Genomic DNA, 101,729 nt, shown 5'->3' on the forward strand with positions numbered 1-101,729 from the left:
ATATGTATGTATGTAATTATGTATATATTGATGTATGTATGTTTGGATGCTTGGACATGAAACTTAAAGTTGTATTTGTTTCGTCTTGTTCTTGTTGTTGGTTCATAAATAGACTTTGTTCAACTTTCATTTATTTTCTTTCGTTTTTTTTTTTGTTGCAAAAAGGGACGGTAAAATTACAATAAAATCATTTTGAAATATGTATTTATGCATCTCTTCGACTCTACAAATTTCATCATAAACAATTTCTATAGGCAACTGACAAATCTCAGTTAATCTCTGTGTATGTGAGTGGACGATGTGTGTGTGTGTGTGTGTGAGAGTGTGTCTTAAATATAAATTCAATTTAATGGCTCGGTAAATTTACATAATATACGCACTTGTATATTTGAATTTTTTGTTCTTTCTCATTATTCCATTACAACAAAACATATTGAAACTAAAAATTGATTTTTTGCCATTTGGGATACGATTAAAATGTGCTGTGGATAGTCACTACTTTTTGTGTTTAATTAATTAGCTACTTTACTGATAATAATAATAATAGATTAGTTTAAACTTTAACGTTTTTTTTTTGTTTTTTTTGCTATTTTATGTTGGTTAAGCTGCTCGTTAGTCATAAATAGAGTATTCTATTTTTAAAGGCTTCACTTCTAGGCAAAATAAAAAAGAGCTTGTTGCTGTTTTTTTCTTTTTAAATAAAATGCAAATCGGGCTCAATTCATTGCTTGAGCTCTTTCTATAACAACAAATTTCAAAAAAATATGATAATATGATATGGGGCTCAATCAAATTAAAAATAATTCTTGCTAATTCTTGTTTTTTATGATTTTTATTAATTAAATTAAATAATAATGCACAAATTATAGACTATTTCAGCAGCTAAATAAACAAAAAACTTGGTTTTTTTTTTGTATTTTGATTGCAAACAAAAATTAATTTACTACAATTTCAATTGAAGGTAAATACAAGAAGAAAAATCCGTCTTTAAGACGCAGCCCAATTGCTACACATCGTTCAATAGTTGCTTTCCATATTTATATAAATATAGTATGTATGTAGAATTTACATTTTCTTTTCTTTTTTTTTGTGGGCATGTGGCTTTTGCTCCCAATATCTTGGGTTTTTGTAGCTGCCCTCCCCCCTAGACAAGGGTTTCTGTTTTGTTCTTTACGTACAGAGTTTTTTTTTGGACGCCATATTTGTGGGCGGTCCGTTTTGAAAAAAATACTTATATAGTTATCAGGCCAATTAATACATGGGTTTTTCATTTGCCAATTAGATCTTGCTAGATCTTCAAACATTATCATATCAAAAATGTTGTTTCGTTTTAGTTTCTTTTTTCCTTTTTCCTCATTCTTTTGAGTTTCGCTTGCGCACAGCGTTGATAACAAAAATCAAACAATCAACGCGAAAATTTAACAAAACTCAACTCAAATCGAACTAAAACATTATTGAATACATATATGTGTATGTGTTTTGTATATATAGAAAAATACAATTATTTACGTTAGTTTCGATTTGTTTTCTGTTTTTCTTTGCATTTTCAAAATTGTTAATTAAATTAATTGGACGTTTAAGTAACTAACCGTTAATAACTGTTTTTTGCGTGATTCGCCTAACACAAAAAATCTTTCGTCTAACTAAACTCTCAATAAATACAAATAGAAACAGATACAAATAGATAGTTATCGTTAATATAGGATAGACCGTAGCTATAGCATCGTTCACAAATACATTTGCAGTATTTACTACGTATGCGTGTGTGCGTCTGTCTGTCCGTTTGCGGAGTGGGTGGTGGTTCATCATGTTGTCAAACGATGCTCCCAACGAATTTACAACTTAAGCAAAGTATAAACCAAAGCCAAAAGCTTACGCTGCACGCTGATCTTATGTTAGAAGGGATTCGCATTGCTGCTCGCCGGATTTCTGCTGGAGGGGCGCGTGCTGAACGAGGATTTGCCGCTGGTGCCGCGCTGCGGTGGCATCGGACGGCGCACATGACGCATCTCGCTGTGGCAATTAGAGAAGGTATCGATTATTATTCAAGTATTGAACTTCAGGCATGTTAAGGAATTAGTTGGCAGCTTTTAAGGGGTTTTACAAACGTTTTATAACCATTTACTTTTATTATTAGTACAAAACTACACTAATTTTATATTATTTCTGAGCTTCTATTTCTCAATTTCAACTCCAAGCTTGGGTTAGGCATTTTCCAGCAGCAGCAGCAATAGCCGGTTAGCGGGGCGCACATGCAAAAACGTTTTTCCGCATGCAAAATGCTTACCAAGTGCTGATTGTTGGGGGTTTGTTTTTTTTTTTTGGTTTGGATATTTTACAAGGGGTATAACTATAGACTTTTGATAGGGTTTGTGTTGTGCTGCTTGCTTTAGCGACCCAAATGCACCCACCGATCCATTTCCATTTCCTCTAAACGCTGTGTGAGCGCCAGCTTTTGTTGCACCGCCAAGCGCAGCAGCTGATTGAGCGTTTTCTTCTCCTCCTCGGCAGCCTCCAGCTGGCGATTCAGATCATCCACCTGGGTCACATACTCCTCGCAGCGTGCCGCAAACATGGCGCGCAGACCTGGTCGCAAAAACAAGAGAATGGAAGGGTATTAATGCAGGCATTTTAACTTTATTTTAATTAACCTACTTGAGAAGGTGGCAGCATCCTCCTTGAGCAGTCGGAGCTCATTGCGCAGCTTGGACATGGTATCGCTGACAATGATCTTCTCGTTCTCATACTTGGACTTGAGATTGGTGAGTGCCACCTCGGCGGTTTGTTTGTTTGACTTGAGCACATTGCGTAGCGTTATGATTTGCTCGCGCTTCACGGACAACAGACTCTTGAGCTTGACTATTTGCTCCTGTAGCTCCTCCACCTCCTCGGTGTTGCCCTTCTCCACAGCTGCAAAGAGAAATATGTCTGTCAGATAGGGATGTCCTCTCCTAATTGGAACTCTGAACACTTACATTCGCCACCCTCGACGCGCACTTTGTGCTTGTTCAGATCGATGGTGTGCTCGACGGCGGTTTTCAGATGCTTGATCTGATCGCTGACGGTGTCCACATACTTCTTAATCTCTACCGAATCGGCCAGACCCTGCAGATCCTCAACAATTTGCGGGCGTGCTGTGAGAACATCCGACTTGAACTGCGACTGGATAGCGGTAAGCGAATCGTTCTCAAAGCTGGCAGGCGAAACAGAAGAACATTAGCATAGAATTTAGACAGAGATATCGATTTGTACACAACCTCATGTCATCGCTCTTGTGATCCAGCAGCACACGTGAAGGCGTCTCACCGTTCACCGTACAGACCAGATGATACAATTGCGCAAGATCATCGCTGAGCGCCACCAGAGTGCTGCGCGCCGAGCCCAGGCTCTGGCCCGCATTCTGCGAGATGTGCGTCAGGGTCTGCACATCGCACTGCAGATCCAACGATTTTTGTTCGGTGGAGAGCAGTTTGTTCTTTAGATTGGTCACCTCGTTGCGCAGGGTGGTGGTGGCGTCCGTATAGTTGAGACCCTTCTGCAGCTCAGCAATGTCAGTCTTGAGGCCGTCTATCTCCTTGGCGGAGAGCGTAAACCAATTGGCATACTGTGAGATTAACTGGCGCAGCTGTTGTTGCAGTTGTTCGTCCTTTGCCTGCCCACTGGCCGTTTGATCCTTGACGTCAATTTGTTTCTTTAGCTGCATCAGCGCATCCACATGGGCGGCGAGCAGCGCCAGGCGTGACATAAAGTTTTGCAGCTCATTCTGTGACTTGTCCAGACTGCTCTGCGCCTCACGCAAATTGGTCGTTAGATGGGCTTTCTCGTTCTCCATGCTTTCCAGCTGTTTTTCCAGCTTCTTCAGCTCGTTCAGATGGATCTCGGAGAAGAGATCGCATTTTGTGCCATCGGGCGATTTGAGCTCTGTGCTTAGGTCCGCCTCGAGGCGTTTCAGCGCCAGATTCTCCTCCTCGCCGTCCGAATTATTGCTGGCATTGTCCTCCATGTTGCTGCGTATGCTATAGGCCAGATTGCTGATGTGATACATGGACTCGCGATTCAGGTGACCATCCAGCTCTTTTTTCAGCGCATATTTGGCCTCACGCTCGCCCTGAGATTGGAATGGCAACAGTTAACAAATAGGAACTTGGGTGTTATAAAATGATTCCAAACACACCTGCAGTGCCTCCAGTGCCTCTTCCATTTGCTTCTCGGCAATCTTCTTGAGATTCGCCAGCTCATCGACCTGTTGATTCAGCAGCTCCAACTCCTCGGTGAGACGACGTATCTCGTGTTTGGCACCCTCGAACTCCACCTGTGTGAGGCAAAGCATAAATAGTTAGGCACAGCTGGATGGGATTCTAGAATTCTTGAGCACTTGCCTGCGAGCTTCGCAGGCTGGAGACCTGCTTCTGCAACGATATGTTCTCCTCTTCCAGCTCAGAGTACTCGCTGAGCATGCGCGTCTCGCGAAATTTCAAATCCTTTAGCTCGGATTTGAGACGCAACCGTTCCGCCTCATTGTCGCTCTTATCGCGTCCAATATCCGAGTTCTCTTGCAGCATTCGATCCCGTTCGTTGCGCACACGTTCCAGCTCATGACGCAGCTGCTTGATCTCATTCTCCAGATCAAGTATTTGCAAATTGAGCGACGTTTCGCGAGCGGCTGACTCATTCAGCAGCGTCTCCTCCTGCTCGATGCCGGTCTTGTTGGTGACCTTCTGTGAGGTTTGGAATTTGGTGAGCGCCTGAAAAGTGAGAAAAAAATGGAGTTAAAAAATATGGAAAAGTAAAAAACTATCTTTAGTTTTTTATGGATGTCCTACGCGCTGCAGGCGCTCTCCTTTGTAATATTAATATTATTATAATACATTTTTTTGATTTTTTAAAACTAGCTAGATGCAAAAGGAATATATTTCTCTGACTCTCCCTGCCTATATGCACCTGCATCTTTCTCTTCATCAACTTTTTCTATAATTATATAGGTTTAATAAAAATGCATTTATCAGACTCTCCTTGCCAAGATACACCTACATCTTTCTCTCCTCTCAACTTTTTCTATAAACTATACAAACTTAATATACCCTTACCCTACCTTCCACTCACTCGCCCTGAACCCGGTCCACGTTTCAGGGGTATTGCAATCATAAAAGTTGCCAGCCTGCCATTTTTATTGCAGTCATTTGCATGTGTAAGTTGTGTAGGCGGCAGGGGGATGGGCAAGGGGGGCAGGGGCAGGAATGCCGGGGCAGTGCCAATGGGGGGCGTCAGTCACTGGGGAGCTGTGCTTGTGCGGCTGACGCAACGCCCCTTATTTCACTTTGTTACATTTTTCATTAAACGGCGCAGATATTTTTTCTTTTTGGCGTTTTTCCTTTATTACAGATCTCCCAGCGGAGGAGCAAGTGCATCTGAAAGTTGGATTTATGTGCTGGCATTTATTGGATTTTCTTGTTGTTGTTGTTGCTTAATTGCGCCGGCCAGTGTTGCGAAATGCGTCATAGACGCGCGTGCATGTTAAGCTTAATGGGCGCAGGACACGCCCAAAACGCGGCAAGAGGTAAATATGTATTTATTATGTATATGTGTGCACTTAGAGAAAAAAAGTGGTAGAAACTTCGAAAATTAAATATTCACTTTAATTGATAGGTAGGATAAAAATATATATATATATTTTTTAGAGGGAATTTTCAAGTGCAAGAAATTAAAATATGTCAAAATTTCAGTGAATTTTGATTTTGATAGAGATTTTTATGAATTTTAATCGCATAAAAAGAAAAAGGTAAATATTTAAGATTCCTGAATTGATCTAGAGCCCAACTCCAGACTGAGAAACTTGCAAATCTAAAAAATGTTTCAGTTTGATACACCTTTCTCTTGCAGTGTATACATAGCATAAAGCATACCAGCCAAGCCTGTGCCTTTGCCCGTAAATGCCGCTGATTGAAGGCAAACGACATGTCCATATGGCCAGGAGCTGGCAGGAGAGATTGCAACTGGGGTGTGGCTGAGCTGTAATCGTGTTGTGTGGGCTTTAATTGAAATCTCGCCGGGGCAGTCGTTAGGTCTTGTCCGGCCGCCATTTGAAGTGTACGTGCTTCACAGGCACAGAAAACATAAGAGCAGCTGCCGACGGCCCACTTGAAAAAGTCGTCACAGCAAATGACCACAAAGCGAGCCTAGAAGCTGGGTGAATATGCTTGGCCAGATTTTGTGGATTACTGTGTGCAGTGCTCCAACTGTTGGAGCACTTTTAGCTGCAGCTGTAATTAACAATCTTTTCTTAGCCACGAAAAGAAAAACAAACAACAAGCTGATCAACCCACTTAACACGCCCCAAAATTGAAACGGAAATAGCCTGAAAAGCCCAGCAGCCCCCTTTGGGCCACTTGACTACCTTTTTCTCTCTACCCCCCTACCCCCTTCTTCCGTTCGCTTTGTGGCCGTGTAATTATTGTCAATGGCTGTGGGCGACGTCAACGCTCTTATTCTTATTCCTTTAGTTTTATTATACCCGAAAACCCATTTGAAATGTTTTAAAAGGGTATATTGCCTTTGTGTTCAGGTATGTGACAGGCAGCAATAAGCATATTCAACCCGGTTCTTGATCAGAACGACAGGCTTAATAGATCATGCCACGATCGTCTGTGAGAACACGTCGATTTTGGAAACTCCAAATATGGTTATTTGGAAACTTTAAATGTGGTTTATTCTTCTATACCCTAAATATTCGATATTTCCTGTCATTTTCATAGTGTTTGATTTTGAAACAAACTCGAGAATTCTAAGAGCTACACACCTAAAACTTCTAATGTGGCTTATCGAAAACTTTTAATAGATTAAGAATATTTCACTGTTTGGATATATTCGCCATTCCGTCGAAAATTTAGCAATAAAACTCTATCTGAATTACTTTTAAGATACCTCCCCAATCTATCAGAAATTGGAAAAAACAGACGCATTTCTTAAACTAGAGCCTTGCGTTTTGGTATGCACAAAATTGTATGTGCCCTTTTTGAAGGCATGTAAATCTCATTAAGATCGGACTATAAACACCGAAAGTTATTCAAGAGTGTTTGCTCATAGATAGTGTGAGGCAAAGGGAAGAAGCAGCACAATCATGTGTTTCCGTAGAAGAGAGCCAGCTCAGTGCTGTGTTTAGGGTATCTACCAGTCGGGCACAACCGACTAGAGCAATTTTGTTTTTTACTTCGTCATTTCAATTTGAGAAACCAACACGGAGCCCCAACTCCAGAGGCAAGTGCATTTCGTTAATTAGTGTGGATGAAAGGAATGCGAAGCAAACAAAAGGCCAAGCCAGTCGCAACTAAGCTGGAAATTTGAGACCTCTAATGCCCTCGCATTCAGCCAAGCAAGTTGCAATGGCGCCACCTAGGCTAAATATATACATATATATTCTATATATAAGAAAAATGTCAGCCCGAATGTGGCTGCGGATCAAAAATTAAACAAAAAGACTACGTTTCTTGGACACGGCTTTAAATGAAATTTGAGCTGCTGCTAAAAATATTTTAACTCTTTATTTTTAAACGTTTCTTTATTGGTTAAAATAAGACAAACTGACGTCAGCCGAATTCTTACGTAGTTTAGTTTTGTTTAGTTGCAGTCCAAGCCAGAACTGAACGGTTGGAAACAATAATGAAAAGGTTAAGGGAAGATGCTCAAACGCAAAGTTAAACTTAAGTTTAAGTTCATAAAAAGAAGCAAAGACACATTTTGGATAAGTCTGAGAGAACTCTAAGCGCCAAACTTACAAATCCGATTCGATAAGATTTATACTGCTTCATTATATTTGGCTTTAAGTTTAAATCTAAGCAAAAACATAGAAGCTCTCATTATCTCTAATCTCTGCAAATTCCGAACAGTTTATGCACTGGCGCCATCTATGCGTCAGAGCGGGCAACAGTTAGCCGCAAAAGCCTCAATAAATGACACCAGGACATGAACTTTATGCAAATTAGAAAAGATTTTTAATTAAGTCGAGCAAATATTAACACAGTCGACGCGAAGCGAGGTGTGGCTGGGCACAGGACCAGACCGGAGCATTTTAGGTGTGTTTCATCGTTAAACCAACTGTCTGACTCAATGTGACGCCACATCCAGCCCGGTCGCCCCTCTGCCCAACCACTTGGACATTGCAACGCACAAGCGTTGTGCTTGCGGTTGATTTTGTTAGGCAGCCGGCAACTAAATGGCCGAAATAAAGCTGCCCCGGCACGGACCAGGCCCGCATTGACGTGGAAACAGCTGGCAATGCAGTGCTCCCGGTTGCCCCCCGGCTGCTAAAAATAGAGCAGATTGCCCACATTACGACAACGGGTAGCGGCCTTATGGAGGCGCTACGTGCGCACAGAGGTAGCCAAAGCGGGCAATGGGCAACTCATAACAATTTCCTCCACCACCCACGTGGCCCCACATAAACCGCACACCCCACACCCCCCGCTGTTGATAAAGTATGCCATGAATGACTGAGCAGTTTGTTTGGGGAAAGCGACAATGACGACCGCATCAGCAACACCAACAGCTGAACATTTGAGGATACCCTGTAAACAATAGGCAATGCATAATATCCCTATAGGAATGGGTTTCTGGATTCTAGATTTAGATGGATATCGCCTTATTATCGCTTTCTCATCTTCCATCAAATATACCATCGTATATGCTAGACTTTTTAAGAGCAAATAAGAATTTGTTTATAGATTTTAGAATTCTTACATATCGGTTTCTTATCTTTCATCAAAGACTATATTCGACTTTTACATGATCGATATCGCCTTATTATCGCATTCTTATCGTTCATCAAGGACTATATCCGATATACTCCAAAATAAGAATGTATTTCTAGATTCTAGATTTCTGTCATTCTCTTTTGTTTATCGATTTTTTATCTTCCATCGGAGATTTACTTATTGCATAGCGTATAGGCAGGCATGTGGGTTTCTTACTGGTTATCGCGTTGTTTTATAATTGTCGCTTTTTCATCGCTTTCTTATCTTCCAAGAGATACGATGTTCCATTTACCTTTGGTAAATAGTAAAAGGAATCTTTTCATTAAGAAACCTAAGTTTCTTGTTGAGGGAAACATGAGCCCATCTTTATTCTTGTTGAAAGTGTGCTAGGCTATCGCCAAACTCTCGCTTGGGAAGATGAAAAGATAATAAATTAAAGTTTTTACAACTAAAAGAGTTTTATCTAAAGTATTTACACAAGGGCATATATCGCAAGTGTTGACATGATGCCACATTCTATCTTTCCTCCACATTGTTATACCCATTTCTGAACATTTTATGGTTACAGGGTATAGCAGCTCATCTCTCCCTACCATGGAAATAACAATCAGCAGCAGGCAACAGTGAAAATGCAAACAAACAGGAACAACTGCTGCTGTTGCTGATGCTGCTGTGGATGTTTTGTTGTAGGCTGTCGTGTAATTTCTTAACCCATACACACACACAACACAGACGCACACACACAACACACACCATAAGCCTGGGATGCGGACGCACTTGTGGCCTCCATGTCAATGCACGCGTTTGACACTCTCTGAATTTGACGTGTCGCCAAAATGAAAATAAGCAAAGCGACGCGACGCGATGCGACTGAACAAGAGAACTGTATAATTTCAGCATATGGAAACAGTGCAAGCACAATGGGAACCCAAATTGCGCTCTCAACTAAATGGAAGCCAGAAAGGAACTAGGAACTAGCTAAAATAGCAAAGCAGACGCTCAAATGCTCTTACGTTAAGGTAAGGCACAAATAATATCTATATATCCGATAAGAAGTCGGAATCTATGAAAGTTAATACAAATTAATTGGCCATTTTCTAAAAATTTTCAAAATCGATAAATATTGATTGCCGATTATGAAAACCAATACTTTATATATTATCGATATTTATCGATAATTTAATTTATTTATATATTTATAAAGGCAACATCCTCTATTATACTCAAAGTTCACAGTTGAAAGGGTATTTCGAACAAAGAAATAATCAAAACGAAAGACTCGGAAGGCGAGTCCATTGCATGATTAGACTTGAAGTTGATTTAGAATTTAAATTGGAAATATCGATAAATATCGATGATAGTAATTTATCGAAATTTTTCGAATACTCTTTTGTACGCAAAAAGAAAGATAGTTGGGTCTTATAATCAAATTTAATACGAGTTCGAATCTTAACCTTAATGCTTGAGAGACCGAAAGGGGATTATAGAAAGTCACAGTTAAAGATTTGCCATAGCCGTAATGCCCTTTGGTATGAGGATGTGCGAATATGCTTAAATTGTGCTCTTAAGTAAATGGATATGCGAATTGTGAGAATGCAGCGGAATGCATGCAAATCCTTTTCAGCTGCGGGACAATAAATGTTGTGTATGTTGACGCGCAGCAAGGATTACTGTGCTGCAAACTGTCGTTGCATGCCACGCCGCACACACACAGAGACCAACTGCTGCATCATCATCATCATCATCAACAACAAGAGAAGCAGTAAAAATCATTTGCACTTAACAGCCAATCAGCAAAGTCGCAATCATGTGTCCAACTCTCTGGATGTACACACTCACAGACATTTGCATAACCGGGGCAATGTTTGTGGCACCCAAATTGGCAACACTCCAAAGATGCTCGAGATTTGGGCGAGCAGATGGAGGTGACGCGGGTTGGGGTCATAAAAAGTGTCTATGAGCCTAGACGGAAGCCAATCAGTTTCCAAATAAGTTGGGTGCAAATAAATTGCATAGCCATTATGCGGCCAAGGCTGGCGTCCAAAAATAAAGTCAACTAAGAGTACATTAGTTGAGAGTGCACGACTGCAACATACCCTGCAATTACTTATGCGAGCCTAAATACGAAATTTGCAGTCTCCAGCTCTTAAAGCTTCAATAATATTCTTTGAATCGAGTCTGTTTATCGATATTTATCGATTTTCGGGAAAGTGGAAAATGTAAATAGTTACCATGACAGGAGAATGTATGTGCCCACCTTGAAGTCTCTAGGTATCTTCTATAATCTATAATCTTTGAGATATTATTAGAAGTCGATAGTTATCGATTTTGGAGTGGAATGACAGTAGTTATCGATAATTATGATAAACGTAAAGCTGATGAAGGTCTTGAAATTAATTAAGCTCGTCGAATATGTTTCCCCATCTATAAGCATATATTTCTACAAGTTCAATATTCCTTTTATAGACCAATAATTAATGGGTACAGGGTATTTGTGACTTCTCCAACTGCGAGTTTTGTTCATCATTGTGCCCAAGCGCGCCACCAGCTGCTTTTACATTTTCATAGCACGCCCAGAACTGGGCTGAGAGCGGCTGGGGCGGGGGCGGTGGCGGTGGCGGAGGGTTTGTCATTGGGTGCTGGCAACATTTTTCCTGCTCATTTCCCTTGCAGGCAACAGCAACAAATGACAACTGCGACTGCAACCGAGTCGGAAACATGTTTTGTCAGTGCTCAAGCGCTGCAGTTAACCCTTGCCAGCCCGCCCTTAACCCCGCAACATGCCCCAATTGTCTGTCGTCCTTGTTGTTGCTGCTGCCGGATTTGATTGCCGTGGAATTGCAATTTGCGCCAACAGAACAGAGCATCAGCGTCAAATCATTATAATTTCTTCGTCGGGATTTTATTTTTTTTTTGCCATGCTGCTGCTGCTGCCCTTCCTCCCATTGCAAGTGTCCTTTGTCCGCGTGTTTGTCGCTTTGATGCTGCTCGCGCTGTTATTGCAATTGCAAGTGTCTGGCAAGGATTTGTTTTAAGCGGCTTTTGGCTTCGGCGTTTGCCAACTGCGTATTTGTGCTTCAAACGGGTTCAGTTCATTTTTTCACAGCTCTACACAAATTGGCTGAGTGCTTTGCGCGTGAATATGTTTCTAATTGTGATAATATTTAAAACTAGTCTGAAATGTTTTACTTTTAAGCGAACCAACTAGGAAAAAGATATGATTATGATAACAGTTCGGCAATTGGTTTTGTTAAAGGTTTGACTCATAGTAAGAAATTGGAATTGCGGGCTCGAACCGGTTCAATACAAAGCCATTCTACAGCCTGGTTGAATGGATACAATTTTGTCACGTTCTCTTTAGCTAATTTATTTGCCTCACTTACAAATTCCTCAATTTGCATAGTTATTCCAAAGCCCTTGCCCCCTTCTGAGTTCGTGTAAATAATGGCATTAATTATTAAAGTCTGTATTAAAAACTTTTGCCTTTATCCTAAGCCAAGTTAACAACTCACAAGCCGCAAAACTATGCGCAGGCAACAGGACTCCCGACTCGGCGAGCTCCCCAGGCGAAATGTCCTTGGCTGCCGTCAGGCTAGTCATAAAATATGGTCAAAACACACACACACACACAGACACACACACTCTCTGAACTGGCTTCGGTTTTATGACTGCTGTTTTGGGGGCCTCTTAATTGCCGCAGTTGCAAACGTCCAAACGACATGTGTACTGCAACACGCCTCGTTACGCCCCTGAACCAACCCTCCCCCCTCCCTCACACACACACACACACACTCAGGCGCAACAAAGCCAACTAAATAATTGGCCAAATGCAGTTGACACTGGCTGCCCCGCGTGCTCAGCTCTGTCTAAATATTTGTTTGTATCGACTGCAGTTTGCATTCTGCCAATTTTCCGGTTATCCTGTCCTGCGCCGGAGGACACAGTTGGCCGTGTAATCGAAATGCCCGGGCATTAAAGTCTATTCGGCGAGAAAATTTGTGCCGCCGGGCTTTATATGCAAAAATATTCTATTAATTTCGGCCGGGCTAATTTCATGACCCCTTCGCCACCTGCTGCAACGAAAAACTCTTGACATCCGTCTCTTTCCCCGCGCTCTCTGATTTATGTCTTGCCCACGGCCTGAGATCTTGATTACAAGTGGAAATATGTCGCCCAGCAGCCGGCGCTTCAACCCGCAAAAGTTGCAAGGGGCCGGCGGGCAGCGGAGACAAAATGCCCGCAGTGTTTGTCGTCGTCGCAAATAATTTTTCTCTCTCATTTTTTTTTTTTAATTTTAAGCATGCACTAATGCGAGGGTAAATGAGTGTGTGTGTGTGCGTGGGAGTGTGTATGTGCGTGTGTGTGTGTGTGTGTGTGTGTGTGTGTGTGTGCGCGTGTTTGTGTGTGTGTGTGGAGGGTGTGTTGCTCGCGGCGGCTCTCGTAAAAGTTCAGTTGAGTTCAAAGCTAACAAGCTGGAAAACTATCAAGCGAGCGGCCTAATGGGCAGGTGGGCGCCACCTGTCGGCCAATTAATCAACTGTTTTCGGGGCCTTATAAACTGATTCTAGAATGGAATTGAGTTGGAAAACTGCAGAAGCGTGAAATTGAAAAAAAAAAACAATCTGAAATATAACAGATATAACTTATCTGATTAAAATTATAAATACTATGAGTGTACTATGAGGAAGCAAATTGTTTTTAAAGCTGGCAAGGAATATTGCAAATGAAAGAGAATAGAAATATGTTTCAGATAAGAGTAACTGAGAATATTATAAGAAGCACGAAAACATATTGGCAAGATTTTTAGTTAAATAGGAGAACTGTTTCGGAAATAAGACTTCTACTAATGATAAAAGAAAAACAGTTTAATAGATTTTCAATTCAATAGACTCATTTAATTCAATATAAAGAATATTGAAATAGAAAGATGTTCAGAAAAAGAATTGTGCAAAATAAGTTTATATTATATATATATATAAGTTTATAATATAGTTTATAAGGTTATGCATATTATATATAAGTTTATCAAACCAATTGCCTAATGACGAACTGGTTCTATTACTAAACAAGACATAGAAGACATTATTTACTAAAATATTCGACTCTCTGTTAAAAACAAAAATCCAAAAATGAATCAAGCATAGTAAAATATTTTGCAGTGCATAATTCTCTTTTAATACTTCATATAAAATTTCCATATACCCTAATAACCATTCTGAAATTTATTAAGAATGTTTCTGTTTAAATAAACCAGTTCCCATTCCGAACTAGTTCCACTTAGTAACAAAACGAACAGCTTTTCTCTTGTTTTGCCATTTCTCTTGGAATCGATTCTTTGTTTTGGCAACGAGTCGAGTAATTAACGCCATGGGCAACAACTATAAAAAAGTACATAAATAAAGGGTGAAAAGCAACGAAATGATAATGAGCCGACAGGCAAAAGTTATTTATATTAGCCAACCCCCCCTTTGTAGGCATTGGGCGAAGGACAAACTTTGTTGTTGGGCTTTTCCGCAATGCACGTTGAAATTCCAGCGGAAATGCCAAAACAATTGCCGTGTCTAATTGCCAGTCGGGCAGTTGGCGAACATAGGTGCAAAATGGAATGGCAAGAAAAAAAGGCGTATTGGCCAGGTTGTAATAAAAACAACAACAACAAAGGCAGCTGAACAGAATGGCGATGATAAAGCGCAAGCCAAATTGACCGTGATCAGACAGACAGGCAGAGCAAGAGAGAGAGAGAGGGAGAGAGTGAAGTTGCAAACCCATAGTGAGAGAGAGAGAGAGAGAGAGAGAGAGAGGGAGAGAGAGGGAGAGAGTAATTGCTGAGCGGGGGCGTGCACTGAGGCGACGCCAAGTACCGCAAGCCCAGCTTATAGAACGAAAGAATCTACATGTGACCAGACTAACGATTAAATCATTCGTGATTATTAGAGCCGGACAGTCACACTCGCCGGATTCAAAGAGAACAAGAGAGCCAGATGGTTAGAGAGAACGTGCTTTTAGCAAATACATGGTGCACATTCCATATGGTGACTGGAAAAGCTGGGCATAACTCTGGTTAAACGCAGAGATATTTAACAAAAGCTGTTTTAGAAATGCATCTTGCTCAAAATAGGACTTAGTTAAGTTAGCAGAAAACATATTTCGATAGTTAATTTGCTCAAACAATTGTTTGCTTATCTTATCGTACGCTTTAACGAGTGCTTACTGTTTTTTGCCAACAAGACAAATTGAAAACCAATTGCAAAACTTTTGGTCTAACAGCGGCTGTATGTGTGTGTGTGTGCGTAGGCATGCATATGCCAGTGTGTGTGTGTGTGTTTTCTAGATAAGCGGCAATTGGCTTGGAAACGGCTAACTCACACACACACACACACACACACACACACACAGCTGTTGAGCTGTGTGTTTTATTTTTTTCGTACTCACCTCCTGCGTAATGTCCAGCTCGTGCCGTGTGTTGTCGTAGAGGGTTTCCAGCTCCTCGCACTTCTGCTCCAGCGCTGACTTCTCCTCCAGCAGCGAGAGGCCATATTGAGCAGATTGGGCGCTGGCGCTGGACACCTGATCAAGTTCGCGTGTCAGACGCTCCACTTCCATGCGCAGATCCAGAACTGTTTGGGCGCCATCGTTGGCGCTGGGGCTGGACATGATGTTTGGGTGTGCAGGAGGAAAGGGGGATAGGGAGGGAATGTGTGTGTGTGTGTGTGTGTGTGTGTGTGTGTGTGTGTGTGTGTGTGTGTGTGTGTGTGTGTGTGTGTGTGTGTGTGTGTGTGTGTGTGTGTGTGTGTGTGTGTGTGCGCGTAGCTTTAGGACGGTACCACAGTCTGTGTGTAGGCGTGGCAAATGCAGCTGCTCCTGTTGCTTGGGCGGAATTGTCGTCAATTATTTTTGTTTTTACTTATTTCTTTTTTTGGAGGGAAATCAATAAAAAACTTGTTTTATTTTATTTCTTTTGTTGTTGTTTTTGAGTGCTTTGTCCGTTGTGGCTGCCCGTTGCCCGTTCCAGAAAACCAACTCACACCTACACGCAATCGGCTGTGTGTGTGTGTGTGCGTGCGTGTGTGTGTGTGTTTGGCTCGTTTCACCTTTTCTCTTTTGTGCTGCTATTCACTGGCACATTTGCAGCTGAGCGGTGGAATGAAAATTGGAATTTTTTCGTATTTTTTTTTTTTATTGCCAAATTTAATTCACCGTCACTTGACGCACTTTTGGCTGCCTTCAAAAGGATCTCTCATACGGCGGCACAAGACAGAGGGAGAGGGAGAGAGCGAGAACAGGAAGTTTCAATTCACAGAACGGTCGACGTCGCTGCCGTCGTCGTCGACATGACATCACACGATTTCCACTTTCATTTCATTAATTGTTGCTGTCCAGTTGCGCAGCCCAGACAGCCGTGGCAGCCAATCTTTTTTCTTTTGAATATTTACTACGTATTTTCGTTGCACTTTAGACGGAATTTGTTTAGAGCAATTGTTTTTAATTGCTAATTAAATAAGTTAAAATCGACAATATTTTTTTTATGGTAAGAATGCAAAAACAAAAACTCCGCTATCCGTGCGTGCCTGTCTTCTTCTTTGCACACACACTGTTTGTGACGGAATGCGATTTAGTGATGTCAATCAAATATCGTAGCAATAAGCATTGGTAACCGTTGCGATAGTTACCAACATATTTTTAATAAGCCATTAAAAAGGAAGGATTTCATATTTTAAATGGCAGTACGTAGAATTTGGCATAAAAACATTAAATTTAGTAGCACACAAAAATGCAGGCAACATGATATATTTACTTATCGATACATCGTTTATATTTCTTAACGATATTAACAACTTGCGATAGTTTTAATTTAGCTATGTCTAATCATTGTTAGCGTCTGACCATCTAATAGTATATACAACAGTACACAGACTCAACGTGGTTTCAAGAGTAGGCCAGCTAATAAAGCGTGCACTTCAATACTTTCATAGCGCGATACATCGCTTGTCGAAATTCTATCGATATGTTTTTGACGTGCAGTGTGCACACACTGTTCGATAAACAGAAGGCGCACAGCTGATTTGGTCTGGCATGCAGTTTTACGTTCGTGCTGCGTTTTAAAATTATTTTTAGTTTATAATAAAGACACCTGCGTAAGAGTCATTAAAACAGCTGTAGCTAAATACGTTTTGAAAACAATTCAAGCAAAGTAGCCTGCGCGTGTCTAAACAAACGTAGAAGCGTGTGTATTGCGCAAAAATGTTACAATCTGTCATTGCGAAATTCTCAGCAACAGCAGCAGACACAACGGCAGCAGCAGCAACAACAACAACAACAGAAACAGAAACAACAACAACAATCCAACCAGCAGCCGTTAAAAGACAATAAAAAAAACACAAGAGTGCAACGAATTACATAGTAATCAGTTAAAATTTAAAACAAATAGTCATAGTTTTGTGTATGGAGCAACAGCAGCTGTGAATCTTAATCAAATTGAACTGTTGAAAGACTTACAAACGTAAAGGTGCGCGAACAGCTGCGTCTGGGACTGGCGTAGGCGTTGGCGTAGGCAGCGGCAGAGGCAGCAACAGCAAACATACAAAAAAGCAAGACACCACAAAATAAAAAGGCGATGGAAATGCGAGAGGTGCTGAGTCGTGAGGGGCGCGAAGCAAAGAATTTGCTAGTCTACCAGTTTTGCGATGAGACAACCGCAAACGGCGGCGCTGGCGCTGGCGCTGGCAGCAGCGCGGCCAGAGACGGTGGCGTTGTTGTCAATGGCGATAGTAAGTTGAAAGTTTTGTGTTACTTCTGATACCCTGTGCCCAATCGAAAAAGTGCATAATAGTGCAGCCAGCCAACCCGTCAAGTATAGATATATTCAATGTCCCGTGTCCTTCCTGTCTGCGTCCGTCCGTCTGTCCTGTTGCCCTTATAAAGGCATTTCAGAGATAATGGCTTGAGTTGAACTTGCAATAAAAAGTCCTGCAAACATGCCGCTAATCAAGTTAATTTCACAGTATCGCTAACTGTCCTTTGTTGCACGGATAAATCGATAAATATCGATTTCAGCCGCAGTTTTCAAACATATCTCGAAGATTATGAATCTCATGTAACATGCACAGATTATAGATATGTGTACAGGGTAACTCCTAGTCGTGAGCTCTCGACTAGACCGTTCTTGTGGCTTTTGTAACTTGAATTTATTTATTTTAGGTTATTCAGCGCCCACATGCCGTAAGCCGCCAGTGGCGCCGCCAAAATCGCCGAACGGGCTGCAAACGCCCAAACACTGCCAATCGCCGACGACGATGCGCCAAGCAAAGCCGGGCAATGGCGGCGTGGGCGCTGGCTCCACTGGACCGCGTGTGCGCAGCGCCTCAACGGGACGGGACAAGAAGTCGGAGCTGCAGGCACGCTACTGGGCGCTGCTCTTTGGCAATTTGCAGCGAGCTGTCAACGAGATTTATCAGACAGTCGAGTGCTATGAGAACATATCCAGCTGCCAGGAGGCCATACTCGTGCTGGAGAATTATGTGCGTGACTTCAAGGCGCTCAGCGAATGGTTTAAGGTCAGCTGGGACTATGACTCACGGCCGCTGCAGCAGCGTCCGCAGAGCCTCGCCTGGGAGGTGCGCAAAAGCAATCCTACGCCCCGTGTGCGTACCAAAAGCCTGTGCAGCCCCACAACTTCCGGTAAATCCAGTCCAGCGCTATTTCCCTGCAATTCCGGCAAGACATCGCCCTGCTGCGATGGTCATGTGACGCCCAAGAAGCTGCTGCGCGCCTACGACCAGCTGCCACGGGGCGCCATGCGTGTCAATGTCCGTGAACTATTCGCGGCCAATAAGCGCAATGCGCATGGCTCACCCAATTCCGATGCACTGGAGCCGACGCCAGCAGCGCCATTGGAGCTGCCTGTGGACAAGCCATATGTGCAGCTAAACAATCAATATTCACAGACAGATCTCGAAGATCCGCATCTGACGCTCGCCGATGTGCGTGAGAAGATGCAACGCGAAGCAGCCGAAAGGGAGGCGGCCGAAAGAGAAGCAGCTGAACGAGAGGCGGCCGAAAGAGAGGCAGCTGCAAGGGTGCTAGCTGACAGAGAAGCGACTGAAAGGGAGGCAGCTGAAAGAGAGGCGACTGTAAAGGAGGCAGCTGTAAAAGAGTCGAATGAAAAGGAGGAGGCTGCCAAGAAGGCACCTGGTAGGTATCCCAGTAATGTACAAATCCATGGTCATCTTAAGTGAGAGTCCGTGGACCACCTCCAAAAGGGACTAAGCGAAGTAAAGGTGCCTGTTGCCTCTGCTTGGAGCAAGGCCCAACAACTAACTCCGACTACCTTTCCATTATAATTATTATGTACATATATATTTCATGCAGAAAGAGCTCATGAATATTATTTTTTAGATTCAAACACTGCTCAGCCAAAGGAAGAAATGGAGCCAGTGCAGCTGCCCAGCACAATTGAGCCAAAGGAAACACAAGCAGAATCTCAGCCAGAGCCACATCTCGTGGAGCAGCAGGCACCGAATCAAACAGCTGTTGCTGTCATTGAGCCCACAGCTCTGGAGTTGACCGTCGCCCGCTTGGATGCCATGGAGAACGCATTGTTAACAGCGCAGGCCAACAAGACGCCCACGCCGCCCAGCACGCTGCTTAAACCGGTGACCATGCCGCCGGCAGAGAAGAAGAACCTATCGCAGCCACTGGGCGGCACCATGCAGAATAGTCCGCTGAAGTACTCGAGTGTGCTCAATCGACCGGCGGCGGCGCGTGGCGGCAGTCAAAAGGCAAATGGACAAACGGGCGCAGCAGCTGCCAGCAGTACCAAATTGGTCAACAGCAAGCCAGCCTTGGCCAAGACAGCGGTTCCACCAAACGGCTTGCGGCGGCTCAACAACAACAACAGCAACAACAACTTGAAGCCTTTTGCGGCACGCAGCGCACGTGTTCCACCGCCGCGTCCCAGCAGCAAAACGGAGTGCTATGGCCCGCCTAACAATGTGGCCACACGGCTGTCCGCCAGATCACGGACCATGCTAGACATGAATGGCAATGCGGTGGCCGCCGGCGCCGTGGCAGCAGTGTTGCCCAAGCCGCTGGCCAGACGAACCGGTAGCACGCTGCTGAGCACAAGCACCACGCCGGTTGTCGGTAAGCGTGTCAGCGCGCCCAGCATTCGCCTGAGCTCACGCGAGGACATAGCCAGCTCGACGTCCACGCTGAAGGCCAGCAACGAACAGCTGAGCAGCTCACGCAGCACCCTCAAGCTGGACGAGCGCCATTCGGAGCCCAAGCAGCTGCTGCCGGATGCCAACGATGGCTGGCTGACGGTCAAGAATCGTCGTCGCACCAGCATGCACTGGGCGAATCGTTTTAATCAGCCCACGGGCTATGCCAGTCTGCCTACCCTGGCGCTGCTCAACGAGCAGAAGGAGGAAAAGGACAAGCAGCAGCGTGAGAGGGCGGCAGCCGCAGCTGCAGCTGCCAACAGGTGCCAGGCCAGCGGCAAACCCAGTTTAACCGGCAAAATGCCCGCAACTGATATCAAACCCAAGGCTGGCAACAAGGCGGCCAAAATGATGGCGCCGCCGGCGTCCAGGCCAGAAATCAAGAATGCCAAGGCCAAGGTGAACTCGTTTCCAGCACAGCGCACAGCAGCCAATGTGAAAAAGCAAGACAAAGAGAAGGAGCAGGCCAAGGAAAAGGACAAGGAACAGGAAAAGAGTAAAGACAAGGATAAGGATAAGCCGAAGCCCTCCATTGGCTTAGCGCGTAGCAACAGCCATTGCAGCCATAATATTGTCGCACCCTCGCCAAATGCACGCACCTCCATCATCAAGCGACAGAAATCGGATCTCACGGGCCTCAAGATGACCTCCCTGCACAAGGAGTACATGCGCAGCGAGAAGAATGCGCTGCGCAAACAGCAAAAGGAGCAAAAGGATCAGAGCAGCAGCAGCAACTCCACAGCGACTGACAATGAGTGTAAGAAAATACGCCTTGAGTTTACAGCGCGAGGGAGAAAGCGTAAACATAGTTGTGTCGGCAGTAGTTGTGATTTCTACACAAAAGGCAGAGTATAAGACAGCGTTAGTCAGTTAATCAATCAGCTGGTGCTTGTCAATCAGATAGTCAATCGAGCAGTCGGGACAAAATGTTCTATATATGTATAAAAATTCCATAGATCATCAATCAGGTAGTCAGTCAGTCAATCGGTCAAACAGTCAAGACAAACAGATTCATATACACAGTTAAATTAGTTCATCAATCAGTCAGTCAATCAATCTGGTGTTCAGTCTGTCAATCAGTCAGGACAATTTTAAATATATGGATAAGCAAACTCATAATTTTTATATTTTTTATTTCGTTTATTAAAAATATTGATGATCTACATAAGCCAGTCAATCCATCTATAAGTCTTGTCAATCAGAAAGATGAAACGGTTTCATATCTTGTCTACTATAAAAATATATTATAGATCATCAATCACTCTGTAAATAATCAACATGTACAGTTTTATATATATGGAGAAATTAATCTATATATCGTTTCGTATGCTATAACAATTACATAGATCATCAATCAGTCAGGCAATCGGGTGGTCAGTCAGTCCGTCAATCAAATAGCTATATTTATATGGATATACATGTACATATAAAGGGGATACCTACATTCTCGTATATTATATAAATTGAACAGCTTATCAATCAGTCATTCAATCAATCAGGCTGTCTTCTCGATCAGTCAGGAGGAATAATTTCATATTTATTGTTTCTGTAAGATTATTATGAATCAATCAATCTGGCAGCCAATCAATCAATCAGTATAAACATAATGAATGATATGTATATATTCGTAAATAATGTAAAAATCTAATTATCTTTTCTCTTACCGACAGCCAACAACGATGACCACAACAAGATCGACATCAAAATCCAGACGAACTGTGAGTTCTCCAAGACCATTGGTGAGCTGTACGAGAGTATTGCTCGGAGCAAGCTGCCCAACGGCTGTGCCAAGTCCAGCGCCAACATGCTAAGTGCCTGCGATGAGATCGAGGAGCAGACCGCCGAGGATGTGGAGGAGGAGCGCAACGAACGCATTCTGGTCGAGGTGCAGGAGTCGCTGGAGCGTCAAATACGCGAGCTGGAGAGCACAGAGATCGATGTGGACACCGAAACGGATGAAACGGATGGTGAGGTGCAGCTGGAGGAGCAAGACGACAATACGGATCAGGCGCTCGACGATGCCGTCGTCTTTGTTACGATGAGCGATGATGAAAACGCCAGCCTGGAGCTGCGCTACCAGGCGCTGCTGTCGGACATGTCCTGGAACGAACGCGCCGAGGCATTGGCCACGCTGCAGGCCTATGTGGCGCGTCATCCTGGCCGCGCACAGGAGCTGCACCAGAAGCTATCCTCGCCCTCGCGCCGTCGCTCGCTGCAGGAGACCCTCAAGAAGTACCAGGCAAAGCAGGCACGGGCCCAGCAGAAGCGGGCGCTGTTGCAGCAGGAGAAGGCCGCCAAGCTGCAGCAGCTATTTGTGCGTGTCGAGGACGTCAAGGCGGCCAAGAAGCAGCTCATCGAGGACAAGCGCCAGAAGATGGAGGGCCGTCTGCAGCGTGCTGCCGAAAACCGTGAGCTTTATTTGCGCCAGATCATTGAGAAGGCGCACGACGAGGACAAAAAGCTGAAGGAGATTAACTTCATTAAGAACATCGAAGCGCAGAATAAGCGACTCGATTTGCTCGAAGCCTTCAAGGAGACCGAGGGTCGCCTGCAGGATCTCGAGCAGGAGCGTCAGAAGCGCGTCGAGGAGAAGGCCGCCAAGGAGGCGGCTGTGGAGCGGCGTCGCCAGGCGCTCGAAAAGGAACGTCTGCTTAAGCTGGAGAAAATGAACGAGACGCGGCTGGAGAAGGAGCAGCGCATTGGCAAAATGCAGGAGCAAAAGGAGCGACAACGTCAGGCGCTCGCTCGCGAAAAGGCACGCGATCGCGAGGAGCGCCTGCTCGCCCTCCAGGTGCAACAGCAGCAGACCACCGAGGAGCTGCAGCGCAAGATTCTGCACAAGCAGCTGGAGTCGGCGCGTCGCCATGAGGAGAACATCGAACACATACGCCAGCGTGCACTGGAGCTGACCATGCCCAGCACCAGGCAGCAGGACGATGTGCGCGGTGACGAGGACGCAGACCTGGTCAATGGGAATGCCACCAGCACCACCAACGAGGATTGCGATTTATCCTCAACATTATCCGACATGGGCGGCCTGACTGGCAGTCGCGAGCACTCGCGCAGCTATAAGAAGAAGATGAAGAAACTGAAGCAACGCATGAGCCAGTGGTAAGTGAGCTTGTCGCCTAAAACACCCCATTTGAAGTGTAGTTATTGTAGGGTATTTTTGGGAATCTGCCAAAGCCGTAGTTGGAGTCTATCTGAATACTCTTTGTAGGCCACGTTTCTTTGCCAAAATTCACTCGCATGCATATCGATAAAAATCGATTACTAACATCTGGAATTTATATAGAAGCTTACGAAAGCCGGGAGTATAATTATTTGACACTAGTTTTTTATTATCTATGAAAAATAGGTGGATTTTTGGTGGGTCCGTTCCTATTATATAAAAAATATCGGTTCAGCTTCATTTTCAATAAGTATTATTTTAGAGCCCATTTTACAGGCTTCAGATACAAACCTTGATATGCGGAATATCGTATAGTATAAACTAAAGACAATATAAATATATAATAAAGGTATATAAGAGCCATGCCTATTTCTATTGTCCTTGATATAAACAGATTCAGAAGGTTTATATAGGATGTTTCAGGGTAGCATTTTCACATATAGTCTTTAGGATATTTGAGGGTATCATTTTCATAGGATAAGATTTGACCGAGTTATGGGGATGGAAACTTTTGACCTATGTGTATGTAAGATCTAGAGGCCAAACCATGAACAAAAAGCCAAACCTTTTCAAAATCGGTTGAGTTTTGACCGAGTTATGGGGGTGGGAAATATTGACCTTTGTCTATATAGGATATTTGAGGGCATCATTTTGACATGAATTTTGACCAAAACTAATGTTTCCAGATTTGGATGCAGAATTGATCTAGAGGCCAAACCAGTGAACAAAAAACCAAACTTTTTGAAAATCGGTTGAGTTTTGACCGAGTTATTGGGGTGGGAAATATTGACCTTTGTCTATATAGGATATTTGAGGGCATCATTTTGACATGAATTTTGACCAAAACTAATGTTTCCAGATTTGGATGCAGAATTGATCTAGAGGCCAAACCGTGAACAAAAACCCAAACTTTTTGAAAATCGGTTGAGTTTTGACCGAGTTATTGGGGTGGGAAATATTGATTTATATCTATATTGGATATTTGAGGGCATCATTTTGACATGAATTTTGACCAAAAATAATGTTGCCAGATTTGGATGCAGAATTGATCTAGAGGCCAAACCGTGAACAAAAAACCAAACTTTTTGAAAATCGGTTGTGTTTTGACCGAGTTATGGGGGTGGGAAGTTTTGACCTATGTCTATATAGGATATTTGAGGGTATAATTTTGACATGAATTTTGACCAAAACTAATGTTTTCAGATTTGGATGCAGAATTGATCTAGAGGCCAAACTATGAACAAAGAGCCAAACCTTTTGAAAATCGGTTGAGTTTTGACCGAGTTATGGGGGTGGGAAATATTGACTATGTCTATATAAGATATTTGAAGGCATCATTTTGACATGAATTTTGACCAAAAATAATGTTGCCAGATCTGGATGCAGAATTGAAAATCGGTTGAGTTTTGACCGAGTTATGGGGGTGGGAAATATTGACCTATGTCTATATAGGATATTTGAGGGCATCATTTTGACATGAATTTTGGCCAAAACTAATGTTGCCAGATTTAGATGCAGAATTGATCTAGAGGCCAAACCGTGAACAAAAAGCCAAACCTTTTGAAAATCGGTTGAGTTTTGACCGAGTTATGGGGGTGGGAAATATTGACCTATGTCTATATAGGATATTTGAGGGCATCATTTTGACATGCATTTTGACCAAAAATAATGTTGCCAGATTTGGATGCAGAATTGATCTAGAGGCCAAACCATGAACAAAAAGCCAAACCTTTTGAAAATCGGTTGAGTTTTGACCGAGTTATGGGGGTGGGAAATATTGACCTATGTCTATATAGGATATTTGAGGGCATCATTTTGACATGAATTTTGACATGAATTTTGACCAAAACTAATGTTGCCAGATTTGGATGCAGAATTGATCTAGAGGCCAAACCGTGAACAAAAAGCCAAACCTTTTGAAAATCGGTTGAGTTTTGACCGAGTTATGGGGGTGGGAAATATTGACTATGTCTATATAGGATATTTGAGGGTATAATTTTGACATGAATTTTGACCAAAAATAATGTTTTCAGATTTGGATGCAGAATTGATCTAGAGGCCAAACCATGAACAAAAAGCCAAACCTTTTGAAAATCGGTTGAGTTTTGACCGAGTTATGGGGGTGGGAAATATTGACCTATGTCTATATAGGATATTTGAGGGTATAATTTTGACATGAATTTTGACCAAAAATAATGTTTTCAGATTTGGATGCAGAATTGATCTAGAGGCCAAACCATGAACAAAAAGCCAAACCTTTTGAAAATCGGTTGAGTTTTGACCGAGTTATGGGGTGGGAAATATTGACCTATGTCTATATAGGATATTTGAGGGCAACACTTTGACATGAATTTCGACCAAAAATAATGTTGCCAGATTTGGATGCAGAATTGATCTAGAGGCCAAACCATGAACAAAAAGCCAAACCGTTTGAAAATCGGTTGAGTTTTGACCGAGTTATGGGGTGGGAAATATTGACCTATGTCTATATAGGATATTTGAGGGCAACACTTTGACATGAATTTCGACCAAAAATAATGTTGCCAGATTTGGATGCAGAATTAATCTAGAGGCCAAACCATGAACAAAAAGCCAAACCGTTTGAAAATCGGTTGAGTTTTGACCGAGTTATGGGGTGGGAAATATTGACCTATGTCTATATAGGATATTTGAGGGCATCATTTTGACATGAATTTTGACATGAATTTTGACCAAAACTAATGTTGCCAGATTTGGATGCATAATTGGCAAAACCATGAACAAAAAGCCAAACCTTTTGAAAATCGGTTGAGTTTTGCCCGAGTTATGGGGGTGGGAAATATTGACCTATGTCTATATAGGATATTTGAGGGCAACACTTTGACATGAATTTCGACCAAAAATAATGTTGCCAGATTTGGATGCAGAATTGATCTAGAGGCCAAACCATGAACAAAAAGCCAAACCGTTTGAAAATCGGTTGAGTTTTGACCGAGTTATGGGGTGGGAAATATTGACCTATGTCTATATAGGATATTTGAGGGCAACACTTTGACATGAATTTTGACCAAAAATAATGTTGCCAGATTTGGATGCAGAATTGATCTAGAGGCCAAACCGTGAACAAAAACCCAAACTTTTCGAAAATCGGTTGAGTTTTGACCGAGTTATGGGGGTGGGAAGTTTTGACCTATGTCTATATAGGATATTTGAGGGTATAATTTTGACATGAATTTCGACCAAAAATAATGTTGCCAGATTTGGATGCAGAATTGATCTAGAGGCCAAACCATGAACAAAAAGCCAAACCTTTTCAAAATCGGTTGAGTTTTGACCGAGTTATGGGGGTGGGAAATATTGACTATGTCTATATAGGATATTTGAGGGTATAATTTTGACATGAATTTTGACCAAAAATAATGTTTTCAGATTTGGATGCAGAATTGATCTAGAGGCCAAACCATGAACAAAAAGCCAAACCTTTTGAAAATCGGTTAAGTTTTGACCGAGTTATGGGGGTGGGAAATATTGACCTATGTCTATATAGGATATTTGAGGGCATCATTTTGACATGAATTTTGACCAAAACTAATGTTTCCAGATTTGGATGCAGAATTGATCTAGAGGCCAAACCGTAAACAAAAAGCCAAACCTTTTGAAAATCGGTTGAGTTTTGACCGAGTTATGGGGGTGGGAAATATTGACCTATGTCTATATAGGATATTTGAGGGCATCATTTTGACATGAATTTTGACATGAATTTCGACCAAAAATAATGTTGCCAGATTTGGATGCAGAATTGATCTAGAGGCCAAACCGTGAACAAAAAACCAAACTTTTTGAAAATCGGTTGAGTTTTGACCGAGTTATTGGGGTGGGAAATATTGATTTATGTCTATATTGGATATTTGAGGGCATCATTTTGACATGAATTTTGACCAAAAATAATGTTGCCAGATTTGGATGCAGAATTGATCTAGAGGCCAAACCGTAAACAAAAAGCCAAACCTTTTGAAAATCGGTTGAGTTTTGACCGAGTTATGGGGGTGGGAAATATTGACCTATGTCTATATAGGATATTTGAGGGCATCATTTTGACATGAATTTTGACCAAAACTAATGTTGCCAGATTTTAATGCAGAATTGATCTAGAGGCCAAACCATGAACAAAAACCCAAACCTTTTGAAAATCGGTTGAGTTTTGCCCGAGTTATGGGGGTGGGAAATATTGACCTATGTCTATATAGGATATTTGAGGGCAACACTTTGACATGAATTTCGACCAAAAATAATGTTGCCAGATTTGGATGCAGAATTGATCTAGAGGCCAAACCATGAACAAAAAGCCAAACCGTTTGAAAATCGGTTTAGTTTTGACCGAGTTATGGGGTGGGAAATATTGACCTATGTCTATATAGGATATTTGAGGGCATCATTTTGACATGAATTTTGACATGAATTTTGACCAAAACTAATGTTGCCAGATTTTGATGCAGAATTGATCTAGAGGCCAAACCATGAACAAAAACCCAAACCTTTTGAAAATCGGTTGAGTTTTGCCCGAGTTATGGGGGTGGGAAATATTGACCTATGTCTATATAGGATATTTGAGGGCAACACTTTGACATGAATTTCGACCAAAAATAATGTTGCCAGATTTGGATGCAGAATTGATCTAGAGGCCAAACCATGAACAAAAAGCCAAACCTTTTGAAAATCGGTTGAGTTTTGACCGAGTTATGGGGTGGGAAATATTGACCTATGTCTATATAGGATATTTGAGGGCATCATTTTGACATGAATTTTGACATGAATTTTGACCAAAACTAATGTTGCCAGATTTGGATGCATAATTGGCAAAACCATGAACAAAAAGCCAAACCTTTTGAAAATCGGTTGAGTTTTGCCCGAGTTATGGGGGTGGGAAATATTGACCTATGTCTATATAGGATATTTGAGGGCAACACTTTGACATGAATTTCGACCAAAAATAATGTTGCCAGATTTGGATGCAGAATTGATCTAGAGGCCAAACCATGAACAAAAAGCCAAACCGTTTGAAAATCGGTTGAGTTTTGACCGAGTTATGGGGTGGGAAATATTGACCTATGTCTATATAGGATATTTGAGGGCAACACTTTGACATGAATTTTGACCAAAAATAATGTTGCCAGATTTGGATGCAGAATTGATCTAGAGGCCAAACCGTGAACAAAAACCCAAACTTTTCGAAAATCGGTTGAGTTTTGACCGAGTTATGGGGGTGGGAAGTTTTGACCTATGTCTATATAGGATATTTGAGGGTATAATTTTGACATGAATTTCGACCAAAAATAATGTTGCCAGATTTGGATGCAGAATTGATCTAGAGGCCAAACCATGAACAAAAAGCCAAACCTTTTCAAAATCGGTTGAGTTTTGACCGAGTTATGGGGGTGGGAAATATTGACTATGTCTATATAGGATATTTGAGGGTATAATTTTGACATGAATTTTGACCAAAAATAATGTTTTCAGATTTGGATGCAGAATTGATCTAGAGGCCAAACCATGAACAAAAAGCCAAACCTTTTGAAAATCGGTTAAGTTTTGACCGAGTTATGGGGGTGGGAAATATTGACCTATGTCTATATAGGATATTTGAGGGCATCATTTTGACATGAATTTTGACCAAAACTAATGTTTCCAGATTTGGATGCAGAATTGATCTAGAGGCCAAACCGTAAACAAAAAGCCAAACCTTTTGAAAATCGGTTGAGTTTTGACCGAGTTATGGGGGTGGGAAATATTGACCTATGTCTATATAGGATATTTGAGGGCATCATTTTGACATGAATTTTGACATGAATTTCGACCAAAAATAATGTTGCCAGATTTGGATGCAGAATTGATCTAGAGGCCAAACCGTGAACAAAAAACCAAACTTTTTGAAAATCGGTTGAGTTTTGACCGAGTTATTGGGGTGGGAAATATTGATTTATGTCTATATTGGATATTTGAGGGCATCATTTTGACATGAATTTTGACCAAAAATAATGTTGCCAGATTTGGATGCAGAATTGATCTAGAGGCCAAACCGTAAACAAAAAGCCAAACCTTTTGAAAATCGGTTGAGTTTTGACCGAGTTATGGGGGTGGGAAATATTGACCTATGTCTATATAGGATATTTGAGGGCATCATTTTGACATGAATTTTGACCAAAACTAATGTTGCCAGATTTTAATGCAGAATTGATCTAGAGGCCAAACCATGAACAAAAACCCAAACCTTTTGAAAATCGGTTGAGTTTTGCCCGAGTTATGGGGGTGGGAAATATTGACCTATGTCTATATAGGATATTTGAGGGCAACACTTTGACATGAATTTCGACCAAAAATAATGTTGCCAGATTTGGATGCAGAATTGATCTAGAGGCCAAACCATGAACAAAAAGCCAAACCGTTTGAAAATCGGTTTAGTTTTGACCGAGTTATGGGGTGGGAAATATTGACCTATGTCTATATAGGATATTTGAGGGCATCATTTTGACATGAATTTTGACCAAAACTAATGTTGCCAGATTTTAATGCAGAATTGATCTAGAGGCCAAACCATGAACAAAAACCCAAACCTTTTGAAAATCGGTTGAGTTTTGCCCGAGTTATGGGGGTGGGAAATATTGACCTATGTCTATATAGGATATTTGAGGGCAACACTTTGACATGAATTTCGACCAAAAATAATGTTGCCAGATTTGGATGCAGAATTGATCTAGAGGCCAACCGTGAACAAAAAACCAAACTTTTTGAAAATCGGTTGAGTTTTGACCGAGTTATTGGGGTGGGAAATATTGATTTATGTCTATATTGGATATTTGAGGGTATAATTTTGACATGAATTTTGACCAAAAATAATGTTTTCAGATTTGGATGCAGAATTGATCTAGAGGCCAAACCATGAACAAAAAGCCAAACCTTTTGAAAATCGGTTGAGTTTTGACCGAGTTATGGGGGTGGGAAATATTGACCTATGTCTATATAGGATATTTGAGGGCATCATTTTGACATGAATTTTGACATGAATTTTGACATGAATTTTGACATGAATTTTGACCAAAACTAATGTTGCCAGATTTGGATGCATAATTGGCCAAACCATGAACAAAAAGCCAAACCTTTTGAAAATCGGTTGAGTTTTGCCCGAGTTATGGGGGTGGGAAATATTGACTATGTCTATATAGGATATTTGAGGGTATAATTTTGACATGAATTTTGACCAAAAATAATGTTTTCAGATTTGGATGCAGAATTGATCTAGAGGCCAAACCATGAACAAAAAGCCAAACCTTTTGAAAATCGGTTAAGTTTTGACCGAGTTATGGGGGTGGGAAATATTGACCTATGTCTATATAGGATATTTGAGGGCATCATTTTGACATGAATTTTGACCAAAACTAATGTTTCCAGATTTGGATGCAGAATTGATCTAGAGGCCAAACCGTAAACAAAAAGCCAAACCTTTTGAAAATCGGTTGAGTTTTGACCGAGTTATGGGGGTGGGAAATATTGACCTATGTCTATATAGGATATTTGAGGGCATCATTTTGACATGAATTTTGACATGAATTTCGACCAAAAATAATGTTGCCAGATTTGGATGCAGAATTGATCTAGAGGCCAAACCGTGAACAAAAAACCAAACTTTTTGAAAATCGGTTGAGTTTTGACCGAGTTATTGGGGTGGGAAATATTGATTTATGTCTATATTGGATATTTGAGGGCATCATTTTGACATGAATTTTGACCAAAAATAATGTTGCCAGATTTGGATGCAGAATTGATCTAGAGGCCAAACCGTAAACAAAAAGCCAAACCTTTTGAAAATCGGTTGAGTTTTGACCGAGTTATGGGGGTGGGAAATATTGACCTATGTCTATATAGGATATTTGAGGGCATCATTTTGACATGAATTTTGACATGAATTTTGACCAAAACTAATGTTGCCAGATTTTAATGCAGAATTGATCTAGAGGCCAAACCATGAACAAAAACCCAAACCTTTTGAAAATCGGTTGAGTTTTGCCCGAGTTATGGGGGTGGGAAATATTGACCTATGTCTATATAGGATATTTGAGGGCAACACTTTGACATGAATTTCGACCAAAAATAATGTTGCCAGATTTGGATGCAGAATTGATCTAGAGGCCAAACCATGAACAAAAAGCCAAACCGTTTGAAAATCGGTTGAGTTTTGACCGAGTTATGGGGTGGGAAATATTAACCTATGTCTATATAGGATATTTGAGGGCATCATTTTGACATGAATTTTGACATGAATTTTGACCAAAACTAATGTTGCCAGATTTGGATGCATAATTGGCAAAACCATGAACAAAAAGCCAAACCTTTTGAAAATCGGTTGAGTTTTGCCCGAGTTATGGGGGTGGGAAATATTGACCTATGTCTATATAGGATATTTGAGGGCAACACTTTGACATGAATTTCGACCAAAAATAATGTTGCCAGATTTGGATGCAGAATTGATCTAGAGGCCAAACCATGAACAAAAAGCCAAACCTTTTGAAAATCGGTTGAGTTTTGACCGAGTTATGGGAGTGGGAAGTTTTGACCTATGTCTATATAGGATATTTGAGGGTATAATTTTGACATGAATTTTGACCAAAACTAATGTTGCCAGATTTGGATGCAGAATTGATCAAGAGGCCAAACCATGAACAAAAAGCCAAACCTTTTGAAAATCGGTTGAGTTTTGCCTGAGTTATGGGGGTGGGAAATATTGACCTATGTCTATATAGGATATTTGAGGGCATCATTTTGACATGAATTTTGACCAAAACTAATGTTGCCAGATTTGGATGCAGAATTGATCTAGAGGCCAAACCGTGAACAAAAAGCCAAACCTTTTGAAAATCGGTTGAGTTTTGACCGAGTTATGGGGGTGGGAAGTTTTGACTTATGTCTATATAAGATATTTGAGGGTATAATTTTGACATGCATTTTGACCAAAAATAATGTTGCCAGATTTGGATGCAGAATTGATTTAGAGGCCAAACCGTGAACAAAAAGCCAAACCTTTTGAAAATCGGTTGAGTTTTGACCGAGTTATGGGGTGGGAAGTTTTGACCTATGTCTATATAGGATATTTGAGGGTATAATTTTGACATGAATTTTGACCAAAACTAATGTTGCCAGATTTGGATGCAGAATTGATCAAGAGGCCAAACCATGAACAAAAAGCCAAACCTTTTGAAAATCGGTTGAGTTTTGCCCGAGTTATGGGGGTGGGAAATATTGACCTACGTCTATATAGGATATTTGAGGGCAACATTTTGACATGAATTTCGACCAAAAATAATGTTGCCAGATTTGGATGCAGAATTGATCTAGAGGCCAAACCATGAACAAAAAGCCAAAAGCCAAAAGCCAAACCGTTTGAAAATCGGTTGAGTTTTGACAGAGTTATGGGGTGGGAAATATTGACCTATGTCTATATAGGATATTTGACATGAATTTTGACATGAATTTTGACCAAAAAGAATGTTGCCAGATTTGGATGCAGAATTGATCTAAAGGCCAAACCATGAACAAAAAGCCAAACCTTTTGAAAATCGGTTGAGTTTTGACCGAGTTATGGGGGTGGGAAGTTTTGACCTATGTCTATATAGGATATTTGAGGGTATAATTTTGACATGAATTTTGACCAAAACCAATGTTGGCAGATTTGGATGCAGAATTGATCAAGAGGCCATGCCATGAACAAAAAGCCAAACCGTTTGAAAATCGGTTGAGTTTTGACCGAGTTATGGGGGTGGGAAATATTGACCTATGTCTATATAGGATATTTGAGGGCATCATTTTGACATGAATTTTGACCAAAACTAATGTTGCCAGATTTGGATGCAGAATTGATCTAGAGGCCAATCCGTGAACAAAACGCCAAACCTTTTGAAAATCGGTTGAGTTTTGACCGAGTTATGGGGGTGGGAAGTTTTGACCTATGTCTATATAGGATATTTAAGGGTATAATTTTGACATGAATTTTGACCAAAACTAATGTTGGCAGATTTGGATGCAGAATTGATCAAGAGGCCAAACCATGAACAAAAAGCCAAACCTTTTGAAAATCGGTTGAGTTTTGACCGAGTTATGGGGTGGGAAATATTGACCTATGTCTATATAGGATATTTGAGGGCATCATTTTGACATGAATTTTGCGCGAATTTTGACCAAAACTAATGTTGCCAGATTTGGATGCAGAATTGATCTAGAGGCCAATCTGTGAACAAAACGCCAAACCTTTTGAAAGTCGGTTAAGTTTTGACCGAGTTATGGGGGTGGGAAATATTGACTATATCTATATAAGATATTTGAGGGCATAATTTTGACATGAATTTTGACCAAAAATAATGTTGCCAGATTTGGATGCAGAATTGATCTAAAGGCCAAACCATGAACAAAAAGCCAAACCTTTTGAAAATCGGTTGAGTTTTGCCTGAGTTATGGGGGTGGGAAATATTGACCTATGTCTATATAGGATATTTGAGGGCATCATTTTGACATGAATTTTGACCAAAACTAATGTTGCCAGATTTGGATGCAGAATTGATCTAGAGGCCAAACCGTGAACAAAAAGCCAAACCTTTTGAAAATCGGTTGAGTTTTGACCGAGTTATGGGGGTGGGAAGTTTTGACCTATGTCTATATAAGATATTTGAGGGTATAATTTTGACATGCATTTTGACCAAAAATAATGTTGCCAGATTTGGATGCAGAATTGATCTAGAGGCCAAACCGTGAACAAAAAGCCAAACCTTTTGAAAATCGGTTGAGTTTTGCCCGAGTTATGGGGGTGGGAAATATTGACCTACGTCTATATAGGATATTTGAGGGCAACATTTTGACATGAATTTCGACCAAAAATAATGTTGCCAGATTTGGATGCAGAATTGATCTAGAGGCCAAACCATGAACAAAAAGCCAAAAGCCAAACCGTTTGAAAATCGGTTGAGTTTTGACCGAGTTATGGGGTGGGAAATATTGACCTATGTCTATATAGGATATTTGACATGAATTTTGACATGAATTTTGACCAAAAAGAATGTTGCCAGATTTGGATGCAGAATTGATCTAAAGGCCAAACCATGAACAAAAAGCCAAACCTTTTGAAAATCGGTTTAGTTTTGACCGAGTTATGGGGGTGGGAAGTTTTGACCTATGTCTATATAGGATATTTGAGGGTATAATTTTGACATGAATTTTGACCAAAACCAATGTTGGCAGATTTGGATGCAGAATTGATCAAGAGGCCAAACCATGAACAAAAAGCCAAACCGTTTGAAAATCGGTTGAGTTTTGACCGAGTTATGGGGGTGGGAAATATTGACCTATGTCTATATAGGATATTTGAGGGCAACATTTTGACATGAATTTCGACCAAAAATAATGTTGCCAGATTTGGATGCAGAATTGATTTAGAGGCCAAACCATGAACAAAAAGCCAAACCGTTTGAAAATCGGTTGAGTTTTGACCGAGTTATGGGGTGGGAAATATTGACCTATGTCTATATAGGATATTTGAGGGCATCATTTTGACATGAATTTTGACCAAAACTAATGTTGCCAGATTTGGATGCAGAATTGATCTAGAGGCCAAACCATGAACAAAAAGCCAAACCTTTTGAAAATCGGTGTAGTTTTGACCGAGTTATGGGGGTGGGAAATATTGACTATGTCTATATAAGATATTTGAGGGTATAATTTTGACATGAATTTTGACCAAAACTAATGTTGCCAGATTTGGATGCAGAATTGATCTAGAGGCCAAACCATGAACAAACAGCCAAACCTTTTGAAAATCGGTTGAGTTTTGACCGAGTTATGGGGGTGGGAAGTTTTGACCTATGTCTATATAGGATATTTGAGGGTATAATTTTGACATGAATTTTGACCAAAACTAATGTTGGCAGATTTGGATGCAGAATTGATCAAGAGGCCAAACCATGAACAAAAAGCCAAACCTTTTGAAAATCGGTTGAGTTTTGACCGAGTTATGGGGTGGGAAATATTGACCTATGTCTATATAGGATATTTGAGGGCATCATTTTGACATGAATTTTGACATGAATTTTGACCAAAACTAATGTTGCCAGGTTTGGATGCAGAATTGATCTAGAGGCCAATCTGTGAACAAAACGCCAAACCTTTTGAAAGTCGGTTGAGTTTTGCCCGAGTTATGGGGGTGGGAAATATTGACTATATCTATATAAGATATTTGAGGGCATAATTTTGACATGAATTTTGACCAAAAATAATGTTGCCAGATTTGGATGCAGAATTGATCTAAAGGCCAAACCATGAACAAAAAGCCAAACCTTTTGAAAATCGGTTGAGTTTTGACCGAGTTATGGGGGTGGGAAATATTGACCTATGTCTATATAGGATATTTGAGGGCATCATTTTGACATGAATTTTGACCAAAAATACTGTTGCCAGATTTGGATGCAGAATTGATCTAGAGGCCAAACCATGAACAAACAGCCAAACCTTTTGAAAATCGGTTGAGTTTTGACCGAGTTATGGGGGTGGGAAGTTTTGACCTATGTCTATATAGGATATTTGAGAGTATAATTTTGACATGAATTTTGACCAAAACTAATGTTTTCAGATTTGGATGCAGAATTGATCTAGAGGCCAAACCATGAACAAAAAGCCAAACCTTTTGAAAATCGGTTGAGTTTTGACCGAGTTATGGGGGTGGGAAATATTGACCTATGTCTATATAGGATATTTGAGGGCATCATTTTGACATGAATTTTGACCAAAAATACTGTTGCCAGATTTGGATGCAGAATTGATCTAGAGGCCAAACCATGAACAAACAGCCAAACCTTTTGAAAATCGGTTGAGTTTTGACCGAGTTATGGGGGTGGGAAGTTTTGACCTATGTCTATATAGGATATTTGAGGGTATAATTTTGACATGAATTTTGACCAAAACTAATGTTGGCAGATTTGGATGCAGAATTGATCAAGAGGCCAAACCATGAACAAAAAGCCAAACCTTTTGAAAATCGGTTGAGTTTTGACCGAATTATGGGGGTGGGAAATATTGACCTATGTCTATATCCTATATAGGATATTTGAGGGCATCATTTTGACATGAATTTTGACTAAAAATAATGTTGCCAGATTTAGATGCCAGATTGATCTGGAGGTCAAACCATGCATAAAAGGACAAACCATATGAAAATCGGTTGGGTTTTGACCGAGTTATGGGGTGGGAAATTTTGACCCATGTCCATATAGGATAATAGCGGATATACTACTGTATAGCCGTTTTCCGCCAATATAGAGATAGAGATTTAAAATTCCATTTCAATACCTAAATTTTTGTTAATATTCTTCTTCAACTCGTGTCAACTTCCAGTGCCGCGGATTACTTGTCCACATTGGAGGCCCTGCCCGCCCATGTGAAACGGGATAGCAGCGTGCCGAAGCTGTTGCATCTGGTGATGAAGGGCGGCGGTTCTCAGGGTCTGGACCGTACGCTGGGCAATCTGTTGCGTGTGATACCAAAGGCGCAGACCTACGACTTTCAGGCGTTCCTCAGCATGGATGGGCTCGGTGTGCTGGCCAATCATGTGATCAGCAAGGGCTTGGAGGACAATGCTGAGATCTCAAAGAAGTAAGCTGAACGAGAATATTAATGAAATCAATAAAACCAAATCGATTTACTTCGATTTCAGATCCGTCACACTGGCCGTGCAGCTGTATCGGAATGCGTGCTCCGTTTGTCCACAGATTGCGCGCCATGCGCTTCTGGGCAACTCCATTGCGACGCTCTTCGATGCCATCAGCAAGAGTTTCCAGGTGAGCCAAAGCCTCTGGTGGCCCAATAAAAGTGTCGCCGCGCTGTCGCCATGAAATGCATCCAGAATCGTAATTCCCCCAAGTGCGTCGCACGCTTTAAACTTGGCTCGTGTTCTTATCCTTGCCCTCTTCCCCACTCCTTGTCCCTCGTCCCGCCCCCCCGAGTTGCCTGGCATATAGCCACTTAACACTTGGCCGCGCTGATTTGGTCTCTCTTATACGCTTTATCCATAAAATATATTTATGCTGTAGGGCATTTGCGTTCTGGGCTGAGCTTTGTGACAATTGCAAGAACTTTTCAATACCTAACTTTTTGAACTCTTAAAATTATAGAAAAATTAGGGGAATTAGTTAAATAGCTTTTGTTTTCATGTTTATAATATATTTTTGCATGTATTTGTTTATTAAAATAAATATATGTATATATAAATATATGTATATATTTTTATATACAAATTAAAGTCAAAAACTCAGCTTAAATTAAATTTAAATTAATTTGAACTTGCTTTACTTTCGCGCCCTTTTCGACATTTTAAAAACTTGATCGTTTTTTTTTTTAACATAAAAATATTGTAACTTAAAGTAAGAATTACAAATTTTCAACATATCATTTTAATTTTGTATGATTGTAATTCAGGCAATTTCCAAATTTCCAGCGTTCAAATAACTTTGTGAATTAGTTTTTTAGTACATACTTATATTTTTTATTAATGTAGCGCATACGCAAGTCGACTTGCTTTGGCCTCAAATCGCACACACACACACACACACGAGAACTTTGCCAAGTTTAAAGTTTATTGTTTTCTTATTTTGTTCGCTTGTTTATTTGCCATTTCTTTTGACGCTTTTATTTGGCGCGTTCCTTTTGCTTTTTGCCTTTTGTTTTTGTTTTTGTTGCCCTGTGTGGCATTTTTATTTGTATTTTATTTACTGGCCGCGGCGTCGCGCTGTGGCCTATAAATTCGTAACGCACTAGCCGCAAAACCCCCGCAGCCCGCAACCCCTAGCCCTCACTGACCCCCCCCTGCCCAGCCTGGGCCGACAATTTGTCAGCATTTGGCTGTCAAGTTTTGCGTGCGTCTTTTTTGTTATTGTTTATATATATGCATAAATGTTTATATATATATATATGTACGTATATTTGCGGGCCGCTGTTAAATCAATCGTTAAAGCGCGTAAAAAGCCATTTTATATTTATGCATTGTTGTTGTTCGTTTGCTGTGCTTTTATATTTTGTATTTCATAAAAAATATTTTACTGCCTTGCTGTTGTTGTTGTTGTTGTTGCTTTGGCTCGTGTTTATTGTTGTGCTTGTCCCCCTGCCCCCGCATTAGACCCCGCCCCACCTCTGGTTATTGCTGATGGATCAGCGCGCACGCCGCTTGTCATGTAATCAAGAAGAAGCAGAAACAGAGAAAGAGATAAAGAGCGTCGCGTTAAAAAACATCAATTAACATTTTGATTGATGTGAGTGGCCGTTACGGTTGTTGTTGTTGTTCTTCTTCTTCTTCTTGCTGCTGTTGTTGTTGTTGCTGTAGCTGTTAACTTTTATAATTAATTTGAACACACACGAACAATGTCGTCTAACGCCGCAAAGCATGCAACAATTGTGCGACAACAACAACACAGCCACAACAACAACTACGCCAACAAGTCCATTGACACTTTTTGACTTTCTGTTAGATTTCTATTTTTGATTTTTTTTGTTTTTCAACTGATTCTTTCGCCATTTGCAGTTACCCGAAGAAAAATCACCACAACATCCGGTCGAGTTATCCACGGAGCTAATGCTGGCATGCACCGAGGCGCTATCATCCAGCTATGTGAAGAAAAACACCCACCCTAAAGTACCGGAACGCCTACCGGACATGATAAAGTGAGTACAAAAGAAGAAAACGACAAAGAAAAACAAAAGACACAACTGCACAAAGTTAACAGTACAACGTGCACAGAAACCCTCACACACACACACAGATGCGCGCGCTCGCAAGTAGGGGAAATGGCGCAAGTTCGAAAGAATTCAATGTTCGAAAATGCGTGAGTGGCGGCTAGGCAGTGCGTGCGTGTGCGAGCGGGAGCGCTTGTGTGTGTGCAGGGGCGTGTCAATGCTGTGCGAGCAAGATGGCTAGTGTGCTGCGCCTGTATATGTATGTATGTATATGGCCTGCATATGCAGTGGCTCGCAAACTGTGCAGGCTGTGTTTACCATTTGCCAGTGCTTGTCCAACTGCGCTTTATGAGCAAGTGCAGCCATTGTTATTTCTGTTATTGTTGTTGTTGCGGGCGCTTTCAACACTCGCCGCTAACTTTCTGCCTGCACGTTTTTATGACTGCTTCGCTTTTACAGTTGCTGCTGCTGCAGCATTGTTGTTGCTGCTGCTTGAATTTCTTTTTTTTTGGCAAAACTTTAATGTAGCCCGCGCGCAGTCGGCGTCGCTGCTTGTTTTTCTTTAATTTGCGCTTATTTTGCGTGCGTGTGTGTGTGTGTATTTTTGGGCAGTGCAAAAGTTTTAATCGAATTTCTGCTGTTGTTACCCACACACACAAACACATAGACGCCATTTTGTTTATTTTTGCAGAAATTGAATTTCATATACATTTGCTTATTGTGTTTTGTTTTTGTTCTTTATTTTGCGCTGTGCTCACTTTTTTGATTGTAAAAAAAAACTTTTGTTGTGCATTTTTGTGACTTTTGTTGTTTTTATATTTTAGTCATTTTTGTTCGCTTGGCTTTTGTTTCGCCAGTAAAAACATTTTGTTTATCCTTTGTGTGCACTGCCCCCCGCTCCCCCCTCACCTAGCTGCCTAGCCCATTGAATTTTTCTCTAGTTTTTTTTTATTTTTGTTGATCAATTTTCGTTTGTTTATGTTTTCAATTTGCTTACAAAAGCTTTTCGTTTATTTTATTAGTAGCCCGCCGCCATTGTTCCCTGCCTCGCTCGCTCTCTCGCTCTCTCGCTCTCTCTCTCTCCCCCACACCAATTTTTTTTCGCAGCCTTTTGTGGTTGTTTGCTTTTCTTTTTATATACCCAGTTTTTATTTTATTTTTTAGCAGCGCGCTTTTCGGCGCTCAATTCAATTACAAAGCGTTGCCGTCTTGTTTTCTATAGCTGCGTCTAACGTTTTGCTGCAAAATCACATTTGCCTTGACTATCATTTCCTTCGCCCCGGCGCCCGCTACACAATACGCTGCGCCATTTTGCCAAAACTTGAATAAAGCGCCAAAGCGAAGAGTGGGATAAAAAAAAAAAAAAACAAAAATAGATATAAAGAAACTGAAATTCAATTCGCCGCACTTGAATGGAATGACAACCTCCGGTCGAAGCAGCAAGCATTTGGCTGTTGCTTCCCCTCTAGCCCCCGCCCCCCGATCCCCGCCTTCCACTACTTCTACTCTCTACTTCTGCCTCTCGTTCTGCTGCTTTCTAATTCAATTGTAGCTTTCGGGTCGGGCAACTGCTGTAGTCAATCTTTTGGCTGTGCTCTACGTGCAGCTTTTTGTAGCTGCATAATTTAATTTTTGTTTACTTTTAATTGGTCGAGCGGCACATAAAAGTGGAGAGCGGAAGCGGGAGCGCGTTGAGTGGTGGGGGGGCACTAGAGCGAAGGGGGCAACACTTTTTCATTCCGATTTGTAACACAAATTTGATTTTAATTAAGAAACTTTCAATTTTGTTCTTGCTTTCTTCTCTCAGTTTGCTTTGAGTTCCAGCATTTCAATGAATTATGCAGTAAATTCATGTTTTTCCTTTTCGATTCTATTTCGAATTTAGCATGTCATAAGCCAAAGCTCCTCTATTGCTAGGCATGTGTCTATAGTTATGTCTATATGTATTACATATGTTTGCTTTGGTGTGTCTGCATATAGAGCACGCCCACTGACCCAGTCGCCTTTTTTGGTTAGCTTTGTCATCATTATTATCGTCATTATCATTATGATTATCCACAAAGTTGTGGCTTGCCGTAGCCGCATAGAACTCGGTTGTTTAACAAAGTTTCCGCTTGAGCGAAGTTTTGATTTTCTCTGCAAGAGTTTCGTGCTTTTCAAACATACTTGCAATTCAGCTTTTAAATCAGATAAAGTGAAGTACATTTACAATAACATTATCTGTATATTCTTTGGAATTTTCATGAAGGGTTTTTTAAGCGGAGTAATCACAATAGTAACTTTATATATACATATATATATATGTATGTATATGATAAATCATAAAACTATATAAATTTATTAAGCTTAATCTTTATTAATTTTTAAACAATAATCGCATAACATATACATAATTTCATTAATCTGACTTTCTCATGAATGCCGCAAATTCTTGTTAAAGTGGGCCGCAGCCAACTTAACAAGCATACTAAACTCTCTTTTAGTGCTGCCAGATTGTTTCAAAAACAATAGGCGAAATATTGCTGCTATTTCACCATTTCACATTCAAGACTTCGATAAAGAATACTTGATAAAGTTCCAAAAATGATATTAATTGTAAAATAAAAATCCAGCAATTAGGATGAATCAGTAAGAAACGATGCCGTAACTAAATACGAGTCGAATGAATATAAGAACTTACAAAAAGAGCATTCGGGAATGAACACAGTACAGTACACGTCCGAAAATTTGTCCTTTGACAAAACAGAACTGTTCACAGATTAATTCTATAATAATTTAAATATAATTTAAATACCTTATAGATAAAATGCCTTTATAACTACTTTGATTTTGGTCTGGGAAAATAATTGAATCTCTCATATATTTTTTTTTGCTGAAAAAAAAGACTTCTTCTTCTGCTGAAAGCGAAACCTGCACTTTAAAATTTAGAAATAATTGAATCAAAGCTCCTTTAAATGTGCTTCAATTATTTGAGGCTCGCCTGAATGAACCCAAAAATTCCAAGTTTCCCAACCCCTAAACTTTCCAGCTCCCACACGACCTTTTACTGGAACCATAACAAATTTAAATTCTATGCAAATAGCATAATTGTGTGTGTGTGTGTGTGTTTGTGTGGCGTGTGCGCTTCTCTTTTTACAATGTAATTGATTCATAATTAATCAACGCAATCATTAGACAGATCATATACAGAAGCCTCAACCCTCGCGCTAATAAAAAAAAACGATAGCAAATACATATTTAATCATCATTTGATCATCAATTTTCAAGGTGTTGTCTGGCTAAACAAATGATAAAAAAAAAATTATGACAAGTAGGTCGGTGTAGGGCTTCGGGCAGGGGTAGGTGTCAGACGGGCGGGGTAGGCAGGTAACGGCAATCGTAACGATGATTTGACACGCGATAAGGCGCACACGGAAGCTTCCTTCATGGCATCCGCATCCGCATCCTCAACCTCATCCACGTCCACATTCGCAGCATCGCCGCGCAGAGCAACCCCCCGCGTGCTGCACAATTGAACCCCTGCTCCGCCACGCCCAGCTCCCTGCTGTCATAATGAAATATGCATACGACAAGAAGAAGCGGTAACCAGTCGGGTTAGAGGTGGAGGGAAAGAGAGCTCTGATTCAGCCAGGCAGGATTCTCTGGGTGCGCCGCGTGTCCTTTTGTTTGGATGTCAACAAGGACAAGGCTGCTGCTGTTGCTCCTGCTGCACGATTAATTTAATTACCCTTTAAAGTAACCATATCGAATGGCCATTTGGAGTTATGCCTCGTCCTGGCTCTTGTCCTGTGTGACTCTCTCTCGGCATGCACTTTGCAGCACGGCCTTCTGTTGTCCTGCGACACTTGCCCTTAGTTTTTGCCTCAATTACTGAACCCAGCTGCCTTTCAACCAAACACACACACCCACACACACACACGTGCTGTGGGTTTTATTTTACCAACGTCATGGACATATTAGTGCAACTATTTAGTTGCCACCACAGTCGCTGCGGCCCCTGCCACCAATGCTGCTCCAGTTAACACTATTACACTGCGCAAAAAGCTGCTGAGAATTTGAATGATTTTCAAGGCCTAGAACCAGTTCATGTTGTTGATTTGAATACTTCACACGTTTTTGTAGGCTTTTGTTCGTTTCTTAATGGAAGTCCTTAATATTCCTATGGAAGGTATTATACGGTTAATAGCTTTTATACAAACAAAAAGAAAGTTTCTTGCGTGATTTCTAGAAAAAATCCACATTTTTAACTAAAATATGGTCCCCCAGTTAGTGATAAAGCTTTAATGTCAAAACGTAAGATTGATTCGGCTCCAAATAGACTGAAACGTTTTTCAAAACTATCCCAACCCCTTATCTTTACATTTATTACTTAATTTATTGTAATTTCTTGTTACTTGACTCTTTCGCTCAGTGTAGCGCGCCATGGCTGCAGCGTCTCCTTCTGGCGTATTCATTTCAAGCGTTCGCCTTTGTTCGTTCTTGTTGTTATTTGTTGTTGTTGTTTGTTGTGCATTTAATATCCGATTTCAGTTTTTTGTTGATTCTTTTTGACAATGGGCGCAGGCATTGAACACTTCTACGTTGCCCCGGCTCCAGACTTTAGCCCCCAACCCCTCTCCGCCTCCTCCAACTCGTACGCTATTGTCCTTGTTGGCGGCAATGTGAAAGTTTTCTATTTGCTTAGTGCGCTGCGCTCCTTTTTCACGTCCTTTTGTTTTCCCTGCTGTCGCTCTGCTGCTGTTCCTCAAAATCAAAATATTGACTCTTTAACGGCGTCTTTATTGATCCATTGGCGGCGAACCCTGAGCTGCTCGCATAGCAGTCAGCTTTTGTGCAGGCCAAGCCCTGAGCAGTTCGCATAGCAGTCAACTTTTGTCAGCTGCAATTCCGTGTATTTTCCTCGGAGTCTATTCATAATGAAGTTTCAGTGTTTAACTGCAATTCCCTGCGAGTTGCGCCAGTCCCAATCTGCATGTCATAATTGAATTCAAATCACGAAACTGTCACAAACTAATCAGAGTTGTCATTTTTGTAACAGTAGACGAGCCGAGCGCCGTGTCTGGAGCAGCATTCGCTGTTAGACCACCCACCCCTACACCCCCCTATGCCCGTCAAGCCCGCCTCAACCCCTGCTCATCGGTACGCGCGCTCATCTGTTCGTTTTCGACATTCAAACTGTCAAAAAGTCAGCATCAATTACAGTTACAGGCACATCATAGCAAACACAGAGAATGCGATAGGGCATTTCCAGAGAAAGCGACAGAATTATAGAGTCAGTGGGAGAAAGCGGGAGAGCAGTAGGGAGAGAGGGGGTGGGTCAGCGCTCAAAGAAGTGCGGCCCAAACTTCGCTTCAGTTTTGCATCAAAATGCATTTGGACATAGGCTTAGAAAAAAAAAAAAAAACAAAATACTGCAAACTCTTAACTGGAAATGCGAGAGTTATTTGAAGTATTATAGTTTGTTGCTGGTCACGCGAAAAGTCTTATAGCTAAGATCCTATCGATGAAATATTCTTTGTGGTTCCTTCATAAATTTTCAAAAATGTTTGGCCCAATTTAGAGGAGAGTTTTTCAAAAGGACTGTGATACAAAATCTACAAAATATTGAAAACAAACTATATATTTTATATGCTAGTAAAGCCCTTAAATAAGTTTTTCAGAAGAAATATTTCGAGTAAAGCAAGATAAACCCATATACACTTTATCAGTTTTCAAGAAGATTTATCATGAATAACCTTTCAAAACAATTTTCTTTGTGGATCCTCAATTTCTAGATACAAAAGACCTCAACATTTGGGGAAACGCTTGAAATACAATATCTTGAAGAGATTGTAACCCAACCTTATATTATATCAAAATCTTTAAAAGTATAAATGTTATAAAGGCTCCCAAATATTTCTGACTTTTCAAGAACTTATCATTATGAAAATTATAAATTTCACAAAGGTCTGACTTTGAGACTCAGTTATAGAAGTTTTTCTTACAATTTAGTGTTGATCTTCAGAAGAAAATTCTATCGATATATGGAGATAGAATTATATTTATACTATAACTTGCTCAGTTTCCCAGAATATTTATTATGATTTGTTTAACATGGGCTGCCAAAGATATTATTTGAAAGTGAAGACTTTTTGTATTGCAACTTCATCTATTTCACTCATTTTTAGTATCCTTATATATACTTTTTGGAATAAATTTTCTTCGTAAACAGCAGATACTTATTTTAAGTATTCTTCTCCCTCTTAATGAATCCGAATTTCGTATTCATCCAATTATCCAATTCATTTATTCATAAAACGCCGAATGCTGCATATAGAAGTTCTCGCACATTCACCGACAATATATTTTCTTTATAGCCACAATATGTCAGGATATTCAAATAGTATTAAATATTATGTTGAGATGCAACAAACACCCCTCGATAATGCGAGGTGTGTGGCATGTAAGTTGTTAGTCGGGTTTGGGGTAGTCGTATGCAAAAGTCTGACATATGCGCTGACATTTTGCATGCAAAAAGGCGCAGCAGCATCGGCCTCGAATGCTCTCTTTAACCCCACACCCTACCCAACCCAATCCCACCCCACTCGACCATCCAATGAATGTTGAGTTGCATGTCAAAAGTTTGATGAGTGCCTGTCCAGAGCCGCATGTCAAAGGCAATGGGCATTGGCATTAAAAAGGATGAGGGGCAGTGTCGGCTTTTGGGCTATTGAATTACGTAGAGTCCGTAGAGTTTCAGATCTTTTGAGTGCATGCGCTTTGATTTTGGCTAGAAGGTCTGTTGTTCTTGTTGTTTTTCTTCTTTTTACACTCGAGGGAATATTAACCAAGCCAACCAGAGACCCAAGCTCAACCAGCAAAGCAACCACCCACCCAGCCAGTCAGATCTTGGTCGACATATGTAAAATGTGTAAAGTGCAGCTACCGGTGCCAGTTACAGTTAATTTAATGCTCGTCAGCAGTGGCTGCTCCTGCTGATAATGTAGATAATGTTGATAATGCTGTTGATGATGATGATTATGTTGTTCCTGTTGCACCCTCAACAACTGTCTCTTCCACAACAACAACAACATTGTCTAGAGTTTTAGAGAGCGAGCAGAGCGCATCACTCAATCAAACGGCAATTGTGAGGGCTTAGGCAGACACAATTTCTGGCCCAGGGGCAGAAGCAACCCCTCTCGTGGAACGCAGCAAGTCCGAGTCCAACCCCTCCTGTAAGTGAAAACTAGAGTTCGAAGCACTGAAACTGGTGCAAATTAACACGCTAAGCACTTGAATGCGCCAAATGTGGCGTGAGTAATGCCCTCAAGTGGCCGACAGATGGCGCACATTACAAGCCACTAATCCAATGCGCCTAGCCCACGTTGGGCGCCATACATAAAGAGGGCTGTAAAAATTTATGCTAAAAACTAAAACTAAAAATCTGCACAGTTATCACTGCCCCCTTCGCCAGTTCCAGTCCATTATCTTCGTAATGGTCGAGTTCGCCAAGCTCTGGTCCACTCTTTGGTTATGGCCATTCAATGCGGCCCCACATTGGGCGCCATTTATGATTGCGGCCAACTTAACATAAATTCTAATTTGATTTTGCCACTAAAGTGCCATAAGAACGCAATTTGACCAGCAGATGGGGCAGAGTTCCCATTCCATTTAATATGCTCACATGACTGTTTGAGTTTTCCCTCCTGCCCCATCAGCTGAGGCTGAGGCCGAGGCCTTACGTTTTGGGCATAAATTTTTACGATGTTCGGCGACATATTCGCCATTTTCCACTTTCTACTTTCCACTTTTCTCAAAAGCCAAATCACAGACGCCCATTTTCAGTGCCCAATCCGTAGCTCTAGTTTCCCCCACCCCTCACTCTGCCTGCCTTACTCCAAGTGCTTCTTATTGACCTTGCTCGCGTAAGTGTACATTGACTATGTGATGTAGCTTGTTAGGCATCTTTGATATGAGGTGTAGCAAGGGGTATGAATTGTAAATTGAATTTTAAGTAGAAATAATGTTATATCAAATATTTATTTGTTGGCTGGCTCGAGGTCCGTGTAGCCAACAAATAAATATTGAAATATGGAAAGGTCGCCAGAGCCATCAATTTATATCAAATAGTTACAATTCCTGACAAAATTAACAGCCACTTTGACATGCATGTCAAACTATTTTTGGTTTTGGCCATATAGCTTTTAATTCGGTTAATGTGATATCCAAAGCTTGCCAACGTATCTAGATATTGTAAATTATACAAAATACATATATATATATATTGTATAACATTTTGATAGTCAAATTTTTAATATAATTCTTTAAAATTGGTTCGATATGATATTTGGATCCCTCACGTACTTTCTCTTGTTAAGATTGTTTTTCTTGGGCCATATTGTTAAATATTGATTAAGCTAGATCAGTTCATGTTTCTGCCTCTAACAATAGTCTTTTAAAGAGTATTAAATGTTCGTCTTGTTTTCCGTCAATGTTGTCTACATTCTCTGGCTTTAATGCCTTTTTGCTAGACTTCTTATGTGTAGCGGTTGCTGCTGTTTTTTGCTGTTGTTGTTGTTGCTGTTTTATATTATTATATGCACTTTTCTTTTACAAAATGGCGGCGAACGTCGCCAACGTCCTGATCCTGGGGCTGTCGTTATGTTTGCGGTTATTTGGCGCCATGTTTTTGCCTTCCTCGCCTCGTTTGAGTTTTACGAGCGGCTTTACTTTTCGCAGCTATTTGGCGCTGGCTTTTTAACGGCCCCAACAGCCACAACATCATTATCCCCATCATCATTATCCACTTCATCGTCATCATCATCATCATGATCCACATCTTTGTTGGCCCCACGTGTGTTGTCCATTCGGTGACGTTGATTTCTATAGTCGCCGTTTTGCGACATTTCGCCTTCGGCTGCGGTAGGCACAGCTCTGATTTACCTCCCTTCCCCCTCCCTCTCCACCTCAGCCACATCCCGCCCCTCTCAACGCCCACATCTGTCCGTTGATTTTCCTTACACAAGTGACATTTCCCATATGGCAAACGGTGCGACGGCGACTGCTGAAATTTTATTTTCAACGCTCGTGTCGTAATTGAAGACGCGCCTCCCCCTATACCCCCTGCATCCCCGCCGCACCGCAGGCTCCGCTAACCCCTGCCACATGCTGCTGCCAACTGTCTGTCAAAATATATAAGAACCCGAACGTTTACCCCGTTGATATTTCCCTTTGGCAAATGGAAAACGCTTTGGGTGGCGTTCGCGTTACTAAGAAAACAACAGCCCAGACTTAAGTACAGAATAGAATAGCTGAGAAAAAGAAGTCGCAGAAGAAGAAGAAGAGGTAGCAACAGCAGCAGCAGCAGCAACACGCAAAGATTTGTGCTTGTCTTCCAGACATTGATGACATGCTGATGAATTTTCATTGAAAAGCGCTCTACAGGATTTCTGATTGCCACATCCGTATTTTTTTTAACTTATACACTAACCGAAATGTTGGGTATATTGATGGGGCTATGCAAAAAGTAATGCTTGCAGATAAAATAATTGAAAAAAAGTAATGCTTGGAGCTTAAATTGGAAGTTTTGGATTTCAATCCAAAGTTCTGTCATTCGAACAGAATAATGTCCTATATATTTAGGTATATAAGGTATAGTTCGGTATATATCTTATGGCCCATGCAGAAACAATCTAAAACAATCAAATGAAAACATTTTAATGAACTAGAAAGCTTATGAGTCAACATCTTCAACATGCTTGCAAGGGTATTTACTATTCGTGTAGCTAAAGTTTCTTTTTTTCTTGTTTTCTTAAAGATTTTCTTTCGGTACTCGTGCTTGGCCTACCGCATATATCGCTGACATTTACACAGCTCGCAAGCACAGCTCCGATTTCAATTTGTTTACTTTTTACGAAATTCGCGCACATTTCGCCTGAAGTGGCAAAACTGACAACTTAATTTTAGTTTTATGGGACTGCAACAGCCACTTGGCAAGGGCCTGCGGGCACTGCAATCCCCTAACCCCTGGCCCGTAACCCTCAACCCCCCGTAAGCCCACTCTAATGCCAATTTAATAGACGGCAACACAAACATAAAAAAGTGAGCAGCCAGTACAACAAATGTCTTAATTTATTCATAACTTTTTGAGCGGAGTTGTATATGTTTATTAGAGTGTGCAACGGGGGATGGAGGGCAGGCAGGCTGGCAGGCAGGCAGGCATTTTCCAGGCGCAAATTGAAAAAGATTATCAAATGGCAAAGCCAACAACCCCCGCTCGGAGCTCAGACTCAGATTGGGCTGCAGATTGAGAGCGCACAGCTTCATGTGCTTCGGCAATTTCCATGTTTTGATTTATGAATGATAATGCGCTGTGACATCCCAGCCAAGAGTAGGCAGTCGCTAGGCAGTCGGGCATTCAGTCAGTTTTGGGCATATGTCCGCATTGCGTTTAATTTGCATTAATGGGCGTGGTAATGGCAGCCGCAACGGCCCTGGCCTTGGCCTCGGCACGAGTTCTCAACACAGCACTGTTTTTTTTTCGATTCATTCAGATTTTCACATTTTGTGCGTTTAATGAGGCGCAACGCTTTAAAAAGTTTAACGCACGCACATTTCGGGTCTATTAAAGGGGCGTTCGGTTGGAGGGAGGGCGGTGGGGGTTACAACTGTCGCGAAATTTATTTGCATTTCACTCAAGAAAATGGGGCGTGGCATTTGGCAATAAGTCAATAACCAATAAATTGTCATTTAAGTAACCCTTCATTAATTTCAACTCCAACATATGTGTATTAAAGGGGCTTAACGGTAATCTATAATCATATGTGAAAGGGAGGTTGTGCGTGTGTGCATGTGTGTGTGTGTGTGGAAAGGGTTGTTCTCTTTGGTTTGCTAATAAATTGGTAGGTAACCAGAAACTCAGCGATAATAAATGATATTGCAATTTTCGCTTGTCTATATAAATTGTTTACCAGAACTCTATATAAATATATTCAAATATATCCACAGTCTAGCGGAATCTACAGGTAATTCCTGTTTATATAGTATTTTTTACATTTTAGCTGGAAAAGAATTAAAGTCTATTAACTTTTCTCTCTGTGTTTTTAACTGCACTATAAACATGTTGTTGATGAAATTCGATATTTCAGTTTTGAAAACAGGTTTTAAACCGGTTAGAAAATATTGTGCAAAGTATTCAAAATGGTTGGGAAAACAGTTCATGATAGTAACAAGGAGAGTGAAGGAATAGAAAGAGGGAGAGGATAATAAGAGAACGCTACAAATATTTTTGATAGAAAATTAAAATATTTCAAAAAATGTTAGTTTCTTCAGAGTAAAAGTGAATTTAAATAAGAATAATACCAAAAAAAAAAATATATATATATATAATATACATATGATTAAAAACGTTTTAATTGTTAGTTGAATACCAATATCTAGCTATTAAATTAAGCAAATTAGGATTCATTTTGTAAAATATTAGGTTACAGAGAACGCAAAATTTTAATAGTTGATTATTATAATTATTTAAATAATGAAGTTACGATTTTTTTGGCAAAAAAAACAGCCAAAATACGCCCATCTTCAACACTAAAAGTCTCCCAAAAAAAAAAAAAATGTGACCTTGTTCAATTAATAGTTTCCACTCTTAAGTGTTGCCAGACCTTATCACTTATTGCTCAAGTCCATTATGTGCGCGCCTTATAAACCGTTTTTGTTTTTGTTTTTCCCCTTTTCTTTTTAACCATTTGTCTCCTTGTGCACGTTTATTTATTCGCATTCCTTTTGCTTAAATTCATGGCGCTTCTTTTGATAAGCGCTGGGGATTCGTGTCACCTGGGCGCATTATTTATGATGCGTCCAAAAGAGCAGCACACAAATGCAAATACAACTATATCTACATATATATGTGTGTGCATATAACGCGCACTCTCTCGCACACACACACACAGTCACATACATGCACACACGCAATCCTTTCGCTGTGACGTTTGCTGCTTCTGTCTCTGCTCCGCTGCCTGCGGTTTGCGGTCAACAGCTGCGGCTGCGGCTGCTGTGGCGCCTGTCTCTTTTGCTCCCTACCCTTCGGCTCCCTCTTCACCCCATCGATCGCCCGCTCTGCTGTCTGCTCAATTTACGTCATCTGAATCATTACGAAGCGCGTTAACAGAACTCATACATATATAAAACAAAAAGGAATTTGTTTTGCTTCGCGCATGTAAAAATTTCATTTGCATTCATCAATCGACGACACACAGGGAATATCCACGAAATTAATTACTGTGTTGTTGTGGTTTATCTCTGTTCCTCGCTGTCTCCCTTCCGCGCCTCCTTCAGCCCTGCCTTGGCTCCTCTTGTGTCCCAACTCTGTCGCTTATCAGTTGCGGCTCGAGGTGCGTCTGCTCACAGCTGTTTTTGTTTTTCGTATTCCGTTTCTGGTTTCCACACCTCTCTCATTTTGCTTTCTTTCATTGCTTTTGTTACGCTTCTCACTTTGATTTGTGCAAGCTCTTCCACTTTTTTTTTAACTATGCACATGTCCAATTGGACACATTTCGAGAAATCTCTCAATCTGGCAACGCTGCCGTTGACAGCTGCCGCTGTAGTTCGAGTCCGTGTCCAATTTTTCTAAAATAAAAAATCTATTAAATAAATTTTAAACGCTGAACGATTTACTGTGAGGGCGTGTGTTCCATACTTGACGACATAATTATTTGTTTTTTATTTGCCATAAAAAATGCCAAAATTGCATTTGCGAAAATTTCCGTTGTGGTCAATTTGATTGCAATTGTTGCCGCCCATCCCGGGCCATGCCCAACCCCGCTGTGCATTTATATAAGTAATACTCGCATAATACTCGTAATTGATGGCCTGTCAGAGCTTCCACAGCAGCAGGACAAAGGGATAACTATAAGTAAGTGGGTTATTAGCGCCGCAGGATGCCCAAGAATCGACCGCCTGCGGCTCAATGCAGGAAGGACACAAGCGTCTTGCTGTGAATTAGGGAGACGCACGTTTCTGCTGCATGTTGCTCCTTTTGTTGTTGTAAGAGTGGCATGCGGCAATTGTTGTTTTTGCTGTTGCTTTGGTGGGCGTTTCATATTTGTAATGCAAACACACACACACACACACCCCAATACTCATGTTAAGGTTTAACTATTAGACTATAAGATACCCTGTCACGGCAGCCACTGAGGGTTGTGGCTTAGAAGGAAATATATAAGCTTTGCATTTGTTAAATAAAACTTGTGATTTTCAAAGAATTCTCTTAACTCTACAAGTTGGACAATCCAACGTTTCCCTTAGCACAGTAAAAAGTCAAACAAACTATATTTTTTTAATTTTTTGTTTATATTTCTCGATTTACAAACCGAATATCTCGAACTTTACTAATCGTCTAGAATTAAGGAGATTGGTCTACTAGTTTGAATTTCTTCCATATTCCTAGAATTATTCTATATTCTCAGCAAAGCAGGAACTCTTATATTCTAGCTCAAGCTGCTATAAACCTCCAGATCTGCAAATCCATAAAAATCCATTTTAAACTTTATTGTTAAATTCAAGTTTATTTACTTATGAACTATATATTATTATTATTAATAATACTATTATTATTAATCTAATTATTAAAAATATTAGTTTTATATTTATTTTTTTATTATCAACATCATTATTATTTTTTTTTTTTGTTGAAGAATGTGGAGCCTTTTTTTTTTAATTATAGTTTAATCCATCAATTTGGCCTCCATTTTGTATATACCCAACTCGTGTTCTTGTTAACAGGGTATTAGTACATTCACTGCACCACGCAGTTGGCCCTTTTTGAGCTGAGGACATTTGTGGGCCAATTGAAATTCATAAGAAGGCAGTTATAGCTGTTGTTCTTGTAGTTGTTGTTGCAACTCCATTAGCCAGAATTGAGATCTCAACTGAGCTCTCGCTTCCTTTCTCTCTCTTTCTCTCGCTCTGTCTCTGGGGCGCTGAGCCTTATGACATGACGAATTGTCTAAGCCGCATTGTAACTGTCTGGGATCTGCTTTTACATATATAAATATAAATATATATATATAACATTTATATGGGATTTATGTGAATGTGCTGGGATGTGACTGCGTATGTGACAGCTTCAACTTTCTTTTTAACGGATTTGCCAAATACGTGACTCTGCTGCAATATGCTCTCTAGTCTCTATAAAAGTCTCTGCTCCCTCTCTCTGCCTCCTCTCTCTCTCTCTTTCTCTCCCGATAATTATGATGATAATATGATGATGATGATAATGTTGTTGTTGTTGGCGTTGTTCTCGCGCCTCGTAATGATAACGACGCCTCATTGTTTTGGCTGTTTCGGCTGTTGTTGTGCCCGCTCTGATAATGTTTATACGCATTGTTGCCGTTACTTAACAGCACATGCTAACATTTTTGGTGTTTCTGCGTCAACCAAATGCCACATTAAAAGTGGGTCGAATGTGGGGCAGGAGCTGTGCAGCAAATGTGCTGGCCATGTGACTAACTAATACCCTCTTTGCGATGAATTCTAACTGTGCATATAATACTGTGATTTATATGTGATAAGTTAACACGAAAAAATGCTCAATTTTTTATGCAGCTTCAAAAAAAAAAAAAAAATGGAAATTTCCTTTTTATTCTGAGTCGGATTTTATCATGCAATTCTTAAAGATTTTTTAACATATGTTTTTAACATGCGTATTATATGTTATGTTAGCAGCTGCTTGTCTGTTAACTTAGCATGTTGAGTTGGCAGCGGTTGTGTATTGTTTTATGTAATGCGTTTTAATGCATTATTAATTTTTATGCACAGCTCGATTTCATGATTTGCTCTTTATAACATTGTGCTATATTTTAACAGTATTCAGCTATATGTCTATTACTATATAATATTCATAGCAGCAGTTTATTGTTATAGCTATGTTTATGCACCGTAGCTTAGCACGATATGCAGCATTTCCTGTAGAGTATCAAATGTCTATTAACTGGGGCAACTGTGGCTATATAGGGTAGCATCTGCTGTGCTAGAAATATATAAACCTTTTATACGTCTGTGCGGCATATAGCTACCTTCGCCCTGCCCACTCGCACGCCCACAACTCGCTGCTCGCTGGCTGATGCCTGCGCCATTGGGCCAATGGTAACTTAATGGCCATAAAGGGCAGCGAGAGAACGCCACGCGACTGCAGTAACAAAAAAGTATTTGACACGTCTAATGCATAAACATGGCCAAAAAGTTTTGGTTAACAGCTCGCTTGGAGTCAGCTGGAGCAGTTATCATTTGCCAGGCGACCAGGTGTGCGCACTAGGCAGCAGCAGCATCATCATTAATAACAAATCATCAGCATTGCAATGATCATCAGCTGGCTGGTTTTCACTTTCAATTAGACATTTGCATACCCTGTGCAAGAAGGGTATACATGATTGTAATAGGCAGAAGAAAGCATCTGCAATTCAAGAAACAAACTTGGTATTCTATATATATTTACTTCATAAAATCTTTGAATATCGATTTTGAGAAATGGGTTTTTAACCATAAATCGATTTTGAACGCCATAGAACATTCGTATATTCTCAAAAAGATAATAGCATCAAAATTGGTGACTGGCTGAGGCTTAAGAGATTTTGTCAATAAATAGGATTTCGATTTCGATTTGTATCGATGGCTTAAGCATAGGACAAGTTATCGATACAACATCGTAGTATGCAGGGAATAGGTAAATAGGTTAATCGTATAGTATGCAGAATTTTAGAATAATTCCCTCCTTTTCTCTCAAATATTCCATATAGATAGAAAAGGATTGCCCTTTGGAACATTCACACTTTTTATGTTATATTAATGTATTGAACATTTCATAATTTTCGGGCTTTAAGCGGCGAATTTATTCGAAAATGTTGTTTATAGAATATGGGAAAGACAAAGCACCACTGTCATATAGGATTCACAAGAAAGCTAGCAGCTTTGCTAGAAGGGTATCTCCTAGTCGTGCACTTCCGACTAGCGTACTTTGACTTGTTCCGCGCTTATTCAAATCGCATTTGCTCGAATTGTTGATGGCACCACCAACACGGTCAACCCTAAAAATGCGACTCGAGTTGCATTGTTTTGACATGACACCCAAGCGGAACGCGTCAGCTACAGATTTTCCCTCTCTCTCTCTCGGCTGACAGGGGCGGTAGGCGGGGAGCCGGTGTATAGATGCGCGCGCGCGCCGGCGCAACTGCGCTGCTGCAACCCCTCGCTGTGGTCCTTGTCAACTGCAGCACGGCGGCTGCTCTTAATCAAGTGCTGACAACCAGCGCACAACAATTTTCACAATTGCATTTTAATAAACTTCGTGCAGTTACCCTTACCCTGGGCCCCTGGATCCTCTACTCCACTGTTGGGTTTAGTTTTCATTTAACACCTTTTTTTTTTGCTTTTGCTTTTGTTACAATTTGGTCGCTTGTTGTTTTAGGCACACCGCAGGCTCAGCAGCTACTCGTGTCCTGGAAATGTATCTGCAACTGTATCTAAATCTATTTCCATTTCTATTACTGTTTCGATTTCCATTTCTATTTGTGTTACTGTTTCGGGTTTTCAGATCTGGTTTCGCTGCGTTCTCTGCCCGTGCCACATACAGCTGCCTCTCTTGTATCCTGAGCCATTGTTGACTTTGCTGAGTGACTGATTTTTAATGATTTTTCTCTTTTTTGTTAAGGGTTTTTAAATAAAGCAATGATTAAAATTCGTCGTTGCTTACGTTGCTTATTTAAAATGATATATATATTTATACATGTAGAACTATAAACTATTTCGTCTATGTTCCCAGAGGCTTGAAATTTTAGATATATATTCCATATTCTTGCATTCCACAACTAGCTAAACATTATATGCTGATCTTCTATTTTCATAATATCGATAAATTACCATTTTGAGGTATGATTTCTTGAGTTTAACTCGGAGATTATAGATGCACCAAATTTGGCATTTGGACTCTCGAATACTATACACATATTAAAAATATGTCATATACCTAGACAACCATTTTAAGATATTTGTTTTAAAATATAAAGTAAACTTTATGACAATAAGGGTCAAATACATCAATCGTTGAATGTAAGCTCTTCAATTTAATTCATAGACTTGGAAGTATTCTATTTGGCAATACTAACTTATTCATATTTAAGCTAAAGGATTGCCCTTTGGTATATACACACTCTTGTATGCCATTTTTAAGCCCTGTAAATTGCATAAAGATCAGACTGAAGTTAATCAAGAATGCATGTTTCTAACATAATTCTGGGCATAGGAAAGAAGAAGCACAACTACCGTTGAGCTCAGGGTATCTACTAGTCTGTTACTCCCGACTCTCACCTGTGTGCTTGTGCATATTTCGTACGACTAAATCTTTAGGCTCAATTGCGAATTGTGCATTAAGTGCAACCCTTTAACTGGCTTCACCCCTCCGCCCCTTCCCCACATCTTGCCACTATTTTGTTTAGTTGCCGTGTGGCATATGTTGCAAAGGATTCTTCGTATGCTACGCACTTGTTAAGCGGGCCTTGAGGGCTTAACTCCTCGTGTGCAGCTCATTTGAAAACGATTTAAGCTTGTTGCCCCTGTCCGCCGAACATGCCCCCCTCCCCTGACCCCTCCCCTGTCGCAGCTAGTAATCAACTTGAAATGACATTTCAAGTTGGTCGCGTCCTCGCAAGTTCTTGTACATGTCAGCTTGGCAAGGTGTTTCGTTTCACATATCAACAACAGCCGCTGCTCAAAAACTGCAACACATTTAACATGTCCGTGTCGGCAATGTCCTGCTGCCTGCTGCCTTCTACCTTCTACCTTCTGTTCTGCCCCGTTGTCATTGTCAACGCAAATCTGTTTTGATTTTAATCCTGCTTATGCGCTGTGAAGCCGACTCGCACAATGCTCTGCTTGGATGCCATTGGACCTGCGGCGCATTCTCTGCCCTCTGCCAGCCAGCCTGCCAGCCTGTTTGCCTCTGCCATTGTTGTGCAGCGAGCCGTGCTGCTTGTTGTTGAACACAAATCCGCTGATGTCCTGGTTGCTGCCACAACTGCTCCTGCTGCTGCTGTTGCTGCTGTTGCAGCTTCCGTTGATGCTGATTATGCGCCTTAAGTGCCGAAATCAATGCACACAAATGGCCAAATTACATGGTCAGCAGCAGCAGTAGCAGCGGGGGGTTGGTGGAGTTTGCAAGTGTTGCTGTTTTGTTTATTAATCAATTGATGATTTTTTTTTTTTGGGTCGCTGTGTGAAATGTTGCACGTGAGCAAATCCTATGAAAATAAAAATAAAAAAAGGAATGGTTAGAGAAAAAATAAAATAGAGAGAAGGAACTTAGTTAAGTAGCGTGTGCATTTGACACTTGTTAAAATATTTGCGCCTGTCTGAAACACACACTCGCAGGCACACACACGCACACTCGCACACACACTTGAGCTGTTCCTTGCAGTCGTGATGTCCTCGTCCTGGCGGGGTTGCTCAACGCCCGTCGCCTGTCGCGTATTTAGCGAACGTGTTTTCACAACTAACAAGGATGTTAATTTTGTTGCTGCTGTTGCACGTCCTCCTTTTGCGGCACTATTTTTATTTTTATTTTATTTCGAGCTTTGCACCAAATGCCTTTTCACACCCAGCAAAAAAGAAAAAAATAGAGAAAATAATGCTCATGTCCAGCGCCGAGGGTCTTGTATTTTATTATATACACTTTCTCTATACTGGGGTACTTTTCAATTTAAAAAAGGAACAACAAAATTTTTAAAATTATAAATTGAATTTTTAATATTTTAGTTTATATTTAAAGTTTCTTGAATATATTTTCTTACTATTTATTTATGTTTAAAACTCCTTGAACAATAGTTAGATAAAATCTCTACAAAATTTAAAATCAAATATTTAGATATTTAGATAATAATTATTTATATAAGCTAATAATTTAATCAACAAGCAGGACAATCATTTAGTAGCATGAATACCCCCAAGACTCAATAGAAGTTTCTACATTGATTTTAAAAGTTTCAAAATGTTGATATTAGGCAATTTCGATTGTGAATTTCTTGATTAGTGTATTTTTGAATTCGTTCTAACGATAATAGTTTTGCACGCTCGTATTTTATTTTTATTTTGACGCCATCGTTGATGTCCTCGCTGCTCCTGTTGCTGTTTATTTTACGGGCAGCGACGATTATGTGTGGCTCCCGCAACGGGAACGGGCACGGGCACAGGGGCTGTAGATGCTGCACAGGCGGTGAGGAGGGGAGTGAGGGGTGAAAGGAAACCTCAGCCACATCCGATACTCGACGGCGTTGACCATTTTGTGTGTTTGGATTGATGCGCCCCGGCGAGGCGAACTAAATACTTTGCACAAGCGATGTCCTCGCCAAGCACACACACACACAGGACACATGACAAACGATGACAGGCTAGAGAGGAAGACAAGGGGGCACGGGGGGGGGGCAGTGGAGGTATGAGGGACATGGCAAACCCTGCTGTTGACTGGGTAAAAGCATCCTTCATGCAGCTTTGTGCTTGTTGGTTTAAGAAAATTATTAAGGATATTTTTGTGGTGCTGATGAGTTTGCCGAGTACTTTTTCGGCCAGGACATTGACCAACCAACCAAACTCAAGCAAACAGCTTGTGTGTGTGCGTATGTGTGTTGGATGACGATCTCCCCATGGGTGTGCGTGTATGTGTGTGTGTTGGTTAAGTGTGCAGCGAACACAAATAGCAAAACAGGAAGCTCAAGTATGTTTACAGTTGACAACGCCAGAGGAGAGCTCTCTCTCTCTCTCTCTCTATAATGCCCCAAACCCAAGCCCAAACCCAATGTGGCAATCGCAGTCGGAGTCCCAGTTCCATTCACTAGTCGAGTCGCATCCAGGACACGTAGCGGGCGCTTTTGTTTGCCAGCCGAGTGGTCGATTGCTGGGGGTAGGGAGTCCTGTGTGAGTTTGAGTAATGGACGCTTTTATTTGAGCGCCACGCACACACACTCGTCAGCTAACCCCCCATTTGCAGTCAAGGCTCTGTGTGTCAAAAGGGGTCAAATGGTGTATCCCCTTTTTTAATACCATTTTTGAGGGTATTTTCGTCATGGAATGTGCAATGTCGCGCAAGAGAAGTCTTTGATATATTTATTCTTGATCAATATCAATGTTTTGTCTGTTTCTGTATGCAAACTTGTCTCAATACGTACATATGTCAAAATCGGTTGAATGTCAAAATAACGATGTCAAAAAACTCTTTGAGTTTTAAAATATCTTAGTTCAACTCGGATCTTACAAGTTTAGCCATTCCTTACGATTACTATATGTCTATAAGAAATTTCCGTCCCCAAAACATTTTGTTGTTGTCAAATATCTCATGACCAAACTTACGAGCTTTACATTTCTACTCACATTTCTGAAAATCAGAAAGAAACTTTTACAGTAACAAACGGTGGGAAAGAAATCTTTTGTATTTTAATACTTTAAAGCTATTTGCCTTAAAGGGTATTTAAGATTCGGCGTGGCAGTTGATAAACGTTCTTTCCTTTTCTGGCATTGTGGTTGCTGTTGTTTGCTTTGGCCAGCATTTGGCTTCAATATTATTTCGCTTTATCCGCACATTGTCATGGCGTATCAATCACTCATATTATACCGAATATATGGAATATATATAATATATATATATATATATATATGTATATTATGTGTTTATATATCTGAAGTATAGGTTGCTATTTGTTTGGGCTGAGTCGATTGCTTGATGAATTCTGCACTTAAATAGTAAAAATTTGTATGCCATTCATTTAGATTGTACACAAAGTGACGAGTGGAAGAGGCGACTGACGAGTGAAGGAGACGGCGACGAGTGGCATGTCGAGTGGCAAATCAACGATTGCTCTTTACACAATTGTCTCGTTAGGGGTAGTCCCTTGTAATTGATGATGATTTCTGTTTACTCTCCAGCCCAATTTATTATGATAAATCACGAATTAAAAGGGTGTCGGCGGGATTGGTTGATATTTTTAGTGTTTGTAATCAACGCTCTCTAATTGAATGCACAACATGCGTGCGAATTATTTGCACAACATCATCAGCAACAGCAACAGCAGCAGCAGAAGCAAAAATAAATCTGGGAATTTGCACTTCTCTACGTCTGCTTCGACACCCGTCTTCGAGCTCAGCTTTTAGCTGAGCTACTCAATGCATGCCATGTCACAGATTCGGCTGTGTAGCTGTCCTGGCCCGTGGCTTAGTCCTTATTTGCTTACAAACATTTAGCAACAACATTTTATGCGAATGCCTCCTGCTAATCGTTTTTGCATTTTGAAGCATGCCTAATGCCAAACGCGTGTCCCTGATTACCATATGAAGGATATTACCTACTCTGCAGTTGAAACAAACAAAGGCCACCCACAGAAATAAAATAAAAAGCGACTGACTATGTGAGTGTGTGTGGGGCAAATAATATTGACAAGTGGGAGGTGGAATATATCAAGATACTTTTAAGACAAAACGGGATAAAAAACATGCCTTTTTCCCGAATTTTCCAGGTTATGCTTGAAAACAAATTGAAAACTACTCAATCTAGTATTAATACAATTATAGATGCATTATTTCAATAAATCAATTTTTTAATATAGTTTTAGTAGAAGGGAAATGTCTTAAAAATATGAATCCCCTTTTCTTTGGAAGGTTTTCACTAAAAGATTGTAATTTCCGAGCGATCAGTGTTTTATTTTGAAAAATGTTCTAACTTCACAAACGTTCCACCTAATTTCCACTAGTGTGGGTGGTTTGCGTATAAACAATAAAATTAGTTTCGCAACATTGTTCCGTGAGGCTTTCAGAAAACAGTTTTTCCCAATGGGTTGAAGTTCTATGTTTCACCGACTCCAGCGTAAATCCACCATTTTCACCTAGCGAAATTGGTGAAATACCCGTGGAATTTGACAGCTATGAATAATCTTATAAAAATTCTACTTTCACGATGGAATTAAAAAGTGATGTGATTATGTTGTGGCTCTCGCTCTTTCTCAAGTTTCTGAGTTTTCTTGCTCTTTATCTCTCTCTCTCTCTCTGTGTCTGTCTCTTTCCTCTTTCATTTCTTTCTCTATTTCGGATTTTGACTTGCGACTCATATGTATATTTCCTATGTCATATTTTCACTTCTCTATTTATAACCGCTCTCTCACTCACAATCTTTCTCCCTCTCTCTCGCTCCCTTTTGCTTTTTCAGCTATGCGGTGATCACTGGACTAATTGGAATGCTCTCGCGTCGTTGCATGAAGGTGCGCGAGTCCATTGAGCAGAACCAAAGCGTCATGTTGAGCCTGCTGACCACGTTGGGCTTCCTGACGCGTTTCATTGATGTTTGTCCGCCCGGTGAGTAATTGTTGTTGTTGTTGCTGCGCCAAAGTCACACCTTGGCCAGGGTAAACAGGACATACTAATTAACCCGCTGCTGCTTCCTCTTACGCTTCGCCCTGCAGGTCCTGGCGATCCCACACGTTTGCTGGGCGCTGCCAAATCCACGGAACTGTTCGGCACCGTCGCAATGCTCGCCGGCTGTGTGGTGCCCAAAGGTAAGTTTTATAACGCATCTTAAATCTACAACATTAAACAGTAGCTGGACATCTGTGCCAAGGGGGCGTGGTCGGGCTCGGGTTTGGGTTCGGGGTGCTAATTGATTTTGTGTGCGTTTTACGTGAGTTTCGGTCGCTGGCGGAAATTAATTTTGATTTTTCTTGTGAGATGCTAAAGTTTTTATGGTACATATATATCCATCAATATCCGCTTACTATCTTCTAGTGCTGCTGCTTCTTCCACTTATTCTTCTCCTTTTGCTTTTTGTATTGCAGGTGAATGCATTCCGCCGCGCACGACCGCCTTGGCGGCATCGACTTTTAATCTTTACGTGTCGCTGGCTTCGCTGGATGTGAGCAGTTTTCAGGTGAGTTGTCAGCCCTAAACCTAAACCCCCCCCTCCCCCACCACCCAGCCACTCCCCCTTTTTTTCTACAGCTCTCTAGCTCGCCCAGTCTCCCCTCCCCTCCTCTCTACATATTGAAGTGCACAAATGCCGCTTAAACAAATCACAAAGTCAGCCGTTGAAAATTTCATTATGTTAAGTTTTTACTTTCTATACCCTAACCGTGGGTATTACAATTTTGTTGCTACTTTGACTCCGAATGAGTCTGAATCTTTTTCGAATCGTTTTGATTTCTAGTCGAACCAATCTCCAGCTGCGCGCACAGTCTTTTTCCATTAATTGTGTTTTGTGACAGCAAATTGATAAAGATTTTTGATTTCTGATTGTTTAATTTGAATTGAAGTCTTGAACAGGCCCTCACAACATATTTTAGGTTCCATAGGCAAAATGTTTGGAAAATTGATTCCTTAAATAAAAAACTTTGTTTAGTTTTAGATCTATTCTAACTAAATTCCCATTTTGCATTTTTTCATGAGGATCTTAATATATAACAAAAAAGTTTTTTTTTCAGTCTCTTTCAAAATTCTAAAACTCTTTTATACCCTGAACCCATTATTAGTATTCCAGTATTCCCTAGTCGGGAGCTCCGGACTAGAACCTCTTACTTGTTCTTGAATCGATTTGTAATTGAGATGTTGTCTAAAAAACTTTCTGCTGTTTATCAAGTTGTTTACTGAGTATAGATACATTTATTTGACATCGGCCATTTAGGTTTGTGAGGGTATTTAAAGGGCCGCAATGCGAAGAAAACTTTTTGTTTTCCCAATTTTTGTTGTTCTCAGATTTTTGTTGCTTTTCTTTGCTTTGCACTTGAGAAGTTTGTCGCACGTGAAATCGCCTGAGAAAATTGGGCAAAACCCCGACAGCAACAACAGCAGCAACAAATTGTGGCTAAAAGTTAGAATTCAGTTTAGAGACAATAAGGAAAGAAAATAAAAAGTTGTCGCCGTTTTCTGGCATCGAGTGGCAGCTAAATTTGCATATTGGCAAAATGTCATGACTGCCTTGTCAGGTGACATCAGTCTGGGTGGGGCACAGGTATGTTATCTGTCTACCTATGTGTGTGTGTGTGTGTGTGTGTAGGGGTTGCATGACATTTGCGCCAAATGACAAACAACATCTCAGCGCAATTGAACCGCAAGGGCGACGCCGCCGCCTGACATTTCGGCGGTGCGCTGTGGTTTAGCGCAAAGTGGGTGGTGCGGGCTGCCGTTTGCTGGGCAAATATTTCGACACTTTACCTTGGGGCATGTTGCAAGTTATGTGCAGGCGGCAGGCTGCAAGTGGTTTGCCAGATGAAACGGCATATGAAAGCAGCGCTTGATTGACTGGCTGCTTGACTGGCTGCTTGACTGACTGACTGACTGATTGAGTGTCTGCCCGATGCCTTGTCTACATTTCATTTCCTGCTGGCTCGTGTCAATATTTGTAGCCACAGCTTTGAGTATTTTTGCCCCTTGCCACGCCCCACGCCCTGCTCAACGCACTTGACAAACTAATTTGTTGCGCAAACAGCGCAAAATGAAAATGCAGGCAAGCGGCATTTGGCTTGGATTAGGCCAAGTTAAGCAAAAACTTGCCAGCCGTTTATTTGTTTTAAATTACCACAAAAATAGATAAACTTTCCCAGCCAGTCGCCACGCACCGCCCCGCCCAGCCCCGCCTCCTGATGCCACCCTTCGCAGGCACTCATCTTTTACGCCCTGCAATTGTTGTTGTTGTTTCTGTTTGTTTGCGTTGTCTAAAAAATATGTATAACTCTTGGCTGGCAAATAATTTGATTTGGTTTTAATCAGCGAGAGACGTAACACACACACACACAGACCAACACACACTCGCACACACGCACAACCACAGAGCAGCTCAATTTTCAAGTGCTGCTGCTGCTGCTGCTGTTGCTGCTCTGCCTGGCAAATATTGACTTTGTAAAATGAAATTTTCAAGTTTAACCCAAGCACCAGGCACACACACACACATACACACACGCACAACACAATCCGCACACACACAGCCAGCTACTGCCTGCCTGATTGTTTTTTGAAGGATGCCGCCGCGCCGCCTCGCCTGGCCTCGACTCGCAACGCATCGCGCGCATCGTTTGCTCTCTGAGCCATGCACAAATCCTCGCTCATATCCTGCCTACTACATCCTGCCGCCCCTCCCCCCACCGCCCTTGCCCCCTGCCAGCCAGGCAAACCAACCAACCAGCCAGGCACGTCAATTGTTTGGCTAAATATTTGCTCAATGCTCGTACAAGTTGCCAGTTTCAGTTTTGGTTTTTTTTTATATATATACCCTCAACGCATTGGTAATGGCTAAAAGGGTATAATAGCTGCGTGCGAGCGAATGTAACACGCAGGAGTAGGCATCACGATTCCCAACAATTTTATATGTCAGGCTAACAATGAATGCTCTACGTATATAACATAGGGTACTTCAGCAAAATATCGATAAATATCGATTTCAGATATGGATCTATTGGGATAGTCTATATATATAAATTTGTATATTGTACTCTCTCTTAAGGGTTAATCCTTGTTCTTTGTGCACACAGCTGGGTCCCATATGAAAATCCTAAGAACTGTATAAAGATCGGACTATAAAGGCTCTAGTTTTTCAAAAATGCATTGGCCATGCACTGTGCGGTTGAAGAAGAAGAAGATGCACATTTGTTATGCAATGCTAAAATGCTTCAAATGGCAGCTTAGCTGTGGGCTCGGAGTATCTCAAAGTCGGGCATACCCGATAAGATTACTCTGGTTTTTTGTTGTATTTTGGACTTTGCGTTTTTATTGCACTCAGCGAGGGTTGTTTCAGTTGTCAACAGCACAAAGAGAGCTGCCTAATTACTTTATGCCCATTTTTCAAGTATGCCTGATTAGCATAAATTTAAAATTGAAAAGCAGCTTAAGTCGAGGTTACTAACTAAGCTAAAGGTGTGCGGATGGTTTCGTTGTGTTCCCAAAGAGATCTGAACTATAAACTAAATATCAAAGAAATATAAACATAGCTTTTAAGAATTGCTGAATGCTTAGCTAGTCGAGGGCGGGTTTTTAGTGAATCTTAAATCATTTGAATTTTTTCCATTTATGTATTTCGACCATGCTCTGCTCTATCATTAATTAATGTGTTTCTTAAACCAACGATATTCTTAATATTTATCGATACCAATATTTATCGATTTGATCGGAAATAAACAGTTTTACACTGTTTGATCTTTGTTGTCTTTGTGTTTTGATCACGCTTTGCTTTTTAATTCTTGCGATATTTTAACTCAACTTTTTATCGATTTAACCGAAAGAGTGCAGTTTCGGTCGATCGATAGTTTTTACGACCATGCTTCCCATTTATCGATTTAACCGGAAAGGTATAGTTTTAAACTGTATTCTATTCTATTCGATGCAAAGTTATAACTAATAGAAAAAATGCTGTAGATCCTTTTTATTCGAAAGTAGCTCCGCCAAATTACTATCAATAGAGAAATATAAACTTTCGTTTAAAAAGAATTCCCTTAGCTATGCAACTTTGTGGTGTCGTCGACAGCGACTGTACCAAATTGTTGACTTTTTGTTGTCCACACTAATTGCAGGGTATCTGAGAGTTACTCACACCCCAATTTGTTGATTTCGTGTTGTTTTTTTTTGGCTGTGTGCCTCGGCCTTCGCAGTTGGCCGCACGGCTGCCAAAACAAACAAATTAGAAGCGAGAGCTCATTGCCCGTTGCTCGTTGTCCGTTGTCCGTTTGTTTCGTCCTGCTTCGTTCCGCTATGCAAATAAATGTATACCACACACACACACACCGACGCACAACAAACAATTGAGCACTTCACTTCCTGCTCTAAACAAGTGCCACTCTTTGATATTTGCTTTGACTTAATTAAAACATTTGCACAGTGATTCCTCACAATTTTTATTGACTTGTTTTCTTTTTTTATACTTATATTTTTCTTGTGTGTTGCCAATTAAATGACAACCCTACTACTGCTTCTTCTTCTAATTCGCAGGAGGTGCTTTCGGTGGAGGGTCCCTTGTCGGTAAAGCTGCTCGATGTGATGACCACAATACTCAATCATAGCATAAATCAAACAAATGCCACAGCAAGCTCGGAGAGCTCCACGATGCTGATAGACTTGATAGCATCGCTGGCATTCTTCAGTGTGAACAATCGCCGGCATCAGGAGATGCTCATCACGGAACCGTTTGCGGTGATCTTTAAGAATCTGTCGCTGCTCTCGACACAATTTAATCCGGTCATTTATCCATTTTTGGTGACCATGTGCTATAACAATGCCCCCGCCAGGCAGCTCATATCACGCGACTTTGATCTAGGGGTGAGTGCAAAGGACACAGCCAAATATATACATGTATATATATATACTAATGTATATAAACCTTGTTGACTTTATAAACCTCTTAACGATCGTTGCAGTTCCTCGATGAGTACAGCAGATCAGATGCGGCCAAGCGAAATCGTTTAATACAAATGATGCACGGCAAGGGCAACAATAAGAACAACAACAACAACAACAACAACAACAACAACAACAGTCAGCAAAACAAGGCCTGATTGTAGAGAGTCTCTATGTCTCTCTCTATCTCTATCTATCCCTCTCACTCTCACCCGCTCTAGCTATCTCGCTCTCTGCCAGTACGCGTGTGTCTGCCGCAAAGTGATATTATTTTCAAAGAAAATCAAACAAAAACAAAAAAAAGAAGAAAACTTCAAACATTCGCAAGTGAAAAATGCTTTGAGAAATGAGAAAGCATATGAATTTGCAATTATTTTTACAATAATTTATAATCAATTGATATATATATATATATATATATATATATATATATATATGTGTGTGTATTGTATGCTAGTTATAACACACATACATATATTACTTAACAATTCATAACTCACACATTCACAATCAACAACAACAACAGCAACAAAAACTAGCATAGTTTTATTACAATTCGCAATGTAATTAATGTTCGTTTTTGACAAAAGTATTAACATTCATCTGAATTTACAATAATTCTTCACACACACATACTCACATTTTGCAAATTCTCAGTTATTGCACACATTTGTTATTAACTTTATTTTTCGTTTCCATTTCCCATTAATTTATGAGACGCAAGCTAATGTACTTCGCTCTTTTTTCCAACAACAATTTATTATTAATATAATAAAGAACTTTGTGAAAAACCTTTACACATAAATTGCAAATTTATGGGATTGCTTGGAAATCGTTAACGAAAATCTATCTTGTAAATGGCTGTTTATAGGACAAATGCTTTGGCTCCGAGCTCGTGCTTGCGATTGTCAGCCAAATGGCTTTAAGATTTGTTTGACAAGCAAAGTACAATACAGGTGAGTAGATGGTCACAAATAAATGTCTCTTTTGAACGAAAACTAGAACTTGACTTTTGAGTAAACTTCGCTTTGATCTTACAAGAACGAAGGGATTTGTGAATCGTCCTGTAGTTATTAACTTTCTTATTCATGTGTTGTTTTGCCTTTCTTATAAATATTGCCATATTCCTGAACTAACTGTAGCGTTGTTCAAATTTGAACCGTCGTCAACTCGGATTCCTAAATAACTTTTTCGTTTGTTATCCAGTTGCCATACTCTAAAATTCATATACGAAATAACATCTGAAAAGTTATGTATTATACTATATTCCATATTATTTTTAGTATATTTATATCATATTAATTCATATTTATATTCTAAATTCCATCATATTATATTATATTCTATTTATTTTATTATATTTTCGTCTTCGAGCACTTCACAAATTGTGAAGTCCTTAAATAATTTGCAAGTGGATAGCTCTCAGGGTGGGGTCTGTTCCATTCTCTTAACCGAAAGGTAGATGATAAACAATATGTAATATTTTTTGTGTAGCCCAACCTGTGCGACTCAGTGTTTTACGTTTGAAGTGTTGCAAACAATGGGCAGGCACTGTTTGCAATTTCTTTTGGGGCACACAAATTAAAAACGACAATAATAATGTGCCTAGCAATTTGTGGGCGTGTCCTGGGGTAGATGCTGGGCAAAGAGGAAGACAAAACAGAAACTCATCAGACGACACAGTTGTCGTCGTGGAGCGCCTTTTGTCTTGGCCCCTGCTCTGTGTGTGCGGGGGCGGTGGGCGTGTGCGTTGAGCTGTCCATTGTCTCATTGTCCACGTCGTTGCACCTAGCCTGAATTATGTCACACGATGAGCAGCAGCAGGGGGACGGGACCCAGCGACAGCCGACAGCGACAACGACGACATCTAATTTCTTTGGACATTGTACGTGTGGGTTTTTAATGCTGCCATATGCACAACCCCTGCCGAGGGGTTGGCGAATTGTAAAAAAAAAAAAAAACAACAAGAAATAAAAAACAACAACAAGCAGCAGCCGAGCACAAAAATGCTGAAATTGAAAGGCGGCTCACAATAATAATAATAATAAAGGACCTCAAGAAACTCTCTGGCGACAGATTGAAGTCACTCAACTCGAAATGAAATGCGACAGCGCGGCGAACAGTTGCACAATCAAACATCGCAATATGCGAGTGCAAGGACATACTCAATTGATGGATGTGGCTACATTGGCTATGCGACAAGGTTTGTAACAGAGCTACAGCGATTTTCCAAACTTTATACAACTAAAAAAGTTGCTGGCAAAAACTGTCGCAGATATTAAATCGAAATTATTTTAATTGTTGGATATTTAATATTTAGATTATATAAGAGCAGCTCAGTAAAATCTAGCCTAAAGTATAACCTGGACTGCTTTACATCCAAAAGTAACTCCCTGCTCTTTGATTTGATTCGTTAAGCTGGTTTTGCTTTTAGCCTGGCTTTTATATATATTATCTAAATTTTCATTAAATAATTTAAGTATTTCATTTTTTTTGCCCACTTCTATTGAAAATATTGCAATCCTTCGATATTTTCACAAGGAAATTGCGGGCTAAATTTAAGCTCTTACAAAATTGGCATATATATGCTCTAAATTAAATTAAGAAAAACCTTAAGTATTTTATGACAAATATTTTCGATTAAGCTTAGGCTCACAGTAAACAATGATTTGGAAGTTTTTTTTTGAATATATTTTTGATACATTTTAAGTCAATTGAAATAGGCAAAAATATTTTATTTTTTACGTATTGTTTTAATATTTTATTTATGTGTTTATTTGTTTTGCCAAGAGTCAGCTGGTAGGCAGAATATCAAATAAACTAATTTGAAGTTTTGTTAGGGTATTTGAACAGGCGTTCTGCATGTTTTCGGTGCATATAACCAAGCTCTTTTGTTGATACATTATTTTTAATTTGTAGCGAAAAATCAATGAACAAATTGGTGTTAGCAGAAGCCAAGTGCTTGATGGGTGTGGGCAGGGGTAGGAGTAAGGGTAGGGTTATGGATATACTATATGTATGTATATATGAATACTCTACGTACATACGTGTATCTAGATAGAAGAGCTGCGTTGGCGGAGTTGGGGGTTTGGCTTTCGGGGCAAATGACGGTGCGTCGAAACAACCCTTTTCGAACAGATCCATAAAACCATAATTGCTATGTAGATGTGGTCGCTCGGGCTTCGGGGCACTAATTGCCGAGCAACAGCAGCAACAACAACAACAACAACAACAAAAATAATAACAACAACAAAAAACGAGTGACTAAGCAGGCGACAGTTCAGCGACAAAGTCAATATATCACAAAATACCAATTTGGGCCGCGTTGGCTCCTCAATCAAAATTATGACAATACAACAATAGAGCACAAAAAACAATTGCAACAACTACAACAACATCGACAACAACAACGTGCAACCCCCTGGGGAGCTGCGTTTTGTGTAGATTAGTTAAGCGTAGGCGAATGCCAATTATAATGAAAAAAAGTGCTGCGAGCATTGCGTGCGCAGAGCGCATAAGGCTTCAGCTTTATGGGAATATATTTGTCTCGGTTCTGGCCGGGTCTGGGTTTGGTCAGTTCTGTGGCTTTAAGCCACAAAGTTAATTGCAGCTTAAAGAGGCAACCGAACAAACTGATTTCAAGGTGTGCCCCGCACCCACAATACCAAAACAAGAACAGTTAGACAAACAAATTTCGCGCCTTTTCCGCAGTTTCACAGAAGGCAGCAAAAAAGTGAAGGAAAATATATAGGAAAATGTTGACCAAAGCAAAGTAAAACAACAGCATAGCCTAGGAAGTTAATGAAGATGGTATTTCTCTGTGGCGCAAGCCGAATGCGTAGATACTCTTGCATCATTTAATTGCTTGAGTGCAAAACTCCACAGAGAGAATTATAATTTTAGTTATCAGGATTTGATACGAAACAATTTAATTACATTTGTATTTCGAAGAAAATATTAAAAAATTATTGGAAATTTATTGAATGAAATTAATGTAGAGTAAAACAAGTCCTTACCATTCAAAAGTTCATACATTTTAGACTTTCTATATCTTTAAATATATCTATATATATATGTATCAAAATATCTATATGCCTGTGTATCTAGATAAGTATGTATCTTCATATATATATCTCCATATCTATATCAGATTCAGAGCCTTTCAAATCTCATGACTGATGTTTAAGGCTGCATCATATCCTAGTCTCAAAGTTAGTATACCCTTTGGCAGGACATTAAAAAGGGAAAGTTGACGGTTCATTTGTCCGTCTTTTTTACAGTTCTGTTTGCTGCGCTGCGCTTGGCCCAAACTGCGTGGGCAAGTCCCGTTCGTACGGTCCTATGCTGACCTGTGTGTACGAGAGTGTGTGTGTGTGTGTGTGCAGGACTTCCGGCCAGGATACGCTTCTAATTTGTTTACAAGCGACGGCCGTTGACGTGCTCGGCGCACATTATGCGCGATGCACGGCCAGTGATAAGCAGCTGGACACAAGTCCTGGGGGTGGCAACGACCCCAACTCCAAATCCAGCTCCGGGCAAGTGACTTTGTGACGTTGTAAAAGCGGCCAACGGGCAGTTATTTGTGTGTGTGTTTTTTTTTTTTTTATTGCGTGTGGGCAACGCTGATGACCTTACGATGACACCCAGCTGATTATAAAGAAATAGTCGTATCCTCGGGCAGCGGAAATGTTTGCAAGAAACGTTAAATTATATAACTAACAATCGAGGCAGGAAACGGGGCATTGGAACTGAAACTGGAACTGGAACTGGCTCTGTGTGCTCGATCGGGTACGTTCCCATTGAAAAGCAGCGAACCGCAGTTGGCTAAGCCGCTGACGTGTCCATGTCGAAGTCCTTAAGCAGCTTTGCCCGATGCCGTTGCTGCTCATTTGCACGTCGGCCCGGCAGCCAGCGAAGCGTCAAGGCTTACCCGGCACTGTGGACCTCAACCTATGGACTACGGACTACGGAGCACGGACTGGGGCGGGTGCAGGGCTACGGCTACGGCTACGGCTGTGTGCAACTATTTGTGCCAGTCGCGGGGCTTTGCTTTCAGCTGCAAATTTATGACCACATAAATAACGCAACAGCGTAAACCAGTGGCAGCAGCCACAGCTAGCAGCAACAACAAAGTCAATGGAGAAGTAATAATTAGACAGCAATACGAAGCAGCGGATACTCTATAAATGGTGAGTAGTCGATAGAATAGTTTGTGTTATATATTAAAAGCAAAGCAAGCTGAGTTATTAAACCAAAACTATGATTAAAGCATATGCAATTATATAGGGTATTTTTTAGTTTTTTAATGAGTAGAAATTGAGGCAAAATTCTTTCTTTAATTTATAATATTAGTCGGCTTAGGGACTTTTAAGATTATTATAATTAATAATATTATTATGATTTTATTTAAAAATACATTCAATTCTGATGGCGGCGACCTTTTAATTCTTAAAACAAAAAAGTATTAAACTTAATAATATTAACTCCCTTCCATATTTCTTACATACAAAATTAAGGAAATATTAGCTTTGCTTTTTATTTAATTTCATATATATAAAATGCATTTTGAATATATTTTATATATTAAATATATGCAATTTATATATAAATATTTTTTAATTTATATATATATATCACTTTTCTCAATTCCATAACATTGCCAATGTGAATCAGGCTCCATTTGGTTTAAAGGGTATTTTGGCTCATAAAAAACCTGCTGCCATTTCTTTATATCATATGCATATTTATAGCTTAAATAAATAACAAATAATATGGCTATAAATTTGGGCACGCTCTTTGTTTTAATAATAACTAGTCAGAACTGAACCAAAGAGAACAGACAACTCGGTCCCCAAAGCGTTCATTTGAAAGATATTAAATATGCATAAATAACAAGTATGTATAGATATGGGTGACAATCGTAGGCAATAAGATACCCTGTACTGAAAGCTAATCCAAGTACGCTTTCAACATTTTCTTTTATAACTCATCAGCTTGATCCGAGCTAGTTTTTCAGTGTTTCAATATAAGTTCATCGATTGTCAAGGATAGTAAAGAATATATTTTTACCTTATGTGATATTATGAGCCGACCCCCTTTGACCAGTTAAATGCATACAGGGTATGAAATTCAAGTGGAAAATATTTATGGCAAAACGTTTGCCAAAGAAACTAACTAACTAAACAGCTGCCCGGCCCAAACTTTGGGGGTTTCTACGCATAAATCAATGCCATGTGCTGGTCTCTGCTGCTGCTGCTGCTGCTGCTGTTTATCTATCAGACAAATTGCTGACGCGATAAGGATGATAACGAATCCAGTCAGAGCCACAGGCAACGGTGGCAACGGCCACAAATTGTTGTTGTAGCCATATTTATCGCCGAGTCATGCACTCGTTGAATTTGCAGTTGAATTAAAGCCATGTAAGTGGTTAATTAAACGCATTGCCAACCAGATACTAAATTATAGCATATGTTTTAGCGCCCCCCCTGTTTGGTGAAACCCCCTCCTTACACAGATAAGATACCTGGCAGATACAATGTGTTTGCATTGCCAAAGGGCATTTTGTTATACACTTCGATTCGCTGCTCGGCAACAAAATGCATCATGAAATATGCAGACAGCAAAGCATATTCTTCAAATATACTTTTTATTTGAATATATTTTGTATATCTGAATACCCTGGAAGGTGTAAACAGGGTAGCTTAAGTTTATAGAAGCGTGTAGTAGATCTATATTGGTGTGCCTATTATGTATAAATTAACTAATTGAGTATTATTAAATTTAAAACATTTTGCTTCTTACATCTAAGTTGTAAAAATGAAATAAATACATTTTCAAAGTTCTGTATCATTGCAGGGTATCTGCGAGTCGTGCACGTGTGCGGGCCGCACTGCTATCTCCTCGCTTGAAGGCAAACAGCGTTGACAGCTTTTTGTTCGCAATTTTACAAAACGACCAAAAGCCATAAGAATCGTTTGCATTTATCTGAGTGCCATTCGTATACGAATATGTGAGTACATATTCAAATCATCTACTTACTTATATCCACGTTTTAAGGCATTCAATTTTCATTCATTTTGTCTGCAGAACAGTTTTTGGGTATTTCTCATGCAAATATTTTCCTTGCCCGCATGTGTGTGTGTGTCTGTGTGTACATATTGCATAAATTATTAATGCCAACTTTTATTTTTTACATATTTTGAAGACAGTTGTCAGTCGAGAAACACAAATACACACACACATATATATATATATATATATATATATATATATATATACACAGTTACAGATACAGATGTAGATACTGGCTGTCGAGTCAGTCGCTCGTCATATTTGCGTGTTTGCATTTAATCATCGAAAACGTTGCAGAAGCTTTATTGCCACGCCCCCTCTGTGGTAGACCTCCCCCGGCCCCCACCCTCACTCCGTTCGAGCCGAGCAACCACTGTCAGAGCAGTATTTGCATTTGCATGAATATTTTTTTAACAGCATATATTTGCAATTTTTTTTTTTTTTAATTTTTAATGCCCTGCACACGTAAAAATGCGTGTGAGGGGTATTATCAAGATGGGCATGCAAGACGGACTGCGGAATACATTTTGAACGTTTACAAGCTTATTTGCTATTATGGCTCCCAAGATAAATCCTGCATTTAATATATTATTAGTTTCTTAATTTTTGAACAGTTAAGCATAAAATGCTGGCTTGTATCTTATTCAAAATTCGTCAAAAATTTCGATTTGATTCAACGACTCTTGATCCAATTAAAGTAAGCTACTCTTCCGGGAACTCTCATAGCTTTGTCTAAACCAAACCGATTTTTTTAAGAGAACAATTCTTCACATTTCTAAAATGGATTTAAGAGTTTTTTTAATTTTGCCCATTAAAAATGTATGTATTATAAAAGTATATATTTATTCTTGATCAGCATCAATATTCGAGGTGATTTATCCATGTCCGTGTGTCTTTCAATCTATCGACCGTTTGTCCGTCTGTCTGTCCCTATCTCTGCCCGTTCTCGGATCCTATAAGAGCTAGAGATCTAATGTTTTGAACGTATGTCCTCCTAGTGCCCGCGCGGAACGAGTTCGATAACCGACAATCGATAACATGCTCTGTTTTGCTCTGTTTTCCTGCCTAAGTCTATTAGGTTTCAGCAGATCGAGCCACCAGAATTGACGTGTCGCTTCTAGAATAGTATATACAGATCAATAATCTTTCATTTTATAGCTATGCTAGCCCCGTGCGTTAATTTGGTTTGGTAGCAAAGGGTTCAGGGTGTTCCATTGTCGGTAACATCTGGAGCTTTTAACTTGTTTCATCTGAATATCAGTTTTTCTCAACTTGTCAAATTGTTTTTGTAGTTGATTTCTGCTATTATGTTAAGAACTACAAAAATGTAATGTACATAAATATCTTGAAGACTTTTTAACGTTTATTATCTATTTCAATTTGCTATTTTTTATTTCTCAGTAAACATTATTTAAATTCAACATTTGAATTAAAAATTTCTTTACTAGATTGCAGACGGGTGAAAAATGTGTTAGTTAGGTTAAGGTTAGTTAAATAATGTGTTTATTTTCAGCATTAATATGAATCGAATGATTGTATTATTGCCGACTAATTGGATATTCACGCTATTGCAAAATAGCAAAAGGTTATTTGCATGTTCTTGTCAAATGTGATTGTCAACTGATTTAATTGAGCAAACAAACAGTTTTTGTGGATTTGTCGAACAGATTGCTGGCCAATTGCTTGCTCCAGATGTCGGTAGTCAATAATGAAGCTTATCTAGCTGCCGGTTGGGCTGCCATCAATAATCATATTGAGCGATTGAGTGGCAACAGTTGCAGCTGTTGCTGCTGTTGGCAGCAACAACGACAACAACAACAACAATGGCAGCAACTCTGTCAATTAGTTATCATGTTCGTTGTCAGCACATTTCGATTTCGATTTTGATTTTGATTTAATTTTGGGGCCAGATCCATAAAACGAGTATTGGCCAGCTTTGTCCCACATTTTGCGCAACAAGAGATTCGGCATAGCCCAACTGATTAGATCTGGTTACAGCTACACACACACACATACATGCACACAGGTAAAATGTCAGGTGTGGGCGGGACGGGGGTTGCCTGGGTTCGTTTTACTAATCAAATATGCTGACCGAAAAACAGTTGAATAATCAGTCATGGAATTGAAAATGTTTGTGTGACAGGCAAACAGATTCCCACAATTTCTCTGCATGTCCTGACAAATTGCAACGAATTTGCGTGTTTATAAAAAATTTAACAAACAAAGAAAATAAATAAAAAATATCTGTATGCTGCCTGTTACGAGCACAGCCACGCCCACACGCCCACATGGCCACATCGCCACACAGCAGCGGCAGGACAGAGCCTGGGCTATATTTTGATTAAACTTGGCTTTTACAATGTTGCCGCATTGTTCGTGTTCATTGTTATTGTTGTTATCATTTGTTGTTATTGCTGATTTTTTGTCTGTTGTTGTTGTTGCTGCTGCTGTTGTTGTTGTTGTTGCTGTATTGTGCGAACGCATTTCAAATTTGAATGCACATTCGCATTTTCACAGTTCTTTGTATACCCTGTACCCAATGGGATATATGCGGTTTCTGTGCGATATATATGTATATATACATATATATGTAATTTAGGCTAAAACAAAACATATCTCGAATCCTCCTATTGAAGCGTTTATTTTTAGTAGAAGCCCGAATCTTATTTCATAGTTTTCGAAACTAAGCTAATCTTTGAATTTTCTTTCAAATAAATGTGTTTGCTTTGAAAGCTTATGATAAACTATTTCTTTATTATTTTTAATGTTCACAAATTCTCAAAATTAATAAACAGTGAACAGTATAATATTTTAGTTAAATTTTGCATTGTATGAATCTATTTATCTATCTTTCCATCCACCTATCTATCTATCTATCTATATATCTATCTATCTATATATGAAATACATATTTATATATTTTATTTTATTTTGTTCACTGGTTATTTTATATATATATATATATATATATATGATATATTTTTTTATATATTTTAAAGTATTTTAAGGTCGAGTTCTGTAAAGAACAAATTTTCTTCAGAGTTTTATTTTGTTTGTGTTGCTTTCTGTTGTTGCCATTTGCTTTTATTGCATATTTGCATTTTGCATTGTTATTGGCTACGACATGAAACTGGCATTGTGGGCGTGGCAGTGTGTCCACTAGGGAGGATAGGTGGGGGGTTAGGAGTTGCAGCACATCGTTGGCTATTTGCATTTTGCGGCCAGCTGAAGAGCTGAATGTGTGTGTGTGTGTGGGCAGCAGTACAAAAAACTGTGAAAACTGTGGAAAAGCTGGAAAATGGGCACAATACAATACATTCATATTATTGTTGGTAGCAGCAGGCAGGCGGCATTGTTTGGCCCGAAAGCTGTCCAGAAAAGTTCGCGGCGCGGCCAGGCTGCCTGCGGTTGCACATTTGTGTATTTTGTTGCGACTTCTTATGGCTTTGTGCGGCTTTCAGTTATTACAAGAGTTGTTTATTCTTTTATTTGCAACTATTATTTATACAAATCTTTTTGTATAATGATGGCAAGTGATATGGCAACATTAACATTAAATATGCATAAAGCGCGTCATGCGGCATGCAACATGCGCTAAAAATTGTCAATGTTGCAGCTGCAAAATGCATAAATGATGCACAAACAGAAACCCATTTGGCAAATAAAAAATACCAGCAGCTCACACACTTGTACACACATATGCAAATATGTCCGGCTTTAAGCCGCCTGCTGGTTGAGGCATCAAAACTAAAGCCATTTTAATCAGTTGCACGTTGAGGCTTAAGCGATTTGCTTTCTCGCGCAATTTTGCGGTGCATTTCAGATGTCCAAGCAGGCTGTTAGCACAAAACAGCAGCCGGACAAACTGACAGCTGAAACCCAACCGAAGCCCAACGGAACCAGCTCGGTTGTCAACGCTTTGGATGCAAATCCCCTTTTGACACTTGGCCAGTTGACCAACGGGCGCCGGCTGCCCCTGCCCCTGCCACTGCGCCTGCTCCTGCACCGATCTCATTGCAGCCTTGCGCTCATCTCATTTGCCTGATGGCATCGGCGTGTCATAATTTGTAATCCTTGAACGCTGCCTGTTTAATTTTCACACCTTTGTACTTTACGCTTGTCCCCAGTCAACTGGCCGACACACGACCAGGCAGCTTAAAGGGCTTTGCTCAGCTGAAGTGAGCCGAGCAACTGGACAGCCAACTGAGCCACTGAGCCACTGAACCACTTGACCCCAGCTACAAGGAAACGAGTGTACTCTATTCGGGAGTGCACGGCTAAAAGATGCCCTTGCTCAATCAATCAAGCTGCCTTCAAAAACATTCTAGCTTCCTTTAAATAACTTCGGTGCTTATTGTCCGATCTCTATGAAATTTAATGGGCTTAGTAAAGCCACACAGAACTTATTCTGTTCATGGTTGGAATAATATCTATTTCATAATTCAAGCATCTGGCTTTAGTAGTCTTCAAGAAATACAGACGAAAAAGACGAAAGACAGACAAACGGACATGAAGTTGTCGTGTTTACCAGGAAGTCAATATCGAGATTTTTCGATTGCGTGGAGACGGATAACTTCGAGCCTACGTTCAAAATTTAAAGTCTCTCGCTCTTATAGGTTCTGGGATCAACGCGTTCATAAAAACGGACAGGCAGACGGACGCACATGATTCTATCGACTCGGCTATTGATGCTGATCAGGAATAAATATACTATGTGAGGTCGGAGATGCTTACTTCTGTCTGTAACACACAAGTGCACACATACAGTAAGCCCTTTCTGTGCACTTTCAATAGGTTTTGGGTATAAAGATTCATTTTGTTTAGTTGGCTGCAAATTCGTATTAACTTGATTTCTTTTACAAGAATAACTAATGAATAAATAGACTTGGTATACGAGAGCGAAGTCTTGAGTTAATTAACATTTATAATAATAAATACATAGATATTTTATATGGCAGCAGAGTCTTGAGTAATTTAACATTTTAAAGTACAATTATCAGCTTAAGTTGTGGTTGTAGTTGCAGTCTTCGACTCGCTTTTATCTACCCTCCCCCTCGTGGGCGGCACTCTTCAAGCAGCTCGCCCTTCCTCTAAGACACTTTTGGATTCCATTATCCGCATCAAATTCAAATGCCAAGTGTGGCTGGCCTGCCTGCCACTGCGCTCCTTCCTTCGCTCTGCGTCTGCTTTCAATGTCAAGCGGCAACTGGCAACTGGCAAGTTGCAAGTTGCAACTGGTTGGCCGTTTTTCGAGCCTGGCGCTCGCCATCAATTTGGCGTGTTTATGGGGCAAGCGGCACAATTAACATGTCGCGGCTTTTAGCGTCTGGTCGAGTGCGTCTCCCACTTTCAAGAGCAGCGCCGAGTTGCACAAAATGACATATGAGGCGCATAATTGAAACTTCAAAGGAGACGGGGCGCAGTCGGGGCATAAATTAGGCGGCTGATCGCTGCCAGAGCCAAGGTAAGCGTCGAGCGATGATGACTGGAGAGCAGCGCCCCTGCAAGTGGGAGAGGGAGAGCGAGATGGAGAGGTAGCTGGTGTTGATGATGAAGACCAAGTGCTGGCTGTAAGACGTGGCGTCGTCATTTCCATTAGCGTCGTGTGGCAGGCGGCGCGGGCAACGGTAGCCTGCCCCCAAAAACACACGCACACGCACACGCCCCCTTGTCACGTTGCGCCCTTCCATTAGCGGAACATATAATGCAACAACAATAACAACTAGTTGCCACTCATTTTCGAGTGTTGTTGCTACATGAAAATCAATAAAAATCCGCGTGTGCGGCAGATCAGCCGGATCAGTCGGCCGGCCGGATTGTTTCCCAGTTTAGTCAACATTTTCGGGCCTAGCCAAGTTCAAGTTGGGAAATATTGTGAAAATTGAGGAAAATGGGAATGTTGAGAAATATTGCCTCATTGTCGGCATTTGTGTTTTGCGACGATTTTCATATTTTACGCCATAAATTAAACACTTGAGCCTGCAGCCACTTAAGTAATACATACATACACATTTTTCACTTGTAAGTGCAGGCGCGCAGTTAAATTGGAAAATGGGGGGGAAAACGAATGAATGAAAATGGAGATTGTGAGATGCAAGTAAAAAGCGCAGCTGCTTGATAAGGAAGTGAGCGTTTTGTAAGAGTTCCGTTTAATAAGCGGAAACACTCGGCCAAAAACAGCAAGAGAAAAAAACCCGATGCTGTACAACTCTGTGGGAAACTCGGCTTGGAAAATCAAAGACAGAACAAGGCGGCACGAAATGTGCCCACAGACAAACCCGATGCGCTCCAGACACGCAACAAATCTGACGTTTACCCGTTTCTGATTTCGATTATCCAGAGCAGCCCATATGAAGACACCTTCAGCAGGAGCACCAGCAGTACATGACATAAACGTAGGAGCAGCATGGTGGGGAGAGGGGTTGGGGTTGTAACAAGCTAAAGCACCGCCAGACACGCCAATGGCAACAAAGTCAATAGCCAGACAAATGAAAAGCTGAACGTCTGAATGGAAGACAGCCAGAAAATGGCAGCTACAAAATGCGAAAGACTTAACCAAAAGCAACTTCAACTCAAGACAGTTGCAATCCAGATGCCCTTTCAGGTGAGAAGCGAAGCTAGCGAAGGAAAAGCCTTTGAAAGTCTCTATTCTATATGGGAATTAGGCAGTTATTTCTGGCAGGCACTCGATAGAATAGAATGTAGAGAATATATTAGATGATATCTATTACGAACATAATATTATTAATATTATGATTATTGCTATATAAATGTCTTAAAATTATACTGACTGATTCGACGTAAATCAGAGCTTAAATCGTACTAACTAGGAAATTAATTAAAACATCTTCCTTTTGTGTCGAAAGTGAGCACACACATGCTGATCAAATTTTGTGTCAATGACAGCAAATATGATATCTTGAGCCAGTGTCATGTGGCTTATGTGTCTGAGTTTAGGACAATAACTCTGGCAAAAATTGTCAACTTTGTCACAAGAAAAATACATTAAAATTAATTAAAAATAACAGAAATGGGCGATAACTAGGAGGTAAATAATTATTATGATTTTTTCTTGGATGTTGGCAACTTTATGTTCATATGGCTACAGTTTTTCTTAACTTTTTCAATTTAAATTTTTAATGGGACCCGGGTAATGCAGGTTAATTCCTTCCAGTTTTTGAATATACCAACTGCATTTACACCTTTATTTGTTTGAGCCGGGCAATGCAGGGCATTTTCTGCTGATATATAAATGTAACATAGGTTATTATTATTTTATATTAAATATATTCAGTCAATAATGAATATATTTAGTAAATTATTAATTGTATATGCATAGTATTTATTTCCATACATGGTGCACAGCCGAGCTTAGAAGTATTTAGAGCCGAGAATGCTTTGGAGTGAGGCAGAGCCCGATATCACATAGTTATAATGCCCTCTAAAAGAGCATAAAACGACTCATTCCGCACGAATGGCTCGCCAAGAAAAGGAAGCCAAGGGGCCAAAAGGAAGGCAAAGGGAAACCAAAATGGAACCAAAACGGAACCCAAAGGAAACCCAAGCGAAGCGTAAACATTTTACACTCTTGTGTGTGCAATGAAAGCGACGCCATTTCAATGGGTGTGCTTGCATGTATGTGTGAGAGTGTGTGTTAGTGTGTGTGAATGTTGTGTACGCTGTGTGAGTGTGTCTATGGGCTGCTGCAGACGTGGCAGCTTAAGAAGAGATTCAAGCGTCTGAGCCTGTAGGACTTGTGCATTGTGTGTGTGTGTGTGTGTATGTGTGTGTGTGTGTGTGCGTGTGTGTGTGTGCGCATACATACGAGTGCGGCCATAAAATCGTAAAATCATTTGAGCTACGCGCATGGCTGAAGCGAAACAATTTTTCATACATTTTTTACTGTGACGATTGGCCAGAAAAATGCAACGGCCAAAACTGAAATGGAATCTATGAAAATGGGAACTGGGAACCGGGAATGGGTAGCTGGGAATGGGGAGCTGGGAATGGGGAACGGGTAATGGGGAAAATGCACGCCTTTCACTTTCTTATCGCGAATGCGTCGCGCAATTTGTCATAAACTTGCCAAGTTATTAGCGAAACCCTCGTAAAGTCCTATGAAATATGCGAGCAAAGCAATTTTCTGCTGCTGCCGTTTGTTGTTGTTGCTGTTGTTGTTGTTGCTGCTGTTGTTGCTGATGTTTGTTGTTGTTGTAGTTGTTGTTTAGATAGTAACTAAGTGCGGCAACGACTGCATCCTTGCCGCAACGTTGTCGTAAGCCAAAATGCAAATGTAACACAGCACCTACCTAACCGCGTCCCGTGCCCCGCTCCTCACACCCTGGCCACGCCCACCACGCAAAACATTTGCATTAATCATGTTTGCATTGCATTATGCAGCACAGCATACGGAAACACGCCTCCGCCGCCCCTTTTTGCCTAACCGACGCCGCCTGCCTACGAGTTAAGTGCTGCAACCGCCCCCTCCCTCTCTCCACCACTCCCCCTCCCTTGCGCCTAGGAGACAAAAAGTACAGCCAACTGTGCTGTTGAAAATGTGGGCATGGCTTTAGCCTCCAAGCACAAGCACACACGCACACACATACACACACATGCTGTTTGTAGAGACTCATGCATAAATATTTTTTGCATAAACAAAAGTGTTGAAAATGCAATTTGCAAGGCCCGTCGGCGAGCGGGGCATGGCTCGCGGGGGGCAGAGGAGGTGGGGCACGGGCTGACGCTTAACGCTAGTTCAAACCAACAATGGGCATACAAACCTGCAGGGAGAACCTGAAAGAGAGAGAGAGAGAGAGACAGACCAAGAGAGAGAGAGAGAGATAGAGAGACAGAAAAGGAAAAAGAGTGTGAGAGAGAAACAGTTAGCAATATCTTAAATATTCTCTTAACCCATTTCCTATATGTTGATGTGCCGAACATAGTCCAAAGGAGAGAGTCCTAGATACTTAAAGAAACCATAAACTAGAATTATGCAGCGAAATATAAGTTGAGAGAGAGAGAGGGGAGGGCGAGAGCGAGAGTTAGCAATATTTAAAATACTGTCTTATTTCTAATATTTTGATGTGCAGAACGAAGTCAAAACCTAAAAATATGTAAAGCTCAACAACATTTAAACAGGCTTTAGGTTAAATTTAAACAGTTAAGAATAGTAATTTTTTATACAAGCCGAAGATTGAATACCCTCGCGAACCTATAAAAGATGTTCACTTTTTATACACTTTGAACTCATTTTGAACCCAAATGTTTTTATGAAAGCTATCGATATGATAAACCAATATAGATACAATTTTCTTCAAGTATTTTTAGAGAAAATTCTCAATTGCTGCGCTTAGTTAGGTTTTCTATAAAAAGGGTTTTCTGAAGAAAATTTATTCAATAATTCCTCTAACAGCATTTTATATGGACATACTCATTAAATCCTGCATTAAGGAATTATAACAGCATTGTCTTCTCTTCTATATATTTTGGGCAAGTGCTTAGACTTAAATATATATTTTAAAATTCCAGAAAGATTTTCTAACGCTTTCTCTATAATTGGAATTAATGCAATAACAACTGCAATTATGATTTGCATCTAGAAATACCCATCTAGAAAGTAATATTATTTAATGAAAATAAAAGCTGTAATTAGTTCTTAAAATATAAACAGCAAGGCCATAAAACTGAAACTAAATGGAATTCAAGCATTAAAATTAAGAGCTCTCCGCCAATATTTACAAACATATCACTATACAACCCACACTCAACAACGAGCTCGCACATAATGCTCTATTTTTTAGGAGGAATACAAAAAAGTGCATATGTTGAGTAAATTTTGTAGCTTGACTCGATTTTGACCCGTCTGCCCTAACCCAGAGGCGGCCTATGTGGCGTATACGCTTCTGCCCGAAGGCACATTATGTATACGCGCATAGAAAGGTGCACAAAGCGAGAAAGAGAGAGGTAGAGAGAGGGAGAGAGAGTGAGAGGATGAGGCAGGGCAAGTGAGTGAACGAGGAAAGGACACATTTATATGGCAAACTGTTTTTAATGCTTTTAATGCGCCAAAGTGTTGTTTCATTTTCATTATTTGCACAAGCTGCCACACATTTAAATGCCAGCCGACCCCCGCAAACCGCTCACCCCTCCCCGCCACAGCGTAACTAGCGCCGAGTGTACAGTAGCAGGATAGCAGGTCCAGTTGTTGCCCCAACTGCTGCCAAACCCATTCGGTATGCAGCTGTTGAGCTATAATCATAATTTCATAAAGCACATTTTCACAAAAGCTTTCAGCACCCTAAACTGCATTGTAATTACAGCGACGAGGCAGCAGAAGCAGCAGTGGATGCAGGGGGGAGGGGGGCGGGCAGAGGGGGGAGCTGAGGGTCGGGCACTGCTGCAACAGCTAAAGGATTCAACGAGCGCGAGCGCCAGTCAAGGCGAAAGGATAACGATAACCAACATGTTGGCTGGTTGGTTAGTTGGTTGCCAGGCTATGTGCGTGTGTGTGTCTGTGTGTGTGTGTGTGTGTGTGTGTATTGGGGCTTACAACAGGGCGGCAATTGTAGTTGTTGTTGCTGTTTGTGGGGCTTTGGCTGGCATTTGCCGAGTGTTGCGTGTTGATTTCAACGCATAAATATTGCAAAAGGTTCAAACAAAATGGCGTCGACGCGCAATAAATACCGTTACTACAGACGACGCTTCTGCATGTGTGTGTGTGTGTGTGCCCGTGTGTGTGCAGTGCTCTTCAGCATTGTAATAAAAGTGAATTTATGCAATATTTCTGCGCCTTTGTGCAAATATCATTTGTAATTCAACAACAACAAACAAAACAACAGCAACAACAACAACATTGGGTGTTAAGTGTCCTGACGTTTGTTATGTTAATGAGGGGCCAAAAAAGGCGCCAGCGTGTTCAAGTGTTCAAACACGGTCGGAAAATCAGTCAAACTTCAAACCAAAATGAAACATTGAACTTTGAAACCTATTAAATAATTATTAAAATTTGTCGCATTTGCTGCACGAATAAATTCAACAATTTACAAAACAAGTGTCTGCAAATAATTTATGTTAAAAAGGATTCTTTGGAAGTGGTAGAGCAGAACTAAAAGTTCATCAGCTTAATGAAATATAAATTAAAATCAAACGGCTTACAGTGGAAGGCAACTCTCATTTTGCATGAATACGCATATTTATTTAACATTTCTATTCGAATCAGAAGAACCTTTTTCGATTCCTTTCCACTGACTCTCTTTAGAGTTCGTAAACTCAGGGTGACCATTTGTTCACATGGCACTTCCTAAATGAAAATTGAAGCTTGAACCGGTTCCATTGCTGGAACTTGTCTTATCACTTGCTTTTGTGCTTTTGACTTTATTTGGTCAGTTCTCTTGAATCTTGTTGTATGAACTGGAACACTTGTCCGTTTCTATTTTCACTTTCCTTTTCACCGGTTTCTCTTCAGAGTTCGTAGGGTTAGGGTGACCGTTCTTTCATCTGAGCGTTGACAATTGTTTCGTTCTAATTATGGTATATTCCCATTATTTATATTAAACATAATAAGGTTTAAGTCTGTCAAAGAAGTATATATATATATATATATATATATATATATATATATAGTATATGGACATAGATCATAATTTCCTAATCCCATAACTCGCTCAAATCTCATCTGATTTTCATAATGATTGACCTCTAGATCAATTTGGCTTCTTAATTTGGCAAAATTATTCTTGAAATAATAATAATAAATGGAACCAAATTATTTTTAAGACGTGTCTGAACCAACAAGTCATTCTTGAACTTAAAACAAACCAGTTTAAGGCCGATTTACTAATCAACTCACGGTTATGGCCGTGTTTAATAGTCGAATGGTACTTCGTCCACATTATAACAATTATCTAAGGCCGTGAAGAGCTCCAGCTCCAGCCCTAAACAGCTGCCACAACTGCTTGTCAGATGCAGAAACTGTTGCCAGAATACAAACTAAAACATTGCTTAGATATAGACACATCGGCTGCGTACCAAGACAAAGTTTCTCCGCAAATAAAATAGGCCGGGCGATGTCTTCAAGGTGCACAGAACCGCAGAAAACAGCAACAGCAACAACAACAACAACAACATCAACCTGGTGCCTGGTGGTTTCTGGCCAAGGAACGTGGAAAACAACAGGCAGAGACACAGTACACAGCACACAGCACCTAGCACAGTTGCTGCAGTCAGTCAGTCAGTCAACTTGTTTTGGTGTGTGCGTGTGTGTGTGTGTGTGTGCTTTGGCCATCAGTTGCACAACAATGAGCCGGCTCATCAACAGCTACACACACAGCACCCGCCCCGCACACCCTTGCCCTGCGGTGGCTTACCCACAGCAAAAAGAAACAAACCGCTTTACAAGTGTACAAAAAGCCTCGCGATACTTGAGAGCTCTGAGTGGAGTCTGCTTGAGCTTGGTTGGGCTTGAGGGGACTGTGGGTGTCCAAAGGGGGGTTGGGGAGGTGCACAAGAGCCAGAGGCCTACAAATGTCATTCAAGCGCTTTGCTGCAATTTTCATGCGGGCTTGGGTACGTTTAAGTGGGCGAGGAGGGGTGGGGGTGTCGAACTGCTCAAGTGGCAAACGCTTTTCCGCCTTGGCTAACGGAAATCCATTAGAGGTTGCCTTTGCAGTTTGCATTTGTGTGAGGTTTCCGTTTGACATGGCCCCAAAACCCAAACCGAAAAGCCGCAAGTCGCCAGTTTGAAAACCTATATGCTGCCTCTCCCCTCCCAACGTCGCCCTTGCCATCTTTCCCGCCCGCCAAAATATAATCGCTTAGGGACGGTGAGGGGCCGCAATCAAGCGAACGTTTTGCATATGTTCAGCTCCACGTTCGGTTTATGCGTTTCGATTAGCATAAATCAAATCTATGGCACGTATTTCTAACATCAAAATAAAACATGTGTACTGCAAATAGAGGAACTGCTTTGGAAACACCTTTCGCCAAAAAAAAAAAAAAAAAAAAAAACAAAACAAAAGCAAAAGCCAAAAAAAGAAATACCCCAAAAACACGATACTGAAACTGAAACCAGACCCAAGTTATTCCGCCTGATGAAAACATTAACATTATACACAACATTTTATAGCTACTACAATGCTTATACTCTAGCTTAAGGGCACTATAATTTTCTAATGGCGTTTAACTCTTGATGTTAGTTGGCTTTAGAAGCCTAACTCGACCCTTTATACGAAGCTATCAAAGAAGTGCAAGACATATATTTATATATTTATAAATATTATGAGTAAATGCTGACTTTGGCGACCTTTCCATTTTTAAAATATTTAAAATATACTGCAAAAATATATTACAAGAAAATTGTTTCCATTTTTTCAATTTTTGTTTTTGCATAAAAATAAAGTATAAAATCGTAGTTTTTCTACAAAACTATCGCTATAAATTTCAACACTTTTTTTTTACAGAAATTAAAAAACTTTTCTTTAAATCAAGAAAAAGTTTTTGATTAAAAGTAGTTTATGAATAAACGATCTTTTAGTTTTGAATCTTTAAATCTTACTCTGTACACAATTTTTATATACTTCCTTAAATTTTACAGATTTTGAAATCTTAATTTATATAACTTAGTCAACAATTAGTTTATAAAATTTTTCCAGTTTTCAAGTTTGACTTCTATATTTTCCATAGATGCATTTCTTCAGCTTGAGTAATCTCTGCCTTCGAAACCTCTTTCCATTCATCGAAAGATATTTATTTAGACATTTATTTTTCAACAATTGATTTGCCCAGCATTTTAGAAAGTGTATAAAAACTTCGCCAATGCTAAATAGGGCTTACTTTCTTGTTTTGTTTTTATGACTTTTGATGGAGAATGCGCATGCGATAAGATTGTTGAATATTCGCCAAGCTCAAACACGAGAGTCGTAAAAAATAAAATTAACAAAAAAATAACGAAAAAAAAAAGCAAAACAAATCTTTAATGACGACGGTTTTGTGCGGTTTTAATTGCTCGACCGTTTGACAAGCTGACAAAGTCAACTTGATGAATTTGCGACGCCCGCATCGGTCAACAGCACTAGGGAGCCGAGCAAAGGTGTAAGCCGCGATTGAGCCAGAGAGAGAGAGTCAGAGTGTGTTAGAAAGAGCGCGCAATAGTCACCTGTTCGATTGCAGGAAATGCAGTCGACGTTCGTCAATGTCAGTGTCAAGTGGCAGTCAAAATGCGCGTATTATGAAAATATCTCAATCTGAATCTCAATCTTAAAAGCAGTCGAAAAAAGCAGAAGAAAAAAAAACGCAAACGTCATGAGGCCCGACACGTCAGTCAGTCAGTCAGCCAGGCAGTCAGTCAGTTAGTCATGGCTGGCGTCTTAACGGATCATGATGCAGCATTAAAAATTAAATATATATATACTTGTACAATTGTGGCTCACAAATTGGCCTGATCGCAGACGCCGCCGCCGCCGCCGCTGCGAGTCGGTTTTTGAGAGCGGCGGCAACTTGAGATCAATACCAAATCGATGCAGATCACAGGATTGAAATGAGTTGGCAGCTTTTACTAGTGTTTTTTTTCTCTCTCGTTTTTTTTGGACTGTAAATCGGGCAGTACTTAGTGCCTGAGGCTGAGCGACAAACGAACTGCGAACATTTCCAGAACATGTGGCACAATTATGCGGCTGACAGCAAGACGATGTGTTAAGAAATGCCAAAAAGGAAAAAAAAAACACACAAAACTACAGCGGAAAATATGTAAAGGAAAATCCATATGAAAATGGAAAAGTGGAAATTGTGTGGTAGCCAAAGGCCACACCGTACGGCGTACAGCGTACAGCTGACAGTGTGCTGCATTTATCATGCGCCTCGTTTCCAGGCACCGCACTATATTTAGACGCTGCTCCGTGCGGCTAATGGATGCGGCTGGCCCAGCCAGCGGGCCCACTGTACCAGGTCGTGGCACAGTCCATACTTTCAAATTCATATTTATTGTCTAGGCAGCAGCTGAGTGCATTTTTATATATGGCAGTCCATTTGCTTGCCGCCAACGCCAACCAAAATAAACAATAATTCGAACATGGGGCATGCAACAGCAGCGCCAGCAGCGGCAGCAGTGGCAGCAGCAGGGCGAAAGGAAGTAAAAGTAGGCGGCCTGTCGCTCAAGTGCTGGGCCTGGCTGGGAGGGGCCGTTCGCTGTGTGGTGGGAGGGGGAGGGGTAACCTGTAAAATGCCTGGCATTTTAAAAGGTTCCACATTTTTTTTCTTCTGTTTTGCTTTTTTTTTTTTTTGGGGGGTCAGGGAGCTGTCGAGCTCTGGCTGGCTAATTGCATTGATTAGCTGACGGCGCGTTTTGGTGCGCATCAAAGCCGCAGCAGCAGTGGCAGAGGCAGAGGCAGAGGCAGGGGGTAGGGGCAGGAGCACGGGGCAAGCGGCAGCGGCGGCGGCTGTAGGCAGGCAGCTGTCAGTCAAGTGGCGACATGTTTACTTTGGTAGTCAATCCGAAGCCACAAAAAACATGGCACAAACAAAAACCCTTTCGAAATTCTCAAACGGCACACGGAAACGTTTGAGCCGTGCCGCAAAATACACAACAACAACAACAACAACAATGGCTAAAGAAATACAAGAAGAAGAAGAAGATAAAATGATATTTGTTTGCATTCATATTTCAATATTATTTTTATAATTTTTTCCTCTTTTTTTTTTTTAGTTTTTTTCGAAGACGCTTGCGCTTGATGCCTGCAAGATCAAAGGTGTTCAAAGGTGAGCGACGGCAGCGGCAAATTGACATAATGTGGCGTTTAACAAATTTCCCCGCCTTCCTTGGTCTCGAACAATGCACATCCATCAAAATTGAATAACCCAGCTGAAAGATGAATCGTCACGGACATGTCGATAGTTGTTTCGAAAAAATTATATGAAAATATATATGAAAAAATATGAAAATTGGAAACGGAATGCAGCGTTTGTAAGGTAAGTTGCACAGTAAAATATAATAGATATATAAGTGTGGAAATGGACAGTGATGAGAAAATGGGTAGAAAAAAAGTAATATTGGTAAAGATCTTAACGTGATCCGGGCAAGGCCGGGTAATATACATAGCAGATAGGTGCTCTTATACTAAACGTAAATCAAGTTTAATTTACTTTATTAAAAAACCCCAACGCCTTCCTGTAAAAGAAAAGGAATTTGAAAATATCGCCCCACTATGCGATTCTCATGAATTCAAGTAAGCCTGCCAGCTTTTCATGCTTATGTTAGTTTTTTTCAAAGTAAATTAAAGTAAACTAAACATAAATTAAAATAAATAAAAGGGCTTAAAATTAAATGTAAACAATTACTTTTTGTTTTGTCTAAATTACATCGCATCTTGAATATTAATATTGAGCCTACAGAATTTGCTGGTGATTAATCTTGATTGAAATTTAATATGTTTTGAATTTGTAATGTTGGCCCAGAGTGAGAAAATGAAATTGAATGCCGAAAGTGAAGAGTTGATATTATTTTCTTCAACCTTTCAACTTCTGTGACTGTTACAAAGGCATCAACCGTAAAAGATCGTCGAGTCGGCGCAGCCCCAGCTCATATCCGCAGACAATTGAGTCATAGCCAGAGCCAAAGGTGAGCTCGTATCTCTGGGCAGGGCCAGCTGCATCTCCAGTCGATCACATCAAATGATAAACACTCCACAGACCCTAAAAACCGAAAGCGAGAGAGATAGAGAGAGAGAGAGAGAGAGAGAGAGAGAGAGAGAAAAGAAAAAGGTGTAGAAAAAGCAAATGACATAATGCAGCATCATCATCCGAGATGATCGCAAGGGGCATTAGGCTAATCGGATAGTCGGATATTGGGATTCTTAGATAGCAGCGGCCACATACCAGATACACGCACTGCAACACGAGCACGGCTTTGGGTCCAAAGGAAAATTTGCCGCCTTTGTGAGCTGCGCTTTTCACGCCCTCTGCCAACACGCTGCGAGGCGAGGCGACGCGACGCGCAGCGACTCAGCGGCTTTGCCGCTTTGCTGCTTTGCTGCTTTTGCCGGCTTTGTATTTGCCCAAGACGCGTTAAATGTGGCCTAAGCCGCTTAGCCAAGAGCCTGGGGCAGGTAAGGCGGCCCAAAAGTGGGCAAGCGCGCAGCGCCAAAGTCGGAGCCGTCGCAATTCGATTTGCATTTGTGGCAAGCGGCCAAGTATCGACGGCTAATGCGTTAATCACTTTTGGAAATGGCGTCAATTGAATGTCGCGTGCCGCGGCAGGAACTGTGCAATTTGGCGGCCGACATTGATCTAAATCTGCGAATCAACTGCTCTAATAAATTGTGCGCTGTGCGAGTGTGTGTGTGTGTGTGTGTGTGTGTGTGTGTGTGTGTGTGTGTGCGTGTGGGAGAGTCCTTCGTGTGGATTGTCCTTGGCAACGCCTTGCACTTGTCCTCGGCCCAACGCCCGGCGCAATGGCCGACACGTGTGCGCACAATTGTTGTTTATACTAACAATTTGTGCCGTTAGCAAGATGCGCATTATGACCACACCCTCCCACTCGCCATCCCCCCAACTTCCCGGGCCCCCTGTGCCGCCACAGCGCTTTCCTGATTGCCCGCCGTTCATCCAAAATTGTTGGCCTATTGTTTTTCCTTGGGCCACGCGACCCAAAGGCGAACGTCGCCCGACCACGTGGCCATCCGGCTGACTTCGACTTCGACTCCCCCCTGGGGAGGACACACTGGCACTTCATCTTCTCTTTTTTTGGCCGGGGCAGCTACGCTTCGTTCCTGTTTTCATTATGGCTGCACGTGTGTGTCTCCCGTCTGCTGCTGCTCCTTTTTATGCCGCATGCAACATTCCGCTTCTGTTTTTTTTTTTTGCCGTTTTCATTGGTTAATTCACAGGCGTTGATCCTTTGACTTTATGCGTATTGCTCAACACTTTCCTGGGAAATTGTTTTTGCCCATATTGTGTTTTTTTTTTCGCTTCAATTTTATTTGTCACGCTGCGGCGTCCGGCGCGTGCACCAGCCCCTCGCCGCCGCCCACACTTCAGCCCGAAACGCTTATAATTGTTTTTTATGCGGGGCGTGTTTTGCGGCTAATATTTTTCCGTCTGTGGCGAAATCTGCTCATTAACGGCTTGTCGCACAGCGGTGACACAGGACACAGGACATGGCACACATGCGGCGCACTTGCAGCGCTTCATCATGCTCTTGATTGAAGGGGAGTGCTCCTTGGCTCGCCAGGACTCACAGGTTGCCTGGGAATAATAAATTACACAACAGCAACTTTCAGGGAGTGCCAAACGGGAACATTTTTTGGTGGTGGATTATGACTCTATTATGCTTGTGCATTACAATTCATATATATTTATGTGACCTTTTCGCAACGATTGGCACAACAATCATAATTATGCTGGACTAAGTGATTTCGACTGTTTTTTCTCTTCCTCATTCTACTTCCATTGAGCACACAAAACTAATCCTTTGTTGTTGTCCCGGAAAAAAAGAGAGTACGTGTGCAGATTGGCATACTTAGGAGATTATAATATACTTATTATATAATACGCGTATTATCTGAAAATTTACTTAGTTTATTTGCGAATAAAGTAAATATAAATTATCTATATCTTATAGCTCATACTTTGCTCTAATCACATTTTGTTTTCTCGTCAAACTTAAGATAAAATGAAATATTAAAGTATCCATAGCTACTCAGCTTATATCGTTATCAGTCTTAAAGATATGGTAGAATATAAAGTATCTATAGGTTCTATTACATAAAAAGCTAGCAATTTAATAGAATAGAATGAAACACTAAAGCATTATATAAAATAGGCAACAACAGCAGCAATAATCGGATATATTTCAAGTTCCCATAACAGTCTTTTAGAGGCCGGCTGACGATATGGTCCTTATATCTTCGGAGACCAGTAAGGCATCCTGTTAGGTATTTAGCCTGTTAAATAACGTCTGAAGTCATATAAGTTATATAAAGGGATATATGAAATAGATTCTCTGCCGATTCTCTCAATATATTTCACATATTTAATTTACGGTCTTCCATGAGCTAGTGGATCATCAGAGCCCGAATCACCTAGCATATTCTAAGGCTAGAACTAACCCATTCAAAAACCCACTAGAAAAAATACAAAATGTTGTCAATAAATGCTGATTGACAACTTAAGATAAAACATAACATTAGCGAGCTCAATAAAGTATTGTGTAAATAATAATATTATAATAATACTAAAACTAAGATTGAGACTTAACATTAACATGATTAATTCTTAACATTTCTTTCTATTTTTCACATTCGAATATAAACCTGTACGATTATCCACAAACAAACATTCCCACATCAACTTCCAACTTGGCTGCCTTTGAAAAATATTTCCACTTTCCACCCGCATCAACAGATGAATCATTACGCTTGCAGTCTGGCCAAGCAGCTGGCGATCAGCGAACACTTTCTAACTTATAAAATTGCAGTCATGAGTTATTTGACTGCTGCTATATCAATTGCAGGGCCAATTCAGTTGGGAACACAATGCCAGTTCAGCCCATTAAAGTGTGTCTGACTGTGTGGGGGCATTCGCATGTTTAGGCGTTTGTTGGATTTCTTTGGCTTTGGCCATCAGCTGCTTTTTGCGGCACTAACTACCCGAAAAAGTCCACTCGAAAGTCGTGAATGGAAACTAGGAACAAACTACTTGGAAGCCACTCCGTAGTGCAGTCTGTAGCCCGTGCCAGGGGTTACAAAATTTATGATCCTAGTCGCAGTCAACGAAATGACGACGAACTTTTTCCTGCTGTTGTCTGCCATGGAAGGGGTGGCTCTCTGTGTGAGTGTGAGGCGGCGGAGGGATGAGCTCAGTTGGCTTGCTGCCCTTTGACTGCCACTGAAGTGGCGTGTGGTGTACACAGTGTGTGTGGTGTGTGTGGTGTGTGCGCTGCACCAAGTACCAAGTATCATCTGCTTAATCACCAAAATAGCCACCATATGGCATATACAGGACATACACACTACAGGCACAATGCCGCGTCCGTGTCTCGCTCGAGGGTTGTCCCAGCACTGGTTACGGCTACTGCTCCGACTTAGACTGCCTCTACGACTCCCACTCCTGCTCCTACTCCTGCCTTGCTGCTGACTTCAAAGGCAAACGCATTGCCAACTGTGGCTTTGACGCTGACTGGCGCTTTGCTTTTTGCACGCACTCTTCTTACATGTGTGTGTGTGTGTGTGTGTGTGTCAATAATTTATTCATATGCGCTTACAAGTCACTAATGTTGTTTTTGCTGCTGCCGTTCCTGTTGTTGTTGTTGTTGTTGTTGTTGTTGTTGTCGCTGCTGCTGTTACCGCAGACAATTTATGCACGCTTTTGGCAGCAGCCACAAAAGCCGCATTTTCGCATTCGCATTTTCCTTGAGTTTTTCTGCGTCTGACTTTAAGGCAAACTAAAGAGTCGCATGGTATCAAGAATCTTTGTTGAGCATAGGAAAATTTAATTATAATTTGCGAAATATTTACACTAAATATTTACACTAAATGAATATAATGAAGGAGTCGTCTCTAACCACATAAAGTATTCACCTATGCTTGATTATACTTATATAATTTATTTTCTATATTATTGTTAAGGTGAGGTTTATTGCAATTAATAATATAATTTAATTTTAATATTCGTATTTTTAGATATCCTTTCGTCCATTAATATATTTAACAAATATATATTTAAATATTCGCACTTAAAGCTTGCTCGCTTATGCATAATACGCCCCTCTCTCCATCACTCTGCCTGTCCCTCACTCACGTGCGCACGCTCTGCCGCTCTGTCTTTGCCTCTCTTTCCTACCTTCACTATAAGCGTATAAAGTTTAAGTGGAGAAAAACTTTGGTCGCCGACAGCTGGGGAGTTGCGAACTCTCCAAGCAGATGGGCAGCACTGGGCTGTTAAGCCGCTTAGGCATAGCGCCTTGGAGAGTTGTCGATAAGCAACAGCCTCGCAGGCGAACCAATAAATCATAAGGCGAAGCGTTCAAGCGTCGCGACGTTGCGTCGCTGCCAGCGTCGCTGCTGGTGCTGCTGCTGCCGCAGACTGCGCTAATGTGCTTAAAGAACGCTTAAGGTTGTCCGCACGTCAGGAATTCGCGTTGCAGCTGATAAGGCGCAGACCAGCGTTTACCTGTGCCCGTCGCAGTCGCCGTAGCAGTCGCCGTTGCAGTCGCAGACACGCAATACCAGAAGCCCGAAATCAATTGCGTATTTATTGGCCACAATCAATGCGGCGCGACAACACGTCCCAGGCCCAGGCCCAGGCCCAGTTCCAGGCCCTTAGCCCAGCAGCGGACCAGCAGGTTGGGCGGACCTTCTAATGATCGCCCGCGTCGACGTCGACATCGGCCTGGCGGCGAGTCAACCGCAATAAGCCGCTGGCGTCAGCTGAGCCTCAGTCGCGCTGCACCCATTTCATTATGAGCGCATTTGACTGAGGATCGTTTTTTCTTGTTGTCGCTCAACCAATCCTTCGACTGTCAGTTGCCAGTTGCCAGTTGCGTCATGCGTCATGGCTTTGGTATGCGACTCGACTCGACTTGGCTCGGATTGTGTGTCGCCTGGCTACCTGTACGGATGGCTCTCACTGTGTGCCCGTCTACGCGTAATCAGTTATAAATCACCCAACTAGGAAGTGCTCGCCGCATGCGCCGCTTCCTGTTTTCCACTGCATTTGTAAACAAGTGTAGCGAAGGATCTGCTGATTCCAAAAAGAGTTTAGACATCGAATCTTTTATGGCATTTTATTTGTTGGCAAATTTAGTAGCTTATTTGTATTTAATTTATATACTTGTATTAGTTTTGAAAACTGCCCATTTTCTATACGCTCAATACTGCCCGGCTTGTGCTTCAGACACGGCAGCTGCAACTGATCTACATTTAACAGCTAGCAACATGAGGCACATGAGGGAACACACTCAGAAGCAGCGAATGGCAACCCTTTTGGGATGCGAGTGAAAATATAGTACAAAAAAAAATTATGAAGTGGCACGACAACAAGAGCGCGTCCACTTGAAATCCATTAAATATTTGTAGAAAACCAATAAAAGCAATACGCAGTCTCGATGCTGCTGTTGCTGCTGCTGCTGCATGCCACAAAAACGGCAACTGTGTTTCGAGTGTTGCCTCTGTGGCTGCTGCTTGTGGCAGCCACTCGAAGGACAACACGCGACTCAGTTCAGTCACACACTCGACGGGCATCCTTTACAAAATCAAAAGTGTGGAAATTTTTGACGAGTCGTGGCAATAAACATTGAAATATGCTGCAGTTTACACTTGCAAGCCCCCAACCCCTCTCAGACTGAAAACCCCTTTTGCGGAGAGACGTGTGCCACGAGCAGGAGCAGCAGCAGCCAGAGCAGCTGTCGTTGCCTCTGGTCAGCTGCTGCAACAACGCGTTTCAAATTTCGCGGCGCCTCAAAATTGTTGTATCCCCCCTCCCGCTTCCCACACGCTCTAGCATTTGGTTGACCCCTTGAAAATGTCAACATTTGTTTCATATTGCACATTTTCCATATAATTTCCATGCATAATCTATTTACAGCTCTAATCTTATCAATCAGCGCAGCGCCTGTCCGCAAAGGCCAACTCGCTGCCGCATCCTCCGCCCAAATCTAATCACAGCAATACACACACACACACACACACACACTCGCACACACACACAATAATGATTATAGGGCTTAGGTTGCGCATAATACAGTCAGGCTTCTTAATAGCGCACTCGCATTGGCAACTGTTGCTGCTGCTGCTGCTGTTGTTGTTGTTGTTGTCCTGGCCCATTAATCAAACTATTAGCTGCAAATTTCAGTGCACTTTTTGCGGACACACCCCTTCATGGTGGGCCGCTGTGGGTTGGGGGGCGGCGGCGGTTACGAGCACTGCCAGATTTTATTCAATTTTCTACGGCCTAGGCGAAATTTATTTATGGGCCTCTTCTGTATGTCTCTTGGCGCACATACGCGATAATCACGATAATGCGTCCTGTAATCAACTAATAAGGCTCATGTCGCCAGTGCACCCCCGCCTTGAGGGGGGGCGGGGGTGGTCCGCCCCCTTTTACAAATAAAACTCACTTTTCTACTGGGGTTGCGCCGGAATGGAAAATTGAATTTAACGCGCAATATTTTGTGCATTTTCCGTGTTGTTGTTGATTTCGTTGATTCCCTTTTTTTTTTTTTTTTTTTGCTGGGGTGTTGCCGAAAATGCAATTCATGTGTTCGCAGCGCAGAGCTCGGAGTGAAATTTATGACTTACGTAGGCCTTCGGGCAACGGGCTTTTGTTCAAAGGGGGTGCAGACTGCGGCCAGCCTCAGACTAGAGAAGTCGCTCGGCTTCGCCATCGGGAACGGGAAGCGGGGGTCACGCTATCAGCGCTGAACACATGTCACGAAAAACAAGCGAGCATCGCTGTCCTTACCCCTCAAATAGCCCCCTCCCCTCCTCAACCTCCTCAACCAAGGACATGACTAAGTGCGTGTCGAGCGTACAACTTTAAGCTGTAATTAAGCCATCCTTATCGCTTGTAAAAATATTCTAGCATATTGGATTACAATGCTGATCAAAATGCTTCCACAAAGATCTTACGCCAGATATTGTTGAACAGGCATACATTAAATTAAATACACTATCTAGTCTTTTAACTATCCGAATATTCGAACTAAATATTTAAGTGAGTGGTTTTTATTTAAAGCTATTGCACCTATTCCAAAACCCAAATTTGACCTTGTTTTGAATTTGAATTTGTAACGTTTTTTGAACAATTTTTGAGTGGAAAATATTGTAGAATTAAATAGTTAAGATTTTATTTATTATAAACCTATTTATGCTATAGACGCGTCTTTTAGGCATAAGAAAAATAAAAATATGTTTAATATAAAGCTATAAATATTTAACAAATAAAAAGTATGTATTACATCGACAATATATTTATAAATATATATAAATTGTATATACATCAATTTCTATAATATTTACGCTAATAATTATATTTATATATGCGTTGTCGATCATTTTAAAAGAAACCTCAGTAAACTTTTATTTGTGCAATATTTATAGTTATGTATTGAATACATCTTATTTTTGTCATGTATGAAAGATGCTTTTTAATAAATAAAATAAATACAATTTATTTATATATTGATAAATATATATTTATATATATTGTCGATCATTATATAATATATTTAGCTAGCTTATCCTTGACTTCTAGAAACCACAACTCAGCCAAAGGTCAATCAAAGAAGACATGTGATTTGAACAGTATTTGATCTAGTTTTTAATTTGACATTTAAAGTCATTTATTTTTTTGGCCATAAAATAGTTTGCGAAGCTCGATCATTTATTTATTGGGTTCACATTTAAATTATTCAATGGCTTGGGCTTTAAAATAGTATTAAAATAATAAAGGCTGGTTGTCATTTAAAAAAGTGTCTAGAAAACAAAACAGCAAATAATGTATATATAGTAGAAGCTGACAAAAGTAAATAAGACTTAAACGGATCTTAGCTAAATTCCATTGTTTCTATTTTTATTTAAACTATGCAAATGAATATATATTTACTTTCTGTGTGCGACAGACGCCGCGAATAGACATGAAAACTAATTATTGCCCGGCTGCCCGCTGCGGTCTGTTGCTGTGGCCAGGTTACATTTACATGGCTCGACGAGACGTCTTATCAAAACGAAAATTTGTACGCTGATAAGACGTACAAGCAGCAACAGCAACAACAACAGCGAATGAAACTAAGCCTGCAGCTAGAGCCAGACTTGGCCATTGGACTCGCATCTATTCAAATGAGCGCCAGCCGGCGGACCGGTCCGGCTCCGGCTGCGGCGCAGAAATTAGGAAAGGTATTAAGATTAACAAAACAACAACAACAACAAAAAATATAAAGAAAAAGAAAACCGACTGTCGCCGGTAACAAAATGAGAGAAAGAAAGAGGCAAGAGGCACACACGCACACGCACACACATGCGAGCAAACACGCCTTGAAATGGCGACCTCGGCATTGGGTTTGGCTCTTTGGGCTGCGGTACAGCTGGGCAGCAGTCCGATTGCATTGGCGCCATGTTTATCTAATTTGGGGACATTTATGCATGGCATTCCGCGCGGTTGTTTATAGGTTCGGTTAAACCTGCACTGATAACAGCCGCAGCCGCAGTCCGCTTCGCTTTGTCTCGGTAGGCGCCCGAGCATGGACCGGTCTGCTGTGTGCCAGGCGCCCGACCAGGGACCGGTCGCTGACTCAGCGACTGCGCCCGCGACTGCGACTGCGCAGCGGCCCGCAACAATAAAATGAAACGCAGCGAACGACAATTAAAGCGAACCGTCCGCCGCCGTCGCCGCCGTCGGCTTGGGGTTTGTTTTTTTTTTGTGTTTTTTATTTGGAGTTTTTATTGAGGCATTTTCGAGCAAAGTCGAGTGTGTCATGGGTCCAATCCTGCGCCTTATCTGTGGAATGTAACTTAAACTTTAAGGATTATTGCATACAATAAATTTGCGACTGCTTTTAAGTCTGTAAGTCAATACATGGCCCCCAAACCTGCCGCCGCCCACGTCCACGCCCCCGCCGCGTGACAGCTGCACATCTTGTCTTTCATCATTAGCGCTAATTAAAAGTGTATAGACTTTCACATTGAAGCCTTCTAGGCACTGGCCACGTGCCGAGCACACCTGATGCACTAATGAGGCAAGGACCTGGCGCAGGCAGCTTACAAAAGCTGGCAAGGACTCTGCTGGGCTAGGTGGAGGGATAAAGGCAACTGCTGTCAAACGATGCGTGATTTATGGCACACAATCAAGTGGCAGAAAAGCCAGCAACAACAATAACTAAAACAACAACAACAGCGCAGCCAAGTGGAAACTGTGAAGGCTGTTGTGCACACACATCACTGGGCGCTGACCCACGCCCAGGAGCTGAGCCTGGCAAGAAATCGCAACAGCCGCCGCACGGCAACGCCTTCCCGAGCCAGCGAGGCATGTCTGATGCGGCGATTCTTCTTCTTCAGTTCTGTTCTTTTTTTTTTTATGTATGTGGTTGTCAAAAATATCACTTTATTGCCACCAAAATGACAACACTTAGCTGACTTGGCAACCTCCACCTCCAACCGTCTCTGTGGGTGTTGGCGGACGCGACGCGCGCTCATTCAAATCTTCCGCTTGATTAGGCGCCAATTCGCACAAAAAAGCGTAATGCAAAATGTGGGCGTAGCCGCGCCCAGCAATTATGTAATGTTTGACTGCGCCTAAGGGTTTGCAGACGTGCTCGGACACTGCTCGGGGTTGCCTTCAGTCAGACAGTCACTGGCTGGAGAGGATGCGGATTTGGGTATTCCGGGATTCATTCGAACTTAAACGGCAGCACGCGTCGCATTTTTTGTCACGCTGCAGCTTCCAGTAAATTTGACAGAATTGTTACATTTGCCAGCCGCATTAAACTTAACGACAATATGGCATTGATTATATACCCCCCCGGGTCACTGACATCTGCATATGTCAAGGGTTAAGTCCGGGCAAGGGTTGCCAAGCAGAAAGCTAAGCTCAAGACCAAAAAAGTAGCAAATAAAGCTGCTGAACAACACAGAAATGATTTAGCCTCTGGCAAGCCAAACACGGTTTATCTTTGGCATTAAGTTTTTTAGTTCCCCTCCAGCTCCAGGTCGACATACCCCCCATTCAGTTGGGCTACCGGGCAGGCGCAGCACAATCCCCTCGGGCTCACCCACCACACAAGACACAACAGCACCAACGTTTACCTTTGGCATCTTTGGCCCCAGAACTTTTATGTACCCTTTGAATAGAGGGTTTAAAGCTCCGTAAAGCTGCGCTGGCATCAGTTGGGAGGTGATTTAGAATAAATAGAGGAAATCTAGGGAATATAGCTTGAAAGTATCTATCAGTATATGCACACCCTTTTCTTTGAACCACGATATTTAGTTGCCTTCACATATATTTTAGGCTAATCTTAGCAAACGAACAGATTCTGGTTTTGGGAATATATTTATTGCATTAATTTATCTCTGCCTGGCCTGTTTGGGACTTTCCAGTTTAATGCTCGATCTCAATTAGATTATCTGCAATGAAAAGTCATAAAAAGTATTTTATGGCATCGTAAAGTTAAAAATGAATTTCGAAAAAATTGATTTTTTCCCACATACAAGTCTTTTGTTTTTAATTATAGCGAACTTTTAAGTGTACACACATATGCACAACTCTTTATATCTATTTTACTTGACAACTATCTAGAAAAGCTCTCTGTTATTTTATGGGCCTGACACATCTAGAATATATTGCATTTGGCATACCTAATAGATCTCATGGGTTCTTTAAGAAGTACTGAAAACATTTCAAAGCATTTTCTGAAGTTGCAACTTCACAGATAATGCTTGTGTAGGGTATATTACGTTCAGTCAGTTGGATCTACTTTGTACTCCACGAATATATATATATATTCTGCTTTGAGCATACGCTAAATGTCTAAGGTGGGGCTTGCAGCTATTAAAAAACATTCTCATCAGGCATATCTACATAATAATATGAAAACTCATTTTATTTCTCCACTTAACTGAATTTACTCTTGTCTCGAGTCTGTAGCGCATCTCTCTAGTCGACTAGGCTCATCGAGACCATTTTTAGTTGTTCTTTGTTTTTATTTTAGCAAATGTTGTTGTTATTTTTGATATTGTTGTTGTTGCAGTTGTTATTGTTGTTGTCGCGCACTTTTGTTCACCATTTTTGCTTTTGCCTCGCCGACGCGTTGTTGCTTTTGCTGTTCTGCATAAATTTCCCCTCAAGAATTGTCGCTGCTGCCATTGCGGCCAGGCTTTGGCTTGAGGTGTGGAGTGGGGGTTTGGGTTTGTTGGGTTCACGCGCACACACACACACACACACACAGAACAGCTTTGGGCGACGATGCGCCGAGTCGCAGCTGCTGGCAACATTCAGCGCCAGTCGAAAGGGTAGCAATAGAGCGTCAAGTGCGCTGGGCAGGTGGCTAAAGGGTGATTCCGGGCTGTGGGTGGTGGATTGAGACCCGAAGGGGGCGGGCCAAGGGGGCGGCTGCCGCCCCAGACAAGCTGCAGCAGCCACAACAGCAACGGCAACGTTTGTTGTGTGTTTTGCCTGACAACAACCAAGCGCTTGCCGCCATTTTTAATATGGCGCACAACAAACACACACACACACACAGACACACACACACATAACGCTCAGCTTGAAGGTAGAAAAATGCGCTGCCCTCTTGCAGCACCCCCTCCCTTACTCCCTTTCGTCCCTTTACTTTTATGGCTCTGCCTCATTTCTGCTGCTGCTGCTCAACTTTGGCCGTGGCTTCTCTGCTGGATTTGCATATAAAACATTGCAAATGTATGCGCGCGC

The 101,729-nt window shown here is 41.0% G+C and overlaps 2 protein-coding genes across 2 annotated transcripts; one reads left to right on the forward strand and one right to left on the reverse strand.

The window, feature by feature from the left end:
- Window positions 1-347: 347 nt before the first annotated feature.
- LOC115758529 (protein bicaudal D) lies at window positions 348-15,622 on the reverse strand. The gene is made up of 8 exons (XM_030699220.1): window positions 15,180-15,622; window positions 4,380-4,745; window positions 4,175-4,312; window positions 3,258-4,108; window positions 2,976-3,193; window positions 2,656-2,910; window positions 2,412-2,586; window positions 348-2,013 (listed from the first exon to the last, which is right to left on the reverse strand). Exons 1-8 carry the CDS (start codon window positions 15,399-15,401, stop codon window positions 1,896-1,898), a joined length of 2,343 nt encoding a protein of 780 aa, XP_030555080.1. The 5' UTR covers window positions 15,402-15,622; the 3' UTR covers window positions 348-1,895.
- A 1,223-nt stretch (window positions 15,623-16,845) lies between these two features.
- LOC115758645 (S phase cyclin A-associated protein in the endoplasmic reticulum) lies at window positions 16,846-66,663 on the forward strand. Its single transcript, XM_030699380.1, has 12 exons — window positions 16,846-17,515; window positions 17,946-18,938; window positions 19,143-20,723; window positions 21,637-23,077; window positions 36,543-36,800; window positions 36,862-36,985; window positions 38,722-38,861; window positions 61,090-61,235; window positions 61,343-61,435; window positions 61,712-61,803; window positions 65,847-66,173; window positions 66,272-66,663. The coding sequence occupies exons 1-12, from the start codon at window positions 17,362-17,364 to the stop codon at window positions 66,407-66,409; spliced, it is 5,487 nt and encodes a 1,828-aa protein (XP_030555240.1). The 5' UTR covers window positions 16,846-17,361; the 3' UTR covers window positions 66,410-66,663.
- The last annotated feature ends 35,066 nt before the right edge of the window (window positions 66,664-101,729 follow it).

Source organism: Drosophila novamexicana, unplaced genomic scaffold (assembly GCF_003285875.2).
Source record: "Drosophila novamexicana strain 15010-1031.04,08,12 unplaced genomic scaffold, DnovRS2.1 tig00000193-arrow-pilon, whole genome shotgun sequence".
Classification (NCBI taxonomy): Eukaryota; Metazoa; Arthropoda; class Insecta; order Diptera; family Drosophilidae; genus Drosophila; species Drosophila novamexicana.

Coding starts and splice junctions, on each gene's coding strand:
- LOC115758529 (XM_030699220.1), bottom strand. CDS start 15,401: ATGTCCAGCCCCAGCGCCAACGATGGCGCCCAAACAGTTCTGGATCTG. Junction 4,746..15,179: donor AGCTGGACATTACGCAGGAG/GTGAGTACGAAA, acceptor CTCACTTTTCAG/GCGCTCACCAAATTCCAAAC. Junction 2,587..2,655: donor GGATGCTGCCACCTTCTCAA/GTAGGTTAATTA, acceptor TTTTGCGACCAG/GTCTGCGCGCCATGTTTGCG.
- LOC115758645 (XM_030699380.1), top strand. CDS start 17,362: ATGGAAATGCGAGAGGTGCTGAGTCGTGAGGGGCGCGAAGCAAAGAAT. Junction 20,724..21,636: donor CACAGCGACTGACAATGAGT/GTAAGAAAATAC, acceptor TCTTACCGACAG/CCAACAACGATGACCACAAC. Junction 38,862..61,089: donor CGCCTACCGGACATGATAAA/GTGAGTACAAAA, acceptor TTGCTTTTTCAG/CTATGCGGTGATCACTGGAC.